General features: G+C 50.9%; 4 protein-coding genes and 1 long non-coding RNA gene across 7 annotated transcripts in view; 1 reads left to right on the plus strand and 4 right to left on the minus strand.

Moving 5' to 3' along the window:
* The first annotated feature begins 4569 nt into the window (after window positions 1-4569).
* IGFBP5 (insulin like growth factor binding protein 5) lies at window positions 4570-27900 on the plus strand. Its single transcript, XM_083840956.1, has 4 exons — window positions 4570-6143; window positions 22883-23109; window positions 23249-23368; window positions 23732-27900. The coding sequence occupies exons 1-4, from the start codon at window positions 5813-5815 to the stop codon at window positions 23861-23863; spliced, it is 810 nt and encodes a 269-aa protein (XP_083697082.1). The 5' UTR covers window positions 4570-5812; the 3' UTR covers window positions 23864-27900.
* Window positions 25666-86007, minus strand: IGFBP2 (insulin like growth factor binding protein 2). 2 transcript variants are annotated; one of them, XM_083840954.1, is made up of 4 exons: window positions 85572-86007; window positions 35306-35529; window positions 34018-34158; window positions 25666-32465 (listed from the first exon to the last, which is right to left on the minus strand). In XM_083840954.1, exons 1-4 carry the CDS (start codon window positions 85990-85992, stop codon window positions 32298-32300), a joined length of 954 nt encoding a protein of 317 aa, XP_083697080.1. In that variant the 5' UTR covers window positions 85993-86007; the 3' UTR covers window positions 25666-32297. The 2 variants fall into 2 exon arrangements, with proteins under 2 accessions (XP_083697080.1, XP_083697081.1); XM_083840955.1 differs by lacking the exon at window positions 85572-86007 and adding an exon at window positions 68724-68778.
* Window positions 49011-68221, minus strand: LOC310901432. Its single transcript, XR_014585806.1, has 3 exons — window positions 68084-68221; window positions 59782-62061; window positions 49011-59584 (listed from the first exon to the last, which is right to left on the minus strand). It is a non-coding gene; the product is annotated as an uncharacterized lncRNA (long non-coding RNA).
* A 30956-nt stretch (window positions 86008-116963) lies between the features above and the next one.
* On the minus strand, window positions 116964-120329 carry RPL37A (ribosomal protein L37a). Its single transcript, XM_083840957.1, has 4 exons — window positions 120184-120329; window positions 119606-119734; window positions 118345-118427; window positions 116964-117115 (listed from the first exon to the last, which is right to left on the minus strand). Exons 1-4 carry the CDS (start codon window positions 120184-120186, stop codon window positions 117052-117054), a joined length of 279 nt encoding a protein of 92 aa, XP_083697083.1. The 5' UTR covers window positions 120187-120329; the 3' UTR covers window positions 116964-117051.
* Window positions 120330-124138: 3809 nt separating this feature from the next.
* SMARCAL1 (SNF2 related chromatin remodeling annealing helicase 1) overlaps window positions 124139-133216 on the minus strand; it is a 35220-nt gene continuing 26142 nt past the window's right edge. For both annotated transcript variants that reach the window (XM_083840952.1, XM_083840953.1), the window contains exons 11-17: window positions 132198-132416; window positions 131310-131380; window positions 128981-129083; window positions 127706-127888; window positions 127151-127251; window positions 125689-125785; window positions 124139-125216 (exon numbers count right to left, since the gene is read on the minus strand). In XM_083840952.1, coding sequence (XP_083697078.1) covers window positions 125004-125216; window positions 125689-125785; window positions 127151-127251; window positions 127706-127888; window positions 128981-129083; window positions 131310-131380; window positions 132198-132416 — 987 coding nt within the window. In that variant the 3' untranslated portion in view covers window positions 124139-125003. The remainder of the gene's footprint in view (window positions 125217-125688; window positions 125786-127150; window positions 127252-127705; window positions 127889-128980; window positions 129084-131309; window positions 131381-132197; window positions 132417-133216) is intronic.

Genomic DNA, 133216 nt, shown 5'->3' on the forward strand with positions numbered 1-133216 from the left:
CGCGGGGATATTTTGAGCTTGCCGAGCACCTCGACAAGAAGATTCCCAACCGCTTTCGAAGGCAGCCGTCTGAACCCACCCGGTTCCCTCTGATATACAGGAGCCTCACCGGCCCTGTGGCAGACAGGGGAAGACGAAGCTGCTTTTGCAACTCCTCCCCGGCCCTCCCGAGCCTCTGGAACTAGGCCAGCCTCCTCCCCAGAGACAAACTGCGCTGCCCTGACATCCCCAGCAAGCACAACCGCGTACGCAGGCCCGTGCCCGTGGGCCTGGGAGGGGGAAAATGGCCCCACGTGTGTGCCCAGGGGACACCGAGCCACTTGCCCGCGCTCAAGGACCCCGCTCAGGCCCTTCGAGCGAGGCAAAGGCCTCAGCTCTCTGCACCGGCCGGGAAGGCGCAAAGGGGAACCTCTGCTGTCTGCTCGTGATGAAACATCTGTCTTTTCCCTGTTAGCAAAAGAAACTAATTTCGTCTGTGCTCAGGCAAGAGGAATTTGTCCCCTGAGCAAGTTCTGCCTCTATCGTTTAAACATCCAGTACAGGCTTTAAGCTCTGGCTCTTGCGAAAGGGCCTTGCGATGCGCAGGAGCTGATGTCCCCCACACCTTGCAAGGTGACTCGGGTGGCAATGGGAGATGGAGGCACCCCAGTCACCAGGCATCGCTGGAAATCTTGGCAGCCGAGCCTTGATAACGTGAAACGGAGCCAACCCAGGCACGCAGAACACCCAGGCGCTGATCTGGTGAGGGGAGACTCCATTCCTACATGCGGTTTAAAATTGATACCCCCATGAGGCATGTTAGAAAGCAAAACATTGATGCTGTCTTCACTGGAAGCATCGGTTGCTTTGTTTTTTTAATGACACAGAAAGCTGCCTGCAAAGAGATAATTTCATTCAGCCTAGCCCTTGCTGGATGTGGAAGGAAGTCCTTGGAGGTGACTCCAACGAATCCAGTATGCCACCTAGCCCTCGCTAGCTCTACTACACCCACCGCTGCAGCGCGGGCTGCTCGCGCCTGCTGGAAAGGGGCTCCCGGCGTGAAGCTGTGAACACCTCTTGGGGTTAGCATAGCAGGGATGGAGGCACCATCCAAGAGATGGACAAACATCTTGGGAAGGAATCCGATTTTACGCCTGACTCTCAACCCAGTCTCCATGCGAAGTGAAGTAGCATGTTGGTATCTGCACTGCCTGCTGTTGCCCATCTTCCATTTTTGTGCTTCTCCCCCAGGCTTGCCCCATCGGTTCCACTTTTGTCACTTGTCATTTTGCCCTCTGGGATTTTTTACACCAAGGATGAAATATCGGCTCTTTTCGTAATGATGCTTGAGGCACCTGATTTCACAACCTGTTGGTGTTTTTTAATAATTGCACATGAAAAAAAAATCTCCTGTATAAGCATTATTTTCCTAATGAGTTTCAGATCTACACCAACTGGACAGTGGTTTTGGAGGGAGAAGAAAAAAAAATCTCATTCATGTATCTGTGATTCAGCCCTTAATCTTTCTAGATTGCCTGAACTTGTTTGATGTTCTGAGTGCCTCCAAAACACACAGATTAGCCCAAACTGATTAAAGCACATGTTTCATCTTCATTATCATGCCCAGGAAAGTCAGTGCTTTTGCACATTACAGAGAGTATCATAATGAAGTGTGACGTATCTGAGATATAAAGAATGGTAACTCTTTTCCAAATGACTACTTCTCTTCTTTTTTCTTTTTTCTTTTTTTTTTCCAAGAAGGAGCTATATGTAACAAATAGAGCCCATAGCAATGAAGTATATTAGCAGACACTAACAGAAACTTTGGTTTCCTCGTGTTCATTCCCCCAAAATAAGAAAGCATGTCTTTTAAACATAAAACATCATTGTGACCTCCCCTGGAAGAGAAAAAGCCAGGAGAAATGAAATCTTCATGAGCTGTGGGCTCTGCTACAGCTCGTGACCAGCCGTACACTGCCCCATTGCTGTCTTTTGTTCCCAGGGCAGTGGGTTTTTTTGGAGCATCAGCACCAATGTCAAGAAGCCAGCTCTTGTGAGGAGCATGATGGCACACACCAAGCGTTCATCTGCAACTCCATCCCTGCCCGTGGGCTCAGCAGTATGGATCCTCATGGTTAAGGCCACTTAAATATTTTGGCAGAAAACCTGTTATCAGGGCACGTCTCATGGCTAAAACTTTACCTTCCCCTGGTTGAGCGTCTGACAGAGTTTCCAGGTGCACTGTGATGGATGAAGGTCCCGGCACAGCCTCGCAACTCAGCGTAGGAGGGAAGCAAGGGTGGCCTCAGGACAACTTCACACCACTTGGATGTGGCCTGCTCTGAAAGCCCGGGAGACAGCTCCCAGGCAGCCCGAAATTAGGGCAGCTTCCCTGGGGCTGCCTCGCAGGATCCCTGCCCCGTAGCGATCCAACCGTGCCCAATTCTCCTGTGCCAGGGCTTGCAGCTGGGCTGCATGGAGGCAGCTCCCTACACGCCTCGCCGCTTCGTGTCCTACAGGCTGGAGTGGGAGGGAAACCTCCCCGCCACCCCTCTCCATGCTCTTGCAGTCTCCGCAGCAGAAATTATTCGGGAAACTCTGTTTCTTACAGGGTGGCGGAGAGAAAAAGGAAAGCCAATTCTCTCCTGCCCTGTCGCAAAGTGACAAAAAAAAAATCTCCAAATCTCCAGGTGAGGAGTGCTCCTCTGCCCGGTGCTATTTTCTGCAAGGCACCCAGTCAGACCAGCAGCAGAGCCTCATAAAAATCAGCAGCAGGATGCAATTAATATGCTGTAAAAGTCATAAGTGTCAACTGGAGAAACCATTTAATAATGCTTCTAGATAAAATCCAAAGGGGTTGCTTTTCTTACCTTAGGGGTGCCTATTTTGCAGCAGTTAACTGGGATCTAAGCAGAGATTCAGGTATGATCAAATAAAACCTCTGGAAAACCTGCTGGCTGAGAGAAAGAGAAAAAAAAGCTCAGAAATGCGGCCTTCTTTTTTGAAAAGAGGGGGGTCAAAAAAGGACGGCAGGGAGCTGATCCTTACTGCAGAGCTCCCGTGGGGTAGGAAGGCAGTAAAACAAGGAACACCTGAGATGTGCAAAAAAAAAAAAAAAAAAGTCTTAAGCGGGGAAATTTTGGTGAAGAAAGAGTTAATGTTTTTAAGCAAGCACCCGTCCTCTTACCATAGATAAGGGTGCATTCTAGTGGCAAAATCCATGCAATGCAGCTGCATAGCTGCCTGATCTAAAAAGAAACCTGGGGAATATGAGGCTCTGGAGGAGCGTGTGCATGTGTGGAAGGGGGGGGGTGACTTGAATTGCCCGTGAACCTCGCCCAGAATTGCCTGATGCCTTCCAGTTTCCCCGGTAGATAACCGTGGGCTTGTGCTGGGGAGCGATCTCCCAGCCGCTCCTCCAGGTGTAACATCCCTGCGCACAGCTGCCTGGGCTGGCCACCGGGCTGCACGAGGCAATTTCGGAGATTCCCTTTGCCACGCTTCCAGCTTCCCCACTCCTAGCAATGAATGAGCACTGAGGGAGGCAAGTGCGAAGGACCAGGGCCCGGAGAGCTGTAACGCTGAGGAATGCAGCGGTGGAACAAAAGGCAGCAAACCGCAAGCTGTCCAGGACAGAGGATGAGCACTGCAAAGTCTTTTTTTTATTTTATTTTTAAACTTCTCCCCCCCACACACACACACTTTTGTGCAGGGCGAGAGGCAGAAGAAGAATGAGCTAAAACGTGCAAATTGGACTTCGCATGGCAAAATTCCCCTTGTTTTCTGGCATGCCCTGAGCAACAGCGAACTTTTCCAAAGAGGAATCTAACACAGTTCTTACAAGCAGCCCAGCCCTCCCTCCTGCTCCCTGTCCGGACGCGTTAACCCTTGCTGTTTGGGGGTGTCAGGGGCACAGCCTGGCACTGGGAAAAGCCCCCCCTGCCTTTTCACCCCTCGCCCAGGCTGGGGCGGGTGGGAGAGGAGAGCTGGGCACGCCACACACACAAAGGCTCCTCCTGGGAGCAGGGTGGGCGAGAGCAGCTCCCTGGCACCCACCCAGCCATCTCCCTGCCAATCTCACCTTTGGAGCTGATGGTGGGGTGCACGCACCCGCTCCCCCTTCGCCGAGGGTCCTCAGCCACCCGGGCAGGGCACGGGGGTCTCCACCCCAAGCGAGACTGAGAGCAGCAGGATCAGGCCCTACTAATGCACCCCCCTCTTCCCTCCCCAAACTCAGCACCCTGACCTCTCCCTCCCGGGCTCCCCGCAGCCCAAACTGCCTCGCAACCCAATTGCAACCACTTTTCTCCTTCTATCCTTTTTTTTTTAATTTTTTTTTTAAACCGTGAAGATCTCAACTTTTTTCTTTTTTTTTTTTTTCCTTCTCTTCCCCTGTCTTTCCCCTCCCCATCCTCGCCTTCCCCTTCCCCCTCCTCCTCCCCTTGTCTCTCCTCATAATATTATCCTTGATCACTGCCCGGGGTTTGAAGCCCAGAAGTCAGAAGCTGCGCACCCCACCCCCACCGGCTCGAGTGTGCACTGATAGGGCCCTGGCTGCTGGCACCCAGTCAAGCTGAGGTGTCATTGGGATCTCAAATTGCAGCTAGGGGCTGGCAGGCAGCCAGGGGCAGTCTATTTAAAAGACAGCCTGTTCTGCAGTATTCAGTCTCTTTAGAAACTTCTCCAGGGGAAAAGTGTTGGGAGATCTACAAAGTGGATTTTTTTTTTTTTCCTCTTTTCTCATTTTTTTTTCCCCCTTCCTTCCCCCCCGTTTTTACCGCTCCTCTGCAGACTTTGCAAGCAACCACTCTAATTTTGCAGAAAACTTTTTTCTTTTTTTTTTTTGCCTTTTCTTTTTATTTTTTGCCTTTTTGGGGGGCTTTTTTTTCCCACTGTTTTATTATTTTTTATTTTTTTTTTTGCCTTTGCAAATCTTGGAAGAGGAAAGCGGGAGGTTGAACAGAGCCGATCGAAACACAACTTTGCTTCATACCAAGCTTCCCAGCAGCTCGCTGCGTCGGGAGAGACTTTTTCTCCTCCTGCAGAAGAAAGGGGGAGGGAAGGGGAGCTTTGCATCCCCCCTTCCTTCTCCTGCGGGGCTTTCTTTTTTTATTATTATTAATTATTATTTTTTATTATTATTACTATTTTTCTCCTGGCTGCTTTGATGCAATAAGAGCAGGACACTGGTTTTCAAGGAACTTTGCTCCCTTCCCAACCTGCCTCCTCCCAGCCCTTTGGGAAGAGTGTGCGTGTGCGTGTGAGTGAGTGCGTGAAGTCGCCGTCCCCCCCCCACCCCCTCCCCCGGCTCCCCCCGCAACCTGTGGGCTGCAGCCCCCCGTGCAGCCCCCGCACGCTTCTCTCCCTTTCCCCCCCCCCCCCTCCCCTCTCCCTTTCCCACCCCCCTCTCTTTTTTGCGCTCCCGCAGATCGCGGTGAAAATCCCCCCTTTCGAGGCGAAAAAAAAAAAAAAAGAAAAGAAAAGAAAAGGAAAAAAAAAAAAAAAGCCGGCAGGAGGAGAAAAAGCAAGAAAGACAAAAAGCCCCAAAGCAAACCTAGCCCCCCCCCCCCCCCCCTCCCGCAGCCAAAAGCAAAGCGGGAGGCTCCCGCACCCCGCCAATAACCCCCCTAAGCCTGGGGCGCCGGCAAGCGGGGGCTGCGCTTTCCGCCCTTTTTCTTTTTTGAATTCGCCGATTTTCTCCGCTCCCCCCCCGACCCCACAACACCCCCACCACCACCACCACCACCACCTCCGAGCCCCCCGGAGGGGGCCCGAGCGGGTAAGCGAGCTCCGCCCGCCCCCGCTCCCCGTCCCGCAGCATCCCCCCGGCGCGATGCTGCTGCGGCTCCTGGTGCTGCTGGGCGCCTGCCCGGGGCTGTCGCGGTGCCTGGGCTCCTTCGTGCAGTGCGAGCCTTGCGACGGCAAGGCGCTGTCCCTCTGCCCTCCGCCTCCCCTGGGCTGCGAGCTGGTGAAGGAGCCGGGCTGCGGCTGCTGCCTCACCTGCGCCCTGCCCGCCGGGCAGCCCTGCGGCGTCTACACCGAGCGCTGCGCCCGGGGGCTCCGCTGCCTCCCCCGGCAGGGCGAGGAGAAGCCGCTGCACGCCCTGCTCCACGGCACCGCCGTCTGCCTGAGCGAGAAGAGCTACCGCGAGCAAGCCAAGGCCGGTGAGTGCCCCGCGGCCGGCCGCCTCCTTCGCTCCCTTTCCTCCTTTCCGTCTTTTTTATTTTTATTTTTTTTTTTTAATCCCCCGGTCCCGGGTGCGTTTCCCTGCCCCGCCGCCTGCTTTTTCCGCCTTGCCGCCTCCCCCCCCCCAGCTCTCCGCTTGCTTTTCCTCTCCCCCCCCCCCCACCCCCCCACTCCCCCCGGGCTCTTTTTTTTTCCCTGCCCCCGCTCCCCCAGCTCGCCGGCTGCGTTTTGCAGCGGTCCAGGTGCTCTTCCGCGCCCCCGCTTGCTTTTCCTCCCCGCCGGCTGCTTTTCCATCTTTCGGCCCCGCTTTTCCGTCCCCGGCTGCTCTTCCGTTTCCCCTCCCCCCGTTCGCTTTTCAGCCTTTCCGGCTGCTCTTCCATTCCCCTCCGCCACCACCAGCTGCTTGTCCATCTTCCCAGCTACTTTTCCGTCTTTCCACCTGACTTCTCCCTCACGCACGCACCCACCCCGGCTGCTTTTCCATCCTTCCGGCTATTTCCCCCTTCCTTCCTCTCCCTGCCCCTCCACCCCCTGCTTTTCCAAGCCCCCGTCTTTCCAGCTGCTTCTCCACTGCCACCACTTCCCCTGGCTGCTCTGCCACCCCCCTATTGCTTTCCCGCTTTTCCAGCTGCCCTTCCACCTGCCCAGCTGCTTTGCCATCTCTGCGGCTGCCCTTCCATCCCCTCAGCTGCCCACCCGTGCCCCCCACCGCCTCTCCAGTCCTTCTTCCCATCCGCGCCCCGGTTGAACCTCCCGTTGCATCATCTCACACCCCCCCATCCATCCCCGCTGGGTTGTCCCATCCCCGGCAGAGAAGTTTTCTTCCCCCACCTCCCAGAAACTTGTTCCTGGTCCCAGCTACATCGCGGTCCTTCTCCAGTTGCATCCTTTACATCTCTCCTGCATCCCCATCCTCGCCCTCTCCAGGACCCCCTTTCTCTCCGCTTTGCTCTGGGGCTCAAGCTGGGCTCTGCACTTGAGATAAAAGGGTCCTTCTGGGCAGGGCACCTGCCCCATCCCCAAAACCCTCAGCTCCCCCCGGGTTTATCGCTCAGCCTCCCTCCTTCTTGTGGCTGCGGCCGCCTGCCCCTCCTGGCTGCCTGCTGCTGGACCTCTTTGTTGGGCAACGGGTTTTAGCGCTGGGAGGTGAGGAGAGCAGGTGCATTAGGAGCAGGGAGGCTGTGGATGCAGAAACGAGCGGCGGTGTCGCTGACAGTCAGACAGAAGGCATTAAAAGCCAGCACGAGGGCTGGCGCGGTAGCAGCAGCGCTAAGCCAAGCTTCTGAACTGCTTGCACCTTGCACGTGACAAAAGCACGGCAGAAAGCGCTCCTTCGCTTGGCCGCTCGGTTAACTCCCACTTCTGGGTCTGTGGCTGGGACAGGGACAGGTCCCCTCTGCTCCTCCGAAAGCTTCTGTCCTTCTGCCATGGCATGCAGGGGAGGCGGGGGGGGGTCTGCGAGTCCGGGGGACCTAGGAAAGCACTTTGGAAAAAAAAAAAAAAAAAGAAAGAAAACAGAACCAAGCTCCCCCCCCCCCCTTTTTTTTTTGGTTCGGGAAAATGTCATTTTAGCTTGTTAGCAAGCTCCTGCTTATACCGGCGCAATGGGAATCCGTTTCTCCTTTCCAGCACCTAATAAATCCTGGTGCTTTTATTATTTTTCCCCTTTGCTGCTTGCAGGCAGCGGTCATGCTGTCGCGCTCCATCCTTCAGAGCAAAACCAATTTCTGTGGGCACGTATATACATTGACGTATAACTTTCCCCCCTCCAAATGACCAAAACTGTCCGGCCCTCCCCTAAAAGTGGCCAGAAACAGCAAAACAGAGCTGGGCCTTCTGCAAGGGAGCTGGATGGGGTGAGGGCCGGGAGGGGAGGTGCGTGGGGTGCGTGGGGAGCAGAGGGGGAAGCCGGGAGCTGCTGCCCTGTGCGGGAGCCCAGGAAGCCGTGCACGAAGCCGCTGACGGCCGAGCTATGCGAAGTATCCCCGAGCGCGTCATCCGCCGTGTTTATTTACCCTGCGCGTGTGCGTGTGTGTTCGGGAGGCAGGCGGTGTGGCCAGGAGGTGAAGCCGTGCAGGCAAAAGGCAGCAGCAGCTGCGCGAGTGGGGCTGAGCCTTGCACCCATAGGCAGGGCGCCTCGCGCGAACCGAAGGCACCCCAGAAAGCTTTGTGAAAAAGAAAAAGAAAGCTCCCGGTGTGAGCCTCCTTTCCTTCCGCCTGCCTCGCTCTGCCCAAGGAGCCTGGTCCTTTAGCAGGTGCTCTGCTTGCAAACTCTGGCTGGTCGCCTCGTAACGTCGCTGCTTTTGGTTAGCTTGGGATGGGGAGCACCCTTTGAGTGAACAAGGAGAGGAATAGGGAAGAGGCTGCAGGTTTGTTGCAAAAGCAACCCCCGGCACCACCTGCAGTTGCCGTTCGGGCTCCCCGAGCGCCGCAGGGGGGCTCTTTTCAGTGGGTTTTGTTTGCAGGTGGGAGGTGAGCCCTGGCGGGGAAGGCTTCTGCAGGAAGCCGCAGCAGACCAGCAGGCTTCTCCCGAGCTTTGCACGATTGAAAAAAAAAAAAAAAAGAAAAGAAAAAGAAATAAAAAATAAATCAAGAATTCCTGAGGATGGGAGAGGGAAAAAACGCTCTTGGCATTCAACTGGTAGTGTGTGAGAACAAAGTATATTTTCATAGGCGTGTTACTAAGCAACGGGGCAAGGAAAGAAATGAAGTTTGACTTGAACTTTCTGGCCTCTGCCAGTTTGGCCAGCAGCGCAGGGACTGTGTGCTGGGGAAGCTGGCCTGGCCCTCCGATCTATCAATGACCAAAATTGGCCCTGAGCTGCGAACCGCTGGGAAAGAATCAGCACTCTGCGAAATCAACTCTGGGACAGTGGCGAGGACCAGATCAAACTGCATTTCTATCTATTTCTGCACTTGTGCTGGCTGAGCTGAAAATCACAGATGCTTTCCTCCTTATAGCCGAGGTGGAAAGGCAGCAAGAATATTGCAGGAGCTCGGCGCTGGGAGGCCGGGCTTGGCTGTGCTGCAGACCAGATGTTTCGCGTGGGGACAGGATGCTCCTGGGCACCGTGCCTCAGTTTCCTCTTCTGTAAGCTGGGCACGGCAGTGCTGAGAAACGCTAGGGCTCCTGCACAGGATGTGCTCCTGGCTGGCGAAGAGGTCGGAAATGAAAGCAAATGTGGGATTAAAGGGCTTTGGTAAGGCTCGTTTTAAGTAGGCTGATGTGTAGGTAGTGACAGGATGGTCCCTGTAGTCCTTGCTGGCACAACAGTCAGACACCGTCCTTTACCGAAAGCCAAACACCGCTGCTGTAATTGACATTCCTGGTTAAAAAAAAAAAAAAAAAAACATGAATGAGCTTCATTTATGGCACAAGCTTCAGGATTCTGGGTTTTCTCTGTTTTGTTTAAGTTTTGTTTGAAACACACCGCGTCTTTCCATTTTCGCTGCCCCGTGCTCCCGCCAGACTTCCTCCTGCTGACACAGCAAGGTCAGGCCGAGCGCCGGGGAGCGCGGGGCACAGATCGCAGCCCGCCGCCCTGAAACAGCTCGTGGAAAAACAAAGGTTGTCAAATATTTCCTTCTCCTCTCTCGTTCCTTCTCTCTTTCTAGAAAGCGAGCGAGACTTGGCAAGTTTCCCCACGAAACCGTGCGCCAACGATAACCAGGAGGGGAAGGGAGGGGGGTGCGCAGAATTAGCGCTAAGAAAATCGTCTTTGCTGCGTCAGCTGGAAGCAGGCGGCAGAGGAGAGCTGTGGAGCCCAGGTTTCCTGCGGCTCCTGTTGGGTGCAGTCCTTCATCCCGCCCCAACACGTTCCCCCCCACCCTGCTTCTCCTTCCAGTGCTCTTCCCCTTCCCGCCCAGCGATGCAGGATGCGGGCGCGGAGTTTTGGGGACACGCAGCAGCAGCCGTGGGCTTGGGGAAGGAGCCGTGCGGTGCTGAGCACCGGGTCTTTTGTGCAGAGCAGCTCCCGAGCTGTCAAGGCAAAAGCTAGTATCAACAGGCCTGCAAAGCCTCCTATCCGAAACAGGAAAAACCCCATTTTTCTTTTGATCTGAAGTTTCAGCAACAAGAACAATATATTAAAAAAAAAAAAAAAGAGAGAGAGAGAGAAGGTGAAATCCATCAGGTGCCAGCAAGAAAGCTGGGTTTCTGCGGTGTGCGTGTACGGGGGAGGGAGGGATGGCGTGGTTCAAACAGGAAAGGAGGGGCCTTGGCTGGAAAGACTTTTCAGCAGCCTGGTTTCTAAGGAAGGAGCAAGAATATTAAGTAGTTGATCCAAATGAAATTCCTGCCTGGTGCCAGCAGAGTTCACCGGAGCAAAGACGTGGCTTTGTGCGTGCATGCGTGCGTGCGTGCGTGCGCGAGTGATGGAGCGGCTCCAAGCTCCCGCGCACGTCTGTCAGCCTGGACCCGCTCCCAGCAAGCCCGCCTGGAGCTGTACCACCGCCTGCAGCACTGGGGCTGGCCTTACATGGCAGCCTCCGCAGATACGAGGGATGCTGGAGGGAGGCCGCGTGCCTCCTCCCATCAGTGCTCGAGCACCAGCATCCTGTGCCCGGCACACGTTTGGCACACGCGTGTTGGTAGGGCAGGGAGGAGGAGAGGCAGCGAGCGGCTGTGCCTGCGAGCACAGCACGGTGCTCTGCTTCCTCCTAACGTCGGCTGCGAGCTTTGCTCGCTGCACTGAGCAACTTCGCCTGCTCCCCGGTTGCGAGCGCCCATCCTCGACGCAAGGAGCAGCAGCAAGAGCTGATTTAGCAGTGGTGGCTCCCAGTGCTCCTCACCCAAACTGGGAAGCCTGGGAGCACAAGGAAGGGGCAGGACAAGCTGCTGAGAACTGTCGTAGCTAGTTTCACCTGTGCTAACGCACAGGGCAGATAAAATGATCCACAGTATGGCAGATCCTGCCTGTATTTTTTTCCTCAGCAAAGTAGTGCACATTCAGGGGCAGACATAAATGAAAGTGGGATTTGGCTGGAGCACACCTGCCCCTCTACGTGGGCTGCTGAGCAGCAGGGTTGTTACGTGTAGGGAAGATATCCCTGTGAGCATACACACACGTGTACCCATGTTCACACACCCACACATGCCTGCACAAACATTTAGTGTGTGGAAACACACTCACAAAGCATTTTTGTCTCTGGGGGCAGAACGGTTTCCAGGCAGCACGCATAAATTGCTCCGGTTCTGCTTACGACTGGCACATGGGGTATTTGGCCATAAAGATCAGATATCGGCGTACAGAGAGCAACCTACCTGTTCCTCCCGCTGAGGGCTGAGAGATGAGATGCAGCAGGTGAGCATATCAAACAACGGGAGGTAAGGGAGGAGATAGAGGCCAGATAGTCCCCCCAGCCAGCTGCGTGGATCTGAGCTCACACGCCGTGTTTGGACGTGGGTTGTGCTTTCGGGATGGATAAAGTCTATGTTAAATACCCCGAGAGCCTGAGCAACTGGAGACACCCCAGCGAAGGTGTGGACAGGCTGTGGCTTGCTGAGGGCAGTGCAGCCAGCTCCTGCCCCTCGACAGGGCTGGAGGATCCGTGCAGGGGGCACTGGGGCCTGGTGGAGATGGAGCCAAGGGCACGGACATGGCCGGGAGTCTGCAAGCTTCTCTTTGCCGAGGCAGCAGCACGTGGCCTTTGGGGAAGTGGGAAAAAGGACCTGAACTGAGAAAAGGTGGCCTTTTGGTGATGTGGCAAGCTGAAGACAGGAGAAATAACCTGAGAAGGAGGAAGCAGCAGGACCTGAAGACATGGTGCACGCAGAGGTCAGAGATGATCCAGAGGGTTTGGCCTGGGTGAACTCCTTGGCAGCCTTCATAATAACCGCCTAGTCATTTGTAAGGAGTTTTTTAACAGGTAGAAGATTGGTATCATCCATTTATCCTCAGGATAAGTGTAGCAAAAAGTATGAGGATGCTCTGCTGCAAGGAGGGGAGGGCAGGTAACCTGTCAGGCTGGAGAAAGCCTCCAAGCTGGGTGTCCCCAGGGCTGTATGTTGCAGAGCAGCGTGGCAGCCGTGCCATGCTCCCGGGCCCCAGGATGCCACTGGAGAAGGCCAGGCATGGGTCATGCTCCGTGTGTCAGCCCGTCTGGGAAGGGTCGTGTCGCATCTGGTGATGAAGGAGTGAAATCCCCTGTCCTCTCCCCTCCGCTCCCCCACCAGACGCTCTCTTTCTATTCCTTCAGCTGTGTAGCCAAGGCAACTCTCAGCAAGATGTTGTTTTTGAAGTGGCTCTTTGATGCTAGTGATCTAAGGGGACCCCTTAGTGTTTATGTCAATCCACCGGTTCGCAGTTAATCCCAGCAGGAGCCAGTGTAATGTGTTTGCAGAAGTTTGGGACTCTCTATGGTTTGATGTGGGCAAATTTGCTCTCAAGGAAGCCATTTCTCAGCATGTTCTGGTGGATCTGTTGTCTGCTTATGATGTTTCCAGGATAAGTGTGTGAACTGCCCGTCAGTCCATGTCACAGAGCTGCCAGCTTCTGGCTGGGACACCACACCTGCCTCATGCTACAGCCTGAAGGAAGGTCCAAGCCTCCCTCGGCTGCACATCACTCCCTATTAACCAGGCAGGTCTTGATCCTGAAAGGTGCTGAGTGCCTTTTCTCCAGGGATTGAGACCCAGAGCACCATAGGCCTTCAGGCACCTAATCCCCTCCTTGCGGGCCAGCTAATTCAGTCCTCGAAGGACTGTGAGGCGGAAAGCCCAGAGATGCTGTTGGCTTCAGTAGGATTGGAAAGCACTTAGCAGCTGCCTGCCTTGAGGGCTGTTATTGCAGAGTTTGGTTTGTTTGCTTGTTGGATGGACACAGCTGGTTCACTGATGGAGATAATTGTTATGTTGATGGAGATTGCTGGTCTGGTTGCTATTTAAGGGCAAGAAGGTAATCCTGTCAGATACTTAAGGAAATGATCCCCCAGCTAAACAAGAGAGGGAATGTATCTTAAAGGTAACTTTAGGGGCAAAGTTGACTAATAGTCATATTTCCTTTTTTGTAGAAAACCAATAGAAATATTTTCTTTTTCCAAATTCAGTTGGGATTTGTCCTCTGAAAACAATTAAATCAACAGACCCCTTCGTTATTCATGCTTAAGAAATCAGATGTTATGCATTGGACTAATGATGAAAATCTAGTAATTAAGACAGTGAACAACCATGGAACCTGGCTTTCACTTTTTAATTTAAATGAGATGCAGGAAAAGAGGAAAAAAGTTTTACTAGAAAGTCTCATTACGGTGTGCTAGTCATAAAAGACATATATTTGGCTGTGTCAGTCACTTTCATTTGTGGCTTCAGCTTTCCTGAAGAAATGGCAGAAATGGGTGAAATTTTACTGTATCATTTCATAAGCATTTCAGTGTTCAGTTATTTTGTTTTGTAGCAACAGGGACAGCTTGAGGTTGTGGAAAAAAACAGTGAAATGCAACAGGGAATTAATTCTGGAAAGGCTCAGGACCTGTTGCAAAGAGCGATCCATTGTTTTTCTTGGAGTTTCAGACCCCAAAATGGAGGTCTGTACGTTTTGCTGCGTAAAGGGACTGTTGATGCTTTTTAACATTTCAAAGCATCTTTACATCCTGCTGGACCAAAGGGAATCAGGCGGTGTATGCCCCGGTGCAGTGTAGGGGGGGAAATGGATAGGAGAGACTAGAGCCAGCGTTTCAGATCAGGCTTGGGCAAGTTTCTGCTTAACAATATTGTCAGAGTGTGAACATTAAACTTCTGGTACTTTTATGTGGTACTGCTTAAGTGGACTGAGGGATTAAGAAACGGCTGGGCCTACCCAGGCCTACTCTACTTTCTGACAGAAGGAGCCACTGAGAAAGCAGAAGGGAGGCCTGAGGGCAGAGGTGGAAATCTCATCACTGCGAGCTTGTAAAAGTTAGGCTGGACAGTGCATGTGACGATGTGTCATCTGGTGCTGACACAGAGATGAGCAATGGATGATCTCACAGATCTTTTCCATCTGGTTTAAGGCAGAGCTGTGAAAGTCAGGCCGAAGGCCTAGAAATTAATCCAGGCTAGGCTGGAGGTTGCAGTCACAGCTGTACGTGTGAAATATTTGTGGTGTTTGGCCAGTTCTTGTTCAGCACCTGACACAGGTGCATCTCCAGACTCCACCTGATGTGCTTTCATCTCTTTCTAGAGGGAAGAAAAAGGTTTGGCTTTCTTGGCCCTTTCAGATATTGGTTGCTGTTGGGTCTGACAGAGACCATCGTTACCATAAGAGGGGATGGATCTTGTGATGGAGACCACTGCTCTCCAGCGTGACCAGCCTCTCCCAGGCTCTGTTCCCAGTTGTTAAGAGCTCTGCTCAGTGTGAAACAAACAAATTCAAAACCCTGAGAAGAGATGACCTGAAAAAAAGTCTCACTATGTCCTTAGGAAGTAAGGAGGTGTGATGGGTTGGAAGAAAACCCTAATAGCAGATGCTTTTCAGGTTATCTCTTCTCAGCTGGTAGCCAGATGAGCAGTTCAGACCCTTTTGTTTTCATTGAGAAGACATGAAAGCATGTTTGTTTTCCATGAGGGGCTTCCTTTCTTTTTGCCACAGCTAAACCTCATAGAGAAACTGTCAGTAAATGATTCAATAATGTCTGTCAGGAGCTACTCCAAATTTTCCTCACTTGTACCGTCAGTTAGACAGAGACAGTCAGGCGGTCTTCTTCCCTGGGTTTCCTTCTTTGTTCTTTTCTGCTCTGAGTTGGCAGCACGGTAGCTTTTTTGATGCCTTTACTAGAACCAATGGAATCTGCCACTAGGGTGGATTTGTTGGAAAACATGCAAGACTAAGAAAGACTGAATGATTTCATCCTTTTCAGGAAGGAAAAATATGTCTTGGTCACTATGATATTGAAAGTTGATTTATCTACATTTCTCTGAGTTGTTCTTCAATTCAGCTCTCAGCTTCTTCTGCAGCTTCAGCATATGGAATGGGGAACATCTGTAGTCTCCAGATGATGTGAAGGAAATATGTTTTATCTTCCTATCATCAGTGCATCAGCTACAGGGGCTTCTTGATGTAAATCTAATCCTGAAATACTTCCTTCCTCTCCACTTGCCAGTTCAGTTCCCTGGAAGATAACTGTTCAGGAAATGTCAGGGTGATCCAAGCAGCTATCTAGAAACAGAGTGCCTGCAATTTTGCAAGATGGGGCACATCATCATCATTTCATTGAGATGGATGGATATTTGTTCATTTTTAATACAAGGGAGAGACCCAGAAGTTTCCTAGCTCTTTTACTGGTTAGGTTTCTTGGGTTCCATCTCACCAGAAATGGTTGTTGCCGGGAACCCCAAGCCTGGCCAAGGCCTGGCTCCTCCAGCACAGCATGGACGCTTGGAGCCTGATGAACTAACAGCTAGCAGCACTTAGGGAAGGAGGTTTTGTCATGGTGCTACCCGTATCTAAACCTGATTTTCTCTTTGTTCTGGAGAGTTGCTCCGAGGTAGTTTTATTCTGTGGCTGCAGTAGAGAACGCCAGCTTAGGAAAGTATCATTTGGCACACAGCTATGGTTCCAGCTCCCATAACTTTACCTCTCCCACCTCCACAGCATTTGCTGGCAGTGCGGAGAAGCGGTGCTGACCCAGAGATTCATTCCTACAGATAGGCCCTGTACTTCCGCAGCAGACCTAAACATGAGTTGGTTCCCTTGAGAGCTCCTTCCCACATGCTGAGCTGCATTTCTCCCCCATCCAGCTTTGTGTGAAGACGCAAGGTCATCAGGACAATGATCTCCCTTTCTCATGCATCATATGTGAACCTGGGGGCAGCCCAAGCACCTGATATTCACGCTCTGCAGGTGAGCCCTGGCTGATGCAGCAGAATCTGCATCCACAGGTTTCTGCTGAGGAGACATTAATCTCCTGAGAAAGAGCTGGTCTTCCAGACTACTTCGGCAAAGTCCAAACACTAACTTAAGAGACAAAGGCCTCAGCACAGAACATCTTTTTGCCATCTGTCTTCACTCTCCATGGTTCTTCAGGTGTTTCTGAGCAGCTCCTAAGCACCCTGCTGAGTCTCAGCTTGATAAAATGGAGATAAGTCTTAGCCTAGGTTTGAGCACTTGTAGCTCTTTGGCTGCTTTTCCATCTCTTCCCTGAGCTTGGTCCCATCAGTCCGTGGCCTTCTCTTAAAAATTGTCTCTGTGGGACAAGAGAGTGAGGTTCCAGAAACATTCACCATGCTGTCATAGGGATTTAAGGTACTGGGGTATCCCAGAACTCTTTTTCCAAAAGCTCCTGTGGCTTTTGGGCTGTGGTCTGTGGATTGTTTGGACTCGTTTCTTTTATCCTGGGTAGGGGACTGGGCATGGTGGGGCAGAGTGGATTTTTTTGTGGGCACTTCACAGTGCTTTAACTGCTCAAGACTTCCTTGCAGCACTCTGCAAATCACAAAGGCAATTTGCTTATTGTGACAACTGTTGGGCAAATTCCCAGTGAAGGAAATAGAGTCTGGGTTTTCTTACCAGTGCACCTGTGTATGTAAGGCAGTTTGGCACGGCTTCCCATGACAGCTACGTCACAGGCTACAGGGAGACCAGTACTGAAGAGGTGGTGGGATTTACCTTTCTTAGCTTCAGCCTATGTGAGACCACAGGAGTCACAGGAAAAGAGACTGGGGTCTCCAGAGATATGTCCTTCCACTCTAAAATCAACATCTAAGCCAAATGACGGGGCTGGTTGCAGTTTGGAGGGTGCAGTATCTCCACAGTGACCTAGACATGGAGTTTAGCCATCCCAAATCCTCTGTGTTAGGTCCATCGTAAATGCCTGTTGCGCATTTTGGGGATTTAGGGGAGGCGAGGTGGCCATCAGCAGAGGTTGTCCCTTCCAAGCAGGGCTGCTGCTTTCCAGCCTATCTCAGTGTGTGGTGCCTCCTCCCAGTCTCTCGTCGCCTGCGAGCATCACCAGCGCGCTCCCGCGCCGGCCCACTGCTGAATCCCCACCAAAGCACAAAAGTTCGTCGAAAGTCCATGGCGCCTCGCAGCTGGCTCTCCCGTAGCCAACGCCCCGGGCTAGCAGAGGGACCGGCTGCAGCCTGCGGCCCTGGCCCTGGCTGCTGCTCCTCCTGAGGCTGGATGGCCGCCGCGGATGCCTGACATCAGCGCCTGACTTCACCGGGGCGGTGGTCCGCGGCACTGACCCCAGTCCCGGGCATCACGCCGCAGCCGGCTCCGTGCCCACTCCGGCGGGGTTGGGGGTCATTTGCCGTCACGCTGGGGGTTGTGCCTGCAATGGGAATGTAAGCGAGCTTTTCTTTGTTAGGGCAGTGAATGGGCTGATCCCCGCAGCCCCTGGGGAGCTCAGGAATGCTTTTGCTCGGTTGTGCTCTCCAGCTGCCAAAGGGCGCGAGCTGAGATGACCCTCCCGGTCCCTGCCTGCCTGTCGGGAATGCAAACACTGTCCCCGTGTGCTGACCAGCAGGGAGGGAGTTTTACTTTCCTGACGTGGTCGCAGGTGCAAGTGCAGGCTGGGGAGGAACTTGCCTGCCTGTCCCAGGAGGTTTCAGTGAGGGTCAGGCATGTCCCCTCCTCTGGAGTGGGAACAAGAGGGGCAAATGCACAGATTTTTTTTTTTTTCCTAGGCAGAGCCCTAAGCCCAGACTTGCTGCATAAGACCCAATCTGAAGAAAAATAGGTACATCTCTAACATGAGCTGCAAGTGCTACAGCTATTTTCAGGGGCAGCACTGACGTTCCTCCTCTCCCAGCCACAGGCAGCTGCTTCATGCTGCCCAGCAAGAACCTGTAGCAAAAAAGGATGGGGAGGAAAAAGAAAGGCACTCTGGCAGGTGCAGGGCAGCAGAAGAAAGGCACTGACTTCAGCGTTGCCTTTGCCTGCATGTGCGTACAAAATCCAGCAGGAAGATGTAAGACACCAATGTGGGGCTCGTCAGATTGTGGAGGTGCAATAGGGAGGAGGCTGCGGCTGTCTGTGCCAGGGAGATGTTATGGGTGAAGCCAGGAGGGAGTGTCTGGATCTGGTCCTGATTAGTGCTTTGTGGTTCCTATCAATGGGAACTGCAGAAAAAGCCCTTCCTCTGTCCCCCAGCCTTTCCCATACATTTTCCCTTTTCCAGCTCCAGCATTGCCTGTGTAGATGCCCGATCCCAGAACGTTTTCCAGAAAGAAAGGCCAGGATGTCAAAGATCACCCAGCCAAATTCAGAAAACACTACGTTGTTGTATGCAGTGGTGGGACAGAAACCAGGATCCTTGAAAGACAGCTGCCACCAGGGACCCAAATCCCATTCGAAAAGCAGGGTGTGGGGTCATGCATGATGAAGCTCTTCCCTTCATGGGAACACTGGGAGGTGGCACTCTGTCCTGGGGGTAAATCCTCCGTGGTGTAAGAAGCCATGTTTCAGCCCTGGGTAATGCAAGCCTTAATTCCCATCTCACAATGAGCCCCTCAGAGGGCCCAGTCTGGGGGCAGAAGGACTGAGTGACTTCCCAAGCTCTCCACCAGTGACATTTGCTGTCATTCCCATGCTAGAGGTTTAACTAAGGTCCCCGTTATGTCTTTCCCTAACACCTTCCTGCTCAAACGGTGTATTATGTTAGTGCTCATGCTGTAAATAATGATCATCATGATAATAATCAAGCAGGCTGTTGAGCAAGATCAGAGGCAGTGGTTGTGCTTGTTCTCCTGAGGTGCACATGGCTTTTTTTTTTCCGGTTTTTGAACAGGACAGCAAGTCCTGTAGCAGCGGTCTGTGGATGTAACGAGCACGGATCATTAGCAGCAGCAAATAGGTACTTTTCCTACCTCCCTGCCAGAAACCGATGGAAATTTGTTACGAAAATTCAAGCCTCCCAGTCATTTGGAAAACGCTTCCTGCAACGCGAGCGAGCGGGGAGGTGTCGTTCCCACACACCCACGTGCACACGCGCGCACCCTGTGCGGTGCCCAAAAGCCTCCGGAGCACGAAAGCATGTGGGCTGGGTTTGGGGCCAGGTGCAGGGAGGTGCACAGGCTGTTCTGCGCGGTGACTGTCGAGGACAGCGGGAGAAATTTGTGGTTTCCCTGTCGCTGGTATTTTGCTTTATACTGGCAGGGTGGAAATGGCTCCTGGAGGGAAGGACCTGCTAGGGAGCTCATGCCAGCCAGCTCCAGCATTAAGCCCTCATCCCCTGGGGCAGGGGACAGCCCACACCCAGCTAAGGATATTTTCTGCCTCCCAGGGCTGATGGGAGCCTGCATAAATTAGGACAGCAGCTGCTGGCCCGACTGGTGTTGGGGACCTGCGAGCTGGTCTCCAGGTGCTCTCCAGTCTTTCCCTGGGTCCCCCATGGACACCACAGTGCAAGGACCAGAAATGAAGTCATGGGGTGGCTCTGAGTCGAGTTCAGTCTCCTGCCTTGGCCATAGGGTCTCCAGCCCCTTGAGATTCCTACAGCCCAAGTCCCACCTCTCGGCTAGCCGGCATCCTCAGCTTGACCACCAATGTCACTCTTCTGTGTGGCCATCGGGTCTGGAACATCTGCTGAGAAGCTGACGTCTCTCCAGTTGTGGGGAGAAGGGGTGGCGATGTGAGACTCACCCACCTCCTGCTGCCCGTTGGCCGTGCCCTGTGCCCGGGGCTGAAACTGGGAGATTTTGGATGCTCTGCCTCTGCAAACAGCCGCCTGCCTGAAACCCAAGCACCAGGTTGGCAAGGCGGATGGGAGTTGGCTCTGACTGTAGGCGGGAATGGGCTGTGCATCGGGCCAGATCCTGACAGCGAGGGAGGAGATACTCCAGCCTCCTTCCTGAGTCTCAGACAGGCACAATTAGGGCTCATTCGGGGAAATTGGGCGTTCCTCCCGCCAGCGTCTCCTTGGGAGCAGACACGCAGCGGTGCCAGTGCTGCCTGCCACGAGCCAGCCGCGGGTGGCAGATGGAGGCTGAGGAATGAGCTGGTGGGTGAGGATGGGTGTGGGGGCTTTGGAGATGCTGACACGGTCCCGGTTGCATGGGGTGGCTGCCGGTTGATGGGGGTGAGATGGCTGGGGGAGAAGGTGAGGACTGGGGGCAGCTGGTGCTGCTGCTGTGGCTCTGCCCGTCCCCTCGCGTTGGTACCATGATGGTCTCTCACCACCTGCCCAGAGCTCGTCAGTAGTTCGTATGTCAGAGACCTCTGCCCTTCCCTTTGTCTAAACTGGCTCGTTAGAGTCAAGTTAGAGTCACAGGTGCATGAGCAGGGACTGCTTCAGCCTCCTCGCTGTAGGAAATTAGGCTAAAAATCACCAGAGGGTGGAGGAAAGGGATCCATGGAGTTCTCACCAGAAGATCAAGATCTAAACCAGGCACTGTGGCTGCCTCCGTGGCTGGCTGGGCATCGCAATACAACAGCCGGGACAAGGCTGCGTAGCCCCAACCCTTCCTCCTCCTGCACCAGCCGGTCCCTCGGCCCACCCCGAGGTGTCCCACCGCGGCCAGCCCTCTGCACGTTGCTGCTGAGCGTGGGCCTGTGCGTGTCAGGGAGGGCGAAGGGCAGCTCCTCCTGCCTCCGGGCAGCTTTCAGTACCCACCAGTCCTTGGCTCCCTCTGCAGAGCATCGTGCTCCTGTGCTTCCCACCTGCCCTCGCCAAAAGGGCTCCGCGTTGGTCCCTGGCTCGCAGCCCGCCCTGGCTTGCTGGCAGCCTGCAGGAAGCGGAGGAACAAGGTGTTTGCACAGGCTCGAGTTGCTGGCCATATGAGCGGACTGAGCCGCTGCAAACACCCATTGCACCACGAGTCCGGGGGACTGGACACGCTGTGCTGTTTTTCTGGATCCTCGCTGCCGTGTCCCGTTTGTTTGTTGTTGTTTTTTTTTGTTTGTTTTTGTTTTTTTAGGGCTGCCCAGGTAGCTGCGCCTCTCTCATTTGTTATTACATAGGTAATGAGCTGCATGCTGTCGTGTTAGGGCAGGGTGTGAATGCTCCCCTCCTGTAGCTGCTATAGGGCAGCCCAGGGAGATGCCCCAGCAGTCAGTGCCAGAGGGGGCTCAAAGGACAGAGGTGGCAGCAGTGTCGGGGCTGTGGAAGGACTTGTTCACTGCAGTTGTCTCTGGTCTGCTTTCAGACCTTGGATTGCAGCAGCATCTTGTGGCAAAGCTTGAACTTCTACTGCACCCCGTACATTCCCGATGTAGTCAATCTCTTCCCTATCCCATGTCCACCATCCTCTTATAATAGAGGAGTGACTTTGAATCCAGCAGCAAGGCGAAAATACAGGCACATGAGTGTCACAGGGCAAAACGGCAAGAGGATCCCGTCCTGGAGAGACGTGCAAGTCCCAGGGATGATGCATGGAGTCATTTATGTGGCTTCTGGAAGTTAGGAGGGTGCTGAGTCTGGGATGCTGGTCCACCTCTGTTATTGTGGAAGGAGAAAAAAAAAGGGGGGGGGGGAGGGGGGAAGGTGGTTTGTTTAAATAAATAAGTGTCCACAGAAAACTTAGCAGCTTTTGTTAGCAGCTTTTGAAAGTGGGGACCTAGTGACCAGCCTATCCCCTGCCGGGTGTCCCCTGCGCACCACTCTGCAACCTGGTGGGGCAAAGCCGTCTGCAGGGACGCTCCTGTCTGCCTTGTTTCAGCCCCCCTGGTACTTGTCCTCCTGCTGTGGTGGCTTCTCCCATGCCTGCCTGCTGGCCCCAGCACAAATCTGGCGGCATCAGCACCGGTCCCTGGGAACCAGGGGCTGGGAGACCAGCAACCTCAGGAGCTAAACCGTATTCAAATTTAGTCCAGAAATAGCCCTTTTTCACTCTGGTGGCTGCACTAAAGGTCACAAGTCAGCTAAGTTTAGCCTGTCACCAGCTCTCCTATATATAACCGTGCAAGGGCTCCTGACTGCATCCTGCCTGTGCAGGTCACGCTGGGGCGATGCGAGGCGGTGCACAGGGCCATGGGCAGAGCCTAAATGTGCTCCTCCCTTGCCTGCGGTGCCACTGGTGGCAGCTGTAGTCAGGCAGCACTGCTCTGAGGCATTGCCACAGGCTTTGCCAGGGGATCAGGGCTGGGTGAGCCCCATGAGCATGGCTGCAGGCTGAGGACCTTTGGTGGTCGCAGCACCTGTCGGTGTTCAGCATCGTGGCCAAAGCGTCTACCCAGCCACGTGGCGGCTTTGCTGTGATAGTCCTGGGCCTTGGCGTCATCTCGTCTTTGAGCGTACCTGGCTTTTGCTCTTGTACCTGCAAGGTGGGGAGGGATGGGAGTTTGTCGCTTAATCCTCCTGCCATTGCTGAAGAGAGTCTTCTCTGCCACGTTTTGTGTCCCCTCTGGCCCTGTCTGGGTGTGGGATCACCCTCCCACCAGTCTCTCTCCTCTGACACCCTGCAAACGGTGGCGACCCCCAGCCGCTCCGTGCTCACAGACACCTTCCTGGGGCCACACAAAAGCCACAAGTCCCACACAGTAGGATAAAGCCAGGACTGTAGGCAGGAGCTGGAGAAGTGTTTTCAGGGAAAACATCCTTGGGCACGAGGGCTGCTCTCACCTCACACAGCTGGGCTGTAACTCTGCTAAAGCCTCTTCTTCCTGCTGGCCCCTTGAGGGTTATACCAGGAGCGAGACCTGGGGCTTTCCCAGGAGGGACCTGGAGGACAGATACGTTTCCATGGCCCTTCTTTGGTCCTTCGTGCCCTTCCTACCCAGTGCAAAGATGTCCTCTGGGGTCAAACAAGCAATCCCCAGTCAGCCGCTGGAGACCTGATGGTCCGGTGTCCTTCCCCCTCCAGAACGGGAGTCCCGTGAACATGAGGAGCCGACCACGTCGGAGATGACAGAGGAGACCTACCCGCCCAAGGCCTACCGGCCCAAGCACGGGCGCCTCTCCGAGCTCAAAGCCGAGGCTCTGAAGAAGGACCGCCGGAAGAAGCTGACCCTGGCCAAGTTTGTGGGCATGGCGGAGAACACGGCACATCCCCGCGTCGTCATCCCCGAGCTCCGGCAAGAGTTTGAGCTGGTGGGTGCCGTCCCTTTCGGTGGGAGGGCTTGGTGACCATGGGAGGAGGTACGGGAGGGGGGGGAACCTGGGGACATTCGCAGCTCAAGGCTCGCCGCAGGGTGCTCCCCACCTGACGTACTCCGTTTTCTCCTCGCAGGGCCCTTGCCGCAGGCACATGGAGGCCTCCCTGCAGGAGCTGAAGAGCAGCCAGCGGATGGTCCCCCGTGCCGTCCACCTCCCCAACTGCGACCGAAAGGGCTTCTACAAAAGGAAGCAGGTAAGAGCCCTGTGGAGGCAGGGATGCCCCTCACCCGGGAGGCTTTTCCCTGCCCTCCATCCCAGGTGGAACAGATGGAGGTTTTTTTTCCTCCACCAGGCTGGTGGGGAAGCAGCTGGGAGCCTCTCCGGGCACGGTTGGTGCTCGGTGGCCTTGTTGGTGGCTCTGAGCATGGTCCAGCCTGAGCTGAGCATCCTGAAGCAGCTGGGAGGGGAGAAGGAAAAGGAGAGCTCTGGGCTGGGGGAGCAGTGGGGATGGAGGTGCTGGGGTAAAAGCGGCAAAGCGCAGGGCTGAGCCTCAGCTCAGGAGGCTCCAGGAGGCTGGTGACAAGCTCCTGATCTTTGCCCTTCGGTGTCTCCCCAGTGCAAGCCCTCCCGAGGCCGGAAGCGTGGGCTGTGTTGGTGCGTGGACAAATACGGCATGAAGCTGCCGGGGACTGACTACCTGAGCGGAGACCTGCAGTGTCACGCGTTTGACAGCAGCAACGTGGAGTGAAGTCGCATCCCCTCCCTCCGCCCCATCACCACCCACCCAGGCTCCCTCCCACCCTCCCCTCCACACCTCCCCGCACCCCGGGACTCCGATTCCTTTCATCTCATGTAAGAAGAAAAAAAAAGAGAGGAAAAGAAAAAAGAGAAAGAAAGGCACAGAAAATAAAAATATAAATAAGGGATAAGGAAAAGGAGAATGAAAAGAAAAAAGAGAAGTTAAGAAAGGACAAGGAAAAAGAAAAGCAGGAAAAAAGAAGAAAAAGGGAAAAGAAAAAAGAAAAGAAAAGAGAAAAGAAAAGAAAAGAAAAGAAAAGAAAAGAAAAGAAAAGAAAAGAAAAGAAAAGAAAAGAAAAGAAAAGAAAAGAAAAGAAAAGAAAAGAAAAGAAAAGAAAAGAAAAGAAAAGAAAAGAAAAGAAAAGAAATTGAAAAGAAAGAAAACGAAAATGGAAAAGAAAAGAAAGATGAAAAGAAAGAAGAAAAGAGAAAAACAAACCCTGAAGAAACTGAGGACTCGGAATCTACAGCAGCGTTTTGACAGCAAGGACTCAGCAAGGAAAGGACAGAGCCAGAGACAAGCCAGCTTCGGCCGCTCCGCCATCCCGCACCTCTCCCTGCACCACCCGTGCCCCCCTGCTGCTGAGCAGAGCCCACGCCAACGTAGGAAGCTCTCCGAGTTGGTGATTTTCTAATTGGGGTTGTGGGCGGGGTGAATTTTTCATTATTTTTTTTTTAATTCTTTCTGGATTAGCTAGTCATTTTCTAAAGGGTCTGGAGAGAAAAGCTCGCGGCCACCAGCGTCTCCACTCCTTGCTCCGTTCTTCTGGAGTTTCCTCCCTGCATCGCTGGGATGCACTCGAGTCAATCTGATCTCCGTCCCAAACGACCGCCCCGATCCAGGCAGATTTGAACCATTCTGGGAGGAAGAGGAGGAGGAGGAAGAGGAGGAGCGGGACTGCTGCGCACCTGGAGATGTACCGGGGAGGGACACACAAGCTCCTGCAACGGCACGAATATCCCCCGCAATATTCGTGGACTTCAAAAAGAAACACTCCAGAAGGGAGACATATCCTTCTCAGTGCAGTTCCTCTTGACCGGGAGGTCAGAAATCCGAGTTTTGGACGAGTGAGACTCCAAACGTCACCCATCCGTGTGTGGAAGCATTTGCTGTGTGCGTGCACACAGACATGACTTCTCCTTGCAAAACGTGCCTGGAAACCTGCAATTTGAAGGCTTCACTGCAAGCAAGGGGAGAGCTGCTGGACCGAACAGGGAGCAGAGCTACGGAGGTGCCCCGAGGCCCCACCAACACCAAGGGCTGCGTCCGAGCCGGCTCTGCAGATGCTCCACTACTCCCCAGAGCGAAGCAGGCATACATGGGGACAGGGGACCGGGGACAAAACCCTTCACCACCCTTTGCTGCCACAGCGAAGACCAACTATGGAGATTTTTTTTAATTATTTTTTTTATTATTTTTGTTTTCACAGCCAAAAAAAAATAGTTTGCTCCAGGGGGGGAAAAAGACTTTATTTCGTCTTGGGTTTTTGTTAAGGCTGGTTTATAGCCTTTCCCAGGGTTAGGAAAACACCAGTCTCCATCCTTTCACACTGAGGACACTGCTCATGCCTGCCATGGCTGACTCCCTCCACCATCTCCCCATCCTGCAGTGAGATCCTGCAACAGGTCCTCACACTTCACCCAGGAACCATGTCCTCATTCAGTGACAGAGGCTACCGCGAAATGGAGACCCACTGCCTCAGGCATGCTTGGACAGCTGTCAGCTGCCTTCCTGACTATTTCGTTGTGTCCTTTTTTTTTTTTTCTTTTTTTTTTTTTTAATTTTCCACATTGGATTTTGGGACTCATTTCCCCATGACAAGGGTCTCCGCGACTGCTGCGCTGGGAAATCCTGCAGCAAAGGGGAGGAGAAGGAGCTGTGGGGTCTGGGCATTGCAGCCCCGGCACTCAAAACACGCACCTGGAGCCATCCAAAGGATGCGGCCAGTCTTTGGGGGAGGATGCAGCCAATGCATCCCCCAAAGCTGGTCTGAGACTCTTGGGGCTGGACAGGGAAGAAGAGGGGGCCCAAGCACCAGTGGGGCCAGGATAGGAGGGACTCAGCACCAGCTCTGGTGAAGGCTCCTCTCCGTCACTGGTTGGGTGCCTTCATAGCGTCCCGCGGGACGGCATCCCCACCACCACCACAACCAGGCATCCTGCAAGGATGCTTTGCCCTAATGTGGGCAGGACTGGCTGGCCCCCAAGTTTTGCCAATAGACTTCCACGGAGACCCAGTGGGGCACGTTTGGAGCTGGGGGTGGAGTGCCTTCCTTTGCTGAAAAGAAGGGGGGAACGGGGGGGTGAGGAGGGGCACCAAATGCAGATCTCTTTCCGTCCATGAAAAAGAAAAAGAAAAGCAGGAGTTAGGCAACCCCCATGGTGCTGGAGGGGAGCTGGGGCTGGGGAGGGCCCCCTTGGCTCTGTGGGGCTGATGGAGCAGGGTTGGATTGAGCAGGATGGGGGGGGGGTGAACAGGATGGTGAAGGGGGGGGGTGGAGGGGTGGCAGGATGGAGGGGGAGCCCGTGCCAACCCCCAGGGCCACAGGCACCGTCACCGCTGTCTCCCGTCTCCTCCACTTGCCAGTCCCCATGCAAAACTTCCCAACTGTTATAGGCCAGTACCACCTTCCCCAGTGCCCCCCCTCCCTCCCTCCCTCCTCCCTCTCGTTCTTGCTTTTTTGTTTTTGTTCATTTTGTTTGTTTTGTTGTTTGATTTCCCAAAACTTGAAAGCCTTTGGCTGCAGAGAAAGGAGCCGTGCTGCCCGGGGACAGGCAGGATGGGAGCGGGCAGAGGGATGGCAGCTCCCCACGGGATGTCTCTTTCGGAGAACTCAGCTCCCAGGGGACACAGACCAGCCTGGTGGTGGCCTTATGATGCAGCCACCACCGTGACACTGGGAGGGGGACGGAGGAGGACTCCCTGTCCTCCCCATACAAAGTGGGTCCCAGCTGTGGCCCCACGAGCTCCAAAAATCCATCGGGCGGTGACGAAGTGCTGCCGTTCTCAGCGGGCAGGTGGAGGGACCCGCTTTGCCTTTGGGGTGGGAAACCCAGAAGGGGTGGATGCGGGAGCCAGGCGAGCGGCACGGGGACCGAGGCGCACGGGGAGGTGCCGGCCATTTCACGCACCAGCGGCCGCAGGGTGAGAGGAAAAGGCTGGAGCAGGGGTGAGGACAGCCCTTGGACCACATCTCCCAGGGGAGATGTTCAGCAGCTGGGTTACCCCTTGTCTGTACTGCAGTGGCCTTCGAAAACCACTAGTACAAGAGCATTTTGCACTATTTCTCTGCTCCCTCTCTCTCTTCCTCCTTCTCTTTTTCTCCCCTTTCCCCATGAAAACTTTGTTGTTGTTTTCTTTCCTTTTTTTTTTTTGTGTTGTTGTTACTGATTTTTTTCCCAAACGGAGCATTGTATATTTAACAACAGACAGCTCACCTCGCTTCCAGACCGCTGTCCTGGCCCTGGCGAGGAGCCCTGCGCACCGTGCCCTGTCCCCAGCCCCGCCAGCCGCCCGCCACTGCCACTGGGACAGACGTCACCACGCACGTCACCCACCGTCACCCACACTAGTTCACACACCAGATTCCGAGTTTCCTGCCTGGTCTTTTTTTTTTTTTTTTTTTTAATCTTTAAGCAATACTCACTACACATTTTACGGTAGCTTTTTATAGCTTTACATACATACGGTAGCTCTGTTGTTTCGTTTTGTTTTGTTTTTGTTGTTTTTTTTTTTCCAGTAAACAAGAAATACTCATAATCTTACTGGTGGGAAAAAAAAAAAAAAGCAGTTTGTGAAAAACTGACAATGGAAGAAGAGCTTAATGCTCTGTTTAGCATTTTGTACTTAAAAAAAAAAATCTCACATTTTATTAAAAAGTGAAGATTGCTGTATACTATTTATTCAACTTATAATTTATGTTACTCTTTGATCTTTGTCTTTTCTCATGACAAAGCATTTATTTAATAAAGTTATGCATTCAGTTAGCTTGTGCCTGACCCTCGTGGAGCGTCTGTGTGCCGGCCCTGCCCTCAGCACGCTGTGCCCGGGGAGGCTCAGCCAGCCCCGCAGGGTGCTGCGGGAGGTCCAGGGCAGGGCCGGCGTGGTGGCAAGGGTTGAGGAGAGCTTTAGACTCCAGAGCAATCTGCTAAGGCAGCAGTAAAATCGCGAGGTTGAGCTTCGAGCAGGTTCTGCCAGGTTATTTGGGGAGAGAGATTGGTGCCGGTGATGCTGAGCTCCCAGCTGCTACCCCAAACAGATCCACAGTTTGGGCCACAGTGTTTGAGCCTCAAAACGCCACGGGCGAGGGGAAGTCCTGCCCCAACACCTCGGCATGCAGGAGCATCCCCAACCCATCCCTGCAGAGCAGCCTAGCCCAGCCAGGACGTGGTCTTCAGAGACCTCAGGGTAGCTCTCAGTGCCCCTTCCCACCACCGCTGTCCTTACCACTGCCAGATCCAGCCTCCCCTCCACCCACACCACCCTTCATCCTCCCACACACCCGCCCTATGCCCTCCATCCACCCCAGCTGCCAGCATCGCCCCACGCGCCCACAGCAAGGCAGGACACAAAAACGTCCCCCCTTCCTCCCCAAATGAGGGCTGTAAGTTGCCAGGGGCGTGCCAAAACACGTCCCCCCCATCCTTATCTACACCACGCGGGGCTGGCTCTGCCTCCTGCTCACCCCAAAGCCCCTGGGGGGCCAAACCAGGCTGTGGGGTCACCCCACACTGCAGGAGGCAGCCGGCACCAGGCGGCGCGCTGAGCCTGCCTGTGCTGCTTGCGCTGCCTGAGCTGCTCGTGCTGCTGGGCAGGGAGGCGCTGCTGCTGCAGCTGGCAGGCGTGCAGGCACTGAAAGCGGGCTTTCCACCCCAAAAGTGAGGGTACTACCCCCCCCAGCTCACAGGCCAGCAATTCATACTCCTACGGCCAGGCTATGGCTATAGGCAGATGTAGAGAATAGCTATAGCTACGCATACTGTCTCATTATGTTGCTTACATTAAATATTATTTGCATTACCCTAGTGTATAATGTATGCTGTACTAGGACTGCAGTTTGCCAGTGCAGACAGCTTTGTGTGCACACCAGGCCCCGCGGGGCTTCCCCTGATACCTAAGTGCTGCTGGCTCTGTCCTTGCAACCCAACCTCCCACCCCATCACCCAAAACACACAAAGCTGGGCAAGAAGAAGCCCCAAAGCCCAGACCCAAGCTGTGACAGCCAGCAGAAACGTGCATGCACACACGCACACCCTTGAGGACGTGTCACAAGGCTGGGGAAATCTAACCAGCAGCTCTTTGCTCCCCTTGCCGTACAGCAGACCCTCTGCCCCTTTGCAAGTAGCCACCAGTGCTGGGCTGAGGGCTCCTCTCCCCTCCCAGCTCTCAGTCCAGGTACAAAACCACCCCCAGCCCCTGCACGGGACAGCAGCCCCAGGCATGGCTGGGCTCTGGGCTCCTTTGCCACCTCCCCCAGCCCTCTTTGGGCAGGGTGCTCTGCCTGCCCCCCCCACCCCATGCCTTTTCTGGGTGCTCCCCCCCAAGCTGCCCAGCTAAACACAGGATTTGGCTGCCAAAATCCCTCTGGGGACAAAGGCTGGCCGCACACCCCAGGCCCAGCAGGGGCAAGGCCCACCAGGCCCGCCCACAGCACGTTCCTCACAAGGCCCCTGGTTAACCCCAGCCACATGGGGCCTTGCCCTCAATGCTGCAATTTTAACTGAATATAGCATGGTTTGTTGTTATTCTGTGTTTTGTGGTGGTGTCCCAAGCGCTGTGCTTTGGCCAGGGGAGTTTTCTCCAAGCAGCGCTCTGCCCAGCCCAGAAACTCTTCGCGCAGCAGGCAGAGGAGACCAAAACCATCAAGACCTGGATGATCCATGGAGAACAGGTCCATCTGCTGGCTAACCAACAGCACGGTCAGACACAAGCACCAACTAAAACACTGCGGCTGGGAAAGCCGGGAGGAGCAGAGCTCCCTCACCCTTACAGTCTTTGGCCAAATATCTGCCAAGACCCCAAAGCGGTGCCCGCACTGGGCAGAGGGACCCTCCCACGGAGCTCTGCGAGCATGAGGCTGGTCAGGGTGCTCACACTACCCCCTCCCCACCAAACCAAGTGTGACAAAACCACCCACCCTTTTCCACCAAACCTGGCTGCCATCAGGCAGGGAAACGGTCTCCGCACATGTGCTGGCCAGATGCTGACTTCAGAGGACTCGAAGGCACGGTTGCATTTTGCAGAACCACAAAAAAACACCGCATGCAGCAGGACCAGAGGGGGGAGATGGGGGTGACACCAGCTCTTCCCTGCTCATACAACTGGGACCAGTAAGGATGAAAGCCAAAATCCCAGTGTCACTTGTTGGGCCCAGCATTTACAACACCCCCATGGCAAAAGCTAAACAGGCCCAAATTTGTGTGTGATGCCGCAGGCAAGAAAACATGCTCTATTAATAGAGGGGAGTGGGGAAGGGGGGGGGGGGGGGGGGAAGATGACAGTTTTCTGGCATCCCATTTAATTTATTCCAACTTTATGCAGCTCAGCTTTTCCAAAAGAGAAAAGAAAAACAAAAGAAAACTTCCTGACTCCTAAACAAAACAAAAAGTACAAACTGCAGCTGAGAGCCAGCATGTACAAGGTTTACATGAAAAAGCAGAACACCCTTGGCTGTTAACAGAAAACAGGTAGCATCATTTTTACAGTTACTTGGCTTTGCATGCAGGTGCGTTCCTCCCTCATACGTTCTTGCTCCCTCTCACACATATCTCCATCGCTTTCCCACCACAGCCCCAAGGTCTTTTCCTTTTCTCCTCCACTGCTACTTCCAAGCTCCCGCAAGGACACAAGGGGTTTAATATACACAGACCATCCATGCTCTTTCCACTTCAGATGTGAAACATAGGGACAGGAAGGAAGAAAAAAACAGCAACAAATCCCAGTGCTCCCTTTCCTGCAAAGCTTGGGGCTTTTTGCTTTTCCTTACCCAGCTTCAAGCCCCCAGATGAGGGATATCAGCAGGAGGACTCCACTGTGGTGTTTCTCCAGAAGCTCCAAAGACAGCGCAGTGACAGCACCAGCCCCTCAACCCCTCTGTTAGCAATGCCCACCCCAGCCCTGCCCAAGGTCCTGCAAAAAGCTCTAAGACAATTTGCTTGCTTTTAATGTAAGGAGAAGGATGTTTGCAATTGCTTTGCAAAGGGTAGCCATATTAAAAAGGGGAGGAAAAAAATAAAATCTCCTTGCTTAGGCGACGGGGAAGTTATTTATTCTCAGCGTCGGTGTGTTCTGTACAGAAAGAAATCAACAGGTGAAGTAACGGCAGAGACACATCGGTCCTCAGAGCGGCATGTCCAGTGCAAAACCTCTCAGAGTGCCTGCAATTGCTTGGCTTTAACCTATACAAACGTGTACGTGGGCAGACGGGTGCGTGTGTGTCCTGGCCTTTACAAAGCATGATATATACTGTACTTACAAAAAAAAAAAGTGTGTGCTGAATAGCAAATGCTCACTCCTGTCCCAAGCGAAAATGGAGGGACAAGAGCAGCTGCTGGGAGTGCAGGTTTTAGATGAGTTTTTCCTATCTAGAAAGAAAGAAAGAAGAGAAAGAGAGACACTCCCTGGCTGGTTATCCTAAATCTACACAGGCATCCTTCCACCCAGCCCCGGCAAGTTCACTTTAGCTCCCTCAGCTTAAGCCGACCCTAAGAAATACTGGGCAACAGCCCTCCAAACCCCTCGGAAAACCAAGCGTTCAGCTCTACAGTCACCCAGAGGCCCCATCCTCTTGGACCAGCAGGGCTGGCTGCAGCTAGGGGTGGTTTTGGGGGGGCTGTCTTGTTTCTATCCACTGGTGATGCCCCCTTGGGGGACGCATCCCCATTGCACTGGCATGTTCCAGCTGGGAAGGGGGGCTTTCCTCCTTCCCTCCCTCCCACACCGCATCCCGCGCCAGGACCAACAGGACACGAGAAGCAGTATTTACAGTCTTTGGTCTCGGGGGAGGGAGGGATGGAGGGGGAAGTGGGATTTTATTTTTTTTTATTATTATTTTGTTTTTTCCCCCTCCCCTCCATGGCAAAGGGTTTTGCCTGCGGAAGGTGCCGCAAAGCAGCAGGGAGGGCAGGGCCACGGGGCGAGGAGCAAAAAAGACCGGTTCTCTGGCTGACATTGGGCAAAAGACTATAGGAAAGCAGTCCCTTCTCCTTGCAACCCCCCCCCCCACCGCCCTTCCCCTCCCCTTGTCCCTTCCCTCCCCAGGAGCCGGGCAGCAGGAGGGCAGAACGTGGGACCCAACCCTGGTCTCTTCCAGAGCCTAAAGAGACGCGCTGAAAACCATGTACAAATCCAGCACCAGGGCCACGGCGAGCAGGATCACGTCCGTCTACTGGCTCCGCAGGGCGTGTGCTCCCCGGTCCTCCTGCTCGTGGGCTGTGTAGAAGAGGTGGCACTCGGGGTCCCCACGGATGGTGGGCGCACCCTGGATCACCTTCCCGTGGATGGGGTCCACGCACCAGCACTCGCCACGCTGCCCGTTCACCGACATCTTGCACTGCAGGGAGAGGGATGGGGCAGGCGTCAGCTGAAGAAATACATGGAGAAGACCACCCCCATCACCCCTGTAGCTCCTCTGGAAATTCAGCGCAGATGGTTTGGATTTAAGCAAGATTTAGGGGTGCTGTGCTAGGTCTGTGCTGCAGCAGCATTGCTGCTCTGGTGACCTGGCTGAGGGCTGGACCTCTTCCCCAGACCATGCTTGGGACCAACGAGCTGATTTCAGCAAACTACGAGGACAAACACCCCCCAGATGCATCCCCTGCTTTCAGCCATGGATGAAAGCACCCCCAGAGTCAGTAATTCCCCAGGGAAAGAGGGATTAAATATACTGACAGAGGGCCTCCATAAAGCTTCATGTTTAGCCCAATTGCAGGCAATATAACAGCTAGGCCCCATGGACAGACTCAACCATGTTTGGGAACAGGGTCCCAATCTGTCCCCATACGGAGGCAGGGACCACTGTGCGCCTGGACCTGGACTCTGTCCGCCAAAGCGTGCTCTGGCTAGAGCAAAATTTCTTGCCCTAACAGCTATCACCCACCCCTTACACTGGCAGGGCTGCAGCACCTGGTACCTGGCGCTCATCCCTCCATCCCCAAGGGACACATCCCTGAACAAGGCACAGCAGGAATAAAGCTCCCACAGCAGAGGTGAATCCAGCAGGCCAGGCTCTGCATGCGCTCTGCAAAGCTGAATTCCAGCCATTTTCTGCAGCTGGACTGAGGTCAAAACACAGCCTTGTTCAGGGGAATAAAAAGCAGGAAAAGAGGTAGAAAAAGCAGCCCCAGCATGAGTGCGCACCCAGGCACCCTCCATCTCATTCTAGCCCACAGGAGGTGGGAGCAGCCAGGAATGCTTTTGTTGGCATCCAATTCCCAGCAAAGGAAAAGGAGCTGACACTCAGATCTAGAAACTAGATGGAGAAAAAACTGAGAACAGACTCATGCTTGCCCTGTTTGCCCTCAACCAGACCAGGTTTTTGACCATAGCTACAGAAAAAGAAGGGACAATGTGTAACATCTGCATACTGCAGAAAGAGAAGGGACAGAGGAAGATTATCTCAAAGCATCCTGCCCTTTTCTAATGCTTTTAAAAAAATAGTGTTCCTGATCAAGGGTTGGAAGTAGTCCTTAAAAAGGCTTAGCCATGAAAACAGCAGGCCATTTGATCCCTCCAAGGGATCAGCTCCACATAGCCAGAAGGGGTGCTTGCATATAGGTACCACTGATGCAGGTCAGCCCTGGACCAGCTGGTGTTTTGCTGCCAGAGAGCTTTCTCCTGTCTGCAGACTCTCCTGCAGCATCTGATGCTCTCCTAGAGTCTGTGACTGTTCCTCACACTGCAGACATCAAACATCTGGCTCTGAATCAGGCTCCCAGAGGCTTTGTGGCACCACAGCATCTTACAGAGCTGCCCCAGCCCATCTTCCAGGGCCCCTGGGACCTGCTCCCTACCCCAGGAGCAGAGGAGGATTTCTATGCGGTGCTGAGCAGAGGGAAGCCACTAGGAGCACAGCTGGACCTAGGGCTCCAGCTCTCCCCACTTGCCTGCTTGAGATTGTACAAGCCATGCTTGTCGCAGTTGGGGATGTGGAGGGAGTAGAGGTGCTCCAGGGGACCTCGCTCATCCGGCAGCCGCATGGTGGAGATGCGTTCCAGGACCTGATCCAGCTCCTGCTGACAAGGGGTCTGAAAAGAGCCGAGAAAACAGAAAGACAAATAATCCATGTAATCCCAAATCCGTGTAACGCGACCATTCAGAGCATCTTATCCCCAAATCTTCACGTGGCCAAGAGCCAACCCAACACCTGATTGCAGGCCTTGAAGGCACAATGGAAAAGCCTCGGAGATGCTTCCACAGCAGCCCTGAGCCTGGGCTCCCAGCTGAGGCAGCTCCGTTAAGTTACACCTGGTGTTAGCCAGGGCAAGTCTGCACCTGCCTGGTTCTGCTTTATGTTGTTCCCCCCACCCTCCCAGAAGCAGTAACAGCATGGGGACTCTCTAAAACGATGATACCCCCACCATGCCGTGGAGCCACGTCTGTCCCACAGAAATCACCCACTTAAGCTAAATTTGACCCAAGGGCTACAGGAGCGAGTTCTATCTGGGGTAGCACAAGGAGTGCACACTGGGGAGACTGGGCCATGAACATGCCTTTTCCTTGGAGAAAAGGGCTCTTAAAGCTCCTCTCTGCCCCTGCACTCCCCATATATAAATGTCTTATGTTTATAGAGAAGTATTACAGACCTTTTAGGGTGGCTTTCCAGCCCTATGCCACCTAGTTGCCTTGACCAAGCTGCCCACTAGAGGGAAACCATGGCCAAGAACCGGAGGGCAGCCGGACAAGAACAGGACACTGGGCACTGTCCTGCTGCACGACAGCCCCACAACACACTCTCGGGGGCCCCCCTCAACCCGCACTGAGGCTGTCCTACAGCAGGCAGAACCCCCCACCATAAATCCCTGGGGGCTGCTTAGGGAAAAAGGGCGTGCAAAAGCCAGGCTGCACGCAAAGGGCATGCTCACGCCCCTGCAGGGGCTGGTGCTGAGCCAGCGGGACCCCCCTTCTCCAGCCCTGCTGTCAGAAGGTGAAGCTGCAATGAAAATAACGCCTCCTCGCCAGCACATCAAAGTTCATCAGATGGCGTGTTCAACCCCAGCTTCAGGCCAAAACAAACGTTTGCTTTTCTTTCTTTTTTTCCCCCCCTCTCTTTTTCTCTCTTTCTTTCTTTAAAAGGCAGCTGCAAATGTCACTTTCGTGTTCAGCATCTCCCCCTGCGAGCCCCTGTTAGATCCCCATGCCCCCACCTCCCCCTCACACGCTCCCTCCTCTTACCCTGCCCGTCGGCATCCGCGACTTCTTCGAGTCCTCGTGGTTGTGATGGGGCTTGCCCACTTTGCCCATCTGCCGCTGCTGCTCATTCACCTTCTCCCTCATAACCGCCAGCTCCTTCATGCCCGTTTTCATGGGTTTCCTGCCCCCAGCTCCGCTCAGGATCCCTGGGGTGCCATCCACGTGATTCTCGGCAAGGATGCTCTCGGACCGGTCATCGCCATTGTCTGTAGGAGAGAGGGCAGAGAAGGAAAGGGTCAAGCTCAGCCAGGCACTCTCTCACATGTTCATCCCATCCTGGATCGCTTTCAAGCATGGACAGTTACCAAGCCATAAAATCTTTGCATGCAAAAATTTCAAATTGCGTTAGCCCTTTCATCTGGAAGGTGAGAATAGATCCTTTCATTCTGGAGTTATTACCACACGAAAAGACAGTTTAGAGAGCAGGGGAAATCGCTGCTGCTGGAGAAGTTCTTTCTGGTTTTTCTTTGACCTTCTAAATTACTTCCCGAAGAATGTAATTTTCCCATCAGAAGTCCAGTTGAGTTAGTGATGCCAAGTGTACTTCAGCTCCAAAACTTAAAAACCACAGTGATTAGTAACAATACCTTGAGTCCATCTATCATCCCCCAGAGTATCTCCAGGAATACTTGCTCAATATTAATGTGCTAAAATAAATTCTCAGGACTGCTTTCAAAAATACCTTTCCTCTTTTTTATGGCCACCCTAATTTCCCTCAGAGATCCTGCCATTTCAGTGATTGTCCTTGCCGTATCGTCTTTCACATTGTCATATGGTGCATTACTCACCCAGCTGCTAGCACGCAGCCTACCTACTTCTGTGTTTGGCCACTTCTCACAGCAGAACCATCCCAAACGTCCTGGGCCTGACTCTGCCACTGCTGCAAGCCACAAGACCCCTACCTAATTCAGCCCTACTTAATTCAGCCATTTCAAATCTCTTAGCAGAAAAGCTGGGATAAACACCAGGCTTTTCCCACCTCCTCCGTTCTCTGCTTTGTGCATTTTCCCACTTTGCCAGGCACTGTTTCTGTAGGCAATCCTTGCCAAAGTAGGACACAATGATGGCAATGCCACAGTCCCTTTGGACTTTGCAGTGGAGACAGATCTCTAATCATCCCATTTGCTCCAGCAGGTGACAGCTCGGTCTCCTCCTTGGTGCCTGGCAGTACTCGTGGTCTGACCTGGCTGAGATACAGAGAAACCTGAGCAACAACATCTAACACTGAAGCTGGATTTAACATTTGAGCTAGCCCTGCTCTGAGCAGGGGCTTGGACCAAGACTTCCAGAGGTCCTTTCCAGCCCAAATTATGATTCAACATATGTACGCACGCCACCTTCTCATTGCAACAACCCAAGTTAATATGCGTCTGCATATAAGAGCTCTTCAGCAGCTTGGCAAGTACTATGGCAGTGACAGACCAGGCCCTTTTGGTCCTACAGTGGTGACGAGCACCAAGTTTCATAGCATACCAAGGAGAACCGTAGCACCCAGCCTCCAAGCATCAGCAACACAGTCCAGACTGTCTCTGACGCCTCTGATTTCAGCTTTCAAGCACCCCAGACGCTTGTATAAAGTCACATTAAACTGTGAATGACAGGGCACACAATACTTTAGTCCATGTAACAAGGCTTAATTTATGGTCCTGCCCTGCTTTTTGGAAGACCAAGCAGGCAGAGCACTTAAAAATTTTAACATTTCCTTCCTTTTAGAAGGTGCATCATGTTTTGACAGGACGTAACTGTACCATCTTGACAGAGTGCAAAATCATAATAGGAAGTGTTTTATTTCTACCACAGCTTCCCAAGCTCTTTTCCACCGGTGTTATGACCCCAGGGTCCCACAAGGGAAATTGCAAGAAAATTTTGTCTACAATTACTCAGTAAATGTGCAGCTGCCTACAGACTGATGGCAGAAGAACAGCCCAAGAAGGCTGGATGACAGACCAACCCCAACGTCCCATCCACAACAGACCACCAGCATCTGCTTGGGGACATGTGTCAGAAGGACTATTCCCAATCTGTGCTGGAGAGCAGCAGCAACAGCCCTTCTGTGCTGGAGACGGCATTTAAAAGGATTTAAAAAAGGATTTAAAAAGCCACCAGTGGACCCATCCTTCATGGATTTGTCCAATATCCTTTTGAACTTCCTCCCAATTTTGGCCCCAGATCTCCCAGTACTGGGATCGTCCCACTTCCCAGAAATACTGAATGTGTTTGGTTTGCAGGTTTTTAGCTGCTTAGGTAGTGACTGAAAAGCAAACATGGGGCAAAACCAATCTGGCAAAGTCCACGACTTTCCTCAATACTGGTTCCAGACAAGAATTTGGATGAGGCTTGATAGCCAGATGGGCGAGCTCAAAGTCTGGGCTGCTGCCTGGTGATTGCTGCCTTGGCTATCATCCGAGGAGCCGGGCAAGGAACATTTTGAGCAAGAATCTTCTGTTTATCCACCAGTCTCCCCATTAATTAGAAACACATAGTGAGAAGAGAAGGCCATGAGGCCGCCCTTCAGACAGGATCAAATGAAAAAGCACCGTGCAGAAGATGGGCAAGGCCTGCCAGGCGCTGACTCGCAACAAGCTGCTTAGGAGGTTTTCAGCCTTCCAATGTCTTTTGTCCACTCCTCGGTGACCCCACGAAGTGACCAACACCACAAGAAGAGCAGCAGCAAGGCAGTGTTTTGGACACATTGCGGTCCCCTGCTCCATTCAGAAAACCGATGGTGCACAGCGACTGAGAAGCAGCGTGCTGAACGCAGTGCCTTCCCTGATCAGCTCTCGCTCCTTCATCCCTCCAACTAAAATATATAGACATCTGCCCAAATAAGCACTGCTCTAGTAAATCAAGGCAAGCTGGTAAGCCTCTTGTCGGCTGATTCATTCACAAAACCTGCTTCTGATAATATTTTCGCTCATTTTTCTCACTTTCCAACGCTAACAAATGTCAGCCCAAAGAAAACCCCTGATGGGAGCAGAGCGTGCAAGCCCATGTGCACGAACACACCCAGGGACGGGAGAGGTTGGTCTTGGCTCCTCGAGCACCCTCACAGGAACAAACCTGGAGCCAAGGCCAGAAAGGTCCAGCTGCTATCAACTGTGAGTTTTCCTCCACGCCGCTGAGATGGGTTGATCCACCTTGGGCAGACTCCAGAGCCCCCAGCACAGCTTTTCCCTCTCTCAAAGCCTGTGCTGCTCCTTAGGAGGAGTCCTCCTGGGCTGAGGCTTTCAGAGACGGCTAAATCGAAATCAAGAAGTGCCTCCCATTGTGTCCTCCCCACTTCTTGCAACTTCATGCAAGCCAACAACCAGGACATCCCCCCTTCCCAGCAGCTGGGGAAGGCGACAGGACAGGAGACTGGGCCCACCTTTCCTTCATGAAATGAGGCCCAGCTTTGGTAGGCCTCGTTTCAAAGATCTAAGAGGGGCCTGGCTGCCATGGCAAGTGCATGAGACATTGAGCCTCGAGGCTGGGAGAACAAAGAGCCAAACAATGCTTTTTACAGCCAAATAGCCAAGAGAAGCGAGTTATACGTGCTTGCTTATGACTATCTATGAACCAATTCAGCCACCCACCAACCCCACCAGCATGGGATGGGCAGGCATGAGATCGCCTAAGACACACAGGCCTAATCCATTTGTCATCCTGGCAGACGCCCTTGTGCTGACCAATTTCAATTTGCGCTAAATATATCCGTGAACAGAGTGGTGCCGAACTCCAAAACAATTATGTTTTATAGCTCTTCCCTTTTCCTATGGCATGTGGAAAACATCTCCTGTGCTATTTTGGATCAAAAGGTAGAGCACGCCGCGCAGGGCGGGAGCGGTGAGGCAGGAATCAAAGCAGATAGCCCAAGTTCTCCTGAACACCGACACGGAGCCCATGAAACACCTCTCTCCACGCCAAGAAAATGATTTCCTTATGGCTTTTTTCAAGGAAAATTCCCATTGGCTTCAATGGGGCGAGGACTTGGCTGAGGAGGAAGCTTATCCAAAAGGCCATCAGCTAATGTCTGTAGCCAGCCACGCAGCCTCGCCAACATTTTCAGAAGCGGCTACTAATTTCCAGCACTAAAATTTTCAGGAATCTGATTCAAGATCTCCAGGTACTCCCACCGAGACGGTGGAGGAACAGAGGGGCTTAAAAAGGACCTGCTGGTTCCTGAGAAGAAAGGAGAAAGAAGCCCCATGCACAGACAGGCAGCTGCCTGACGTGAAAGGCACATCTTCATCCCTTTGGAGAGCCTTGAAGCGTACGTGGGCTGTGGGACAGGACCCAGCCGGCCACGATCACTGCCGCATGGCGGGGAGCAGGTGCCATGCCAAGGACCACATCACCCTCGCCAGCGCCGCCCTCCCTCTGCACTTGCTGTCCTCCCCCAACAGCTTGCTCAGAAGTTTCACATGCATTCGCTTATCCATCCAGGGTGTTTACACAGCATCCAAGTGCTGATTGTGGTCTGAAATCCACAGAAAGTTTTGTCCAAGTGGCCTTCAACACCCTGCTCACAGCCCCCTCAGCCTGATGGCCTGGATGCTCCCCGGGCTCGCATCTCCCTGCCGCAGCCATCCCTCTCCATCTGAAGAGAAAGAGCTTTACAGTCCATTAATGACCCCGGGGAGGGAAGTGTTCTTCCTGGGACACAGACAGACAGACTTTAAGGAGTTCTGCTTCCCATCCCAGCTGCCAGGAGCCCAGCCCTTGTCCTGCACAGCCTGAGAGCAGACAGAGCCTGTAAGCCTGACCCTTACCATGCAACACAGCCAGGGAATGACTCGCAGGAAGGTGGGGAAGGAGCAGACAAACCCTGACTGCAGCCCCGGTGACCTCTGCTTCATCCCTCTGCGAAGTGCAAAGCAGTTCTAGGAGAGCTCTGGGCAAAGGTTCCTGTGCAATAGCTCTGGTGTGGGTGTTGTTGACCTGGAGCTCGGATACCTCAGGAAACGTTTGCCAGCAGGGATTATATCGGCGTTGCAATTTCCTTGCGGCAGGAGCTGCCAAGAACAAAGTCCCCCCCAGGCCTCTGGCCCACCCTAACCCCAAAAGGACCCACGTCTGTCACTACTGCTGCCAGAATACGAAGCGCCGCAGTGGCACAGCATCCAGCAGGGCTCAGCTGACAGCGAGGGGGGGACTTTGGGGCACCGGTGCACGGCCCAGCCCCGCACATAAGTGAGCCAGGCTGGATGTGACTCTCCAGAGGCAGAATAAACCAAAGCAGCCGCTCAAGTTTCACTCTTTGCACTCAAAAAAAAAAAAAAAAACGACTGGAAAATGCCACAGAGGGAGTGCAAATAATGGGCAATGTAGGAGAAGGGAGGCAGAAGGGATGTAGGGCAGAAAAGAAGCCTTCCCACCCCAGGACATCTCTCACAGAGACCACCTGTGGATGCTCAGGGAAGAAGAAATAGCACAGTTATGGAGCAATCCCTCCCCAGATGTCCCCCCAACAATGAGCAGCTCAGGAGCTTCCTGAGCCAAAGGACACATCCAGGCCAGGTTTGGTTTAACAGCCATCAGACCTAGATGGGAGGAATCCCCTGTTTCGGGTTTGCCTACAGGAACCCCACCTAAATACCTCCCTCCTGGCTCCCTCTCCCCAGCCCCGCGGCCTGTTGCACTAAGCCTCATCCAGCCCTGCAGAGCCGGCACTTACGCACTTCAGTTGGCTGCAGAGGAGAGCAACCAGGGGTGCCCACGCCACCCAGCTTTCAGAAGGGCCGGTCTCCAAAACCCCTCAGAAAGGTGGGCCTCTGCAGGACACAGAGCTGAGAGCCAGAGATCAGCTTGGAGCATCTCTCCATCCCTGGGGTTATTTCACTCTGCCAAGGTGCTCACTAACGGTGAGGTGAAAGAGGAAATTCCCACTTTGTTCTACATGAGATGGCTTTACCTCCACTATAAGCTGTCCGCAAAGCACCCAGAGCTCCCCTGGGGCTCTCCGAACTCCCTTTATTTTTTTGCCATCCGATCTTTTCAGTCCATCTCTCGCAGAAGGGAACGCTATGTCCTGCCCAGGGTTTGCTTCACAAGCTCCTGTCCCTGCCCCGAGCTGCTAGCACCGAGGGGTGATCCAAGGGGCACCCAGTGCCTTCCTTTGGCTCAGCTGTCTCGCAGGAAATGCTTTATGCTCCTGCAAAGTGCCAGGACATTGACTCAGGACAGCGCAGCCTCCAGCAGTCACTTAACTCTTTTCTCTGCTGGTTCTTGGTGGCTGCAAGGAACAGCTTTCCCTCCTTCAGCCCTCTGGGTCCAAAGCTGAGGAAAAAAAAAATACACACCTAGTGCACAGTGCCCTGCGGCATGCAGGCGCCCCATCACACCCAGACTCCTCCAGCACACCGGAGCAAGCACCGAAGCGATGCTGAGACAAAACTGATCGCAGATGAGGAAGAAGAGGGACTGAAATGTCCCTTCCCCTGGGCTTTATTTCAAATTGTTTTTTGTGTTTGTTTTTTTTTTTAAATCATGTTTGTAGACTGGTTTCCCAAGGATACAGGACTTGTGCAATAACACAACCTGCCCCTATGTGTTTCTGCATGTGCATGTGTTTGCATGACTGCCTATTAGTCCTCCTCCACCTCCCAATATATCTACAAACACGTCAGCAAATGCCAACTAAATCTCAAACGGGAACCTGAACTCTCAAAAATAGTAAGTTTCCACCATTTCATGGAAATGTGCAGCCAGGCTGAAGAGAGATGAAATAGCAAGGTTTGTTTTGTTAGCTTTCTTTCCAACTGATTCAGCTGATGGGCTATGTAGCACATCACCAGCCTGCTCTGTGTGGGCCCAGCAGAGCACAAACCACCGCTGGGGAAGGTCTGCTCCGGCCCTCCTCCTGCCAACAGCCAGCCCACAAATGTTGTTTGTGACATCCTGCTCTCTCCCATGCCAGTCGTCTGCTTTGTGCTAAGAATGATAAGGGAAAACACTGTTAGGGTCGCTCAAAAAAATGCTTCTCCAGTCCTCTCATTCACCCAATGTCCACTCACAATCCCATTTTTCTCTCCTCCACTTCTTCTCACAAGCGTGGAACTGCAGAGCTGCAATCATCATCCTCAAAGGTGCTTACAGCCGAGATGCCCCAGACACCTAAATGCCAAGGCAGAAGAACCGGAGGGTCTCAGCTCACGGCCGAAGACAGTGGTTTTCTCCCTACCTTTGCCACACAGTGAGACACCTAGGGTGAGCTGACTTGCCCATCTCCGTCCTGCGGTACAGGGGGAATTCACTCACTGTTTTCCCAGGATACTGCTAAGACACTGGTCCCAAAAGTGGCAAATACCACGTTTTGACGTTTTCCAAGGCTCCTGTTCAGCAGCACACGCACAATTTCAACACGTGTGAAGGCAGCTGGCTAAGGGGAAGAAACGTTAATATGTTTGAAAGGTTTTGCTGAGTGAGGCTCTCCGAGCTGCCTGCCACCATAAAAGCATTCCCCCTTGTTAACGAGCCGTATCTCAGCCCTTTCAACACACTTCTCTGATTAGCCCTCCACAAAGCTGCAATCTTCCCAGCAGAACCAAGTGAATTAACTCAAAAACATTTTAAGCTTCAATTAATTGCACTGCAGCTTCCCTGTTTGACCTTGACCTTGCCTGTAAAATCCCTAGGGTAGCTACTTCTTAGTCATTAGGGGCTTCTGCCTGAATGAACTGAGCTCTTAACATCACCAGGCCAAGTCTCTGCCTTCCATCCCCTGTCACTTGCAAGTATCCCTGTGGTCTTCAGTGCCTCGGCCACCCTAACAAGCCTGCACCAACTTCCATTATAAGCTCTGCCCCTAAGTCCTCAGTTCCTATGAATTTCCACAATGAAATAAGACCGCAAAACCACCCTATTTACCTCCTAGAGGCTTCACTGCTGTGTTCAGATTTCCTTTATTTTCCCAGTTTGTTAGGAAACACAGGATCAGCTGAGCCCAAGCCCAATGAGGTTTTTGCTTCACACAGTCTGGACAACATGAGCACTCCTCTCTGCAGCCTACGTGATGGTGCCCCCAAGTTAATTATTATCTAAGTGACCTCGGTTTGGCAGCAGGATGCTGCACCTCTCTTTACTGCAGGAGAACAGCTGCTGGCAGTCACAGAAGCTTCAAGTCCTAATGAGGGCAATTCCCAGGTGTGAAGCTCCGCAGCTTGGCCAGAAGGAAGAAGAGACGCCCTGGGGGCTTGGGAAGGGATGATGGACTAATGATCTGGTGGACACACAATCGTGAACAACCCAAACTTACTCTGAGCTTTTCTCTCCCCAAAAATGTGAGGGAGAGAATGTAACATACAGGACTCATTCAGACTTGTCCCATTTTGAGACGATTGCCTTTCTAGCTTCAGGCAGCAACAAGTAGGCACCAGGTAGCTGGAGACAGGCACCAAGGAAAGATATGCTACCAGATGAATTGCTCATATCTGCCCACCAGGGTCTTCCAACACATGTAGCACGCCTCTTGGATAGGGTGCTTTAACCAAATACAAGGCATCCTCTTCCAAATGGAGGTGGCCAAGTGAAACTTTTGGGTCCTTCTCATAGAGGTTTGGCAGGTGGTCCAGTGCTCATTTCTGGCCTCAAAAACACTCCCTCTGCAGGCAGTGCCCTCCACCTGTTCCAACTCCTCAGGGATGGCTTAGTTCAACAGAAAAGTGTCCTCTGACACTGGAAACCCAACTGTGCCCTTTGGTGCCCAACAACAGCTCCCACCAAGAGCAACGGCTAGTGCAGAAACAGCTCTGGACAGCGTACGGCCAGAGGAACCTACAACAGCATTCCCATGTGCTTTCTGGGAAGGCTACACGCAGGGGTGCCAGAAATCTGACCTTCCGCTCTGCAGAAAGGTAGAAAAGCTTGAAAATCAGGAAGAAAAACAAGTGAAAAAAATACAAACCTCAAAAGGTCAGAGCAGTGCCCCACCCTGCCTGCCAGAGCCATCTCTCGTCTATCTCCGGTGCAGCTCCACTCCCTTCTCAGCCACATTGGCTTCTCTAGTTATTATGACTATTGCATGCAAATGGAATGAACTTCAGCCATTTGTATTACTAGTTTTTAAATAACATCTCACTTTTCCACAGTCAGTTTTCCAGACAGCGGCTCGGTCCAGGGCTCCCCTCACCACCCACCCAAATCTCATTGCGCATTTCCTCAAAGTCTGCCTTTTCAAAACACGCTATTATTATGGTAATTCCTTTCTACCTTCTCCTCAGAAACCCTGCCAGACCCCAGCTGCAATTACCACCAGTGTCACCTCGAGGTCTGCCGGACTTACTGTCCCCATGCAACCCCCTGGCTGAACACCAGCTCTCAAAGCCAACCCTACGTTGGATTTTTCCCCAGGAACCTGCATTCCCCAGAGGCAAAGCACAACTGCCTCCAAATAAAAGCGGAGCGCTGAATTGTAGGTGGAAAGGCAGCATCTGTCATATTTTAGTCGCAAGGCTCTTCTGCCCACCAGCAGCTCCCAGCTGTCTCTGGCACTCTCAGACATTAGCCTCCCCTCCTCGTGGGGGCCACCACAGGCTTGTCAAACCCCACATTTAAGCCCCAGGTCGAGGTGTTCAGATCGTGGCTTTTTCCTCATTTGATGACCAAACACAACAACTTCGCAATTATTTCAGGTCACATCAAAACACTTTGTTCATCTCAGATGGAGTTCCTGGAACAATATTTCATTCTGTCTGGCAGTCACGTTGCTGGATTTCCTTAACCCTTGTTTTATGCTTCTCCCAGGTAGGAACAGAGCTAAATTTTACCCTTGCAGTAAAGAACGCCACAAGGTGGATTGACCCTGATCTTGATCATGTATTTATCATTTACAGAAACCAGGCAACTGCCACTCTTTAGGCATGAAGTCCTCACTGATGGGAAACCACTGTTCAAACAAACAGGAGCTCTGCCAAAATAAAGAGTTGCCGATTTGTCCCACTGCTGAATGACACCCGGAGACATGCAGGAATTTGACAAAGGGCTCAGACTCACAGACACGCTACCAGAAGGCAGCAATTTACTGCAGGTCAACTGATCTGTAATAGCAGCTTATGGCACACGATGGCCACGCGCATGCTTGTTGCCTTTATGGTCCTTCATTGACTTCCAGCCTTCAAAGCCTACAGCGTGAGCAGATCAATGTCATTTGGCTTTCAGAAGGGGAAGTTTCCTCCCACACAGGTGGGAGGAATAAGCACAAGGCATCACATCGCTCTGCTGTGTCACTGCTTTGGTCTCCTGCCTTTGTAAGGGAAGGGGGCTGGATCTCGCTCCGTTTCCAAACGATGCTGTATTTTGGGCCACCCATGAAGTTGCCCAAGCTCCAACCTCAGGAGTACGCAGACTCCCGCTGAGCAAGAGGCAGGAAGAGAGAGTCATAAAACTGCGGTCAAGGAAGGAAGAAAAGAAAGGGGAAGATCAGTCGGCTGCGTTCTCAAGGAGGAGGGAGGCATCCCGACACCTAAAATGCAGACTACCACAGAACAGCGGTGGAGACGGATGTGATAAAGCAGCTGGACCACCGGAAGGGAAGCTCTGACGTGCAGCGGTCAGCGTGCTGCTCACAGAGCCCCAGACGTTATCCTGCACGCATCCAGCCTGCGTGCTCAGCACCAAGCGCCCCGGCACGTTTGCTGTGCACCTGATCCAGGCAGCACCCCTCACCCTGCCCCTCACCCTGCAATCCTGCTCAGCTCCACCGCAGCCTTCCCATCAGTTGATGCTGAAAGGATCTGGCTACTGCCTACAGGAGAAGTAGGCTTGGAAAATACCCAGACTTGTGGCAAAGAGCCCTTTCAGGGGACAAGCTATTTGTATGGGTGGTACCCCACTGATGGCAAGCCATCCACGTCTGTGTTAACACACCAAATAGGTAAAACACTGAGCTTCCACAAGAAAATGCTAGGCGATCCTCTGGCTTCAAGACGGATGGACGTTCTCCATTTACCTCAAAATGCCAGACAGCTTCAGCTAGCTTCTGCCATAGCGATGTTTAAGGCCCTCTCCAAACCAACCCTGCACATGGTCTAAGCATGGACCAGATGAGTCGCTTCCCCCCACACAAACACCCCAAAACCCAGACGGCTGCTCAGCAGCGGGTGTTGCTCACTGCCTTGCATTGCAGGTATTACACAGCACGTGAACAAGTCCTACCTGCCCTTCATTCATCTCCTTACAGCCTAAAACACCCTCTTACTTCCTGCTCCATCCCCAAATTTGGGGGGGAAAATGTGGCAGTCATTCAAAGGCATGCAACTCCCCCGGCACAGGGCTTGGGGGAAGAGCACACCAAGGGGGGGCACTGCAGCCTCTGGGGAGCAGCGAGGTGAGAGGCTGTCATTAGCTCAAATGCCCCAGTGTGCTGTCATTAACCCCTCAGCCCCCCAGCACCCACCAAGGGCTTTCAGCAGCTCCAAAACCCAAATCACCGCACCGCTCCCCATCAGAAAGCACGGGCGCACACATCCGCCTCCACCGTGCTCAGTCCATAAAGCTCCACTTCATCGGAGCCACTGTTGCCACATCTGTTAGTGCTTTAGAGCACGTACATCTGGTTTGATTGAGCACTTGACTTTATTGCTGCTTTATCTCCATTTTCTGAACAGGCCTTGAGGAGAGCGCTTGGGACATTTGTTTTCTGTTTTTACTTTTTAAATTTTTCTCCCCACAGAAATCCCACCTGAAACAGGAACAAAAAGCCCTGTTGCAGTCACTCACATTGCTGGGGCTGCTTTCAGTGAAGCCTCCCCCCAGCACGACGAACCCCATCCCTAATATCCTGGTGTACATACTTCAACACCATGGAGCCTTGATGCAATCTCCCCGTAGCGTTCCTCCGCCCTGGAAAAAATTGGCGGGAGGTGTTACAGTATAAGCCATGGAGAAAAGAAAGAAAAGAAAAAGGTCTTGCTGCCCCTGCCACCTCCAAAACTTTGCCTCTGCCAAGTTACAACAAACAGGAAAAGCAGAATCAAAACACGGCCCCCACATCCCTCTCCATCCATGCAGCTCAGGCTGCACCGCTGCCAGCTACCGCTCACAAACAATTACGCTGTGAGCCTCCTCAGGCACATCCTTCCAGGTGGCCTGAACAGCAGAAAAGGCCAGCTCAGGAAGCCTGCATCCAATACATGGGGTGCTTGAAATCCTTTCCAGGAAGCGCAAAGGTCCTTCGTGCCCCTTTGCCAGCTCCTGTGCTGGAAGACACTGGCTTCTGCCGCTGAGGAGCAGCGGCCAGGCACGCAGGGGCTGGGAACAGAGATGAGTGCTGGCTGCAAAGCTGGCAATTCTCCCACTAAGCCACCCCAGATGCTTCCCAGAAGAAGAGCACGGCTGGGCCCTCCTGCAGGAAGGAATCGGGGCACCACCGCTGGGCGGTGGCATCCTCCCAGGGACCTGTGCCCAGCATCTTTCCACGGCTTTCTGGCCACCATGCGTCTGGCGCAGGCAGGTACCAGCCGTGTCTCTGAACCCTGGCTCTGACACTGCCCCAGTCACATCCCCCAGCACATCCCTCCAACCATCAGCTGCTTGTCCTCCCTCCCAACCACCCACCCGGAGCCCTGTTCAGCCAGCACCGCTGATCTCTCCCTGTAAGCTCCAGCTTTCAGCTCCCCTGGTTGAAGCAGGCGTCCGTGTCCTCCTGGCCTGCTCCCCGTCCTGCCAGAGTAAGATATTAAAAGCACTGCCAGCCTTCCCAATGCCACGTTCCAGTTTGATTTCGTGCTGCGGTACTGAGTTCAATCGTCTTTTATCCCTGCTGCCTGCTATCTTTTCTCAGATGTCTAAGCACAAAAGCCACCCCCTGAAGCAAGCAAAAAGCAAGGCATGTTAGCAGCAGCTGAACGAGCTCCTCTGGTCCTTCCTGCCCCAGTCCAACAAGACTTCAGGACCAGGAAAATAAACAACTGAATAGGAGAGCTAAAGGGGGTCGCAAGGTAATTAAGCTCTGCACTTGCTATCCCGGTGTGGGTGTTGCTGTGTGCTTGAGAGTTACTTGGATGCACCGGAGCGTAAAACAGACCCATGTTCTGGAGTTCTTCTGGGCTCCTTGGGAGGAAGATACGAGCAAGTTACGACTTCTAAACCTCTCCTCCCATCCCCTTCCCTTCACCCATCAAGGCTCATGCAGACAAAACAAGGACATCTTTCTCAACAGAAAATCCCTCTTTTGCTTTCCAGGTGAATCCTGCTGAGCACTACCCATGGAAAGGCCAAACCAAGTCATCTGCACAAGGACACCCTGTCTTCTAAAGACAGGGAAGAGCAGGATTCAGACACTACAGTACATAAAAAGCAAAGATCTGCCACCAGACTGCTTCTCCTCGGCCCAGGGCCCACGAGTGCCATGAGACAGGGTTTTCAGACAGCCCAGCACTGAACCCCCTTCAACAGAGCATGGCAGAGCGGGGAGGCTGCAGCAATGCTCATCGGTGAGAGAGGGAGCACGGCTAGGGCTGCTCCTTCTACAGACACCGAGCAGGTCCCAAGGCCTAGCACAAGCTGACCACGACCGAGGCTGTCCGTGCACACCTCTTCAGCTGCACACAGCTTGCTTAAGGCCCCAGCACATGGCTGCTCTCCGTGTCTCCCTGCCAAGGCACCAGTGTGCTCTTCCAGCGTGCGATCACCACCAGCAGCTACAGCTGCGGTCAGCAGCAGATGGTGGGGGGATTGTAAGGACTGATCCTTTCCTCTGTTTCTGAAAAAAAAAATTTTTTAAAAAATCAATGGTTTGGGGACTTCCCAAGCCAGAGGCCATATATGGATCTTCATATTTCGTAGCCTCCCATCGTCTATGTGTTTCTCTACTTCCTTTCAGGAGCCATTTATACCAAGAACATTTGATCCCCTGGACACGCTGCCTGATCTTTTTCATGGGATGCTCGATGAAACAAAAGCAGTGACCTCCTTGTTCCTCCCACTATTCGCGACCTTACAGCACGCTCTCAGCCCACAAGGACAAGCCAACAGAAAGACCCAAACACCCAGGGACAGGTCTTCACATTGCTGAAACGGGTTCTGAAGACCCTTTCATCAGGAGGTGACCTTCAGAAAGCAATGGGCACCTGCTGCGTGTCACACAGGTCTCTCTCGCACCTCTGAAATCAACCGTAGCCCTCCCAAGGGGCTGGGAGCCAGGACACCTCTTCTTTAAAGAGAAAGAAAAATGCCCGGCCTTTTCACAAGTACAGAAGGCTTTGGCACAAGCCAAGGGCACAGGAACAAAGCCAAAGCACATGGAAAACAGCAGCAGCAGCAGTTCTTACTGCTGCCTAATTTGAGAGCTGGGACACCGCCCCGGAGCGAGCTCACGAGGGATTTATCGCAAGCTCCCGATGATCTCTGCAGGACAGCCCAACATTTCAGGACACCCTTCCAGGGCCATCCCATCGCTGCCCTGACAACCCCAACCCACCAGCACCCATCCTTGTCACGGGCTGCTCTTCCTCAAAAGCCTGCAAAGCACCTTGGCTGGGCCCCAACGAAAGCACCTTCTAATGGGATTTTTCAGGTTTCAAGGATATCAGTGTCTGGCACAGGCTGAAGCAATTAAGACAACATCCAACAGACGATCTGGCATTAATTAACTAGCTATTTACCACTGCAAACATTACAAATCCCACTTTCTAGTTCTGCACCAAAAAACTCGCTTTTTTCTTAACTGCTTTCTCCCTCGCCCCATCCCTGCCTGTCCCCAAGTCCCAAAGCACAGCCATGGCCCCTCTGCCGATTCTCCTCTGCCAGGGCCGTGCTTTGCCTCACCAAATAAGCAGCGATGATCACGGCCAGGCTGAAGCTGGAAGGCTTGCCGAGGGTTAAAGGGAAAACGTGTTGCTCTTGGCAAACAGACAAACCAAGTTTTTACTGAACAGTCCTCAAGATGGACAGCCTGGGCCATATGTGCTCGCAAGCATCATGTTTGCATTTTGGTCTCTTCCTCTCGAGTACAGGGTAAGAAAAATCCTCAGGATTACCTCATTTTTATTTTTTTTTTTTTACCAGCTTCACGGAGTTGGTCCCTACGCAGGTATGGGACTGTTCAACATCAAGTTCTTACAAACCAGAGACACCCCAAAGCTGTGACAGCCGAGGTGGAGGCTCCCTCCCTCATCGCCGCATCTCCCTCCTGCACCGCTTCGGAAACATGCCTGGAGGAGCAGCAAGCAGGCAGCCCTGGAGGGAAGGTTTTGGAGTCCGTGAGGAACGGCTGGTGGCATTTCACACCTGCAGCAGCGGTAATGCAAATTCTGCAGGGGGAGAGCATTTAGAGCTGGGATTTGTTACCAACGGCAGCAGAGCTGGCAGGTCCAGTTTCACCAGGAACAAACCGGGGCCTCCACCCTGGGTCTCATCGCCCAGCACACGAAGAACAAGGGCTCGGTGAGTCACTAGCCATGGCTGCTGTTTCCATGCACACGTTACATACAGATCAAGCTGTGTAATGCATCTCTTTTGGACACAGCAAGTGAATTATCAGAGTGCTTCCACTCTCTCCACATCAAGTACCAGCAGCAGGTATGCCTCACCTCTCTCTGAGGGAGAAATGCGGAGCATCTTCCAATCCTAAAGAGCTCCAAAGCAGCAAAATGCCTCCAGCACCTCCAGTGTTTGGGTCACCTCCTGTAAAGCTGCATCATCACTGCTCCCAGTGCCCACAGCCTCTCTGGAGATGCACGGGAAGACTTGAGATCAGTGGGGTAAGACTCTGCCTCTTGACGTCCACAAAATATTACGTAAATTGGTAGGGCAGCATAAATACTTAAGGGAGTGTAAGAGGAGAGAATAATGGAAACCGCTGAACAATAATAAAAGCAAAAGTGAATAAAACCCATAGAGAAAACTCTTCACGAGCTTATTCATGCCTAAAGTGCAATTATAATGGAGCACCACTGATAAAAGCAGGATAAATTGGTCAGAGGATTAAAAAAATTGGTCAGAGGATAAAAAAGCAACCAGGGAAAATTTTAGTTCTCCTATAATTAAGTATATAAAGACTAGAAAGAAATTAATGACTCTTGCAAATACACAACTGTTACTGAGATGAAAATTATTTACTGGATGAGACATACCTGGACAATACAGCTAATTAGTCACTGGCACCATTTACAGGAGGGTTGTGGTGGCCTCTCCTGTTGTCATTCATTTTCAAGTTTTCAAGATTTTCAAGGACATTTCTTCAAGCTTTAAGGCTGTAGAAAATGCACCCGAGAGTACCAGAGCTGGATGCATCCACAAGAAAGACCTGACGTTGCATGGGCTGACCCCTGAACTGAGTAACTCCATGGAAGAAAAGGACAGTGCTCAGATCAGACCTGCTACCGTGGAGCAGGGCATGGGATGGAGGTCTCCAGATGCAGATTCCTCACAAGTGGCCTTGATCCATTGCCACAGCTGATGAGGTTAGCATAAATCCTTAAATCAGACAGGAAGCGAGGCAGTGCTGATACAACACAACAGCCCCAGAAACAGACAAAGGAACAAGCTCTTAATAGAGCATCAGGTGGTGGAAAGTGTGAGAAGTTATCAGAGAAGTCATGCAGGCAAATTAACTGGAAAATGGCAGAAGGCTGATGAATATTTGGCTCCAAAACAGCCATCAGCTTCCCTGGGATGTTCCCAGAATGAAACTGTAGAATGAGCCATAAATAGTCTGAAGTGCATCTTGCTCCTTTACCCCAAAGGCAGAAGAGCCACACTGGGGGAGCTCAGAGGTAGGGAAAAGCAAATGCCTAAAATCTAACCCTCACTGAGTCACAGGAATAAATCATTCCAAAGCGATCTACAGAGGACCGCTATAAGCTGGGGAAGAGCCTTCAGGAAGCCTTCAAGGCATGTGATGCATCTCAACTTCTTTCCTGCCAGCTTTTATTTCATCTGCAATTAAAGTATCAGAGATGCCAGCTATCCTTTCCCCTGCTGGGGGCTGGGGACCTCCAAGGATGTACCCAATAACTCCTCTTGAGCAACTAATTCACTATCAAGGCTTCCTAAACCTTACCACATTATCTAGTTATTGGCATTGTACAAGAGCTTTGTTTAGAAAATCTTCCCTCCTTTCCCCACTGCAAATATTCGCTTTCTGAGCACTTGCAATTTCTCCATTCCCTAAGTCCCATTTCTTTGAAAGTTTAAGGTCACAAAGTACAGATTTCCTCATTTCTGTTTCCCCCAAAGCTGGAGTGATTTGGGTTTGCTACAGGGCAAACCCTAGAGCCTACAGAAAACAAACACATAGTACACTTCTGTTATCCTGAAATGCTGAGCAATAAAATCTCAGTAAATACATACATACATGGAAACTTGCTTTAGGTCAGACTATGTCACACTGCTTGGTTTGCTACTATTAGAAAAAAATCTTTTAAAAAAAGAAAATAGGAGTCCTGCACCCAGAAAACAGTATTGAAAAAGGCAGAAAAAGTCTCTGCATTTCCATTTCCTTTCAAAATTCAGTACAGCAACTTCTTGCAAAACAGGAACATTGCTTTAGTGTAGATCCAACTGTACTTTGAACCAGACCCTAAATTCTGTGAGCGATTTTATTTTGCATTTGGTGGATAAATATTGATCTTTATCAACCCCCTCTCCCCGACAAAAGCTCCTTTTGCCAAGCCGGAGGAGCATTAGCATGGCAAGGTCAGCACCACATTTCCCTGTGCGCTGCAAAACTAAGGAGAACGCAAGAGAACTAAAATAACTGTGTCTTGTTTAAGGGAAGAAAAATCCTCCCTAGTGTCGGTGCAGAGGTGTCCCAAGGCACCGGGGATCTGTCTGTGCCATCAGCCACGTGGTACCTCCCAATGTGGCAACGGGAAAGCCGCTGCCCTGCCCTTGCGGTGCCAGCTGGAGAAGATGTCCTAGAAGAAGAGCGTTCCAGCCAGCAGAAGTTTGAGACGGGATATCATTAGGGCCGAGTTATGGCATGCTGTCCTCATGCCAGCCCTCCTCTCTAGCTCGCTGTGCTCTTTTCTCTCCCCGTCGTTGTTTTCCTCCCATATCATGAGGGAGCAGCCAAGCCCTCCCCATTGCACATGCTCTGGCTCCCCTGGAGCTCTTCCGTGCACCTGCGCCGGCCCACAGCCATTCTTTTTTCAAGCTCATGACTGCAGCCAAGGGCTCGCCAGCTGCCTTCAGAGGGGTTAACACTTCCCTCGCCCCACAGGAGGCTTCTCTACAGATTTGGGTGAGACTGGGTTTGGCAAACCAGAACCCGAGTGACTGTCCACCCTCACCCTGGAATCAATTAAAATGCTCTGGTCTTACTTATCTACTGACGGATCCCGCTAACACGTGTCCTGTTCATCAGTCTCTGGTCTAGTCTTTTACTGCACACCTCAGCACTCTGTGCGATTGCATTTTATCGCATTTTGGACCTTGTCACCCCTCCAGATCACTTACCCTGAAGAGTTTTCCTGAACTTTCTCTTTCCGTGACAACAATCCCAATTCAGCGCAACCAAGCAGTCAAGTCCTTCATACTTTACCATTTGCACAAGGGCCTTCACTGCAAACCCACGCTGCCAGGTCCACCTGAAGCCTTACCCCTGGGGTCCCCTGCAGCCAGCAGCCCTGCAGCCAAGCCCCACCATCCCCTCACAAGCTTCTGTCACTCCCTCACCCACCACTTCCCAAACTGACTCCCACTGGCTCCATTTTAAGGACTATCTCATGCACATTTGGATCTACTGCTCTCCTAGAGATCACTCAGACCTGACACATTGCAATGCTCTTTTTATTTTTAAATGAAGCATCAGTTACTGAAGTATTGGCTCAGCCTGGCACGATCTGCCTCTGCTTAGCTCCCAGGGCACTCCATCTGCTCAGCACTTACCTTCAAGTCCTTCATTACTCTTTCTTCCAGATCTGTTACAAGATCAGTCACCCATTAATCTGATCTGTCTGATTAACAGCTCTATATTTGACTCACTCCCCCGCCTTTGGGGAGCCTAAATATTGGGTCCTTGTCTGCCACTTACACCATGACCTACGAATTTGTACTCATGACGCAGCAATTTTTTTGCATCTGTCCCTTTATAAAAAGTTCCTGGCCTCTGCTCTCCTACCAATTTCAATCAAGCTAGCCCTTTGATTTCTGTTTTTCCCATCAGTTTTTAACGTTTCCATGTCCTCATCCCCTCCGACTGTACTGAAAACTGAGGCAATGGTTGGTTCATGTTGGAGCCATACCTAGATCATCTTTAATCTCCAGTTGGTCTTCACTGCACAGCGGATTCAAGTCTTTTTATTTATATAGCTGAGAAACCTGTTGCTATTTGTTTTAATTTCCTTTGCCAGGCCTAACGCAGCTTGACTTTTTGGCAATTCTCATTTTATCCCTACCCCTCCTGACCTCTAAGACATTGCTTTTTCGCCGATTAGTCTTTTTTTCCATTCCTTACAGACACTCTGCTCGGTCCCAACTATCCTTTTTAAGGTGGCTATTCACTAGCCTCAGCCTGGAGCCCTTTCCTACCAAGTTCTCCCCTTTTCCTTGGGATCCCTGGTCCAGAGAGTTTCCACACCTCTGAACTACAGGAAGGCTCTGCGTCCTCCACACTCAAGTTCCCATGCTTCCCTGCCCAGATGACTTCACCAGCCAGATTTTTTCATTTTTCAAAGTTTGCCCTTTCAGAGACAAGTATCCTAGTTCCAGACCTACTTTTGTTTAGGCTTCCATTTAATTTAAAAAGGAATCCATTTTATGAGCACTAAGTCCAAGATTCCTCTGTACAACAAGGCCCTTCTGTAACATCAACACTAGTTACCAAAACAAAACCTAAAATAGCACCTCCATTTGCCGGTGCTGTTACTATTTAATGAAAAAATCCAGGCTATTACATCCAGGAATATCTGTTTTACCTTATTAATACAATGTGTTTGCCAATGTGTATTCCTAGATATAAAGATACATACCTAAGCTCTCACAGCAATGTTATTTTGGAAACATTTATCTTTCTAGTAACATTACAAAGGTCTATCCGTACCACCTCTGCTATGCCTCATTTCACAGGCCGCAGCTCTTTATCTACCCTCCCATGACTATTTCCCAAGGTGCTTAAATGAACTGCCATCTCCCTAGGTATTTCATGAATACCTCCAAGTGGTCCTATCACCAGGATGTTTCTCCAAAAACGGTCAGGCCGTCACGGGCACAGTTGTACCAGTTCAGACCACAGACCCACTCAGCCCGGTCTCCCACAAGCAGCCTAAAGTGGGTGCTGATGGAAGACTACGAGCAGGGCCGCACGCAACGCTTGCACTGCATGCCTTTAGACTACTATGGCCAGGACCACAACACTTCCAGTCCACACGGTCTACATGCTGGTGTCACTCACTCTGGGACCCCTGACTCCTCATCACAGGCCCTGCTCCTTTCTGAGGATAGTATTAAATGGGGGGGGGGGAGTCACACATGACCAGATGAAATCACCACCACAAAAGCCCTTCGCTGAAAACTGTTAGATAATTTACATCTTCGCTACTTGTGTCCGCCTTCAATCTGTTTGAGCAAAAGTCAGGCAAGTTGTGAGGGGCTGTGAATGGATTTGTCACGGAAGTCACAAGCTCTGGCATGTTTCTTCATCAAAACTAACGTTACACAAAAAAGGCAAAATGCAAATAAAAGGATGAATTAGACTAAGACAAAAATGAATTCTGGTAGACAAGAGATTCCCAGTGCCCACTTTGTTACCGATGACAAGACCAAAGAGCTTTGCTTTCAGTACTGCCTTTGTTTCTGCTCCCATTCCAATTTTTGTATGTGCTGTTTCACAGTAAAGTCCTTGGAAGCAGCTAACACAGCTCCAGCCACAGTCTGCTTAAGGTAGTTTACACTGATGCAATATAGCTGACTTCAGGGGAGTCAATCCTGACATCATGAAGGTCCCATAAACAGTTTTGGGGCCAAGTTCACAAGCTGGGAGTCAAGAGAACTGGATTCAAGCCCTCCTATCTTGCTCCCCCCCCCCCCCCCCCACGAGACCTTGAGGAAGTCACTCTATCCCACACTACAAAAAAGGGATCATAAAATTCCCATCCTTGACAGAATGACTGCTAAGATCAAGCCAGCAGATACAAGGAAGTCCTTGCAACTATGGCAAGGACAGCCACATAGCCACACCAGATATTTAGCTTCAAGTCCCTTGCTCCGATACTGTGCTTTTTAGTACCATATAAACAATTCCTTTTATTTTTTTTTGGCCTCTTCTCTCCAAACATACAGGTTGGATAAAAAGGAGAGAAAAACCTCTTTTTTTTCCCCATCTGCCCTGCAAAAGCTGGAGCTGCTTTGTGAAACCTGAGAGGAAAAGAACTGCGGCAATTACCTCACCTGCCTCACTCCGAGGATTGCCTCTTCACAAGAAGCCTCACGCACTGCAGCTGCCCAAACCGAGACAACCCCAGGCATTAACACTGAGCTGCGTGTCTGACTTGCTTTTTATCTCAGGCAATGCAGATTAAGCAAAGCTGACCCCATGCAAAACCCCAGGAGAGGCAGCTGCCTCTGCCCACCTGCGGCACCAAACACACCTCACGGTATCACCTCATTACCTGCTGAAAAATTGTTCTTGCTTGGCACCAGGCACTGTGATTATTGGATGTGGCTGAGGTTAGGCACTCCTCAAACTCAGGACTTTCAGGAAAAATTTGGGTGCGCCTCTTCCTCCCATGCAAGGAGATTCAGCAATTTTGCAAAAAGTGATTTGCATTTTCCCAACCCAGTTGTCTCTCATATCAAAGGGGCGTACGTGCCAAAATGTACGTGAGCCTAGGCACATAAGAGGTAACAGTAGTCTCCAACTTGCCCTTAAGAAAAGTCAGGCAATAATCAGCTCTTTACACTCGTGGGGAGAAAGTTGCTCCCAGGTGGTGAGCAGCTTCAGAGACCGAGGTTTGATCCTGCAAGAACCTTAAGACCCTAGGAGTGAAGGTCAGACTCCACCTCCTAGAAGCGATAAATCTCATTCTACCTCTGAGTCAGGTGAGCCAGTCAAATACTGTTATCATCACTGAAGATGACCACTTTGACCTGAGGTCCCCTCAGGACAACGGGGTCCCAGCATATAATTTGCTGAACAAACCCATTTAGAAATAATCTTGTCTCCCAAAGCCTTCTTCATCAAAGAAGAAAAACAGCCAGGCCTCTAGGGATACTCAGCTCTTCCCTTATCTCATTGCCTCATGGCTGGATTAGCTAATAAGGATCCTTCAGGTTCAGGTCCTGAAACTGGCCTCCTCAAGTCCACCTGCTCCTGCCAACCCCCCAGGGGCCCGGCTGACTCAAGGGCCGTGTTATGGAAAAGGCCTCCAAGCCCAGAGCCTTCGCTCTCCTCGAATGCACCAAGACTTCGAAGCACGCCGAAAACAACACTGTGCTGTCTCGGGGCTTACAATAGAGCAGACAGGCAAGCTGGAGCAACCGAGGGTCATCTGTTCAAGATCATGCAGGCGTCGGTGGCTGCGCTAGGAATCGAGTCCCGTGCTCCCGACTCCAGCCCTTGTTTTTTCCACAATGGATAGCGTAATCCCTGGGTGAGGCAACTCGACTTGCGCAAGCCCGGACTGGCTGCTCCTCTCACCATAAGGAATGCTCTTGCCTGCTCTCCATTGTACGGTCTCGATGGCCACGGGTTTGGAAGGAGGACAAGGCAGAGACGAAGGAACAATACAGTGGTACGGAAAGGCAGCCTGATCGCTCTTGTTGCCCCACCTCCTCAGCTGGTTACAATCTCTTCCACAAAATGAAATAACACGAAGATGACTAATGACTGGAAGATGAGTGTCTTGCTGAAGCAATGCAGCAGGGCAAAGGACTCTTGCCAAGGGCAATGGAGAATCTTATTTCATTGCTTCCATGAAGATAGCAGCTATCCACCTACCTCACTAGATCCATCATGCCTTCAAGAGGCCACCACAATGAAAAACAACCCCCATCTTCCACTGAAGGCACTGATTAATGCCTCCAAATCACCTTAGTTGCTCTGAGCTCCTTTTCCTTTAATGAGCTCGGCTAGGTCTATGCTATTCCACCACAGCTGTTCACAAGCACCTATCAGAGATCTCAAGTGCCCAGGGAAAAGAGCATGAACAGGATCAGCCAGGAAATCCCCAGATGGCCTACAGGGAGGGAAAAAAAAGAGGTTGCAACCACATGATGCAATCCCTTGAACTTAAGTAAACCTGTCCTGACCAGTTCTCATCCAGCCTAATTTCTTCCCAGGGCAAATGAATTTCTTCCTGGGACAGCTGTTTGTTCACGTACAGATAGATGTCCAAAGGCAGCTACCTCTACGTTTCTGTTGCCTTGTCTCCACCGCTTAAGCTGCAACTTCAATTATATCTAAACTTATTTCACCCCCTGTTTTGAGCAACAGCAGCTTGCATTTCAGCTAAGGACACTCTTTCCCCTCTTCCCTGTTTTCTTTGATTCCCCCCAGGTTTTCACATCTGGGAACAAGCCTTCACATTCCCTTTCCCGGGAACAAGGTTAATTTGTGACCTTGTCCTTCCTTCTGCTCTCATGACAAATAAGCAGCAGCCCAAACCCACTGCGTACTGATGATTCCCACCTGGAAGACCCTCCAGGAGCCAGAGAAGTTTCTTTAACACCTTACTCTGAAGACGAGGGTTGTGCTGAGCTGCATGATCAACAAGTGCCTGAAGAAAGGGAACTGGACTCAGGCAGCAGCAACAGCTTTCAGAAGAGGAAAGAAAAGGTTTGAGAAGGCAGAAAGGAACAATTGCATTAAAATATCCAGATCTTTCCCAGAATACTCACAGGGGGGTAAAAAAAAAAACAAAGCCAGTTTTGGCAGCTCCCCTGCCCAAAATGACAATGTACTGGTGTGTCCTCCAGAGAGCAGAACCAAGGAGGCCAGCAGTCCAGGGGGCTGGCACAGAGGAATGCTTCCCATGCAGTCCTTTGACGTCAAATTCAAAGTATTAAAAAGGGTCTCATCTCTGCCAATTTTCACAAAATGAACAACAAATAGTTCAACTGGCTTCAAAGATTATTACACCGGGCATGCAATGGAATGACTGAAACATGGGGAATGTCACCACTTGTTTGTTTAAAAACCAGGCTGAAAAAACATGGCTATTTCTGTTTTTTAGAAGACCTGACTCCCACAGTCAGTCTAGAAAGACTGATAAGAAGCTGTACATTGACTTACCACCAAATCTTTCATTCCTGAGCATTATCCAACCTGGCACAGAGGAGCTTAGAGTCAAGGTGGGGCTGGAAAAACTCCTGTTTCTGAGCAGCATCCACGTGCCACTGTGGCTGGACAAGGCAGATAAATAAAAACTATTTTCCAAGTCCATCCAATAGCATGAGACAAGCCAGTGAGTCTCCAATGAAGGTCTCCCATCTAAGAGACCTGACATCCACAGGAAATGGGATTTGTGTTATCCCATTTGTGTGGACCACAAATAACGTAACTCCACTTCCAGTCCCCCACTTCAGCTTCTCGCCCTCACCGTTGAGGGCATGGCCTTCAGGAGGGGAGCAGAGATGGTGCTCACCCAGGAACGAGCTCTAGAGCGCCCTGAAGGCAGAGATCCCTGCAACGGGAGTCTCAGCAAGTCATCTCTCACAGTTAGAAATGCTGACTAATTAGAAACATCTTTAAATCCCCAACTGGGGAGATGCCTGAAAAAAGCCAAAACATAATACTAATAATGATGATGATATTTGTAACTGCTGTTACTTGTTATCTTCTCAAGATGTTGACAGCAGCTCTTAGCAAGCATACACCAGTGAATAGCTTACACACACTAATTCTCTCTTAAAAAGCACATATTTAACCCTCAAAGAACACTTTTCCATCCCACATGAAACCTTAGGGATTGCCAAAATGATTTAAAATCTCAGCAAACAAGAGCTCTTGGAGGTGATAATCAAACCCCTCTTGCCCACATGTGACTTATAAGGTCTACATTTCTCATGCTCTACAGTTTCCAGCTGGGAAACATCAGCAAGCCATTGATTGCCCCTTATATACAGATGAACAGGTAATTAGTAAAATGACCTAATTAACATTAATGCACCAGAGTGACAGATCTAACAAAGCCTGACTTTTTAGGGTTTTCTGTTCTGTTTTTCCTAGTGTAGCTCTTTCCTGAGACTGTGCTCAAGAGATTGTTGGTTCTCCGATACCTGATACCGGCTAAGTTTTGGCTACAGCCCATCAGGAGACACGTACAAGGTGCAGTCCCACCACCCAGCAACTGTTTTCCCAAAAGCTGTAGGAAACCAGTATCTTGGAGCTCGATCCCTCCAGTGAATGTTCTGGTTCAAAAGTTTTCAGGGTAGCCATAGAGACGAGGATAATCCACACGTGCCCGCACACAAGGCTCATTTGGAAGAAAGCCAGGCTCAAAATGGGACAGCCAGTACACTGCTTTAAAACAAGAAATAGAAGTCTTTGCTGAGTACAAGAGCTAAACAATGATCACGTTTGCACTTCGTTGCTCACATGCCCTCCTTATAGATTTAAAATGGCACGGCAGAACAGAGACATTCACAGGGAAGGATTTGCTCTTCAACTGTAATCAGACACTGAGTGCTCAGGATGCACAAAGCGTGCGTGCACGTGACAGCGAGCAGACAGCATGGGATCAAAAACATGAAACTTGGGGGTTTTAAGGGGTGGGGGAGAGGCAAAGAACAGGCACAGCGCACCCAGCTCTGCAAAACTCATGCACACACAAGCAGGGCAACCACAAGTACTGCCCTGGGGAAGCAGAAAGGCGGCTGCTCACCTCACAAAGCCTGGGGACAAGGCTTGCTCACTGCCTGCACCCAGCCGCAGCGATAGCAAGGAGATGTTGTCCCAGCACAGGCAGATGCTGATGGGGCAGCATCCTGGGGAAGGGGCAGAGATCAACAGCCCAGCACACAAATGTTTTTTTGTTGTTGTTTTGTTTTTTTGTTTTTTTTTTTTTAAACCAAAAACACCATCCAGGGGCTGTTCCCACCTCTCCAGGACCCCAGCACCTCTCATGTGCAGGAATTCCAGGGACAAGGCTGGATCGAGCAGGAAGAAGTAAGGTTGAACTGACTTTTGGAAAAAAAAAGCTTTAGGACCCAAATTAAATACAGCAGGTCAGTGAGACCCTGCCACTGGCTGGGGTATGGGCTAGCTCAGCACAAAGGAGGAATTCAGGTGCACCTTCTCCAGGTGAGACACCGCCTGACTCCTACTAACCTTGTTTGCAAGGAGTAATATTTGTCCCCGTGATGTGTCACCCAAGAGACCAAACTAGTTCACAACTCAAGTACTCTTGCAAGATTTGTTCTCCTCGGGTCAGAACAATTTAAGGAACATTGTCAAGGCTCACATACCTAAGAAAAACACATCCCATCCCCAGCCCAAACCCCCTCAAAAACGAGCAAGAAAGGAAAAAGCTGCGTCAGGCTGGAGGACACAGCACAGGGATGCAGGCACCAGCACGTCCACAGCCCCAGGGAGGGGCGGGGGCTGAACCACAGCCCAGGGCTGCTGCTCAGCAGCTGGGGCTCGAGCACTTGTTGCAGCAGGAGGAATTAGTAAGAGGCATGGGGAAAGGTGGGGGGGTGTCGTATTCAAGGCCCAAGCTGCTACAAAGAGAGAAGCAAAAGCAGTCTGGGGAAAGGTTTAGCTGGCTTTCTTCTGTTTTCTTTTTAGTTCTGACTCCCGACCACAGCCCCAGGAAGCGTGCACCCATCTGAGGCCTCCATGTGCCGCCACCTTGGTGCATCTCCAAAGATGGAACACCCTGAAAACAAAAAGGACAAACCAAATTTTATTCTTTTCCCTCCTTGAGCTTTTAGGGAGTCAGAGGAAAACGCTTCCATGAATGGCAACAGCTAGCTTTATTACCTACCATTCCCTCCACCGATCCTTGCTAAGTACTGAATGGGAGGAGCAGGACGAAAAATCCCTGTTGCCCCATCCCCTGGCAGTTCAGCTGTTTTGCATCACCGCCATGAATCAGCCTGCGTGCGTGCGGGCACTGCCCATGCTGACGGGCATCGCCTGCAGCTCAGACCCTGCTCTCCTCTTGGAGGAGCATGAGGAGGGACGATGGCCATCAGGTGCTCCCCCAGCAGCACAGCGTGGCCAGGAGAAATCATTTTTTCCCGGACAGTGCTACAGCAGTGCAAGCAAACCACTCCATCCGGCATCTGAAACCGTTCGAGTAAGATAAAACACCAAGCTCAGCCATCGCCCATCGGAGCCAGCGTTACTGCAGCAAAGGTCCTGAGCTTTCCCCAGTACCTTTGCTCTGCGGCCACGTTCAGGTTACGACTCCAAAGGACCACAGACCTCAGCCTCTGAGGTTTCCTCCTGCAAGGAATGCAAACAGCTGAGAAATGCTAGCGGCTTTCCCACACGGATCCACAGAGGGAAGCCGAGACACCAGGCAACCGCAGCCTTTCAGGAAAGAATTCGTGCTGAAAAATGATGGCTCTCCCTCCTGGCGGGGGTAACCTTACACTGGGAGGGACTCTCGACCTGCATCCGCACCGCAGGCACTTGCTCCAAGCAGAGATCCCAGTGCACGAGGGCTGCCGGATCGGGACCGTACATACGTGTCAGGGCTTTTTTTAACGCACATCGGTCAGTGGAGGGACCCAGCAGGAGCCTGCTTGGGCCGGTGGACAAAGTGGGGGTAGGGGAAAAAACTGTGACAAATTGAAAATGCAACATGGATTGCGTAACTGCCTGAATAATTCCTTTCAAGCCAAAAGGGATTCCTGTAAAAGAGGTAGTTTGCTGCAGTCCCTCGGCTCTGCTTAATGAAAGGACCCCCAGACAGGTTTGGTTGGATTTTTTTTTTCCCCTCTCCTTAAAAAAGACCTCCCTATAGCCCTGTTGCAATCTGTAGGATGCAACTGAGCTTCCATACTTCGGTTCCCACAGCTCTCCCCTGCCAAACGGGTGACACTGGAGACAGATTTCCCCACACTGGCTGGGCGAGGAATTTGTTCAAAACGGCAAAAGACGCTCATTCCCTTCTGCTGGAGACAAATTAATGAAAACAATGCAAGATATTCATAGGGGAGGAGGGAAAATCTGCTGACAAATATTTTCTCTAAAACATGAAGTGAGATTTATTAGAATGTGGGATCATCTCCCAGCAAGAAAGAAAAATTGGTGAAATGAAGCAAAAAGCAGGGGAGAGAGTCACAGCAGCAGGATCGACTCAAGTTACAGAGTGGCATCCACAAAACCTGTGGAAGCCTCAAGTTATAGGAAGGAAACCTGGAACATCAGTGCACAGGAAGGTCCCAACACCGTGCAGTACCAGCAGCCACCCCAAACCTTGCCAAAATGCTGACAGCATCCTCCCAGCAACAGACAAAAAAAAAAACCTTCCTCAAGGGCAGCAAATCCCCAGGGGGGCACAGGGGGAGCCTGAGCATTTTACCTGGTTTGAGAAGGAAATCAGGTGTGAGAGGAAGGGGGGTGGAGGCCACCCCTGAACTTTTTCTGGTGCAGCAAGTGTGTTGTTTCCCAAAAGGATAGCCAGCCATGGCAGAAATAGCACAACTCATCCTGGTCACTAGCACCCCTGTGGATGTTCTGATGTCTCACAGGGTAGTTGAGCCCACACTGCAGCCTGTCCCTCCAAGCAGGCACTAACAGGGCCTCCCTCCTCTACCTGACCCAGGCATTTCCACCAAACTTTCAGGGAGAAAGGGATCAGACCTCAGCACCACCCCACTGGCCCAGAGCTGGTCAATGGATTCAAAAGCTTTGCCGAAATCAGGCTGACAAAATGTTATTCTCTTCAGTGGGCTCTTTAGGAGCCAACCCCACTGAGTTTGGAGCTCTTTGAATTCCACATCACACCGTTTGCCTAAAATGCAGATCCCCAGCTCCCTGCCAAGCCCTCCGAACCCGTTGGCCTCGAGGCCAGGTCCGCAGACTACTCTGCAAGTCCTTCCCCTCTCCTGGGCAGCCCCAGCTTCTCCTCCTTGCCCCAGGACTCCGACCCCACAACCGGTTATTTTCTACCTACCTCCACTCCTGCCCCAGTTCTCCTTCCTCCTTTTTCTTGCTTCCCACATGGACACCATGAGCCCTAACTCCCCTCCTGGCCAACCTCTGACCCCATTTGGTTCAGGAGGGCACAGATGCCTACCCTGAGCTCCACGAGTAGATGTGAGGACCAGAAGATGGGACGGGATGGCAGGTCAGGCAGTTTGGAGACTGCTGCCCATTGGGAAGGTGGGGGAGCCCCAAACTCACTGTCCCCGCTTGTGTCCCTGTTTAGGGGAAGGGACACCTGAAGGCAGCTCAGGACCATCTCCTTCCCACAGCCCAATCCCCAGCACAAGCGCTGACTCAGGCGTGAGCAACACCCGCGCGATGGCATTGCCTGCCCTGGGCACCCAGACAGCACTCAGCATCAGCCGGGAACGTGCTCTGCCCCAGTGAATCACACACCAGCCCCGGCAAGTCCTTTCATGACCCATCAGTCACCAGAGGGGAAAAAAATTACAGGCACACAAAGTAATTAGAGGTGTAACCCTCTCCCCTCCCTCTGTGCAGGCTTAATGCTCCCTTTGTCCAGGCATGTTTGCCTTGCTAAGTCGTGCCTCGGGACAGCTTTCTTGACAGAAAACAAAGGTTAATTAAAAAAAAAAGCACAAAGAAATCCCTCATTAAAATGGCCACCCTCTCGGCATGGCTCTCTACCCAGCCTGGTCCTTCCTGGAAGCTGAGCACCGACCCGCGGCCATCACCCCTGCAAGGAAGCCAAACTGCACGCAGCCAGCTCGGGGCTGACTCCGGCAATGGAAATCAGGCGGGGAAGCAGACCTGAGGTGCAGCAAGGTGCAAAGCCAGTGGTGGTTACCTGCCCCATGCACCGAGCTCCCAGCCCCACTGACTGCTCATCTTCCCTCTAATTAAAACCTCGGTGGCACACGTCACCTGCGACCTACTGCAACTCTGCCACCGACGGCTCTTGGGACAAGCAAGGAGACTCTGCTCCCCTCCCGCCGCACCGAGGCAGCTGAAACCACAGCAAACCTGGCTTCCAGGTGCTTCGCCTCCACGACGGAGGTCTGTTACAGCACAGACTTGTTGAACACAGGTAAAGCCCGCCTCAGACCTGCTGTCTGCAAGTGCACAAACACCTCTCCCACGTACTCATCCCGTTCGCCTGGGACGCACACAAGCGCCTCTGATCCTGTTAGCCAGAAGTGGTGAAAGCACACACACACACGTGTATGCACACCAGCCAGCTCATTAAAGCTAATTAAACAGTCTTCCACAGGGAGTTTTGAAATGCATATACAGCAATTCCTGCACGTTGCTTTCTTCAACCCTCTGGATGTGTGAGCATGATTACTCACACCACATGAAAAATACAGCTAATGTGAAACTTCATGGAGCTGCCACGCTTGCACATTAGTGGAGGTGTGCTGTGATTTAATCAGATTCTTCCTGCTCGGAGACAAATATGGTGGCAGCAGTACAGGGGAAGAACATCCAACACTCATTTCTGTCCAAGCCTGAATCAAAGGAATTGATAATTTGGAATTGCCGGATCTTTTCGCTGGCGGCTTTTGGTAAATCCTGCAAGCCAAGATGTCATCAGGGTAAGGTGTGGAGCCAACACGCATGTAAGCAACACCATCAGCACCAGGATGACCACTGAGCAGAAGTACAAAGGATTGAATTGGTGGGCTCAAGCAAAGAAAAAACAGGCAGATCACACCTTCAAGAGCTTCCAGTATAGAAAAATTGCGGCCTCAGACCTGATAAATGACGCAAAGGAAACCTGAGCAGGGACACTGGCAGCCTGGCCACACTCAAGGAGCAGCTCCATTTGATGGGAACCACAGAGCCATCAGCCTCGGGAGCTAACAGAGCCAGTGCTAAGGCACCAGCCCTCCTGCAAGGGCACAAGGGGACTACCCCAAACCCAGCCACATCAATACAGGGAGGCACTTCAGTTGGCATGTGTGTACAGATACATGTCTGTCTGTCCATGTGATCTCACTAATTTCACAACATACACTCCAGAAACAGGAACACATACATTAAAGCCACATACCATGACTGTATAATGAAGAAACTTCGCTAATCTTTCACAGATGCACTTTGGGTGAAATTCAGCTGCAGACACAGATGATGGAAAGGCTTCCATTGACTTTTTTGGAGTTGGTCATCATGTAGATGCACTCAGGGCACAGCTAGTTAACTGTAAGGCTGGTATGTTCAGTGAAACTGCAAGCTTGGCTAGTGAAGCCAAAGGGCTTGCAGTTTCCATAAATCAAGCTACTTCCAGATTTATTTATTTTTCAACATTGCTCTTTCAGGTCTTAAAGAAAAATCATACATTAGGTTCCTACACTGAAATAGAAAATAATGAAATACAAGGGACTAAAACAACCATCATTCATATGGATGACATCTGCAGCATTTTTTTATTTTTTTTTTTTGCTGGTTGTCTAACCTATATTCCTACAGTTCACAGAAGGAATTAGGTCAAAATATGCAGGACGAGTATCCAGCCACAGTTAGTGCACACAGCTGCACTGACCAAGCCGTTCAAGTTCCATGATTACTCCAGTGATACAGTTTTGACAAACCCTACAGTTTCAATTTAAAAGGCACCAGAAATTAACTGCGAACCACAGCATATAAAAAGCTAGAGAATAGCTTAGCTGTCAAAACGAGACAGGAGAAACCATTTTCATCAATAAGATCTTTCAAGAGAAGATTTCAAGATTTCAGCAAAACGATACACAATAAGTGTAGTTAAAGGAAACCTTAGTTGAACAAAACTAAAAACAGCTTTCCACAGTTTTTCTGTTGACCCTACATTAGATGACTTTCCTGTGTGGCTCATTACCAGAGCCAATAATGACATTTTCAACTTTTTCCCCAATTTGGTCTGAAAGCTTTAGGTTACAGCAAAAACTTTTAAGAGAATCTGTAAAGCTTGAGAAACAACACAACAAAGTTAGCTTTGCAAAAGTGTTGCTTCATCCAGAAAACTTAATAAAGATTTAAAAAGGTATTTATTCTGACTACTGGAAAATACAGATGTTAGTCCTAGATTATATCCTGTGAGAAACAAAAGCTATGGGAGGGGGAGACTTAAAGCGCTGGAGTCACAACAGCTTTTTCACAGAGACAGCGAGAAGCAACTTGAATATAAATAAGTGTCCAAAATAGGTCAGCACTCTTTTCTTGGCCACTGAAGTTTGATACTTTTCACTCAGCGTTAGCCTGGATGGTGGAGGCACACACAGAGCACTGCGAGATCCGTGGGGACGCAGGAGAGCCCATCAGCAACTGGCAGCATTGGGCAAGACCCGGTCCTGCAACAGATCCCATACAGATGGGTTGGGGCTCTCCATACATTGGGCTAGGAGGTGCAGAGTTTAAAAAAAAAAGAAAACATTTCTAGAGCATGGAGCAGCAGCAAGTCTGCTGGTCAAGCCCCAGCAGCATCCCTGCCTCGCACAGCTTGTTTACCACCAATAAAAAGCCCATTAATTGCACAACACACCTGTTAAAAATAACTCCAAAAAGTCATTACTGGTAAATTAGTAAGACATCAGGAGATGCAGACGCCTCCACGTGGTGTTATGGAAACCACAGAGGAGGCAGGCATCCCTCAGGAGCTTTCCCTGAGGGAGACAGGGCTGGGGATTTCTCTCCCTTTGAGAGGACACAGCTAATTTGAAGGGCTCAGGCCCAAAATACGGCCATCACCTTGCCAACGAGCCCAGGGTTTCTGCTTAAGCAACGTCCAGAGAAGGTAAACTCACCGGGCTGAGATGACGCCGGTTCCCGCAGGACCAGCCGGAGTGCAAGGCCCCTTCGCCCAGGGGTGGCTGCCAAATCTTCGCGGCCCAGCTCAGGTAAAGAGGCCACAACAAGCGCTGGGGCGGCTCCGTCCCCCCGCAGGCTGCCCACGGACCCCGCTGAGGAAGGGGCCCACGGCTCAGACCTTGCAGATGGTGCCTCTTCGGTTGCTGCCCCCAGACTCGTGCAGCTTCGGGGCTGCTCCAAAACTGACCCAGGGGTCACTGCCCAAGCCCCACTGACTGAAACAGAACCAGGATCCCTTCTGGTTCACGAGGTGCTAAGAGGGGACCTCGAAAGCAGCTGCAGATACACAGGGTGGTGATTCAGCCTGACCTTTTCACGAGAGGAAACCTTCCCTCCCCATGCCCTCACAGGACAGCAAGTACATTTTTCAGACGTGCACGGTATCCTCCAGGCTTGTAAGAATGAACACGGGGTCACGCAAACAGGTGAGCAAGCGCTGTGCTGTATCCCGGCAGAAAACACAAACATTGGGCTTCAGAAATGAAAGCGTTCATCAGCACAGCGTCCACAACACCTGCATTGCTGCTGCTGCAAAGAAACCTCCAACAGAGCCCCAAATACCGAAAGTCCCCAGACCTGAGGATGACGGTAAAACACACCCAGTGGACTTGCACATGGAGAGAAGGGAAGAAGAGCTCTTCTGCAGCCTCCACACCACAAAGAAACAAGCTAACACCCTCTGACCCCCCTATTTAACTCTTAAATTCAGGTGGGACTTGATGGAGACAACAGAAGGATAAAAACTACACCCAAATTAGCAGCTGGTGCTTGTGCCCGGATGGTGAGGATGCTCAGCTGCTTCAGCCGAGATTGTCTCCAGCTGGAAAGGGGTGAGAGCAGCTTCCCTGGTGGGGTCTCTATTTCTGGAACTGCCGCTGCCGTTTTAAAGCCGCCCTCAGGGACAGCTGTCCCATGGCAGCCCGTTCCACAACCAGTCACCTGCAGCACCAGCGAGGTTACACCAAGCAGAAGTTTCATCTGCTGAGGTCCCTACCACATTTCTGCTTTAACAAACAGCAAAGGGGCTCCTTCCAAAGGGACTCACGGAAAGGCAGCATGCTTCAGCACACGGGGCTACCTCTCGGCAAGCTGCTGCAGAGCTCTGCTGGACCACTCGCTGCAGGGAGACCAGGAATTGAACTCGATGATCCCTGTGGGTCCCTTCCAACTCAGGATATTCGACGATTCTGTATATTCGATGACTCTCCTCAGCCACACAAGGCGGCAGGGACAGCTCACGCCAGAACACCACCACCTCCAGCCCCACTGCAGTTGCATATGCCCACCTCAATTTAACCAGGTAGCACGCTGAGAAACCCAACCTGAGCTAACTCCAGCTTGAGGATGCTTAAACCAGATCCAAAGCGTGACGGGACGGTGACCCGCTCTGGTCTCGCCCCTGCTACATCTACTGTGTCCAAAACATTTTGGAGGCAGAGGGCGGGAGGGACGACTCGGCTCCAGCAGATTTCAGGCTGGATCGAGTATCGTATTGCCCGCACCGCTGTAACGCGACGCCGGCGTAGGGCAGCCCGCCAGCATAAACACCGTATCGGGTGCTCTGGCTGCGCCGACAGCAATGCAACCGTGTCCTGGGGCCGGATCCAGCCCCGGCAGACACGTGCATCCCCGGTGCCGATGGCCACAGAGACGCAGCTCGGGTCTGCCCGCGGCGGTGGGCGCGGGGCAGGCAGCGGAGCAAGACCCATAGAGGAGATCTGCGTGGCTGGCGAGTGCCTGAGCTCCTGGGAACGGCCCTTTTACTGGGCTCCAGATGCTGTGGAGTGATTGCTTATATGAAGGCGGGGGAGGCCTCTTTACTGTTTCTCATTTCCTCCTTTTTTTTTGCTTTTTTTTCTCCCTCCCCCCCCCCCTCTGATTTCCTGGTTTTGTTCAGAAGCACAAGAGAGTCATTCATCATTTTTCTTCGAGCACAAGGAGCGCTCTCACCTCCCCCTCACCCCGAAATCCCTCCCCACCAGAACAGGGCAGGCGTTCACCGGCCAAAAAGGCTCGCAGCGGGGAAGGCAAAGCTCCCCGGTTCCTCCAAAGAGCTCGGCACAAAGGGCCACTTTCTCAGCCGGGTTCAGTGGGTGCCAGCCCCGAAAGGGTGAAGGCCAAAACTCAACGACAGCAGAAACGCTAGGTCAGAAAACGGATATCGGCAGCAGAGGAAAGCAATTTGCACCGGTTTGAATTACAGGCGATGCAAAGCAGAGGGTAATTTGCATGCTGAGGAGACAGACAGTGCCCCAGGTAACAGGAATAAAGAGCGAGGAGATGCAGGGCCGCTGCCTCGGCAGCCCTCCTGCCAACCCAAACCGGGGCAGTTCCTGTGCAGGGTTGCCCCCCAGCCTCTGGAAGGGGATGGGCAGAGGTGCAAGAGCAGCCCGGGTGAAGGATTTGCACGTGGCGCCAAGCCACCCGCCCCAGCTTTGGGATGGGCTTTCAGGAATCCCTCATTTAGTTGGTAGGAGGGAGAGAAAAGAGATGACTACAGGTGTATCCATCCGGAGGGGCAACGACAGCCCCAGGAAAACCTTCTCACACAGCTTGAACGTGACGTTCAAGTCCCACTGGTGTTCACCATCATGCTGCCCTCTCCATAGCTTTTGATGGCCTTCTCCTTGCCCTGCTCTTGGAGGGGGAGAGCCAGGACTAAAACATCTCATCTCAGTACAGCTGCAACAAAAGGAGACGCTCTCTCCAAATGCAAGTAGAAAAAAAATCAAGGTAGTTAAAATGCTTGCACACATTTCTATAAAGCAACTCTTGAGTTTGCACAGAAACCAGGACTGTGCAAGTATGTGGCATCTGTATGGGGTCTTTTGGTTTGGCTGATGACCTGGAAGAAAGAAAAGTGGAAATAAAACTGGACATACAGAAAACATTCTGGGCTTTTGTTTTGTTTGGTAGGTCAAAAAGGTCTGCTTAAGGTCAAACACGAGGCTTCTTTTTGGTGTTTTCAGAAGGAAAAGAAATAGAAGACCATGGTCAGTAACAGGGCTGGCGGGATGGAGGGAGCCTAAGTACCAGCAGTTCCACCGAGGAGGTACACTTGTGGCACAATTTCAGCAAAAACTGGAGAAACAATACAAATACAAGCTAACAAATGGCTACAGCATTCAGGTGCATGGTCTGGAGACTGGATTTGGTGGACTTCCATGACCTCAAGTATCATCATTTCGAAAGACCACAGAGTTTGAATGGGGGACCTAAGACAGGCGGCGTTTACATCTCGGGCAAAGGGAAAGCTGGTGGTTGGCTATTTAGGGCCATTTTTGAAAGTATGGAGGATCTTCCCTTTCTTTAAAAATGCTCAGATGGGAGCTCTTTTTTTTTTTTTTTTTTTTTTTTTTTGCTTCTGGTCTCCCTCGACATCTTTGCAAGCTTTTAATGTTCCTTTGGGCTCCCAAAGAGTAACCTCAATATCTCAAAGTTACTTGAATAAAAACTGAGATTTAGCTTATTTTTTTAGCTTTGTGGTTTTTTTGTGGTTTTTTTTTGTTTGTTTTTTTTTTTCTTTTATGTCATCCAAACTAAAATGATCAGCCCCAGCCACCACACACCAAGGCAGGACCCAACGCATGGACCCCACCACACTGCAGACCCGGAGCTGTCGCCTCCCCAGCTCCCAAGCGTGTGGCCGCAGCTCTCTGCTCCCAACCCTCCCACCCCGCCGGGACGGACCCTGCCGGCTGCTCTCTGTGCTCTCTGCAGGTCTGAGCAGGTCTCCACCGAGCCAGACGGGTCCAAATGAGCCTGCCAGCACCTGGGTGAAAATATGCAAAGTGAACCCGAGAGTGGGCGCAGGGGGAGAAGGTGAGGCTGGCAGAAATGCAGAGAGAGGAAGAGAGCACAGTACTTTATAGCAGAAAGAAAATAAACTTGCTGACCAAATAAAGATGCAATGGGAAGAATGTACAAGGCTGTAGGGACAAAAACAGCAGCTAACAACGAAGGCATGGGGGGATTGGGGTGAACACATTGATCAGCATGGGTATAACGGTGTGTTTCTCTCTCAGCACCAAGGAGATCCCCGAGGGCCCCCAGAAGCCTTCTGCAAACAGGGACCAAGTTTTTGGCTCACCCACCAGGCTCTCAACCCAGAGAAGACCAGGTTTCTGCTGTTGGAAAGATCATCAAAATAAATTCCAAAAAATCCCCGGGGATTTTGCATTGGAGGTTTTCGGAGGTTTCTTCACCCCGGCATGTTCAAACTAGGCAGCACATGCCATGTGTGGCACCACCGTGGTTTCTGTAGTGTTCAGCAGCGGAGCACCTCGCAGGCTGTTTTAGTCTAAGAAATGCGGATGCAGAAGGGATGAGAGCAGCCCAAAACTGAGACGAGCTCCAAAACGAGGCCGCCGTACCCTATTCCAGCTACAGCCCTGCACTAGGGCCAGCAAAAGCCCTGCACGTTTTTTTTTCAGAAAGAAGCCAGGCAGTGAAAAGCCCGCAGCGGGAGCATTTTCCTTTCAGGCTGACCCGAGCCGTCCTGCATACCCACAGCGAGGGCACGGCCACGGGCAGCCAGCTCGCCCGCTCCAGGAGGGGAAAGGGGAAGTTAATTTTCGCCGTCAAAAGAAAATAGGGAGTTCTGTTCCGACGGCAGGAACGTAGCCGTGACATTTAGTCACTTGCTATTTCTGCTTCCCGGGTACATCCCTCTACACAGGAGAGACAGGAGTCCTCCAGGCGGCCCCACAAAATGCGTTTGCCCAAACTTCGGTGTCTAAACCCGCACCGAGGTCCCTGCGTGAGGGCAGGGTTTTGGGGGGAGGTCAGGCTCCTCTGCTCGGTGCCCGGGCAAAGCAGGCTGCCTCTGAACAGATGCATGGAAAAAGGGCGAACCTGCAGCTCTGGCCTAGGGCTGCCCGGGGTCTGACTCACCAGCCCAAAACAGCAAACCCAGCCACGCCACAAGCCGGGGCACGACAGCAGCACCGCACCGCATTAGTGCAGGTTCAGCAATGAGGAGACCAATGCTCCCCTGCTCTGAAGTGCAGCCGTTCACCACCGCCGCCATGGGAAAACCCGCATTTGCTCCATTTTTGGCTGAGACAGCCCGTGATCCTACTGCGCATGCTATCGTGGCAATGCTCTTGCAACAAAACCAGCACCCCCAGCCCAAATTCCAGCTCTCCGATCAGGACACCACCTCGTCCCTGATGTCCCCATCCCTCTTGCCCTGCCTGGAGGCACAGGCTGTGGCTGTTTGCCCTCCAGGCACCGTGCATGCCTGCAGGGTTGGAGAGAAAAAGGGTGCAACCGGCTCGAGGTAACTCCCGTGCAGGGCAAACTGCAAGCTCCGAGCCTTGCACAACAAGCCCAGGTCCCGGCGTCAGGCGGCCAGCCCAGCCCAACCCAGCCCTGCCCCGCTCCTGCTGCTGACACTGCTCAGCCCACGGCTGCAGGGATTTCCAAGGCACAGCCCAGTCTGCTGCCCGCTCACAGGGACGCCTTCCTCGCCCCCACCGATTGCAGATGCTTTCCGCCATGCAGATCATTAACGGCTTTTTCATGGAGAAATCTGGGGAATTCCTCCCATTAAAAATATCTCCTAAATCTGATGGCACCCACAATGGACTGCTTCGAGAGAAAAGCTGCAAGAGCTTACTGCAGAAAATATAATTTTTTATGGCAGTGGACAGTCCAGAGTGGATTGTAAATTCTCCCACAGGAGCATTCACACGCTCAGCACATAGCTCAATGTCAGACTTGAACATGGGTAGTGATGACGGGACACAAGCAAGACGCATAATTCAGCTGCCTAAAATGCAGCCTCATCATGGGATGCCATGAACGGGTTATGCATTCAGGCAACTATCCCCACATGGGCAGGGAAAAAAAAAATAAAAGAACTGGGGAAAAAAAAGGGGGAAAAAAAAAAGGCAGAGTCAGTTAAATATTTATAGGGGGCCTCTGCATTTCAGAGGGGAACAGATTTTAAGTCAGCTGGAAGATTTTGGCTCTGCCTGGGCAGATCACCGCCAGGGGAAAGGACACCTCCTGGATGGGACCTCCCTTCTCACCGCGGCTGCTGCTCCCAGACACACGAAGCGATGAGAGATGACAGCAGGTAGCAAACTGGATTTGTAAGAGCAACTCCAGATTGGTCTTATGCATGGAGATCTTCCTACCCAACGCCTCAAGACACAGCAGTCACGTACACGGCTGAGGGTTGGCTCGCTTCCCCAGCACTTGAAGCCCCGCTGCTGGAAGTCAGGAGGGTAACTCAAGGCAAGGCTCACCTCATACTCACCCTTTCCATGAATTCCCAATTTACTGGCCACCACCTAAGGCAGGATTATGGGTCTGATGGACTTTTGGCCAGCCTGGTCTGCTGCCAGGTCATATCCGCACTGCCCAAACATTTTCAGCACGGTCTGAATTCGCAAAGGTCTGTTTCAGGACACGAAGGGCCAGCCCAATGGCCAGGGGTTAAGGTAACAAATCCTTGAAATCAGACTGATAAAAAGACAGAATAAACACAAAACAGAGGTAAGCAATGACTGAAATCAATAACAATCATTACTAGAAAGTCGGAAGCTGTCCAACCAGCTGAGATTAGAAGAAAGCTCTCTGCATTATCATTTTTTTACTCTTTTCTAACAGGCAAATTTTGTTAAAGCTGAAAGATTTGTGATTAACCCGTTGTCAGCTCAGCTGGCCTTAGTCCCTGTAGGATGAGAGTTGTAGTTCCCAAGAGGCCTGAGCACAAACCAAGCCACTTTCTGTGCGGTGGGACCTGCCGGAACCTGATCACCTCCCTGGTCAGTTTTGCCATGTTCAGCTCCAAAACAGGAGAAAAAAAAGCAAGCAAGTCAAGCCCCGGTCCACAAAGGTGGAGCTGCTCAGCTCCACCTTTAGATTCAAATGGAGAACCCCCTGTCCATACACAAGTATCTGAAGCAATATTCATAAAGCAAACACTGGAATGACCGGCAAGCAGGGCTCACTTTGCACACCTGCCCCTTACCAACAGGCAAATCTCAGGACATCAGTGCTTCTAAAAATGAGATTCAAATAAAACTGAGCACACTGAGTCCACTGAGTACATTTGTTTAAAAAGCTACGTGAAATGCGGTAAGTATTTACAGACAGACTCCCCACAAACGTAAGCAAGGGAAAGTTATCAGCTCTGGGCTCCCAAAATATTTACTTAGTTCACAGTTATTCTGGCTACTCTTGAGTAGCTCTTTCCAAAGTCACGTGCTGTCATTTTGATGGCATTCCCTTGACCAAAACTCAACCGCAGAGGACCCTTTCCCATGGGCGTTTCCAAGCACTTTCCTACCACAGACACAAATAGGGTCCTTGCAAGGCAGGAACAGCACTATGCAAACTCATCGCAGAGGTGGGAGACAGCTGAAGGTGCACGGCCTCCACCATAAAACATCCAAGAGTCAGATGTGAACGCTACATAAAACTGAAACTGCAGGAGTAATTAAAAAACCTAGTTGAATGGTGTAAGCTGAGCAGGGGCCAAGAGGCTGAGAGAAGACACCCTTGTAGAGCAGGCTGGGGCATTTTAGTGGCTGCAATTGATCTAAAACTTGGGTTCAGATCTCATCTGGCCAAAAGCCACAGCTTCAGAAGCACGTCTGGTGGAGGATGTCGGTGTACTCTGCACGTTTCCTGACAAAGGCTTGGGATACCAGTTCTTATTTTTAGTACTATTTTCATTTCTTCAAGTAATGAGTTCAGTGTTTCAGGCAGCCCTGGAGGAGCAGGAAGGACATGTCCTGTAATAAAACTAATTAATTCATGTGGAATTTCTAGCCATTATTATGAAAGTGGCCAAATTCCTCACTCCTGAAAAGCTGCCAAAATAGCCATTAATCTGGCTGTGGTCACGAGCAGGATTCCTGTGGCCTCCTTCAACACTCGACTGGCCCCCAGGACAGAGACTGCAGAAACCCAAGCGGATGTTGTGATTTCCTCGCACCGACTCCCACAGCCCGAGCTTTACTAAATAGGACCATTGCCTTACAGGGCTCCGTGCCAAATTCCTCCCGGTGCCCCCAGACCAGACATGCCTCAGTCATGTGCACAAAGGTCAAGACCTGCCAGACCTCCAAAATCAAGCAGTTTGACAGCATTAAAAGCCCTGTAGACCAACCATTTCCACCCACCCAGCCCTGGTCATGCTCTCAATGACAGGTGCCCTGAAGGGAGCAGGGTACCGAATTTCTCCTGGACAAACTAAAAAATGTATTCCTACAGCTCCACTGGGCCTGCTAGGAGCCTGAGGTTTTTGGGTCCCATCTGCAGTCAGTGGGAAGCCAGGCTCCTCCACAGAGAAATTTCAGGCAAGAATCCCATCGACCGAAATCCCTCAATAATGCACAAGAATTAATGGAATCTGTCTTGCTCCCTGTGAGCTGGGGGTGACAGGGTCTGTGGGGTCTGGCAAGGAAAAAAAGCATGGAATAAACTTATTTCAGTCACTAAAATCAACAACAACAACAAAATGACTCAGAATACCCACAGGGAGCCAATCTATTGTGTAAGAAGGCACCATTTTGCCATAGTCTCTTTTTTTTTCCCCCAAAATTCTGGACTGCTCTTTAAATTTAGTGATGGGTTAGAGGGTTAGCCTCAAATAATACCTCTGGTGCTGTCCCACCATCCAGTCCCAAGAATGGCCAGGCTCCCTGAACACCACCACGAACCCAGATTTTCTGCCTCAAATGCCCTGTATAACAGACTGGTGGGATTTCTTTTTGTTTAAACAAAATCCTCCCCAAACCACCTCTGCACAAGACATGGAGGCAGGTTTGTTCACCATGGATAAAGGAGAAGGTCCCCTACTATGTCAATGTGTTGCTTCAGGCCTCCTGATCCCAGTGTCCACCATGGCAGATGATTTACCATTCATACCACAGTTGGATCAAGATGGTACAGCACTGATTTCCCTGCCATTTCGTCAGTCTGATTCGTATTATGTTCAGATGAAGGGAGAGGACCCTCTACACATCAAGGACTGTATTAAACTCATGGCCCTTAGTGGTAAGTACTGTGCCAGAAATAAAAGGCTCTTGGAGCTCCATAGGGCAGACAGGGAGAAGGTTCTACCACAGGACCGTTGTCCTTGACCAGTCTGACTACGAGGTGCCTTGCCAGAGCCTCAGATGGATGCTGGAGCAGTTGTTCCAACCTTCAGAAAGCAGCGGTGAGACTCGTTGCAGTGTTACCACTCAGCATTTTCCTCTCACTAGTTCAACTGCAAAGCTAGAAGAGCAAAGCGGCTGCTGTGGAGAAGGCGAATTGCAGCACCCCTGACGAGTGTCCCCAAGAAACAAGACACGATTCACCCAGGTAACTGGAATTTACTTTTGGCAAAGGCTCTGCAAGGCGAGTCAGGAGGACCAGAAGGAACAGAAAAGCACCGTGGAAAGCCACAGGGCTGTTGGGTTAGCCTCACCGCCAACAGAAATGCCACTGTGGCCAACCACCCTGACCTTACAACCCACACGGCCTACCCTTCTGGTGGCCGAGACCCAGAGGACACAAACCAAGGCACTTCAGGGAGCTCCCAACCCAGCCACCGAGGTTCATCTCCCAGCTGCCGAGCCGGATTGACCGCAATATCATCAGCTCCACAGCCTGTCCACAGATACGGGCCACAGCCCCACCACGAGCCCAACAGCGCAGGAAGACGAGGGCCCCACTCCGGCCACCCCTCCTGCTCCTCCTCCTCATGCGAAACCTGAGTTCCTCTCCCCGTTTCTGCTTGCTTTTGAAGTGCCAGATGAAACGGCAGCAGATGGAGGCGAGCAGCCCGCTCGCCGAACGCACCGAGAGACGAGCGTTTCCACATGGGCTGCGTGGGAGGCCTGCCATTGCTCTGGCTGCAAACCCCGCGCCTCCCTCCAGCTCAGCTCACAGCTGAACCGCGCACCTCGCCCCCAGCGCCGCAGACAAACCCTCGCGAATTCAAACAGAAAATCACCCCCGAGCAATTTTCCAGATGAAAAAAAAAAAAGAAAAAAGATTAAAAAAAAAAAAAGTCAAATTCCAGCCAGTTTTTCTGCTTTTGCTCTTCTGCCTTCACTGGGACCACTTAGGGTCTGTACTGCTCCCCTTCAGAACAAAATTTGGGAGTTCTGAAATACAGAGCTCTGCCTCCAGGAGACAGGCCACACTGGAGGACACACACATCCTCACTGGAGGCACCGAAAAGGACACCAAAAACCACAAAAATGCTTTCCACAACTCACTTCACCCACCCGTCCCCCCAAGACCGAAAAGCAAACATTCCTGGGACGCAGACATCAGATGCCCACCCCTTCCTAGTTTTAAAACAGCAAGGCGAAAACATGGGAAGGTTATCAGAAAACCTGATCACCAAGCCAAGAAAAGCCCACTAGCGTGGACTGGGTCTTTCAGTACTAACCAGAGGAGCTGAGAACATACTGCCCTGACTGAAGTCTGAAAACCAAGATCTTCCAGGGAAATTTGCTGTGGTCTCGATCAGAAGTACTGGGCATTGCTTAATGAATTTTCCCTGCATTGTAGGGCTTTGGGACTCTCCCACAGAAGATGTCACGCAAGTGATTGCAACAGCACTTCACTGCTGTAGGTGCACTGCATCACCTGGCTATAAGGACAAGATGCAAGGGGGCACAGCAACTCCTCTCAAAAATCGCCTCCAGACAGTAAGGTGGTGGAGATATTATTAATTTCAAGGGCAGAGCATTAAAAATCCCCTCATACCACCTGAGCTGTTCTATCTGCAGAAAACTGTAAGGAAAAGCACGGATTTCAACACAGTCCAATTCCCACCAGCGCTTTGTGTCACTCTCAATTACAGCCCAGAATGAAATACCAAGAAATCGTTCCTCGCGGCCGGCAGAATTAATGGGATCTTTGACTACAGAGAGCACCAGGCAGTGAACTTGTTCCCTTACCAGCCAAGAGGCACAGTGCGGCTTTCTTCAGAATAAAAGCTGCAATGTCAAAAGATAGATTAAGGCTTATAAAAGTGACCTGATGTTTTTCCGTATTCCAGACCATAAGAAAGGCATGTGATTACTGACCCTTTCCTTTCTAAAACAATTTCTTTCTGTCGCAAGCTGACGCAGCAAGAGATTTTTATCTTCCCACTGCTATCTAGCTAAATACGTGGAGGGCAGAACACCAGCTACAACACAGTTCTGCAGTTAGAACAACGCAGCCCAGGCTGTCAAACGCTGAGCTGCTGTAAGGCTGCAATAAGCACGCTCTAGCCCCTTTTTCCCTTCAGCCTTCACCCCGGATAAGCACCGCGCCACGCTCGCGTGTAATGAGATGTCAGCTCGCGTGTTTAATGAGGGCACACTTGGCCAGCTCACGAATGTCGAACGCCTCCCAGCTTGCTGGTGGCGGCTGCTGAAGGTGGGCAGAGATGTTTCAGCCAGAGGTTCGGTCTGCTGAAGGCAGTTTATCTTTGCGGTAACCTTGAGAGGATGGAACGTCCAATCTAGATTTTTGGCCGGAGGAAAACAAGTGGGGCTAGATTCACTAAGCGCCTGCAGCCGTCGTTCTGCCCTCCAACCCCACAGCTCCTCAGCTCGGGATGGCTGTGGGCCAGCAGGGAAATGTGGGCTCGAATGCCCTCTGCCCAGAAGGGGACTGGCCGGTTGCCCCACACAGGCACACTGGTGCCATCCCCCCAGCGAGCACCTACACAAAGCTGCCCCGTGCCCAGTGGGACAGCTCCAGCAGGACGGACACAGACTCCAAGCACAAGTTAGAGGAGCTGCGGACATCCTGACCCCGAGGGTTGCCCTGCTCCCCCTTTTCCTGTACCCCAGGGCCAGAGCTTGGGTTCCTACCATGTCCCTTGCATCAGTACTCAGCTGATCCCATACAGAAAGGATTCAGGGAGCTAAACCGGCAGAATACTCATCCTGCCGGAAAAGTGAAGATTTTGTTGGTTAATGCCTCATCACGGCCCGCTCAGGGAGCAGACAAGGACCAAGACCCACATGACAGCGCACAGGGATGTGCCCTGGGACAGGGAAGGAGCGGGGCATGACTGCTGTGAGAGCAGCTCGGCGGGGATGAAAGGCAGCCAAGAAAAACCTGCACGGCATGCCAAGACCCAAAGCCTGGGTCTCTCTTCTCTTCCAGGTGCACTCCCAGAACATGCACCATTTTTATCCTCCAAATCCCCTGGCCCTCTCTGCACATGTGAGCCATCATGGTGTTGCATGCCACATCACAAAGGAACAGGCACGAGGGACTAAGGTGGCTTTCTCAGTGAGACTAATGCCATCTGGTAAAGCCTCAGTCTTCCACTAAGGACACACATGCCTCTCTGGCAGATGCAAACAGTCAGCAACACCATGATGGAAAGCAGAGCCCAATGTGTTCAATATGTGCTGTTAAAGGAGACCCTCCAAAGCGGCTACATGCATGCTGATTTGGGCAGCACCTTCCCGTGGAAGAGGGAGGAACATCTGGAAACTCAGTACACGCCTGAGCTCAGTCCTCCTCGTTTAACAGAAATGCTTTAAAAGCATCTTCACGTGTTACCGTGCCCTTCATCTTACTCTGCTGGCCTCAAACAAAAGACCTTCCCCAAAGGAATCGGAGACCCAGTAGGGAGCTGGGCTGTAACCATGCCCAGAAAGCTGGAGTAGCCCAAACCATGCAGAAATGCACACAGGCCTCAGGGCAACTACTGCTCCTCTTAGCCCCTTTGTGTTGAACACGTGCCCTGGAAGAACAGGCACAGAAGTGCTGCCGGCCACCGGACAAAACCTTGTCCTCCCAAACCCGGTTGTGTCTGTGGGCAGCGATGCCACCAGCTCATCGGTCGGACACATCAACCCCAGCTAATGCTGCAGCCAGGTCTAGCCCAGAGCCAAACACAAATACACCTCTCGCATTCCAGTTTTTGCTGCTTTGCCTCCTGAATTGTTTATCTCGGCTCAATTCCTGGATGTGGATAAAACAAACGGCATGGACTTTCTCACAGACGGGGCTTCTCGCTCTTCCCTTGACAAATACCACGCTCAGCGAGCATGAGCCTGAAACCCAGAGGAAAGGAAACAACTGCAAAGGGCAAGAAGGAAACAGATCATTTGCCAAGGGACAGCATGAAAACACATTTCTCCTTTGGGCCAGAGCCTTGAAATCCTCCCAGACTCCCCCTTCCCTCCAGCCCATTTTCACACCACTATCACCCCCACCACAGCAAACGCCAGTGGGCCTGGGCCTTGGGGGAGCATCATTTTCAAGAAGCTGCTCCACAAGGTGTTATTTATTATCTTCATACTTAAAGATGACAACCGGCCCAGGACCTGATGGGGTTAGTCCTTGACCAGACACAGCTGCTGCAGAAGAGCTTGGAAACCTGGTCCATCTACTGGCAAAGCCCCAGAGGCAACAAGGACAGACGAGCTGTATGCTTTTTCATTCACCTATCATCCTCAGAGCTGTTATTAATTGCGTTTCACTTGTAATAACTTCTTCCACAACAAAGAGCTCCGCAGCCCTTCAGTTTAGCCGGGGCAGAGCTGCAGCAGCGGCTGCAGGGGTATTAACACAGCAGACTGGCTTCTTGCAGCTCTTTTCTCTGATGTCCCGTAACGCCCAAGCTTGCACAAGCCAGGCTGAACGCCTGGTTGCAGCGCTCGTCATGAACTTCTCCCATGCCCGTGCGCTTCCACCCCAAAAGGCGCCTGGCGCGGAGCAAGGGGGATGCTCCCAGAAGGGCTCTCCTCTGCATCTCACCTGCTTTTAGCAACAGAGCAAATTCACAGCCTCTGAGGCTCTGCCAGACCTGGTCACACCAACTGAGGGGGCAGAAGCTGTGGGGGCAGGAGGACAGACACACACACACGCACGTGCAGATGATGACAAATGCTTCGTTTCCCTAGAAAAGCTGGAGAGAAGCAGAAGTCTTCCTGGCAATTCAGTGGATGTGAAAAATGTAGTCATAGCATTGCTGGCATGGTTTTCAAGTTGCTGTTAAAATTCCACTTATATTATGCTACCTCCAGCCTCAGAGTCTTCTGTGTTTTGGAGCAATACATTAAACTGTCTTTTAGCAGCTGCCTGCCAAGGGGAAATGGAGGTTTTGACATTTGACCCATAAGGAAGGATGTGTGGCATTTGGGGCTACCCAAATAAGGATTTTAGCTGGATGTTAAACCGAGCTGCTCTTCTAACAGTTAACTGTTTTGACGCTGTTTTTGTTCCATGGCAGTCCCTGACCAGGTGAAGGAGACAGCACCAGCCCTGCAAATTCAAGTTTGCCCGCGGCCATGGTCTTCGCCCAGCTCTCCTTCCATTTGGAAAGGTTGCCTTGAGTAGCACGGGCTGAAGAACACATTTGTTTTGATAAAAAGTGGGATTCTGAAGCAGAACTTAGTAGCCAGCAGTGGGTTCAGAGGGGCATCTCACTCGATTAGTACAAATATCCCAACAACACAGTAAAACAGTACTACAAAGCCACCTGAACCACACTGCCAAAGGGGTAAAAAATCCCTTAACTGGTCACTTTTGCAAAACTCCTTGAGAGACGAGTTTTAATCCTAGGCTATTGTCTCCATTAGGAGAAAACCGATGTTCTTCAGCTATCCTCTAACTCGGGCAAGACACTTTGGGCCATCCGCTGACACTGCAAAGCTCTGCCCTGCTCCACCTCCCTGCACAGCTCCCGCTGTTTGCCCCGGAGCAGCACCAGCACCCCGCTGAGCCTTCGGCCAGGTCAGGTCGCTGATCCGACAGAAAAATCACCGACTTGTTTCTTGGGGCTGGCTCTCTGCAGGGCCGGCAGCATGAGACTGGGTATCCCGTGGTACCCGAAACGCCTCTCAAAGCTGGCTCTGTGTCCAGCTCCTCTTGGGTCTTGGGCCACCCCAGACCTGCTTAGCCAGAAGATGACTATCGGGGACAGGGACACAAGGGCTAACATGACGTACAGGCCGTCCTCACTCTGCTCCACGTGCCCAGTCCGTTACTCAGCCTTAAAATGGTTCTCAGACCTCCCTGCCGTGCTGAAGGAATAAAAAAATACACTGGAGACTGGCATGGGAGCTCCGCGCACAATAACAACCCTCTGTCCCGTGTGCAGGCGGCTTCAGTCAGCAGCATGTAAAGTTTGTTACATGATGACCTGAAATAAACTGTAAAACAGTGTGGTCCAGTGGCATCAAAACTATTTCAGAGGCCCTGATCCCTGGAGGTGCTGAGCCTCCATCTCGCTGCCTCCATCAGCGGGAGTTCGTGCCCCCGGCTCCCCGAGGAGGTAGAGGTTCTCAGCCTGATTTCCACAGACTGCTGCTATTTTGTTCCAACATTCCCAACATCTTCAAAATACCCAAAGCCTCTTGTGCAATGAGCAACATCCCCTGCTTCCTAGCTACATGGTGGTTTATGTTACTTTCCGCCTACAACCATTTCAGGATTGGCTTTACAGACCTAAGTGGAAGACTAAACAATGCTGGAGCCACAGCAGGAGAATTTGCAGAGTTTTATTCCTTGTTTCATTTGGGCAATCCTTCTGCCTCTCATCAGGGACAAAAAAACTTGCCAACCTCTTAATTTAGGAATAGCACGAGCTCTGCATTCCAGTCCTCAATCAGCCAAAGGAGCCTTTTCAAGCTGGAAAGGGGAAAAAGGGCAAATACCTTTAAGCACATTTGGAAAAAAAAAAAAAAAAAAAGGCTCAACACCTGCCTTTTGCAGGCAAAAACCTGCTCTCGGGGCACTCGTGAAACAAGCCTGACATCAGCATTTGAAAGGGAATTCCAATCCCTGCGCTTCGGGTGCCAGACTGCTTTCCCTGTCACTGCTTTGAACGAAAAGCAAACTCTCCCTGGTATATATTTTGCAGGCATGCTGCAGATGGAAGCAGAGATGTGAGCCTGAACAGAGGAGCATCAAGTGAAGTTGGCGGATCGGGGTTTTGTTTTTGTTGTGGGTTGTTTTCTTTTTTTTTCTTTTTCTTTTGTAATGGCTACAACAACCTGTTAAAAGTTTTGTAATCTGAAGAGAGCAAACCCTTTTCTGGATGTCCAAGCTCCTCTGCCAAGACGTGCTCGACTGTGAATATTCCAGCTGCATGTTTCACATCACGCTGGCTAAAGATGTGCCAGTATTTTTATTATTCACCCCCTATGGACATTACAGAGCACCACATACATTAAAGTGTTCTTAAACTGCGCTATTTATATATGAGTGTGTGCGCGTTACATACACACAGAGATATGGTCAAATAAATCACATGCATTGTAAAGGAGTAAGGGTACTAAAATCAAGCAAAACATCCAGTGAAGTAATGTAAAAAATCTGGAAAAAAAAAAAAGACTATAAAAGCAAAAAAGCAGCGTTAACTCAGAAAATCACCTCTTAACCCATCTCTGCAGTGCTCCCCACTCCCCCCCACCGCCCCCAGCCTCTTCCAAAAGCACAAGCCTGAAGTCAGCGCCAGATTCCTTAAATCTAAATGCCCTTGGCTTCTTCTGGAGAGCGTAAAATTCACTCCCTTGACACCCCCATTTCTGTAGCCGAGCAGGGCTTCACATCCGCGTGTCCTCCGGGCTCCCGGCTCGCTGCAGCCGGGCAGAGGAGGGGGACAGCAGCGGGGACCGCGGCGGCCGCCCTCACTGCAGCCAAGCAGCGGCTTGCGACGTGCAAAGCTCCCTGCGCCGCCGGTTTTTCTTTCTCCCTCTGTCTCTCCCCCTCGATCAGCGAGAGCCGAGGCGCTCCCCAACCCGTGCATCGGCATCCCCGGGAGAGCTGCCTCCCGCAGCAATCGCAGCAACAGGTCAGGAGCCTGTAGCGTCCCGTCCTCCGGGCTCCGGGATGCTCCGCTTCTCCCCGGCACCCAGTGCCCGGGCTTGGGGGGGGGCAAAGAGGGCCCCAACCTCTGCCGTGGGCTCCGCTGGGCAGCCGGCCATGGGGCCGGGGGTCCCCACAACGCAGCCCCCCCAGCACCGGGCAGCGCGTGGTCCGGTCCCGCGGGGGCATCGGTCGCCCTTCGGGGTGCCTTCAGTCCCCCACCAAGCCCAGACGCGCACCTCCACCTCCCGCTGCTCCCCGAAGGGCTCCCCCTCAGCTGCGCCTCCCCACGCTTCCCCCTAAATCCGCCACGGTGGCTTTTTTTCTCCATAGAAACCCCAACCTCCGCCCCGGCCCCTAGGCATCCCCCACAGCCCTGGCTGCCAGCGGGTCCCCCCGCTTTATTACCCCCCACCACCACCACCCTCGGGCTCCCCACACATAAGAACCCCCCCCGCACCCCCCTTTCCGCACCCCCAGGGCTAGCTACGACCCCAACCCCCCCCCCCCCTTCCAGGGGATGCCCTCCGGCTCCTTCCCCTCACCCCTCCGCCCTCCCCCGGCTCCCCTCTCCCCGGCGGGGCCCCCCCCTTGCCCTTCCCGGCCCCACCAGGTCCCGGGGGGGGTGCTCCGGGGGCTCACCTGCGGGCCGCTCGGCGCTGGCCCCGTACTCGGCGGCGTCCCTGCGGCGGGCGCAGGTGCCCTGCCCTTGCACCAGGGCTTGCAGGGGCAGCTCGGCGCCGGGGTCCGGGTAGCAGCGCAAGCCGGCGGCGCAGCGCGGCGTGTAAACGCCGCACGCCTCGGCCTCCAAGCGGGCGCACACCGGGCAGCAGCCGCAACCCGGTTCCCTCACCAGCTCCGGGCAGGGCGGCCGGGAAGCCGGGGGGCAGGCGGCCAGGCGCTCGGCCGTGCAGGGCGGGCAGCGGAACAGCACCTCGGGCAGCGCCGGCCCCGCCAGCGCCAGCGCCGCCGCCGCCGCCGCCAGCAGCAGCCGCGGCCACGGGGCCCGAGCCGCGCCGCCGCCGCCGCCGCCGCCGCCACCACCGAGCCCGCCGAGCGCCATGGCGGGACTGAGGGCGCGGCGGGGCCGGCAGGTGGACGGACGCACGCCGCTCGGCCCCCCGGCGGCGCGGCTCGGCACGGCCCGGCGCGGCGCGGCGAGGGGAGAGGGGAGAGAGGGGAGAGGAGGAGAGGGGAGCCGAGCGGGGCCGAGCGGGGCCGGGCGCCGGCGGGGACGCGCAGGGTCCTAGAGCCGGCCCGCGGAGCCGCGCGCACGGCTTTTGGGGGGCGGGGGGGGGGGTGTTGGGGGGAAGGGGGGGGGGTGCCGGAGCCCCCGTGGGGTGAGGGCAGGCGGAGTGGGGAGCTGGGCCCCGGACTGGGGTGCTGGCCCCAGAATGGGGTGCTGGAGCCCAGAGTGGGGTGCTGGCCTCCAGGCTGGGGTGATGGCCCCAAACTGGGATGCTGGCTCCAAACTGGGATGCTGGCTCCCAGAGTGGGATGCTCACCCCCCAAACTGGGATGCTGACCCCCAAACTGGGATGCTGACCCCCCCGCTGAGGTGCTCGCCCCCAAACCGGGATGCCGACCCCCAGATAGGGATGCTCACCCCAAACTGGGATGCTTATCCCCAGACTGGGATGCTGACCCTCAGGTTGGGATGTCACCCCCAAACTGAGATGCTGACCCCCAGACTGGGGTGCTGGCCCCCAGACTGGGATGCTGACCCCCAAACTGGGATGCTGACCCTCAGATTGGGATGCTCACCCCCAAACTGAGATGCTCACCCTGAGACTGGGATGCTGGCCCCCAAACTGGGATGCTCACTCCCAAACTGGGATGCCAACCCCCAGACTGGGATGCTCACCCCAAACTGGGATGCTCACCCTGAGACTGGGATGCTGGCCCCCAAACTGGGATGCAGACCCCCAAACTGGGATGCTCACCCCCAAATTGGGATGCTCACCCCAAACTGGGATGCTCACCCCCAAACTGGGATGATCACCCCCCCACTGAAGGCATCAAGGGCGTTATCCCGCTGGAAATTGTCCCCAGAGAGATGGGAAAGGGGCTCACCCTCAGCCCGCTGCCCCCCAGCCGCATCGTGCACCCAGCTACGTGTTTCGGGCCAAGCCCCACTATGGGGATAAAACCTGCACCTACGTGCTGTCCTCACCAGTGCTTCCCTGGGGATGCGCAAAGGATGCTGCCTATGTTTGGGGTTTTGGTGTGAAATCCCCACATTGAACCCCAGCACGCTCCCCTCCTTGCTGCCCCCATTGCTCGGTACACCCAGAGCTTTTTCAGTACACGGGGTATCACGCAGACGTGACTGACTTCTTCATTAGTTAAAAATGTTAATAGCAAAGCCAAGGGAGCGCAACCGGGCTAATGAAGCTGGAAACCTCTGTTAACGTCGTCGTGGGATTATATGGTTAAAGTCGGGCGCTGAGCGATGGAGCTCCCTCACCCGCGGGAATGCCGGCTTTGTGGCACTTAGCGTTAGCATTTTCTGCTGCAGGTTTGCTGGTGTTTGGGTTTTTCTTTTCAAATCAAGGAGAACGCAAAGTGCAGCTGCTGATGCCTCTCATGCAACACAACGCTCGGCACGGGATTACTCATGGCCTTGGAGTTTTATAACACATTTGTTTGCGGGAGCCATGAGCCCAGAGAGGAACGGCGGTCTGCGGCATCTGGCACGCTGCGAAACCCACGGTGTGCGTCCCGGCACCTAGCACACGTTCCCATCCCACTCCCCAAGAAATAACTCAGGTTTTACAAGGGTTTAATCAGGCAGGGTCCCTTTCTCTGACCACCCATCACGCTTCTGCTATGTTGTTATGAAAGAGCTGCCAGCTCGCTTTATTTGTTAAATCCTACAGCAGCATCTTTGCACCTCGTGGTGATTTTAGCCATCCTGGTGTCACTTCTGGAGGAACCTGGTCACTTTTGGGGTCCCCGCGGCAGCAGCATCTGGTTGCAGCACTCGCTGCTCGGAATGCAAGGGACTCCAAAACTCCAAGCCAACAAAAACATTGCCCTGAAATTAGAAGCAAATAATGAAGATATTTTTGTTTTGCTTCATCACTTCGTGTTACAAAATCCCCTTTTGCATGACAGAACCAGAATTTTCGCCTGAGTGACTCAAGAAAGTCCCTTTAAAAGCCAAGAAAAAAGACAGAAAGAGAAGAGAAGAGAAGAGAAGAGAAGAGAAGAGAAGAGAAGAGAAGAGAAGAGAAGAGAAGAGAAGAGAAGAGAAGAGAAGAGAAGAGAAGAGAAGAGAAGAGAAGAGAAGAGAAGAGAAGAAAGAAAAGAAAAGAAAAGAAAAGAAAAGAAAAGAAAAGAAAAGAAAAGAAAAGAAAAGAAAAGAAAAGAAAAGAAAAGAAAAGAAAAGAAAAGAAAAGAAAAGAAAAGAAAAGAAAAGAAAAGAAAAGAAAAGAAAAGAAAAGAAAAGAAAAGAAAAGAAAAGAAAAGAAAAGAAAAGAAAAGAAAAAAGAAAAGAAAGGAAAAGACCAGCACAGACTTTGCATTTGTTACTCCTACAAATCTCAGGGTGGGAAAATGGGACGCACAGCACACAGCAGCCCCTCAAAGCCTCCCTTTAGCATGGATTTGAGAGCAGATGTTCCATAGACAAGGGAGCGAGTTATTCTCGCTGCACACTCACGACTTCTCGGGGGGGGGGGGGGGGGTGCTCTCCGTACCTTTTTTATGATCTGCCGTTGACTTCACTAATGACTCACATTTGGTTCCAATGAGATATTTTCATATGACTAATGAATCTATATTTGGAGGCGTAAGAGGGTTTGGCTAATTATCTGTTGCAGCCAGTTAAATATTCCAAGTATTCAAAGTAGGTTTCTTCCAGTGGCAAGCGCTGTGCCCTCGTGCTCTCTGTGCTGCTGGGGCTGTAAAAGCAGCCCGGCACTTTGCCTCGTACCAGGCTGACATCTGGGTTTCTGTGTGTGTAAGCACAAGAGATGGCCTGAACTTAATTATAAAGTGAACCGATCCTGCATTTTTTAGGTGGCCGGCAGGTCATTCCCCAAGGGAGGATTGAAACCCGCTTCTTCAGCAGGCGCTTGATGCTTGCGAGGCCCGTTTCGCTGGGGTGCTTGCTGGCGTGCCATTAATAACTCCTGGCAGGGGCAGATGCCCGATAAGCACCCTGCTGTCGGCTGCTGGTGCACAGATGGGTTTTCCCCAGGGAGAGCTTGGAGCCGGCGAGGGAAGGGCAGGGAGAGAGCCGAGGGGGAGGGAAGGGGCTTCCCGAATTGCAGCAGGACCTTGCACGTAAGGATCCTGCAGGGAAAGAAACGCGCAGCTCCGACGAGGGAACCAGCCGGCCTTCCCTCTTCGTAGCCTCCATCGTAGGTGCCAAGGCCGCCCCGTGGTTTTTTATCGCTGCCGCTTTCTTTGTGCAGCGGCGCCGGTGCAAGCGCAGCGGGGCAGAGGCTGCCCGTGTTCTCCCACCACAGACCTCTCCTCACAGCTCCTCCGAGCTCCTCGGCCGGAGGAGAACAATAAAGAAGATTTTACAGCTGTTGTGCTTGTGGGGGGAGGCGAGGAGAAAACAGCTTGAGTGCCCATGGCCGGCTATAATTTCTCCAGTGGGTCTTTGCTGACAGTTTTAGGATTAACAAGTGAGCTCTGTTCCCAGGCATCTACCCCTGTGCATAAGCTGGCCTGTTTGTTCTCAAGGGTTTATTTTACCCTACAAAATATGGCATTGCCAAACAGATGTAGGCTTGTTCCTAGAAAGGCAAGTTATAACTGAAGCCGCATCTCACAGAGGCTTTAGCCCTCGGGATTGTTTGTAAATGCTACAGTATTCCTCCGACCCTTTTCAGGGCAGTTTTTTCCCACAGACGTGCTGGTCGGGTCTTTTATGGCTCTGTCCTTTGTCAAGGATGAATTAAGAAAAATAAACTCGCAAACACAAAGTGGAGGCCCAGCCCGGAGATCCTCTTGCTCCCAACCATTAAGAAGTATTTTACAGCGCTGGGTGGGGGAAAAAAGAAAACAATGTGTCCTCCTGCATTTTTCTCTCCCTCATTTTTAGCTCTAGGGGTAAGGAAAAAAAAAAATAAGAAGAGGAAAATAGAAAAAAAGAGTCTTGGTATTTTTGGAGGCCTCCCGTTCAAGAGGCTGACACAAAGCACTTTCTGTCGAGTGCTGCAAAAAGCCTCCTGCCTCCCAGAGCTGCCCAGGAGAGGGGCAGGTGATGAGGAAGGGAAGGCGGTGAGGAGGAAGGCTGCGGGGATGTGCTCTGGTGCTCAGTGGTCAGCCTCTCGCTTTCTCCCCAGAGATTTGGCAAACTGGCCATGAGCGAAGGGGAAGAGGTTTGCAGAGCACCGTGGGCTGGGGTTCGCCACACGCCCACAGCAAAGCGCAGCCCATCTGCGTCCTGTCGGCCCCACGGCCCCCCCTTCCCCAAACTGCTCTCCCCAGGTGCCTCATCCTGGGCAGAGTTCAGATGTCAGCAGAAGGGTCAATTATCGGCCAGTCCCTTTACATGGAGCCTATCTAAGATGTCTTTAGAGCAGCCCTAAACTCATTATCTGTGAGCCTGAGCCAGTAATTATGAATGCTTTGGCCTGGGCTCATTTGTTTAGGTTTCTGTAGCACTGATTAGAGATCAGCAGGCTTAAAGTTCGTGGGAGGGCATGGAGCCATGGTGGTGGCTCCAAGCCGTGGTGTTCCCCAGTAGCCGAACCTCTCGCTCATCCCTAAGCATCCCTCCAAGATGCCAGCATTAGTCTCAAGGGTAAAAAGCAGCTTGAAACCAAGCAGCTGGCCAGGAGGAGGTGATGCAGAAAGGATTAAATACTGACCTAGGGCAGTCAGGCACTGTGACTCGGGTTACAGGGACAACAAAACAAGAGCAGAAAGGATTTGTGTGGGCAATGTCCCCGACTTCAGCCGGTACTGGGTTAATTGCTGTTGAAAGAGGACCTGGTGAGGATGAAGGAGATGAAGCTGAGGGAGGGGAAGGAATATCTTTCAGCTCAATGAGAGGTAGCAGCACATCTCTGCAGAAATATTCCTACTTTAATCAAATCTCTATCTGAAGTGGGTGGCTAAAGGACCCTGCGGTGGTGTGAGAGCCACCACATTGCTTACACCTGCCAGCCACAGAGCCTCCCGGCCTGCTCCTTCTCCTCCATGAGGATTTAGGTCAAATCTGACGAATGTGAGAATCCAAAGATCCCTTTGACGTTTATGTCGACAGGCTTTCCCCTGTGTCTGGTACCCCTCGAGCAGGGCAGTGGGGTGAAAGCATTTCAAAGCACACGTAGATGCTCAAGAATGTTATTAGCAGCATCAGCCAACATTTCCACTTGCTTTGTATTTGCTGTTGGAAAAGTAATAACAACTCTGGAGAATCTACTCAGGAGAGAAAACAGCTCTTTCCTCGGCACCATGCTGCGATGCTGCTTTGTGTAACAACACTGCACGCGGGAGCGGAGCAGAAAGGGGCTGCAGCCCCGTGAGGAGCCGGGATTGCTGACACAAGCCCACGGAAAGTGCTACAATGGAACAGGATGAAGGCAAAGGAAAGAGTGGTGCGAGTACGTAGCAAGAAAAGACTCCAGCTGCTGGTCTCTAACTGCCTGTGTCAAAGCCTCCTAGGGGAAGTAATTTTATTTGCCTCATGGGACGAATAAAACAAGCACTGGAAAAAATACAGGGAACAGTCTCATATTGGCAGGGGACAAGACAGACCATTCAGATCTCAACCCAGAGCACAGAGCTCTCCGAGGGCAAGGGAAATATTTGAAGGTGCACCAAAATTCACCCCTAACACAAAGGAAACCCCACGCCCTTGCAGTCTGCTGGCTGTTGGGAAGCAGCAGCTGTTCCTGGACCAGGAAACACACGGGGCCGTGCTGCCTTCGGCCCCGTATCTGTTTCTAAAGCAAGAACTTCCCCAGTGCCCTGGTAGTGCGTTCACACCTCTCTCAGGTCTGAATCTCTTCTGGAGACGGGGCTGGCACACGGGGAGATGCAGCCAGGAGCAGGGGACGCAGCGCTTGCAGGCCCCCAGCTCCCCTGGCCTCAGGCAGGCCCTGTCCCACCTCTGCTCAGGGACAGGGGCAGCTCCCACTCATGGGGCACCTTGGAGCAGCGCCAGCTCTGCCCTTCTGCCTCCAGACACAGCCTTGGCCCCCCTCAGCAACAGCACAGCAGAAAGGCAGGGACCAGGCCTGTGCGAAAGCGCTTCTGTTAGCTGCCTGGGAGCTCCTCAGGAAGGATGAACGTCCCCTGGTGAGCATCACGGCCACTCGACTGATAACGGTGCTCAGCTAAGACCCTGGCACAAAGACGCAGGACCCCAGCTGAGGGGATTTGATGGTGGGCTTCAAGGCACACCACCTGTGGGAGGAGGTGAGATGGATGGTCTCACACTGAGGTAAAGCTGTGAGACCTCCCGTGCTGGTGCGGCCCTGCTGAGACCTGGAGCCCGGCTGGTGGGTTCCCCCAGCAGGACACTCCTGTGGCAGCCAGTCTCTGCGTTTCTTTGGCACGTTTATACATTTATACACGAGCAGCAGTATGCAGCCCACAGGCAGGACCCCTGCTGGGATCTTCTGCCCAAGCACCTCTGCTTGTTCCTGGCTCGTAGCTCTGGACCTTGCTGGTTCCTCTTACACACATGAAGCTGGGCTAACGAGCTCGCCTCTTCCTTGCCAGCCTGCCAAAGAAAATGTGATGACAGAAATAACAAGGGTGGGTCCCCTCTGCCCAAGGCTGTGGACTCCTTCCACACCAAGGAGAGGTCCCCTGGTGGCCCTGCGACCAGCACCTCCTGAGGCCTCCCACCACAACCAAGCAGGTGCTGTACAAAGTAGAGGGCTGCGCTGGAGACCACCAGAGAGGTTCCCTTCAGAGCTGGAAAATGTTGCCCACAGCCTTGTCCAGTCCAGTTTTGAGTATCTCCAGGGATGGAGATCCCACAGCCTCCGTGGGATTAACCACTCTCCCTGTGAATTATGCCCTTTCTACCTAGTCAGAACTTCCTTTGCAGCAGCCCGTGTCTGTTGCTTCTCATCCTTTCGTGGTGCCTCTCTGAGAGGGAACCTGCTCCAACCCCTCTGAACCCTCCCTTGAGAGACCCAAGTACAGCAATCAGCTCTGGCTCTGTCTTCTTCAGGTTGAACAAACCCAGCCCTCAGCCTCTCCTCATCACTTGCTGTCACATGTTAGTAATTAACTGAAAAATTTGTATCCTTTTATTTCAGATTCTGGTGTCTCACTCCACAGTAGAGCACAATTTTAGGTTTATAGCTCTGTGTTTATTTCCAAGGAAATTTTACTAGCCTGATGTACAAAAGCTACTTAAACCTTAAAATGAAGTCATCTCTGCTGCAGAATACAGCCCACTAATTAACCCTTCACAAAAACGTCTCAGCTTAGGTCCTAAAGGACGAGCACTGGTGTAGCCCATTGCAAGGTTAAAGGGCTCTTGAGGAGATACAGGGAAGGATCCCGAACATGGGTTTGCATGGACATCAGAGCTGCCTGAGCCAAGTTCCATCACGTTGCTTTGAAAGCGATCGGACATTAAAAATGAGGCTGCTCCCACTCAAATAAACTAAATTTGGATTTTAAGTGCAGCCCCGCTCTGCAAAGCAGCTCTATAAAAATGTCATTGCAGGACTTCCTGTTTATTGTCTCTTGCAGGCTCCAAATGAAACCCATTCCACTAAAAAGAGACCTTTTGTAAAGAGCCATCTGCAAATGCAGGTTCTCCTCCTTCACCCACAGCTCTGAAACAAAGGCTCCAAGTCCACCTCCCCAGACCCTGTGCAATACCCTGGCTTTTGGGATACCCACCTAGCCAGAACCAGCTAATCAGCTTTCTTGCTCTGTGCTGGCTCCATCCTCCTCCGGTGTCCGTCTGTCCCGTGGGTCAGTCTGTCCTTGCAGCACTGTGCTGGGGCTGCACAGGACTATGGGAACAGCCAAGAGCAAATGTGGCCTTTAGCTTAGGCAATAGATGGGTTACTCTCTTTGTACCTGCTAGAACAGCTGTGAGATGGAGTAAAACCTACTTACCTTCATTGCAGGCATTGGGATTTTGCAAAAACCCCTAAGAGAGCCAGGAGTCTGGACACGACAGGCATGTAATAGCAGATGAGTACACGGTTTCCTCTGGCATTGTTGACTCTCCCAGCCTGCAGCACGTACAGCCCAATTCTGACCCTTTAAAGGAAGCAAATGCATAACAACCGGTGCTCTTCTTCCACAGCATCTTTTGAGAGTTGAACCACGCTTTAAATCACTTTGAAGATGCACACCAGTAATTTGTCCTGAGAACAAAAAGAGACCACTCCCCTCCCCAAAAGCCAGAAATATCTGCTTTATTTCAAACTTGCAGGTTTTTGTTTGTTTGGTTGGTTTAATTTAGTTAATCTGATGAATCCCCACAGCCAGGTATGAGAGTGAGCAATGCACATCCTCAGAAAGCAGGGAACAGGGCTAGGCCCCTGTCCTGCAGCACATGGGACCGTATACCTGCCAGCTGGAGCAGTAACAGGTAACAGTTGCATGTAGGGATGCACTACAGCTATAAAAGAGCAGCAGGAACAGTTTGAGCAATGTTTGTGCACACCTTGGGTGGATCTGCTCCTTCTTATAGCTGGCAGGCTGGGGAAATTGCAGCTTTTCCAGGGAATCTGCCTTCAAGATCCAAGCCCTCGTGCTCCAAAGTGGACGAGGCAAGAAAGAGATGCTTCATCAGAAACAAAAATAACACAAAAACATACTTCCTGCATCTAACCGCACTTGTAAGGGTGGATAATAGCGAAAAGTTTGAATATAAAACTGTGCCAGTACAGCAATACAGCAAAGAATAAACGCTGGTGTTACTGGGCCGGAGAAATGACAAGATGCAGCTGGGTAGAGAGGGGGAAAAAAAGGAGTTTGGATAAGCAGATCTCATCTGCTGGAAGCCCAAAACGGTCCCAAAGGACGTTTCCCGGCAGTTTGCTGGGTTTGCTGGTGCGGGCCTGATGCGAGCAGCGCCGGAGGGGCTGCAGGGACGGGATCGCTCTCTTAGCTCGCTTGCCCTCTGCCGGATGCCAGGGGCTCGGCGAGCCGGGTCCAACATCCAGAGCACCCGGGTTAAAGCCGGCTCCTGGACCGCGCAGCACCACTTTTCTGCAGGGCTGCAATGCACTGGTAGCTGCAAGGCGAGGGTGTAGGGAAAAATTGAACACATAAGGTATGGCGAAGCTAGAAACTGCGATGGATGTAGAAAGCTGTGGAGGGTAAGTTAAAAAAAAAAAAAAGAAACGTCTTTGTCTTGCCACTTGTAACCCTCTGAATGCAACAGCATCAAAATGAGATAAGATTTTTCTAGTCAAGGTTCTCAAGATTTGGGGATCTATCTTCCTAAAGGAGTTTAGGGCTGCTTTCTAATGCCATGTAAGCCAGGCAATGCCAGCAGAGAGAGGCTCAGTGGAAGGGGCATGAAAGTGCCGTCTCAGCAAAGCCCAGCCATGGACTCCCCGCTTCCTCCTACGGTGCCCAGCAAGAAGCCAGCCTTCCAGCAGGCAGGGCAGTGTTCACACCAGAATAACCAGGAGGTGCCAGAGAGGATGGGAAGCCCAGCATCAGTATGGGGCCAGTGGAGCTCCCAGCCACGGTGGGTTCGACTGGAGCAGCACTACTAAGGGCACGTTGCAGTGGCTCAGTACAGTGCCATAGGGAGAGACGGGCAGCAGCTCTCAGCTAGCTCTCGCCTTCATCAGGGCGTTTGGCCTTGCCCAGGTGCCTGTCCCATGCTGTACCGTGCCCTGGGGACATGCCTCTGCTGGGGAAGGCGAACAGAGGAGCGACAAGGGCACTGCTGGTGCAATGGGAAGATAATGCAGCTTTCAAACTCTTCCAGCCACGTAGCCACTGCAGAAACAACCCCCCATCCCAATGGCTTTTGTGGGCCAGCCCTACCCAGAAGAACACGGACACAAAAGATCTCCTAGGAATACCTTCTGCATCTCTTAATTTCACAGGACAGGCCAGGGCATGGAGCTGAGCAGGAGCCAGCAAGGATTCCTGTGCATGCACAACAGCAGCAGCCCGCACGAGAGCTCCCACGAGGTTTAAATGGTGGCCTGTGGGAAAACATCAGCTTCTCCAGACACAGCAAAACCAGCAGTTTTCATGTGGCACTGTGAACCCAAGATTCACGTGGCACTGTGACACCTGCTCTTTCACCTGCCCCCTCCCAGGCAGGTGGAGCTTTTCTCTTTCTCAGGACACCTCGCAGACTCCCCCACTGCTGGGAATTCTTTGGAAAACCCACCCTGGAGTGGCTGAGAAAGGACATGACCATGTGGCTTCCTATACCCAACATTGCTGCTTGCAAAATTGCCACAGTTGCCCCCTACACCTACTTTTCTCCCTGAAAAGCAAGTAGATGCTCCCCTTCCAGTGTGACAGTAACCTCTCACATGAGGACAAAGGGTGCCATAACACTCATTTTGCCAACAGACACAGTAATTACTCAAAAAAGGGCAAAAGCACAGTGAATGTCATGAAGTACTTGGTAAACCAGTTTACCGCATTGGTCTGAACTGGGAAGAGCTGCAAGAGATCATCCTCCACGGAGGGAGCGGGTGAGATGGGGCACTTGAGACTGGCATGGGGATGCGTGCCATGGCTCAGTCAGGCACCTGGCAGGGACCTGGCACTCCCTGTGAAACCTGACAGCAGGGTGGAGGAGGTTGGGCGCTTGATCCCACGGGCAGGGAGCTGCAGGAGCTGGGTGCTGAGATGCTCCAGCTGGGGCCCAGACACTCCAGCCCCAGCACCCAGCTCAGAGAGCACAAGTGCACAAACTCCCCTCTCATGGCTTCAGTGCCCTGTTGTACCCCCAGCTCGTAGGATCACAGAGGTCATGATCCAAGCTTGTACCCAAAATGGGATCATCTGCTAGCCATGTCAGCCAGGCATGAACACGTGCCCTGCATGAAGTCTGGAGCCCCGCAGCTCAAATACAAGGCTTGGTTCACATGCTCTGGGTGGATCCGAGGCACTGCTCCGGTGCTGGACAGACAGCCAGAGCCTGAGCTCCTTGGCAGGTCCTTTGAACCAGAGCAGGTCCAAGCTCTGGGTATCTCAGCCAGTTTTCAAACCCACTCTTAAACAAGCAGTGTGGATGTCACAGCTAGCCTGAGGCTGCCACAGCCTAGTGTGAGCCCAGGAAGCCTCTCAGGGCTGTGCTGCACACTGGGACAGTAAAGCCACCGTCCCTGTGACCGCAGTAAGCTGTCCCCAGAGAAGTACAGCTCTGCTGGTGTAACTGCACTGGGGACTTCAGTGAGCCCAGCTAGAGCCACTCAGAAATCACATCACCCCCCACCCCTGACCCACATAGCTCTGCGGGTAAAAGTCTGTAGCACTGCTCTGGCCAGAGATATTAGACATAACAAATGTATTTTTAAAACAAGGGGGAGGAACATTTTTCAGGCCTAGGGGGTAGAGGATGTTGGCTTGAACTGCAGGAGAAAGTTCAAGGTCAAATCCTCCTGCATGCAAACCAGCTCCTGCGGCAATGCTTTGCAGCAGTGCCAAGTATCAGCCCCTAGTCTAACATCTTCCACACAAGTATCGCCCTGCTCTGGGCACACAAATGCTTCTAAAGAAATCAGGCTGTAAATCAGCTCTGCTCTTGGCTAATAAAGTCCTCAAGGCAAGGACAGTCTCTAAATATTACCTGAAAGCCAGGCGACAGAAAGCCAGGTGGTGCTGCCTTTCTCACACCATGTGGGTGCCACTGCCCCGTGCTTCTCAGTCAGGATCCCAGCGAAGACAGGGATTCATAATTCTTATCACCACCTCTCTTCCAAGACTGGGACAGATGGATGGACAAGCAGATCATGCATCAGTAAAATGGATCACATGTAGAGTATCTCTGGCTTCAAAGAGATCTTCTTCCCACTGGGAAGGCAACCTAAAAGAGCCTGGACCATTCCCAAGGGACACCTATCCCAAACCCCTTTCCCCAGCAGAGATTGCCTGAAGCCTTGCTGTTTTTAGCAATTGTCCTAAAGAACCAAGTGGATACTTTGTCAGCTTGAGCTCCAGTCGGTTGACAAAAACAAGAGCTAAAAACAGGCTCTGGTCCTATCTGGGGCCTCACTGCAAACAGCTGTAGTTTTACAAGCTGTTTTTCTTGTTTTCTAAGCATTTCGCTCTCCTCCTTGTTGGAAGAGAGGCAAGCGGTTGACTGTAGGGAAGGGAGTGATGAAGCCCTCCCCGTTCACGATGTCTGCTTGATCTCACTCATGTCCCCCAGGCTGAGCCACAGCAGGTCCCTGGTACAGCAGATTAATGTCCTTGCGTACAGCAGATTTATCACTGTCCCCCCGGGCAAGGTGTTCCTTCACTTTTATTACAGCAAACTGTTTTCAGAAGAAATGCTGCATCAGGAAATTAACTATGCTACAGATGCTAAAAAATGTGGCTCGTGTTGTTTAAAGCTCTCAGCATGGCCATTTTTCTTCCCTACTCCTTTTCGGTTCCTTGTCACCCTTAAAAAACATCGCGAAAGGGACGTAATTAAGGCCCTGCAACTTTGCCCTGAGGCCTTTACCTCAGCCAAATCCTCAGCAGAATATTTGTCACGTGCCTGACCCAAAGGCCATTTCGGAGTTCACCCAGCCACCTGTGACTGCCAAGTGCTTTCCCTAACCACAGTCCTGCCCGTGCTCCTCGCCGTGCCGGGGTCCCGCGTGCTTCCCGAAGGGTCGGGGAGCGTGGCCAGGCTGCGTGGCAGCCCTGTGGCAGGGCTGAGCAGAGCCCCGAGCCGCCGGCCGCGGGGGGAGGCTCCGCGCATCCAGCTGGAAGAGGCCGTCAGGGCCGCGGCCTGCCAGAGTCAACACTAACCCTGACCTTCAACCACGAGCAAGAAAAACCCGTAACGCACGCCTTGCCACGAACAGCTGTGCCTGCGCCGTGGCCAGGTGAAATTACTGTAACAGGATGCTAATTGGCCTCTCGCTGAAACCGGGCCAGAGGCAGCGGTGCTGGGGAAGATGCAGCGTAGAGGGGGCATCGGTTGTCCTCCCTGGCACATCCTCCATCAGGGCAGCTCCTGCCCGGGAGACCACTTGTGAACCATCTGGGCTTGCAGCGGGTCACCTCCAGGCCTCCCAGCCCAGCCGGGGTCATCCCATCTCCAGAGAGTCCTTCACCCCAGCACTGCTTGGAGGAGAAACGACAGCCTGAGCCGCCCCGTCCTTCACATAGGGCCCTGCTCTTGCCACCTGGCTGCCCACAGAGACCCTGCTGGCCGGCTTTCAGGAGCAGATCCTTCCCTTTGTGGCTCACCTTGCCCCACAGCCACAGATGTCTTTCTGCTGGTGCCCAGTGGTTAGAGAACTTTGCCTGGTGCCAGGTTCTCCTCCGCTGCCTGGCTGTACTCTGGGACATGTTGGCTTTGCGTCCAGATTTTTAAAATATTTTGCTTTGTGGTTTTTCATGCAGGGCTCAAGATATTTTGCAAAAGGCACCTTATAAATTGACTCAATGAATACACATAAAACACCGGGTTTAATCCTTCCTTTCACATTCTTCCTCTCATTACTAAAATGTCCCCAACATACCGACCCCCTCCCCACCTTGTGTTTAGGCCAGACCAGGCCAACTTAAAATACTTTTGGCTTCTACAGGAAGACTGGAAAATGATTATTTTATTTCAAGGAAGCTTGTTTTGGACTAAAATCAGGGCTTGTAAACGATTGAAGCAAAGAACGGCTCTAAGGACTATCACATCAGGTGCACTAAATAACAACAGTGTATTGTTGTTTTCATGCCAAGCAGTCCAGTACCAGGTGAGGCCTCCTCTCACCAACTCTTCTTCATTGGGGCAACCTGAATGGGAAAAAGGAGATATATTAAAAATAATAATAATAAATAAATAAATAAAGAGCAATTACTCAGGAACAGAAAGGCTAAAGGAGACCCAGCCCTGGGTTGAGCAGTGTGGGTGCAGCCTCAGGGGCAGACAGGACCTTCCCACACCAAGAATGGGACTGTTTCCCTTGTATGGGTCAAAAAAGTGCAAGACTTCATTGAGTTACTCCTAAAAGCTGGGTTCAGCTCTCTCCAAAAAACAGGCCAGATGGGCACTAGTTTGGAATTAACTTTAGAGGAAGATCCATCAAACCTGTTTTGGTTTTCTCACCACCATGGTGTTTGTATCATAGCCGAAACCAGGGGTGCTCAGCCATTCAACAAGTGTCTGCACTCACCAGCTTCCAGCTCACATCTTCCCCTTGCAGCTCAGCTCTGCTCAGCACCAACGGGTCATTTCCATTGCTGCTGAGCACTAGAGAAATAATGGAAAAGGACCAAGGAAAAGCAGTGCAGGTGAAACATTATGGTGGCAGTTCAGCCTGTGCTGGCCCATGCTTCGCATGCATGGATTTCCTCCAGCAGCTGAGAGATGGGGAGAGAGGGGAGTATTGGAAGGCATTTTGTACGTCACCAGGTTATATCTGAGCATTTAGGATCCTCTCTCCCATCAGATGACAGAGTCTCATCTGAAAAAAAGAGCTTTGGTACCTCCATCACATCCATAGGGCACAGTGAGAGACTCATGCAGTCCACAGGGGCCAGGGGGCACCTACATCTGACAGGGCTCAGAGTGGCCCCTGGGTGATAAACCTCAGAGGATAATAAACAGCACAAGGCTCATAATGGGGTCTCATCAGCCAAGAGGTCAGAGCAGCCAAGAGACCACACCAGCTCAGATTTTGTTCCTAGAGCCCTAATCCTGCAGTGTAACTTTAAAATATTCCTTTAAGGATCACAATGTTCTGGGCAAAGAGACCTTTGGGACCTCTTGGGTAAACGTGGGCATTTCTTGTATTCATTACCAGCCTCTGGCTGCATTAATACCTTAGCTATTTCATCACAGGCCTCTCATGCTTGTTAATATGTCTTTTGGACTCATTTCAGCCCACAAGCCTCCCAGTTCCACAGTTTTGCTGAGCAGCTTTGTCCTTTTTCAGAAGGAGCTGAGAGCTGTGGTCTGGAGGTTAAAGCCCTGGAGACCTGTGTATGTGACAGCCTGGCCTCTATCCCTGGCTCAGTGCAGCCCGGGCACCCCTTTTACCCTTTCCATCCCACTGAACCCCGTGGAGAACACCCACCAGCAGCAGGGTGACCTGGCCCCGGTGTCTGTGGGATGAGGAATTACATGTGAACGGATGCATTTGTGTTCATCTGACCTTCTCACTCCTTCGCTGGCAGCCCAAAACACCGTCGCAGCACTGAGGCCAGGCACAACGAGGGCTCGGCCAGCCCTGTCTGACACCTGTGAAGCTTTAGTGTAAGGCTCTCAGGGCAGAGAGATTGGGCTGCTTTGTCCATTAAAACAAATAAACAAAAAGGATAAACCCTGCTTTTGACACAGTCTTAACCATTTGAAGAAGGCTATAGGCTCAAATGGAGTTTTGCCCTCAAGGTCAGGAAGGGGAAAAGACATAAAGGTGCTTGTCATGGGATTTGTTTACTTTTTTTTTTATTGGGAATAGTTCACTCCACGGGTCAGGGAGAGCCCACAAGTAAAGCCAACAGCAGTGAACCCAAGCCCACGTGCCTGGGGAAAACCAGGCCCTGCGAGGTGTGCCCAGAGGTGACCCTTGATGCCCTCTGGGGGAGGAAGATGCACAGGGCAGTTGAGGACCAGAGTCCAGTCCTTGCTCCATGTGCTCCTGGCAGCTTCCCTGCCTGTCTCCCAGGACAGCCCTCCCCACCTCATTTCCCTTAGAGCTGTAGAAGGACCGGGGCCTTTGCACAAACTGGGGTCGCACACGGTGCAATGGAATCCCCCGGGGGCCAAAACCCCAAGACTCGATCACAGGAGCGTGCAGCTAAAGGAGTCCGGCCAGCTCGGCTGTGGCACCATCACCCAGCTATACAAGTGGGACCTTCCAAGCAGCTGGCTTCGGTGCCACCTAAGCGCAGAGATGATGTTCCTCTCTAGGGCTTTTAACAGGGGGTTAATGAGCAATTAGCCAAGCTGGCCAGGAAGAATTATTATTAAAATGTTGTTGCTCTTCCTGATAAAACAAATGTTATTTTCATTGACCTACTTTGAATATATTTCTCAGGTTTAGGATAAAGGAACAAATCATCCACAGTTTTCAGCAAAGACCTATAAATGTATGTTAAAATAAATAAATAAATAAATAAATAAATAAATAAATAAATAACCGTGGGTTGTTTTTGTGTTGTTGTTTGAGTTTCTTTTTTTTTTTTTTTGTCATTTTCCCAGGAAAAAATCTAGGAAAAAAAATAATCAGAAAGAGACGTGCCTTGCTGAAATGCTCAATTTCACAAAAAGAACTGGTTTTTTCATCTTAGATAAACAATTCCTGTGAGAAATTTAGAAGGATGTCAGTTGAGATAGTTCATATGGGTTCAGTTCCACAGGAGCTACTGGATCTCAAATTCTTACCCTGTCACACTCTGAAACTGTCAGTAAGGGAACCTGCATCCTCTAACCAGGTGACTAAACAAGATTGACACGTCTTTGCTCTTTTCGTTATAGTCAGGGGTTTGTTGCTGCTGTTGAAGGCCTTAATTTGCAGAATTCAACAGCTTTACAATTCCCCCACGCCTTCTGTTCACTAATTATATCAATGAAAGGAATGCATTTGATTTATATCTAGCTGCATTGAATGATTGACACTCTTTAATAGGAACAATATAGTCAGCAATAAGAGAAATGTCACAGTGCTTCCCAGGATGACAATAAACTGGTAGATCTTAGAGATTTTAAAAGAGGAATAGGTAAATTAATTCAGATTGTTCCTCCTGGTGTCAAGCCTGAAGCTGCTGCTTTACCAAATCTACCTTAGAAGTGAAAATCGGTGAGGAAATAAAAGATATGAACTTGTCTTTTATTTTTCTGTTGCTTCGGACTGGATCTCAGACCACCTTCTGAAACACAGCTGGCTCCTTGGCATACCCAAACTGCCCAAAGAGAAAGCCTTGAAGCAAGTCTTCCCCCATGGCCCTTCTTTCCTCTGCTCCCTTCAAGGGAGCAAGTACAGGTCTCTCCTCACTGAACTGCAGATGGTGACTTCAGTGTCCTTAACTTTGGGAAGAGGGGCATGGAAAGAGGAACTGTGGAGGGTGTTGCCACTTCTGTAGGCCCAGTGACACCTCTCACGAGGCCAGAACTTTGCAAAACCTCAGATAAAGGTGATGAAGGTAAAGTGATTTATTGGCGTCCAAAATACTCATCACCCTTCTTACCCCCACATTTAAGGGAAGGGCCAGAGGTGGCATTAGGCAGACAATGGCTAGCTCAGATGAGCTGTCTGACCATGCTTTTACACAGGCAAGCCCACAAAACACCTGGATTTTCTTGCCTTTCTTTCCATAGACGTTGTCGTGCTGGTCCGGCCACTGCAAACATTTCCACGCTGATGGCTCTAGAAGCTTGATCCATTTGTGCTCAGGGGCGAAGCTGAGTAGCTGAGTCAGCACAAGCTCCAGTCCAGCCAGGAATGGGGAAAGGGGAGCCTGGCTTTTATCAGCGCCCTTTGCAGACACGTTTGTGGGGCTGAGTTTTGGAACTGGTGCTGGAGTGTACAGGAAAGAAAATGACTAAGAACAAAAGACAGAGGGAGGACAGGTTCAGAGATGTAACTTCAAGTCTGAGGGTGTGTGGGAGACTCTCAGCCTGTCAGTGACACAACCCCAGGGTCACTTGGCTGAGGCAACGTGTGCTCGTGGAGAAGAGAACTGGTAAAAACAGGGAGATCTTGAGCCTTCCAGAGAGAGACATAATGCAGTCCCTGGTACAGCAGCTGAAAATGGCCAAACTCAGCCTAGAAATCAGCTTAGCAGAAGGAATCACCTGTCAGCACAACTCACCAACAGATGTGCTGGTTTCTCCTTCAGCGGTGGTCAAGAACAGTGGATGGGCATTCCCCTGTGAGACCTGCTCTTGCTCTCCTGAAAACTCTTAGCACCGGGACTGCTCAGGAGACCAAATGATCCGTGTCTATGTCACCTTACCTGAGCCACCCCCTCAGCTAGCAGCTGTGGACAACTTGAGGTGATCAAGACCTTGGCCTCAAAATGAGGCCTACATTTCAGTGAAGGACTGCTCCAGCACTGCTTCCCAACCAGTGAAGCCCACTGGCCAGATACTTCTCTCCCTCATCCTAACCCCACAGCTCAGAAACCAGCCAGAAAAGACCAAAACGATCGTTCAGTCTGAACTCTTGCACAAAACAGACCACAGAGCCCGCCCCAGTAATGCCTGCATGGATACACTGCAGTCCTCCGGAGCCACTGGGAATACAGGGCTGGAAACAATAGCTTTGAAAGAGCAAATCAAACTTGTAAAAATAAAGGGGGGGGGGGGGTGGCGGCAATAAAAGTCGTGATGAGTCAAGGAGATAATTATGTGTGATAGCAGGGTTTCTTTGGCTGGGGACCAGCAAGAGGCACTGTCTGCATCCAGCCCCTTGGGATGAGGATGAGAGAGCAGTTTGTGCGGCTCTGAGAGAATTAGAAATCTCCAGACAGGAGAAAGGTGAGGGAGAAGGCAGCAGTCTGAGATGGGGCTGGGCCTAATTCAGACACGCACAAGTCATTAAGCTAATGTCTCTTGGCTAATTACACACACAGAGTCATATCCTGCAAGGAAAACAGCGCAAGAAGCAGCCTCATGGAATGGGCACTAAACAAACGCATTAGGCAGGGGAGCAGTAATCCCTTTTTGATGCCAGCGGGGTGTGAGGCATTTCTCATCCCCAGGACTGCAGCCATTCAGTCACGCTCAGCCCACGGGAATCCCACAGAAGCAAGAAGCTGCAAGAAGCTACAGGCCCCCCATCACCGCTTCACATAGAAAAGACTTGGGGCAAAGAGGAAGAGATCTGGCTGGTGATATGTGCATGCTGTTAAACATACCTCCCTAAAAAGAGCCGAGAGCCCCTGGTTTAGATTTAGTAATAAGCCCCTGAAATGGGAGCAGAGGAAGGAGGCCGGTATTTCTGGGTATTGTTTGCAGCTCTGTCTGTGTTTGCTCAGTGATTCAACACAGCGTTATTGGGGCTTTTAGATGGAGGCCATGAGTCACCCACAGAATTTCTTCCTTCCCTCTCTGGAAAATCCACAAGCCAGGAGGGTGAACATGGGGAATGGCATTTTTCTTGATGAAAACATTCAGCCTCACAGGTTTCCCTATCTTATCTGATGTCAGGTGTCTGTATATCTCAAGTTCCTCCAAGCAGGAATGGAGTATGCATAGCCTGATGCCCTCAGGGCTCAGTGCAGAGAAGTAGGACCTGCTGTTCTTCAAAACCAGAAGAGACCTCAGGAGGACAGTCCGCTTTCATACCTCCAAACAGCATCAGCTCTACCAGAGCCACTTCTGACAAGTGCTCGCCTCACCTCCAGCTTAAAAACTTCCAGAGCTGACAATTTGAGCACCTCACTTCTCCACTACATGGCCATCCTCACTGCTGGGAAGTTGTTTCCTAACACAGAACTGTAGAATAACCGAAGCCGGAAAGGACCTCTGCAGGTGGCTGCTCCAACCCCGACTCAAAGTATGGCCAACCAACACCTAACTTGTATCTCCCTTGCTGCAGTTTCAACCATCACATCATGTCGAGTCTGCCTTGGATACAGGGAATTGATGAGACCCCTTCTCCTTACAGCAACCTCTTGCATATTTAAAAAAACCGCCCTTCCTTCTCCAGATCCTTCAGACTTTGCTCATAGGTCATGTTTTTGAGACTGCTGATCTTATATGCCTTATATGCCTCATATTCCTCAAACAATTGCAAGTCTCCAGCCACACAGATCCTGGAACTGCCAACCTCATAAAGACTACTGGGAAAAGTTAGAAGCACGAGCCTCCACAGGCTTCCTCCATGGAGAAAAGAAGGCAGAGGAAAGGCAAGCAAAGCAGAAATAGCTCATCATACGCTCCGAACACCAGCCTTCCCTTGGGCCCCTTCCCCTCACGTCTCCCATAACCTCAAGCACAAAGACACATAAAAATCCAAGCCCTCAGTTCAGCTGTTGATAGCTGCGGTACTTCTGGCTGTGCCAACAACGCTGCACGCCCCATTTCTTCCCCAGGGCTAGCAGCATAAAAGAGTGGAAAACCTAACTCACGAGACATTCTTGTTATTGTTTTCTAACAGGGCCGTGCTAAAAACCCTCAGCCCAGAGGAAAGCCCTTCTGTGCCATGAACAGGCCAAGCACACCCCTTGCCTCCAGCTGCTGACAGGCAAATGGGGAAGAGAGGCTCATGGACCAATGCTTTCCTCGATATCCAGAAAAATTAGGACCAGGCCACCCTTGGCTGTAGGCCCATGTGTGAATACCCTCTGCTCTGCAAATCCCTTAGCTGTGTCACCCCACACTCCTCCTGGCTCTGCTCTAGGAGCTCTGCTTTGCCATCCCTCCCTGCTTGCCCCATCCTGCAGAGCACGTACAGCCTCAAACAAGAGAAAAACCCTCCTTGGACTTCTCTTTGAACCCAGTCCCACATTCTCTCCACGTCCTCCCCTTCCCCAAATACACTTGCATTTTAGGGCTGAGAAACTCCAGTCAAAGAGAAGCAGCTTTAGGAGAGCAGGATAGAAAATTTGCATAGAAAGGGTCTTGCCGTTTTAACCAGAGTCTCCTGCCAGCGAACAGCACAGCCCTTGAACGCGCAAGGAATTTTGACCTCACATAGTGAAATTTCCTAGAACTTTAAACCTTTGTTGTTGTTGTTGTTGTCGTCGTCGTTTCTTTGGCTCTCTCTCGGTTTTCAATTTTCCACTTGGCAACCGCGTTGAAATGATGCAAGGAAGTAGCCACTGCTTAACTGCAAGTTATTAATTAGATGCCAGGGAGTCTGTGCGTGACTGCACGCAGGGCAAGGGGGGGTCCGTCCCCTGCATTACAAAATCAATTAACCAGATTGGTGTTGCTTTTCTGCCCAGAGATATAATTTAGTGGCATGTCTCCGTTTGCTTCAGAACCAATTCCTGAAAGAGAAGGTACTTGCACAGCCTACTGGGGAGGGGAGAGGGGAAGAAAAATGCCCTCGGTGACCAAGGGCTGATCCTTCAGCTGCTGAAACTCTTTCCTAAGAGTCTCAATCTCTGTTAAAACAAACACTAATTGTTCTTCACTAGAAACAGTCTGAAGACGTGCTGCTGTAAAATACCAGCCTGACGAAATTGAGAAAGACTTCAGGCGCTCAGGGCTACCCAGCTCTCCAGGTTTTCCCAAGACTTACTGCCACCCCAGCGGGAGTTGACACCCCTCCACTGAGACAGCGTGTCTGGCCACACGCGCCCTCCCAGACTGCTGCCGCGCAATTGAAAGTAGATTTGCACAAGCCATGGCTGAAGGCGCTGTGGTTTTCGGTGTTGAACGTACACTTTGCCCTAGACACGTCTCTGCTCTGAGGATCTCATAGTTTAAATACCCAAGACCAGCAAACATCCCAGGGGGAATCTGTTCCAATGGGTAATTACCCTCATTGTTAAAAATTAACAACAAAACAATAATCGTAGACAGCTGGGCCTTTCGTGCCTTTTATAGCAACATTCCCATAGCTCTGCTAGAGACATTGTTTGGGATTTGTAAATAAATTTTCACCCCAATTCAGGATAAATCCTTAGCCATCTATATCAGATGTTTTCCCAACAGGGAGCGGCTGCTTCCCATGAGGCTTGAGCCACGACATATCTTCCTGGCATGCACATCCCAAGAGGTAAGTCTAGGGTCTTTGATGCTTCGGAGAGATGAGTTCCAAGACAATGCTGGTGCACCCAGAGTTGCTGCAGCCCTCATTTTCTGCAAGGTTTAACCCATGGCATTGGCCAGCCCTGACACTGACAGAGGCTTGGGAGCCTTTGGTTGCATCCTTCCCTTTAGGTTCACTGCTAACAGATGGCCCAGGGCAAAAGGAGGCTCAAGGACAAGTGTAAGAACGAGAAAACTTGCAGCCAGCTCATCTTCAAGGGGGTAGGCACAGGTGGCCAGGAGATGGACTTAATTGCAAAGAAAAACGACCCCAGATTTTCCAAGCCAAGCTGATAACCCAGGAGAAGAATGACAGAGGCCTGACAAGAAGGGTGGAGGGAGGTTGGTTAGCCATAATGATGATGTGTACCCTACAAAATCAGAAGGCCATACTTGGTTTAGAGTGCTCCTGCGTGCCAAATCCTGAGTGGTTTCAGGGCTGTCATTTGGAGGCGGACCTCATCTGTCCCATGGTCACGTTGACTGTTCAAACTAATACCGAGTTTTAGGTACTAGTTTTAAAACTGGTACCTAAAACTCAGTACCTACTGAGCCAAGAGCACATCTAGAAAGCCTGGTTATCACCATGGTAAGGATACTACACCAGGAAACCAACCTTTGACAGATCTCTCTCTCCTTCCTTCACTCGCCCCTACGTACTTGGCTTCTCCAGTGGCAGTTAGGTCAGAAAGGAGGAGGTAGACCATCTTTCTTTGGCCCTACATTATCTCGGGACTGTCAACTCTGCAAATCATGTGCTCTGCACCCTCAGAGCCCTTCCTTGCTCAAAGGACATGTGGCTGGGGGAACAAGGGGGTGGTTCACTCTCCTTTCTGCATGTAAAACTCCTCATGCAGCTTCCTGCGAACCCAGAGCTTCAACCTCACGCTTGGGTCCCTCATCCTTCTACCCCCCATAACAATTCATATTTCTGTATGCCTGGAAGTGCTAGCCAAGACCAAGGGCATGGGCTTGCAAGTGGCAAGAATAAGCTGCCATGGGTCCCCTAGACACAGCGGCCGATCACCGCCACTCCACTGCTTGCTGAAAAAACAGAGCAGCAGGATGATACAACCCATCACATAGACCCTGTCTGGGTCAGCAGGAACAGCCAGTGCTCAGTCCCTGCCCCGAGAATCAGAAAGCCTCAGTAGTCCAGACTGAGAAACATCCCCAGGGAATCCGCTCCACTGGTTAATCACCATCGCTCTTAAAAATTAATAACAAAACAATAATAGTAGACAGCTGTGCTTTTCATGCCTTTTATAGCAACGTTCCCACAGCACAGTGAGGGACATCATTTGGGGTTCACAAACAACTTTTGGTCTGCATTTGGGCCTTCTTCTCTTTTTCCACGGCCTACCTCTCACCTGCTGGCCTCTGCTGACCAGAAGGCAGCCAGCCTACCACTTCCACTGCAATAAAATCAACCAGACAGCAGAAAAGCACACGCACACACAGCAAGCTTGGTCCTAGCCTGAGTGAAGCTTAGCATTCCTTCACATTCTGGGTTGTGGAAAGAGTTGTTCAAACCAGGCTCATAGCAACCTTTTAGACGTCGTACTCTGAGTTATGTAAAATATTTTCCCTGCTTTGGTAGTTGGCAAACTTTGTTTTATAAGACAAATGGAATTTATTAATGCAAAATATTTATCAAGTCTTTGTATTTTTTTTCCAAGGGAGTGGAGAGGTTGACCAGGAGTCTTTCATCTTTGTTGGCTTCTGAATGTTAAAAATGCAGCTGATTTAGAGCAAGACCACAAGCCAGAGTCTCTTTCATTTCCACATAATCCCTTTTTCTGCAAGCGATAGCAAGCTCTCCCTTTGAGAAACGTGTCGTCTTCCTGCGGTGACGGCGGGGAACACTCATGACACGTATTCTCAAAAGCTTGGGTGATCTCCATCATCCAGGTGAGCAACAGAGGTAAAAGACAGACAGCAGGCAGGTTCCTCTGTGCTCAGCCCTCCAAAGATGAGCAAAGTGAGATGTTCTATGCCTCGAGGACCTCGCATCCCCCCAGGAGAATGTGCGTAAGGTGGGAACACAGAAGAAAGGGGGAGTAGCAAAAAAAGGGAGGACAGCACGTTGGCCAAACGAAGTAGTCTGATCCCCACTTACAACCACCCTGACCACCAATGTCTACCCTTCTGAAATAAAAGAAAAAGTAAGGCAACTGGCAGCTCTACCACCATGTCTACTGCCTTGGAGTCTGCAAGCGAGCAATGTTAAATAACCCATCTCTGCCTAAGGCCCACATTGTAAAAGGCACCATCATCTTAAGCTGCCAAGCGTTGCTTCCAGGATAATCAGATCACAAAGCACTTTCTTTAGGCTTCCATATCTGCCTGACGGTTTAACACCCACCTTTTCTTTGACTGTTTTCTTCATTTTGATAGGCACCAGCATAGTCTTCACTGGAGGTTCATAAGGACTACTATGGCATATGTAACATTTTTGTCAGAGATGGGTCCACTTTGGAATAAACATCTCTGCTTGCTATAGGAACTTGTATTTATTTTCTTCTTTTTCTTCATGCACAAAGAATAACAGTTTCAGCACGCTAAGGTTAAAATCAGTTGTTTAATGCCTGGATTATTTATTTGTTCCTCTTCTTCCCTTTCATGACTTGGGTCTGCTCTGCAATTAAGGTTTTAAATGTTCCTTTTAATCTCAAGTTCAATCCATTACAGTGAAAACATTTTCAAATCCAACAGCTTGAATGGAAACAGATATAGTTGTTAGAGACCGGGTTCCTATCTTTAGGCAATCAATGTGGCCCCACAGCTGGGATCACAGAATCAGAGAACGGCTGAGGTTGGAAGGGACCTCAGGAGGCCATCTCATCCAAACCCTGCTCAAGCAGGGGCATCTAGAGCAGATTTCCCAGGACTGCGTCCATGTGGCCTTTGAAGATCTCCAAGGAGAAGACTCCACAGCCTCTATGAGCAACCTGTGCCAGTGCTTCATCACCTGCCCAGCAAAGTGCTTCCTGGTGCTTAGACAGCACTTCTTGTGTTCCCGTTTGTGCACATTGTGTCTGGTAAATAATGGGATATCAGAGAATCCTGCTCTGTATCAAATCTTCTCCCTTCAAAGGTGAGGCCCAGTAGTAGGTGGTGGCTCAGAAGAGCTTTATTGAGCAAAAAAGACAATGGCCCTCTTAGTTCACCGCTTAGCATCTCTTGTGAAATAATATTTATTTGGAAGAGTTGGGTCTTCTCTTCACACTTTCAAAGAACTGGAGCTGTTCCAAAAATGCCTGAAGGGGAGAACAAAGCAGTGACTTGAAGGACATTTGTCTCAGGGTGGCCAGGCCTGCAGAATACAATGTTCCTCTTACAATATTAGACTTAATCAAAGAAATGGAGAGAGGTCACAGAGCAAATTCCTGACTCCAAATTCACGAGTTATAAATAAGTATTCCCTGGTGTGGACAGAGGTCCCTTCGGAAAAGCCCAGTGAGTCAAGGCTGAAAATATTCCATTTTGGTGAACAAAATACAAAAGAGAAGTCATCGTTAACAAGAGAGCCAGAGGATCCATGAGAGGCAGTCCTCTTCATGCCAGGTAAACAGGAATGTTTACCCATGTTGCAGGAATGGGCCCAAATCAGAAAGCTCCAAGCAGAGAGAGCACGGAAAAGAAGCAACCGAGTGCAAAGGGGGGAAGTCACCACCTGGCCTGGACCACCCTTCCAGTCGTCTCATATATGGTGTCTTCTGTGCCAAGGTCTGTTCTTGGCTGTCCACCCTCTGCCCACCTGGCTGTGACAGGATGGACACAGGCTCTGTGGCCCCACTACTCAGCCTCCTCTGCAGCAGCTTCCCCACATCCCCTTCTTGCCATGGTCTCACCATGAAGAGTAGGTAGGAACCTGAACATAGGGGTGTCTAACATCTTCAGCCTGAGCAGAAACACACGGTCCCGAAGTATATCCGTTAGATGTCTGAAGGCCAGGAGAGGACATCCGAAGCAGAGCAAATTCCAGGGAATCTTTTACATCATTCACATTTCAAAAGCGCAGCCCAAAGCCTCTGCTGGTGCAACCTAGCAAGGACGTGCCTCTAATTGCACAAAAATAAGAAACCCAGGCCAGCTCTCCCTGCGCCACCACAGGGGCAAGGGGCAGCCGTGACAGTGCGCGCCACAGCAGAGCTGGGGAGGAGGCCAGCTCTGGTTTGCCTTTCCTGCTGAGAAATCAGGTGCATCCCTCGGGTTGCTGCGTGCTGCCAGCAGAGCCCTAGAGGTGCAGCCGGGTCTGAACATGCTTCTCCTTAGCTGTGCACAGGGAAGCTCAGGAGCTTTCCCAGTGATGCTGCTCATGCTCTAGGTCAGGAGAGGAACAGGGATGCATAGCAGAAGGTGATCGATACAGGACAAGAGAAGAAAAAGAGGTGGGTAAAGCTCAAGAGGAAGCCAACCCTTTGGTTTTCCAAATGCTGCTGCAAGACTGGCCCAGGTAGAGCTCAAAGGAATTTTGTGGCCTGACACTGATGGGCACCAGAGCCCGAGGAGGTTTCTTTTAGGCAGACATTGGGGTTTGGGAGATGCTGTGCTGGCTTCTCCCCCTTTTCTTTGCTTTTGTAGTTTGAGGTGTCGTAGCAGCACTGCCCTTTGCTTGGGCAGAGGGAGATGCTCAGGCAAGGCCTGAAGCTCTGTGCTGCAGCTCTGGGCATCAGCCCGGCTGCAGGCACCAGCTCCAGCACCGCTTCTGCACCAGTAATGCACACTGGTGGGAACAAAGAGGGAACAGGCAAGCTCTTTCACTTGCTAATAGGCTACTGAAATAAAGACATCAAATTTATGATTGCCATGCAAGGATATGGTCCGGCTTGCTAAAATCAGAGGGAAAAGCAAGACGGGGCAAGGGAGAAGAGGAAATGGATTGGGTTTTTCAGATGCACCCCAAAACCCACACAACTCATAGGAGCCCCAGGAGGCTGAGCAGGGCAGTGACACCAAGCCGCTGAACACCCAAAAAGAGTTTTTCTCAGCTCTGGTTAGAGAAACCCTTTCTTGCAGAGCTGCCACTGTTCATATGCTTGGAGCAACACTGTACAGAAAGGAGAAGGGCTGGTTTTTGGGGGGATGGGAGGGGGGAGCACAAACCCCGTGCTGGGAAAGCCACACCGATGAGCTTGTTAACATTTGAAGAGACTGCCTGGCGTGATTCCTTACACAGATCCCTGCCAAGAATTTGCAAGAGGAAAGTATATTTAGCAATCCAAGACATGCCAAAGCCTTGTCAAGAGAAAAAAACACTTTGAATATGTGGAATAGCAATTAGACATTTTCTAAGCAGCCATTTTCAAAACGCATCCAGGCATCTAATAAGGGCACCTGAGGCATATCCACAACCCCGCCACACTCCATGCCTCAAAAGACATCCGCTAAGGATCGAATACACAGAGCAAGGGCACGTTACCGATGGCAACTGCCCACTTGCAGAGCACTGGGGCTGGTCCTAAGCTTGCGATCCTCTGCCACCCTGAGCCACTGCGTGTTATTTCATAGCATCCTTTGAGGAATCATTTCTCCTGAAGCCGTGAGCCACGCTGCACAGCCAGGGAACAGAGAGGTGCTGCCTGCCCAATTTGGTGAGAGCTGTGCCGCCAGCGCTATGACGCTTTGTGTCCCCAAAGGGAGCTGGTGAACCTCCAGGTGAGACGAGCAGCAGCTGGGAGCTGGGACAACACATAAAAGCAGGTGGTGGCTTGCAGCCCGCTACAGCGGCCCTCACATCATACCCCAGCCCTGGTTGATTCTCCCGTTGGCCAATGTGCTGAGCTGTAAAACCAGCAACAAACTTCATCGCTAAGCTCCTTTCTTGCTAGGGAGAGACCTAGATATGTCTTCCAGGACAGGGCATGTCTGCCCCAGGAAGGTCACTCACCTGCACTCGTTGCTCCTGATTCTGGAGCAGCTGCTGTGAGTCTCCCTGGGGTGCAGCACGGAGAGAGAGACTTGGAGGAGCTCAGGAAGACAACGGGCACCTCTTGATCTCACACAGGGATGAAGGCAGCCAAGCATGAAGCGAGGCCACGACCTTTGCTGTTCGTGGAAATGAGAAATCACAGCAGGACGCGCTCCGTAAAAATGGTGCCCATCACTTTTAGCTGCCATGCTCTCACACAAAGCCAAAAGGGAATGCCTGCCTGCGGGCTGAGTTCACGCCAGCTCCGAGTCACAGCTTGCAGGAGGGGTCACCAACACCTGTGACTGAGGCTTCTCATCCCCATGATTACCAGTCTCTAATGTGCGATACAACGCCGCAACATCCTCCTAGGACATGCAGATGGTTTCGGCAGAGCGGCTTCAGAAGCTCCTGCCCGTTGACCACACACCTCCCTTCCCAGCCTCCCCACTCCCGTTATCCCTCCTCTTGGCGCAGAGCCCAGCTTCGGTCCAAAATCCTCACCCGGCTCTGTGCGAGGAGGGCGTGAAAAGCACGGGGCCGAGCAGCTCGGGGGGGGGGCGGACAGGTGAGCAGGGCCCCCCCTGAGGCGGGCAGGGAAGGGGGGGACGGGACGGAGGCAGGCGCAGCCCCCAGCCGCAGCGCGGCAGTGGCGCCCGCTGGCCGCTCGCAGCATCGCCCCGACCGCCGCAGCCCTCGGCTCCGTGCTCCCGGCTTCTGGCTCTCGACTTCTTGCCCTCGCCACCTTCTTCCCTGCCCTCACGCCGAGGAAAGGCGCTGAGGCGGCAGCCCGGAGGCTCAGAGGCACGGAAAGTTCCTGCTCGGGGGACTAGGAGAGAGCCACGGAGCTCCCGGGAGGCAGGACCAGCTCAAACACCAAACCCCGTCCTGACCCTGGCTTCCTATTTTCTTCCGCCCTCCGCACATACGAATCCCCAAGGGAATTAAGAGTTTTGTCAGCAGGAATAGACATCCCCTTCGGTAAGCTACCTGTGCCATCACGTAGGGAGATCCAGGTAGTGAAGATGTATCCCCTGCACCTGCTATTGAGTGGCTATTTCATGTCAGGTGGGAAGGCTTTAATCAAAACCATGTGCTTTAATCCTGGTCTGGGCATTGATGAGGAGAGCACAGACAGAAGGCAGTTGGTTGCGGAGCTGGTTGTGGCAGGAGCATCCCCACCAGCCTGCCCCTTCGTGCTGACAGTAGGGGCAGAGGAACTGCCCAAGAGCACAGGACGTGTCTAAGCCAGGGAGAGGCTGTTCCACGGGCTGCGCAGTACCTTTCTGCAGCAGAGGCACAGCAGTGACTTCCCTGAGCTGAGCCACAGCCATCGCCCCCATCACTGCAGGCTTCCGTGGAGTTTTGCTGCTGTAGAACCGTCTCATGCAGGCCGTGGTGGAGTTTTGTGCCTCTTCCACACCCTCACAGGGAAGGAACAGAAAAGCAGCATTTCCCCCCTCTTCTCAAACCCACTGCCCACAGTGCCTCCCTGTGGAAACAGCCGCAGAGCAACCCCAGCCCCTCAGAGCCCCTCGGGGGGGCAGCGCTGTGCACCCACAGCAGGTAACCTCTCCCCACGCACACCCCGCCTGTTATCAACGAAGGCTTTCATGTGATGATGCAAACCAAGTCATCAGCGCACACCCATGGTTTCATCACAGTTTTCTGAGAAAAGGACTCACATTTTAAACGAAGACACCTTAAGCGTAATGGAAAGTGTTTTTATTTTGATGCAAGTTAAACCACGTTGTCCTTGCTTGCTCCCCCCAAATGCTGCGAGGCACGGCAGCGTGCAAGCCTCCCCCATGGGAACGGAGACGGCTCACACGAAAAGAAAATTCGAGCTTGGAGGTGGCATCCCTAAGAGCTGGTTGGCACAGACCAGGACCAGCAGCAGCAGCACTCAGGGCAATGAGCCTGATTCAACTGACCCAGAGAAAGCTGCTGCAGACACATTGTGCAGAAAAGCAGCAGCAGAAATGAGTGCACCTGAGCTTTCTTAAACCCCCAGAGTTCCTTTGTAATCCTGCTACAAGATACACGAGAAGAATGGCAATGGCTTTCATCTCACATGTACAAAAATAAGCCATTTGCTCTGAGGGGGAGTCACCCATTGTCACCTCCATTTCAGCACTGGGTATCGAAACACAAGATTTTCCTTTAGTAAGGGAAGCTACAGCACTGAACTTAAAAAAAAACACAGAGGAAACAGGTTCAGGGATGCCAAATTCAAACTTCTGAGTTGCATGAAGACTTTTTGCAGCTTGAGAAAGTGCTCCTATGTAAGTCCTCTTCTGAATACAACTTTCAAAGACTTCGGGCTCGTTAATGACATTGTCTTACTGCCCAAATACATTTAAAGCTTAAGTTGGAGCAAGAGGACTCAAATATTCCTTACTATTTTTCTTTCAGCCGTTATCAAGGTTATTACCAAGACCTGTATTTTCTGATGTGTACTGTGAAGGACAAGAGAAGTGCTGCAGTGACCAAAAAGCCCAGACAAAACCAAGCTCATAATCCTGAACTAAATCAAAACTCACCTGACAAATCAACTGTAAAAAAAAAAAAATGTTCCAGTATCCCAAGCTTGATCATCTGAAGAGATGATTTGGAAGCAATCATTAGCCTAAACAGTGGCTTTTCCTCCAAAATTGATGGTCCCAGGAGTTGGCTCAACATGGAAAAGCATTGTTGCAATCTAGAACGGACTCAGGAACCTGAACACACAGAGACGAGAGCCCTGCCAGAACTAGGGAGAGCAAACCAATCACAGCATTTGTGTGCGCTGCTCTCGAGATCCGCACACAGCAGCAAACACCACGGGCTGAGGTAAGCCATCATCTGCGGCTGGCTCTGGGAATTAGCAGCACCAGCCAGCAGCAGAGGATGGCAGCTGCTCTTCATTCATTGCAGTCTCTGCCCCCAAGCCACGATGCTCTTTTCTCTCCCTGCAGCACTTGCACAGCTCTCCCAAGTCCTCCTCAAAGACCAACAGGAGAAGGCAGGCTGATGTTCCGCTTCCTCTCCTCTCCCTTTCCATCTGCCCGCTCCTCCACTCGTGTATTTGCTCTGTGCTATTCCTCTAGGCACCGACACCAAGGGCACATCAAGATGTGCCAGGCCTAAGTTCTCCTCGCTTTCACCTCAGCGCATTCAAGCAACAGAACCGGAGTATGCAATTGAATGGAATAGAAAATTGTTTTTTTAATGGCTTAACCAGTAATAAGAGCTTTTCCACTACTGGATAGAAATACGAATGCCTCCATAGTTATACCAATAAATACAATGCAGCAAGACAGCACCTTCCATAGAAAGATGAACATGATTCCACTCCACATCACCTTTTATTATTAAAGGGACAGATCTTGACAGTGGAGAAAAGCATGTTTCAGAAGGAGAGCAGGATGTAGCATCTACTGGTCCTTCAGTTCTTTCAGCCTTCTGATCGCAGATTTGACTGTCACTGCAGAGGTGGTGCTGAAAGAAGAAGCAGAGTCATTTGCACGCTGCAGCACAACAACCCGCACCAGTTATTTTTTGGACAAAGCACTAATCACTTCAAATAGTTCTCGCCCGACTGCATTGTCAACAGGAGGCTACCTCCACGCTGATTTTCCTGACAACAAAGCGTAGGCCCGTGCCTACAGAAGCGCACGCAGCTTCACAGCTCCATCTCAATCCAAATTATCCAGTCATCCGTCAACTACGCGCGCAAGAGCGTGGGCTGAGTCCTAGCGACTGTCGTGTGGGGTAACTGCGTCCCCTACCAGAACAGGAGGGGGCAAGGGGAGTAAAGATGGGGGGCATGCAAGGGCATCATCACAATAAAAACTGTAATGATTCAATTATTTTAGGAAAAAAAAAAAAAAGGAAATTTTATTTGGAGTAAACCTGATTTCAACTATTGCACCTGTTTCTCTGAACTGGAAAGGCTACTGCAGTAACCACAAAAAGCGCTGCTTAAACTCCAAAATAAGAGGTAAGAGTGTCTTTCCACAGCTACGCTCTTTCTACAGCCAAAAGAACCAAGGGAGGAAAAATACTCCCCAGATCAAAGACAATAATGTATTACAGGCTGTCAAAGATTTTTTTTTTTTTTTTAGAATAGATTGGAAGGAGAGCTGTCAGGTCTCAGCCATGCAGCCTATTCCACCCAGAGAACAGCTGAATGGATCAGCCTTCACCTCTGCTCCTTTCCTTCCAACATCACCAGACAACCGGCCCACTCAGAATACTTCGTACACGCAAGAACGATCGTTTGCATCTCCAGTAAGCGATGTTACTACAGCAGAGCCACAAGAGAGACTGCTTAGAAACAAATGTTTGCTTCCCCATTTGCAGATGTTTGGATTTCTTTATTTCAAGTTTAGGAAAAGATTCAGAGATTGCTTTAAAAAAAAAAAAACAAAACACTGCTTCGATAAAGTCCAGAGAGATTATGAAATTCTGGGAGGATATACCAAAAACAGCAGTAACTTCATGGCTGAAATGCAGTATTGGCAAAAGCTGCACAACAGATACTGAGAAGAACAGTAAGTGCTTCGCAGTCTGATCAAATTTTATCAACAAAATTGAGAAAAAAAACATCACTAATTCAGTACGGATCTACTTAACGGTTAGCAGATTATAGTTATGTATTTTTTTTTTTTAAAAATCCCTCAGTTATATGAAAATGAACACCAATAGAAACTTCTTTATTGCCTTACTTGTAAGTCCAGGCACCACCAGCAACTGTCTTCATGCAGGATCCACAGTGCCAGATACCAACAGCCTTCCTCTTCATTTTGGTCTGTAACAAAAGAGAAAAAATATGCACTCTCCAACAGCTGTAAAACCCACAAGACCTCGTGCTGCCATCCTAACAGCCAACTTCAGGTGAGTAGTGCAGCATCACACCACAGCGCTGCCTGTAACGCTGTGCTAAAACACACAAGGATCAGAGGTTTTCATCCCGATTCCTCAAAACAGAGTCCATCCGAAATATTTTTTTATTCAGGTATGGAATGGAAAGGGGTTATTTCTAAATGCACCATCAAAAATTCAGCTTTTCAAAGGAGAAAAAAATATTAAGGAGTTATACTGGTAATAACAATTGATATTTTCACCTGGTATTATGACCAACATAGCACTGCTATTATGTGCCCTTTACATCCCAGGATTGCTCTGAACCAGCTGCCCTTTGAACGGCACCTAAGGAGTAGGCACTTAACTCTTTTCACCTGGGGAAGTCTCCATCATCTTGCAAAGATGACAATGGGTTTGCCTAGACCTACATTGGACTTCTCTATTCAGATGGAGATACCAATGTTCCCACTTCACATATGAAAGCCATAAAGTATAAAAAGCAGATAGGAAATTTTACAGTTTTCTAGCCACTCAAAGATACCTACTTTACAGGTATCAACAGTCTGGGCAAAGAACAAGCTGCTAGGCCTCTCAAGCTGTAAAAGCCAAATTCAAGTGAATTGTGCTCACACACATGAACGATTAAGACTCCTTATCAGTAATCATTCCCCATCCAGAGCTATAAAATATACACAGATGTAAGTAACCAAGTTCATTCGAAGTTGTAAGCAGGAAGAGTGAGGTCCCTTCCTCCCCAGGTATGCTGTAAAGTTCATGAAGGAGAAAATAAAAAAAAAAAAAAGCCCAAGTCATGCCTTAATTATCAGGATAACAGATGCATTTTGTGAATTCTGCCAGGTCTTTTTATCAGATACACAGTCTGGCAATATTACCATCCTCTGTAATGAAATAAAGATTTGTTTCCATTTAACTACCAACCCCGCATTCACCTGAAATGCCTACTAAGTCCTTTTATTTTATAAGGTAACCTGATGTTCACAAAAAACTATTTATTTTCCTTAAGCTAGTCAAGCAGAAAAAATCCGGAAGCAATACATTTCAATTCTAACATCAATAACAGGACAATTTTTAAGTACAGCTGCAGGAACCAAGGTGCCTCACCTTGCCGCAGAAGGAGCAGGTATACTTGGCGTGCTGGCTAATTTCAATCTTCTTCACCATCTTCCTGAGGGACGCACCGTACCGGGTACCATATTTACCCACAATCCCCACCTTCTTGGTGCGCTTAGCCTGTCGGGGAGGCAGAAACCACAGGATCAGGTCCAGGCTTACCCAGCTCACCGCCTGCCTCAGCGGCTCCTCTCACAAACGACACCCAAAGCGCTCAGCAGTCCCAACCACCACGAGTCCCAGCGACCGAATCACCTCGTACCACCGCGGACACGGCGTTGTTTGGTTAAATCTCAGGGGCTTACGCTGCCACAACCCCCCCGACTCCGCCAGGGCCAGGGCCAGGGCCAGGGCCACCCCCCCCCCCCCGGCCTATCTGGGAGCCGTGCACCGCCAACCCCGGGCCCGGCCTCCTCCCCCCCCGAGGCCTCCGCTCGCTGCTCCCCCAGCGCCTCCCCGCCCGGAGCCTGCCCCCCGCCCTCATCGTTCCCCGCGCCATCCTCTGGCCGCGCCCCGCGGCCCCAGCGCGGCGGATGGCTGCGGATGGCGGCGGCCCCGTCCCCGCTCACCATCTTCCTGCCCGGCGCCGCCGCGGAGAAAGAGAGAGAGACGCAGGGCGCATGCGCGGGGTGAAGCGGCGCCGCCGGAAGTGAGGAGCGAGGGCAGGGAGGCCGGGCCCGGCGGCGGGCTTGTCTGCACCGCGTGGGGGTGTGAACTCTATGGTGTCCCCTCCTGAGGGGGCTCAGGGGCGGCCGGGCCCCGGTGAGGGGTACCCCGTAGCGCCCCTGCGAGGAGCCCAGATTTGGGTTAAAAATGGGGTGCAGCAGCCCCGGCCGAACGGGGTGGGAGGGCTGGGGGTCACCTTCACCCCACAGAGGGCACAAAGGCAGCAGAGGCGCGGCGCTTGCCGCCACCCACCTCAGTTAGTGTCGTTATTTCACAAAAACAAGCACCAGGTAGCTGTCGGAATAAAGAGGATCAGCAAGCTAAGCTGCAGGTGTAAAAGGAAAAAAAAATAAAACAAAGGAGAACAAATTCTGACCTTAAGACACAGCAGCCCTAAAAAGCAGAGGTTTCAAAACGCCCAGCTCGCATGCCTGTATACCTGTGATTCCTTCACGCGCCACCCCAAATCGGTATAAATGGCCCCAAACCTCGCTGCAGGTGGAGGGGGTTCCCCAAACCCCAGCAGTGTCCCCCCAGCTCCACAAGACACCCATGCTGCCCTCAGCGAAGCACAAAGCGCACAGCCCAGCGCAGGGAGGGATTTCTCAGCAGCCGTACGCAACGCAAACGCAGCCCGCTGCTCCTAACAGGATTAACCACCCATTAACCTCCATTAGGAAATATAATCTGGTTAGCCTGAGAGCTTTTTAATGCTCCAAGCCAGCTGCAATTCCTCACAGCCCCGAGGAGGGAGCCCAGGCGGCTGAGCCCACCTGCCGAAACCATGCCCAGGCACTTTTTGCAGGTGCATTTCTCCGCCTGCCCCCCGCCGTAGGGCTGGAGGCACAGAGGTGCGGGTGGTGCCTCTGCTGAGGGGTGAGTGCTTTGTTCTGGCAGTTTGAACACTCACATTTTTAATTCCTTTTCTCCCGTGCTGAGATCCCCGTTTGTCCCCGCATACTCTCCTCCAGTTTGCACGAGCCTTCCTGGGCAGCGGTGGGACACAGCGGTGCTCCAGATGAGGGCTCAGCGGGGCTTTAGGCAACAGCGTTTATATCTCCCTCTGCTGAGTCAAAGTCTCATTCAACACATCCTAGGAATATATTTACCCTTTTCAGAACCTCATCATAATGATGACTCACGGGATACATCTTCAGTACCAATGTATTAAAAAATATATATATAATAAAAAGTTCCTTTTGCTGCTTTGTGACTGTTTGGTTAGAAAATAAAAACAAAAGACAGCACACCCAGGACTGAAGACCGAGGACTGCTCTCTAGTCTGTATTTACAGAGTTAAGGGTGGCTGTGACAATACAGTCCACAGTCATATCCTTCACCTACAGTTATTACAGACAGCTCTGCCAACAACAAAATGCAACCCTCTCACACTACAGCCTCTTCCAGCACTGCCAAAATAAACGCATATTTCCAAGTGACTGGGAAATGGATGGGTGCAGACAGGCCGGCAGAGCTCCCAGAGCTTTGCCTTGTCAGCCTACCACCTTGCCTCTTCGGCACGTCCCAGGCTGTACAGCTTCACATACTGATGTAGTAGTTCAAACTGCTCCTTTTGATTGCTCAAGTACCCGTTGTCTCTCGTCGGGCATCCTTCCTGAAAATGTCACCCCAGTAACATGCTCCAAGTTCCAAGCTCAGCTCCACTGCAGTAGCAGAAAGGCTGCAGTTGTGAGGCTGAATCTGGAAGGGCTTTCAGTCTATCCAAACACACACAAAGTTATCAGATAATTGTGGTTGCTCTAGTAGTGTCTCTTCCTTGTCTGGAAGAGTGGTCAGCATGTTTGTCACTTCCATTTGTACTGACAGCATGAAGACGTTTGGCTACATTAGGTCAGGCAGGAAACAGTCTTCCCAAGGAAATACAGAAAACAAAACAAACGGTAAGAACCATAGAAGACATCCTACTGAAAAGGTGAAGGCTGTAGGCCCAGAGGAAGCCCCAGGTTTCACAGACCTTGCCATGTTTCATTCCATCTACATTACTGCGATTTAAAAATCAAGGCTATAGTGTCTTTGATGGGCAAATGTAAGAGTCCCTAAAGTACTGCACACTCCTGAGCCTGCCTGTAGGTCTCACTGGCAACCTGCACACTACCTTGTACAGATTCTCATCAGCAAGCCTTGGAGGTCCTGTCGAAGCCTCCTGGCAGCATCCCAACCACCTCCTCATCATATTAATGACAGACTAATGGTATAATTGGGCTAAGGCACGCACAATTTTTCCAATCCCTTGATGTAACGACTAAAAGCACTGCGCTTCAAGATTCTTCTCCCTTTTTTCATCTAGTACAGTTAAAGTGAATCTCAAGTGTACTTGAAGAGCCTTTGTAACTCTACAGCAATCCAGCTGAGATTTTATGGGTCCTAACAAAGAAAGAGTGCACCTAGCATTCTTCTAACAGGGCTGGGACTTATCAATATATGGGTAAGATAAATTGAGTTTATGAGAAGCAGAATTCTCCAAGGGTACTCTCAGATTTCAGAAAAATACTGTTTTGAAGTAGCTATAGCTTTACGAGGAGGAAGAGAATTACTCCTATAGGAGATGACATTATGGGTACACAAATAATGTCTTCCATTTGTTTTTCAGCAGGCAGATGGCAACATTTCTCACCCCTTACTCAGAACTACCTTCTCTGCAAGTAGAAAGATCATGTGTCCTAGAAACAGATTAAATACTCCACATTCAAGAAGGAAGCCATTTAAAAGTGTTTAGAAGTGTGTATTTATCTCCTGGCCAACTGTTGGCACAAGAGAAATGATGTTTAGCTCCCACTCTCAAATCCAGAGACAAAACACTTCCCACAGCTGGCCAGTCACACGATCTCTGGTCCTATGCCTCTTCACTTGTACGCACATCAAAGCACCTTTTGCAGTCATGAATGAAAAGCGAATCTCTACCCAGCACAATTGCAAACACAGCCTGTAGGGCATTTCCATGACGACACTTGCTGAAAACGGGATAATCGAACCCTTTGAAGCAGGAAAAAAAATATCACACTTACTATCAGCTTGATCTTGTAGCACAACCCTTTTTGTCCTCAACCACGGAAGAGAGGGCTTTTGGCCACTGTCTGCTATCCATCTGTACACAGTCAAGCATGCTGCCTGCACAGCACATTAGCTCCTGGCCTCCAGAAGCTAAATGTAAGCCTTTAGTTTGCTATTTCCCCACCGTTGTCCCACAGATTATGGCTGTAAAATATATCTAACTGGTACCTCTGACATTTTATCTTCTCCTGAACTCCCTGGTCACATTTGTACAACACTAGCTCGTTTCCAAGTATCTTCCAGTATTACGATCAGAACTGGGAAAGACATGAATCTCTTGATTACGTTACGCTGCACTGGCAACAATATTCACACACAAAAAGACAACCATGCAGCAATGCCTGAAAAGACAAGTCGTGATAAACGGAAATTTGCCTTTATACCAAGCCCGCATTAAAAATGGCCTCTAGAATTTTTGTTGAGCCATCACAAACCAAAAGTATCACCACGTCAAGCAACAGTGCTGCTTTTGGCAGTCTCAATGTAACCTGCACAGAGCTGTAAGAGGAGTGAATAACAGGTCCTAACCACCCTGAATATCTCGGGCATTAGCTGTTGAGTCACCTCTAAGCAAAGTATCATGGGAGCTTCCCTTTTGAAAGCTAATGTGTTTTGGAAGGCACAAAACAGAGCATCGCCAGACAAACCAAACCTTTTGGCCACTGTAAATTTAAAAAAAAAATCCACCACACTAATATCCCCACTACATCATGTACTTTTCAAACTCAAGAACCAAATGGGAGACGAAATTGTAAAACAGAAAAGGCACCGGAAACTTGGGAAACGTGAGTTAAAACAACTTTTTATTTAAGCAATTCAACCCAGAATCAGCTTCCTACAAAAACAGAACAAAAGTCTGCACGTCCTCCTCTCCTCACTCATCTGTGGAAATGAGTCTCGAGTCTTAAAGAAAACACACACACACATGTTCCCCTAACCAGTCTTAATCCCTGACAGCAAGTGCAGGCTTCACTCTCCACTGAAATGAGGATGTGCCGTGGAGTAGGTCCTAAGATGCAGAGGACGAGGCCAGAGATCAGAGTGCTCATGCAGACCTGTGCCTAACAGGCAACACACGCTAGCAGGCAGTTACACTACTTGGTTTCAAGCTATCAACTGCTCTGCAGAGACACAAAATCTGGGTCTCTCCCTCTCCCCCACCTCCAAAAAATGCTAAGATCTGTCTAGATCCCAGTTTCTTTTCTCCTCACTACTCAAGTGAATACCAGAGACAGTTCGTGAGGGCCTGTGAAGTGACTCCTAAAAATACAGTCTAAGCTTCTTGGAGACGGAAGGCTCCGCAGTTGCTCGGGCACTAGTTTTCAGAACAGCTCTGCAATGTGGACAGCCAACAGTTACCTGCTTTATAAATGAAACAGCTATGGAAGATGACTTACTAAAACAAAGCAGCATGCTACTTGCCCATGGCCACTCAGTCATCAGCAGAGGCAGGACTGCAAGACCTGCAGGCTGCCACGTGCGCACTACTCATCCGTCATGCTGTCCGACTGCCTTCTCATCCTTTGAGATGAAACACGCTAGAGATACAAAAAACAGTCTTTTATTTCTGAAAATTCAAATATAATACTTGATTCCTTTTGTTTTTTTTTTTATATTAAAAAAACTGCTAGCCACCTTCTCTTTTTTTTTTTTATGTTACACTTTCAAAAAACTCCTCAATACGCCGCTTTTTGGGGGAACTCACTGAACACCCCTCTTCTTTTGTGTCTTGAAAGGCACTGCCGGAGTCAAACTCACAGCAAGCATCAGCTGCTTCCAAAAGCAAAAGTTCATCATCGTCATCTCTGCAATCAGAGAAGGTCCTCTGGAAAAGTTCATAGATGGTCTTCTGCTTTGGATCTGGCTGAGAAATTAGAACAGGCAGAGTCTGTATATGCATTGTCACATACAATGAAAGTAAGCAACAATCAAAGGGCAGTCCCATGGCCCTAGATACGTCACAGCTTTACCAGCCCATAAAGAATTCAAGCCCAAAGGGGATACGGCTATACTTGGGTGCTGGAATGCAGTAGGACTTCAGACCTGGCTGAATCTGAACTCTATACAAAGTCACATGCCATTACTTCTCATCAACAAAAGGCAGATATGCAAGAGGCTGTGATGTCTTTAATGAGAAGGAAAGCAGGGTTGGGAACTCTCTGGAAAGTCCAAGTCAAGTTATCAATCCAGGGAGGAGCTGGAGCATCTGACCTCTGACATTAAAGGCAGAACAGGTGCGAGGTCAGACTGCCAGTCACCTGCAAATCTAGAAATACACAATCCAAAATGCATTCAGCCTCTCCCAGGGACCTCTGCCATTCCCTCAGGTCAGTTACCTTGGGATAGTAATTGGTGGATTCAGCTGTACTGGAAAAGTTCGTTTCCGAAAGACCAGCTTCCCCCAGCACTTTTATTTTCTCTTGAATCATTGGCCTAGGAGAGAAACAGATATTATTGAAAGGAAGAAAATAACATGCCAAATTCCATGATCCATTGGGAAAGACACTGTCATTTACTATGTGTAGATGAAAAAAAAAATATAACAGGGTATAAAGATGGCTTTTCTACCAAAGCTCATTAGCTCCTTAACCTGCCCTAGTATTGTTTATGACGATTGTATACTGTTTTGGGATATCAATCAATCTAAGGAAGCATCGATCCAATTTAAACGAGAAACAAGAAGAGGATGTGATTTCAGGCTATAAATATTTGGAAGGGTCGCGTATCCAAGAGAGAAAGTAGTTGACTGTGGCAACACTAACGGTATGAAGTCAGAACAAGAAGATGCAGGTAAAGGGAGCCATAATAGCCTGTTGTCCAAGGCAAGCAGTGGTAATCCTCATCAACAGATGCATCAGCATTTCTGGGGTACCTCCCAACGTACTGCAGGAGGAATAATCCATCACTGGCCCATGAGGTCTAGTGAGGTCCCAACTGCACCTCCACACTGGACACTTTGAAAGAGGCAAAGGCCACAGCACAACAACACGTTTACCAACATAGCCTTGTCTTTTTGTTCTTTTTCTTGCTTTTAAAACGGATGCTACTGTCCTTATTTGAAGAGCCATACTTCCCTCCAGTTAAGCATTAACGACTGCCTGGACAGCATTTCACAAATAAAGGCAGAATTACTGTCATTAAATTTCCGTGAAACGTGGGCGACACTTTAGTTTCCAGATCCCTTCATTGTAGGGTTATAATTATTTGCCATCATGATATTCTGGGAACTGCACAAGTTCACTTACTCCATTTGCTCCTTTAAATGAGGTAATAAAGAAGTAATTTTGGACTTTAAATGAACCAGCTGGTAGATTATTTCTTTTCATCATTTGCAGGTCAGTTCCCTCGCAGCATTAAGGATTCCCCAGATCCTCCATTCCCCCAGGATGTCAGATTCTCCAGCCACAAGGACTGCTGCACACTGATAGCTCTTACTGCAGCCCACAAGGCTCAGACCCCATTTCCCCAGAGTTGGGTCAGTAGCACTTCTTTAATCCATCAAAGGGCTCACTGAAGAGCCAAGAGGAAAGCAACAGTGCAGTCCTCCTCTACAGCTCCCTGTCCAAGCACTCAAATGGACAGATTGCTCAGTGACTACTTTCATTCCTCCTCGCTTATCACCCACTTAATTATATCCACTGTGGCCAGGCCATGTCACCCACTCACAACTGGTTGGCAATTGCTGCTCCTCCCCTTGCAGGCAGTGGAGATCAGCACTAACATTAAGCAACTTACATCACGTGTGACAGACTGAAAACAGGCAGTAGGAGAATCAAAGCGTCTCCCTCCACTTCCTACCATAAGAAGTCATCTGCTGTGCCTCTAGCCACCAGATAGTGGACGTTAACAGAGCTGGTCTGTCCAATTCGATGTGCCCGATCTTCTGCTTGCATCAAAACCTTTATGTAAAAAAACATGACAAAGACAATTAATTGAGAGCTGCAATGTCTAAGAAATAAAAATGCTAGAGAACATATGTGGCTGTGATTAAGGGAAATAGATAATCAAGCTAGGAAAAAATCTACGCTCTTTGCTTGGAAACGAAACTGGGGGGTCAGCATTGATGATGGCCCCGTTCAGATCTTGGCTGGGTGAGGGGAGCTGTTGAGAGCTTTGTCAGGTTAAGAAACAGCATGTTTCCCTTTCACAGTCTTCTCCAGCCGGCAAGCAGTATAACCAGCCACGCTGACTGGTTACAAGCCCAGGCAGCTGGTGGTGCACTGACAACTAGCCACCAGAGAGAGAAAGAGAAGAACCCTAGCGGAAATCCCCTGCCCATCACATCTCCTCCCAAGAGCCAACATTTCTGCTCTCCAGGCAGCATCCAGCCCCTGACACTTCCAGGATACATACCCCTGGATTCCAGAAGAGCTCTGCAAACACCACCAGGTCCGCAGCAGACAATGTCAGGCCCATGTTCGCGGCAGTGAGGGACAGAACGGCCACCACCTGCTTCTCTGACAACTGGAACTTCTGGCACAGAGACTGCCGCTCAGCTGAAGACGTGGAGCCATCAATGCGGATATATTCAACACGCTGAGAAAAGGCAGAGAAAGAAGATAGTACTTAGCAGCCTTGTGTCCCCTTTCCTGTCTTCTCCTTCCATATTTTAGTGGATTCCATTTCCCTTCCCCATGCCAGAACCAAGAAAGTTAAAAATGTAACTCTTGTCTTTTTAAAACCTTTCACCATTTTAAGGCACTGTAGCTCAGCGTGTCACGTACTTCCCCTCTGTCAACATCTGCCTTGCTCCTCTGTCCATTGCTCCCACACTGATCCTGAGCAACAGGAAGGACAGCAACCAGCTGGCAACTCAGGTACAGTGGAAAGGGAAGCAGCTTAACAAAAAGCAGAATATTATCTGCACGCTGATGTTACAACCTTTCCAGCCTCAAGTCTTCCTCTGTTTACAATAGAGGGAGATGGGATCTTACATATCGCAGTTGTTCCTCAGGAGAGGCATGATAAACTTGGATGATGCAGGGCTGTAATTCTTCATGGTCAAACCTCCTTGCTTTGCTGGACAATGCTGCCACAGAGGCAAAGTCACCATTGCCACTGTGTTTATAGTTTGAAATATTAACTTAAACCATCCTTCACACTGCCCCAACGTGACCCAGAAGTCTTTAGTAACATCCACAGAAACCTGTCGTGAATAATGAGCGAAACACTTTTGAAGTCAGTGACAACTGCTCAGGTATAGCAGGTCCCCTTACAGCATGCCAGTTCAAAACCACAAGAGACCATAGACTCAAAGGAAAGAAGCCAAAGCTGGGCTTGGGTTGTTACCTTCTCCATCTCTGAGGAAAGCCAGGAGGAAAAAGTAGAGAGAGCCACACAGCGTAACACTCCTCCAGGAATTCACAAGCTCCAGGGCAGATGATGGAGATCAGTACAGAACACTGAATACAACAAAAGCCATTCAGCTAATATGAAGTGCATCCCGTGCTGCACTCCCCCTGACAGCTCAGCTCCCTTGGTGAAGGGCACATTCAGAAGCACAGCAAGTAGAAATCATCTCTGCCCCTAACTTTAAAAACTAGCTGACCAGCCATAACTCTGGGGAGCTCTTAAGCAGCTGTGAAGCTGGAATAGTGATAAAGTTGAGAAAACTCAGTTGTTACTTACTTTCTTCTCCAGCTCTTCAACTATTGCATCCAGCACTATCTTGTGATGAGCAAACACCAGGAATTTATCTTTTCCACTTTCTAGTAACTCCAAGATGTATTCTCTATATGAAAGAGGGGAAAAAATGAATTATATGCTGAGAGAATACAGACTTTGCCCAAAACAGATTTTAAAGAAACTTTTCATCCTACAAAAACTAGGAAATAGGTTAGCATAAAACGTTGCAGTAAAATGCAAGTAGCAAGTCAAGCCTCCTACAGATTGAAAAAGATATAACATGAAAATCCACTCATTTTTCTTCATCCCAGCTGGACAGCTGCCTACATTTGTACTTGTATATCACTGAGAATCAATTTATTGTCTCCTACCTGAATCATGACACCCCAAACCAAGGAACAGGAATTGCCTGTGCTTTTTGACTAGTCCATCCACCCTTCTGAATTTCTGACTTTTGCACGATCACAATACATTAAACTAATCTGTACACAGTGTTTACTCAGGACTGTTTTTATTTTAGAACAATAAGTGTCTAAATGCATGCATCAGGGTATTGTAAAAACATTTTTCTTGTAAGGGTTCATATTAATATTTACTACAGCTTAACAACCTATATACATCAGCTATTTCCAGGAACCATCCATATGCATATAGGCTAAGGACAAACAAAAGGCAACTAGATTCATTTCAAATCCAGTTAAACAGTGTTAATTAAATCAAAACGTCTGGCATGTGCCATGGACTAATCACATGCATACCAGCTGAGTACCAAACACATGTCTATCTAGTAACTTGTGATACAACTAGGTCAGCTATAAACTAGAGCTCGAAAAACATCTAAAATCCTAATATTTGTAAGTAAATACAGCAACAGCCTTCAGAGTAGATTATAAAAATGCCTTCTTTTCTTTGGAACAGCAAAGTTGTTGCACGACCAGGAATACCAAGTTCTTCGCTAAATACAACACAGCTTAGGCCAGCAGCAACTGGCAGACAACACCAAATAGGATTTCCAGCACCATACTAAGATGGATCAATCCTTTGCAGCCAGCTCCCTGGATTCTGTGATGTTCAGACCCCAATTACAGAACATAATTTAAGAAAGAAATCTCGGAGTGGGATTGCTGGGTTTTAAAGTAAAACAAATATCAAAGTGAACATTCAGTGTAGCAAGCAGATGCCAACAAATTCCAATTATTTTATAGCTCACCCCCATATATCCAGTTACAAAGTGGTTAGTCATTTCGGTGACTCCGCAGAGCGGCAATGGAAACTGTCATCAAGGGTAAGGAAGGGGAGGTGCTAATGTTCATACGACAGCACCATTAGCTAGAGGGAACTGTACATTAGCACCTTGTAATATCTGATACTTTAAATGCTACTAAACCCTAGAAAAAAGTGGACTAGCTCCTACTCCTCAGTGCCTGCAGAGTCAAGTAAACAACACTTTATGGTTTTATATTCAGTTCACACTTGCAACTGAATATAAAAGGAAGAAACTCTACTAACTGTTCACTAACACAAAAGGAAGAAAGTCCTCTACAGAAACGAGAGCTGGGACTCTGAAGTGCAGTTCTGTGCCAAACAGACGGATTTTGCAGCAAGGTCTGAGATTGTGAAATCAGCGCACATTAGCTGGTCCTTGCATTCAGAGGGCTGTGGAAAAGTAAACTGTTTTCATGTTATTAGCATGCTTATTAAAAAGTCCTGTTAAATGGCCTAAAGCAACTCCTTTGCAGTCCCGGCAGAAAGGGTAAGGATGAAACAGCATGGAAAGTCACAGAAGGAAATCATTCCTATGGAAGACAGTTAAAAGCACATCTATGAGAGAACTTTTGCTACTGAGGTCCCATGTGAGCTCTGTGGAAGAGCCAACTCCAGTAGTGGCTGTGACACCCTTAGAGAACAATATAACTAAAGCTCAGACCATCTCATAAGCTTTTTGGCTCAGGGCTCTTGCTGCAGTACTACTGCAGTATTTGTTTTCTCAAATTCTGTTGATACTTTTAGTTTCATTACTCCACCCCTCCTTAAATTGAAATAGGGTCTGGAGCAGGGAGCTTGATCCAAGTCCCAAACACCAAGTAATTTCAGACAGTTCAAATGACACAGTTTAGAACCATATCTGGAATGAAATCAGAAGACTTGTTCAGCCCAGGAATTCTGAGAGAAGAAAATGTTTAGTGCATTGTAATTAAAATCAATTTTTTTTAAGCTGGCTTGAGGCTATGCTTCATGTCCCTGCACTGTTATCTCTAAGGCACCATTTTCCTGTTCTCAGCGGAAAAACACATTTTACTAGGCAAGAATGAAGCAGTGACATGCAGCTTACACGACTGAGTGGATTTTAGCTTCTGCTGTTCTGTTGTAGAAGAGGAGGAGAGCTTCTTTCTCCTGTTGTTTCTGCAGAGGGAAAGAAAAATAAATTTGAGTCCAAGAAATGGCTTTTCTACCGTCTTGCTTACAGATTTGGAATGTCTGTTGCTGCCCATATACACTTTGTTAGCAAAAAAAAAAATCAGCCTAAAAACATGAAACAAAAGGGGATTGGAGGGGGAAGTCTACACACCACTGGGCATGGCAGATACTCACACTCCTACTTCTGACACCTCCATTCCTATCTCCCACTCAACTCCTACAAGTTGAATGACAAGCATAACACAAATGCAGTTTTAGTTGATAAAGCATTTCCCAACTAAAATGGCAAGGAAAAACTCCCAGGTTATTACAGAACTGTATTAAAAATCTAGGCATCTAGAAAATGCTTTTGCCATCCATAGAAGAAAAAATTGCAAAAATCCAGTCTTCACATTTTTGGCTACTGCTGTACTCTGCAACTCAGCTTCAACAAGGCTGTGTTTGTACACGGAATGGAATTATAAGGCACGACAGAAGAGTAAATAGAGTCAAAAGAGGTACATAAGGCAATTACAGGGGACTAACAAGAAGAAAGAGAGAATAAATGGTATTTGACACAAAGGGATAAAGCAGACCACTTAAAAGGAAAAAAAAAAGCAGATCTGTTTTGAGTTGTTTAAAACTGCCTTGAACAGTCTTCCACTGTGCCATTGCATGGGGTGTGGCTCTGACTTTCCTTGGAACACAGGACACTGTTTTTCCACTGATGTTTTTAATTTGATTTAACAAAAAACATCTCCTAATCTGAAAAATAAAGGCACCTGAAATACCAACACTGCATCATGAAAATAGTTTGACTTACATTTCCATATCCTTTGGCCATCTTCTTTGCTTCAACTGCCAAGGCAGCTTTGGTCTTTGCATTAATGCCTTCAGGAGACACCACAACCATTTTGCGTTGCTTTGCTGGAAGCTGGGAAAGCACATCTGATTTAAGACGTCGTATCATGATGGATTCTTCCAGTAAAATTTTCAGTTCAGCTAAATTGGATGATCCAGAGTAGTCCCAACCCCACAGCATCTGGGAAAGACCAAAGCAGTTATCAGCATCAAACTTAGAACAGACTGGCCCTCCTGGTCTGCAGGTGATTCAACAATGGAATAAACTTCCAGGGAAAATGGATAAAGAGAGAACTCAGTGATCAGTAGGACGAGAGATTTGGTAAAATCGGTGGTAAAATAGAAGGGTACAAACCCACCCAACAAGAGAAGGCTACTTATCAAATTCTTTTTCTCCTATCTAGAAGTATTCAGGGAGGTGCAGGAAAGAGGCCTACAGAAAAAGGTAGAGATGCTTACCACAGCCCTGTGCCCTGGTATTCATCCTTACCCAGCAAGGTGTTTCTGCTCTCCACCTGTAGCTTTGGGCAGGCCTGCAGAACTCACTGCAGTTCTGCGCACATGGATGTACCTCAGCTCTACGCTGAAAGACAAGCATCTGTAGCAGCATGAGGGCAGGCATCCTTAATGCAAATGCCTTCACAGAAATGTTACACTCATCTGACACACCTAGTAAATGTTGAGGCAAAATCGCCTGCTTTCCACCACGACCCGTCTCTTCATCTGCTTCCTGCCATACTCAGGTTCTGCCATCATCGTCTTTGGCTCAGACTCAAGCAGATCATAAATAAATGTTGGTCTAAAATACATCATTCAAAGCATTGTCTCCTCAAAGTATTATCACTTCTAAGCTCCTCTAAACAAACCCTTCGTTTTTTCCACCTTGAAGCACTTGCCTCTGAACCTGCCCTGTTCTCCAACATCCTGCGCACGGACAATATTTAACTGTTCAATTAACCCCAGCTCATCACTTCTCCTCCT

This window comes from Anser anser (genome assembly GCF_964211835.1).
Source record: "Anser anser genome assembly, chromosome: 6".
NCBI classification, from domain to species: domain Eukaryota; kingdom Metazoa; phylum Chordata; class Aves; order Anseriformes; family Anatidae; genus Anser; species Anser anser.

Coding starts and splice junctions, on each gene's coding strand:
- IGFBP5 (XM_083840956.1), top strand. CDS start 5,813: ATGCTGCTGCGGCTCCTGGTGCTGCTGGGCGCCTGCCCGGGGCTGTCG. Junction 6,144..22,882: donor CCGCGAGCAAGCCAAGGCCG/GTGAGTGCCCCG, acceptor TTCCCCCTCCAG/AACGGGAGTCCCGTGAACAT. Junction 23,369..23,731: donor GCTTCTACAAAAGGAAGCAG/GTAAGAGCCCTG, acceptor GTGTCTCCCCAG/TGCAAGCCCTCCCGAGGCCG.
- IGFBP2 (XM_083840954.1), bottom strand. CDS start 85,992: ATGGCGCTCGGCGGGCTCGGTGGTGGCGGCGGCGGCGGCGGCGGCGGC. Junction 34,159..35,305: donor CGCGGATGCCGACGGGCAGG/GTAAGAGGAGGG, acceptor GGCTCTTTTCAG/ACCCCTTGTCAGCAGGAGCT. Junction 32,466..34,017: donor GCTTGTACAATCTCAAGCAG/GCAAGTGGGGAG, acceptor CTCTCCCTGCAG/TGCAAGATGTCGGTGAACGG.
- RPL37A (XM_083840957.1), bottom strand. Junction 118,428..119,605: donor CCTGCTCCTTCTGCGGCAAG/GTGAGGCACCTT, acceptor CTTTTGTTACAG/ACCAAAATGAAGAGGAAGGC. Junction 117,116..118,344: donor GGTGGTGCCTGGACTTACAA/GTAAGGCAATAA, acceptor TTCTTCTTTCAG/CACCACCTCTGCAGTGACAG.